At 44.7% G+C, this 141,531-nt stretch overlaps 6 protein-coding genes and 2 pseudogenes across 10 annotated transcripts in view; 5 read left to right on the plus strand and 3 right to left on the minus strand.

Moving 5' to 3' along the window:
- Window positions 1-12,424, plus strand: part of USP29 (ubiquitin specific peptidase 29) — a 15,279-nt gene extending 2,855 nt beyond the window's left edge. For both annotated transcript variants that reach the window (XM_058425686.1, XM_032171697.2), the window contains exons 2-4: window positions 305-454; window positions 1,991-2,092; window positions 9,202-12,424. In XM_058425686.1, coding sequence (XP_058281669.1) covers window positions 9,218-11,962 — 2,745 coding nt within the window. In that variant the 5' untranslated portion in view covers window positions 305-454; window positions 1,991-2,092; window positions 9,202-9,217 and the 3' untranslated portion in view covers window positions 11,963-12,424. The remainder of the gene's footprint in view (window positions 1-304; window positions 455-1,990; window positions 2,093-9,201) is intronic.
- Window positions 12,425-14,597: 2,173 nt separating this feature from the next.
- On the minus strand, window positions 14,598-14,791 carry LOC116479839 (small nucleolar RNA U3; annotated as a pseudogene).
- A 979-nt stretch (window positions 14,792-15,770) lies between these two features.
- On the minus strand, window positions 15,771-20,513 carry ZIM3 (zinc finger imprinted 3). The gene is made up of 4 exons (XM_032171698.2): window positions 20,499-20,513; window positions 19,089-19,215; window positions 17,727-17,825; window positions 15,771-16,948 (listed from the first exon to the last, which is right to left on the minus strand). Exons 1-4 carry the CDS (start codon window positions 20,511-20,513, stop codon window positions 15,771-15,773), a joined length of 1,419 nt encoding a protein of 472 aa, XP_032027589.1.
- An 8,518-nt stretch (window positions 20,514-29,031) lies between these two features.
- Window positions 29,032-41,547, minus strand: DUXA (double homeobox A). Its single transcript, XM_032171700.2, has 6 exons — window positions 41,481-41,547; window positions 35,025-35,179; window positions 33,234-33,345; window positions 32,343-32,488; window positions 30,295-30,400; window positions 29,032-29,494 (listed from the first exon to the last, which is right to left on the minus strand). Exons 1-6 carry the CDS (start codon window positions 41,503-41,505, stop codon window positions 29,424-29,426), a joined length of 615 nt encoding a protein of 204 aa, XP_032027591.1. The 5' UTR covers window positions 41,506-41,547; the 3' UTR covers window positions 29,032-29,423.
- A 6,767-nt stretch (window positions 41,548-48,314) lies between these two features.
- On the plus strand, window positions 48,315-51,018 carry LOC116479716 (small ribosomal subunit protein mS39-like; annotated as a pseudogene).
- Window positions 51,019-64,795: 13,777 nt separating this feature from the next.
- ZNF264 (zinc finger protein 264) lies at window positions 64,796-96,148 on the plus strand. 3 transcript variants are annotated; one of them, XM_032171302.2, is made up of 5 exons: window positions 65,181-65,245; window positions 65,347-66,847; window positions 67,179-67,305; window positions 78,708-78,803; window positions 84,687-86,848. In XM_032171302.2, exons 2-5 carry the CDS (start codon window positions 66,812-66,814, stop codon window positions 86,312-86,314), a joined length of 1,887 nt encoding a protein of 628 aa, XP_032027193.1. In that variant the 5' UTR covers window positions 65,181-65,245; window positions 65,347-66,811; the 3' UTR covers window positions 86,315-86,848. The 3 variants fall into 3 exon arrangements, with proteins under 3 accessions (XP_032027194.1, XP_032027193.1, XP_058281086.1); XM_032171303.2 differs by lacking the exon at window positions 65,347-66,847 and having other exon boundaries at window positions 64,796-65,245; window positions 84,687-96,148; XM_058425103.1 differs by lacking the exons at window positions 65,181-65,245; window positions 65,347-66,847; window positions 67,179-67,305 and adding an exon at window positions 79,420-79,499 and having other exon boundaries at window positions 78,726-78,803.
- Window positions 96,149-104,924: 8,776 nt separating this feature from the next.
- On the plus strand, window positions 104,925-109,599 carry AURKC (aurora kinase C). 2 transcript variants are annotated; one of them, XM_058425104.1, is made up of 7 exons: window positions 104,925-105,347; window positions 105,804-105,840; window positions 106,097-106,288; window positions 106,608-106,746; window positions 107,527-107,675; window positions 108,928-109,102; window positions 109,297-109,599. In XM_058425104.1, the coding sequence occupies exons 1-7, from the start codon at window positions 105,290-105,292 to the stop codon at window positions 109,465-109,467; spliced, it is 921 nt and encodes a 306-aa protein (XP_058281087.1). In that variant the 5' UTR covers window positions 104,925-105,289; the 3' UTR covers window positions 109,468-109,599. The 2 variants fall into 2 exon arrangements, with proteins under 2 accessions (XP_058281087.1, XP_032027197.1); XM_032171306.2 differs by having other exon boundaries at window positions 104,926-105,347; window positions 105,795-105,840.
- Window positions 109,600-114,584: 4,985 nt separating this feature from the next.
- Window positions 114,585-136,797, plus strand: LOC116479266 (zinc finger protein 805). Its single transcript, XM_032171307.2, has 4 exons — window positions 114,585-114,874; window positions 117,802-117,928; window positions 122,473-122,568; window positions 127,481-136,797. Exons 1-4 carry the CDS (start codon window positions 114,845-114,847, stop codon window positions 129,109-129,111), a joined length of 1,884 nt encoding a protein of 627 aa, XP_032027198.1. The 5' UTR covers window positions 114,585-114,844; the 3' UTR covers window positions 129,112-136,797.
- Window positions 136,798-141,531: the final 4,734 nt, after the last annotated feature.

The following is a 141,531-nucleotide window of genomic DNA, read 5'->3' on the forward strand; positions in this document are numbered from 1 at the left end:
TGTGGCAAAATATACACAATTGGTAAATTTGGGTGAAGGGAATATAAGTTATTTCTACTAATCTTGCAATTCTTATGTATATTTGCAATAATTTCTAAATAAAAGTTTTAAATTACAAATTGAAATAAAGTAAAATAGGTCACTAGCTAGCCTTTTCTAGACAAATAGTTTAAACTCTTACGCAGAGATAAGTTAATCAAGAAACGGATGTCCTGGAAAAACCCGTGATATGGGTGGAGCCACCTGGGAATAAAAGGTCGGAACATCATAATCAGTGTCAGACTCAACTTTCATCATTCTCCAGGCGCTATGGAGTGTAATCCAGGCACTTTGGAAGGCTGAGGCTGGAGGATCGATTGAGGCCAGGAGTTTGGGACCACTGTGGGCAACATAGCAAGATCTCATTTCTGAAAAAAGAATTATCATCCACTCACCTGGAACAGCTCTTCAAACTGTAAGTTGCATTCAAAGTTTGCTTGTTTGGGTGATGGGGTGTGTGTGTGTGTGTGTGTGTGTGTTTGTGTACAAGTGTTGGAAGGAGTCTGTCTAAACTTAATGCCCTAAAGATATTGTCAGATATTGTGATGAGGGGAATTTCATCTACCCTTTATGAGGTTGAATTGTAAATTCGAAAATCCTGATTCTGGGTTTTTATTTTGAGGGATAGTTTTCTGTTTTCTGTGGCATTGGATATTGGCATTTTCAGAAAAGAGCATGCATTCAAAATGAAAATGATGAAGCTTATCTGTCTTTTGAACTCAGCTCAGGGAAAAGCTGATGATCTCTAATTTTTGTGATTCCTCCTTTCACTAAATTTAAGGCCCAGTGAGGGTGAAGTTTCCTTAAAGAGGCACTAATTTCTCAGCAGCAGCAGGATGAAATGGAGGGGCTTTTCTTGACACTCTAGATATGATGTTAGGATCTCTCAGGAAACTGAGGACACATTAATAATAATCATGGAAGATTTTCTGCTTCCCACATGGTTTGCTGGGTTTGGCATAGTATAGCTCATGCCCTACATTGAAGAAATGTGGGCACCCATCAACAGCAGCCATTTCTGATTACACATCCCTGTTTCTTTAGTTGAGTGACTCCTAAAAGTCCCTTAATGTATTAATAATGTATTTGGACCTCAGTTTTCTTGCTCCGTTAAATGTAATAAAATTGAATATCATATGGTCACTTGCAGAATTAAATTGTATTAAGGCATGTAAATCATATAGAGTGATGTAGTACAACAAACAATAAACCTATAATAAATGTCACTAAACTCCGTTTCCTCCCATGACGGAGCTTAATTTTCTCCATATGAGGCATCCCTGTAGTTTAATATATTCTTAGAATTAGCAATAGGAATATGATGTCGACAATTAATTTTGAGCCGTTTTAGCCCAGTGACTTATCCTAAGAAGTCGCTATTATTGTTGCCGTCCCGTTTTCACTTATGTGAAAGTAAGACTCAGAAGGGTTGAGTTTCAACCTTAGTGTTATAAAGCAGTAAGTGGTAAAGCCGGGCTTGGAATCCTGGAAGTTGGAATGTACAATGTGTGATCTCGATGCATCCTCTCTGTAGTGCCTCTTTGTAACAAGAAAAAAATAAAGATGCTTAAAGTTCTAGGTGAGCAAAGTCAGAACTAGTCTTTAAATTAGAGACCCATAAAGTATAGGGTTTCTCAAGCAACAAATGTCGTTAGAAGGTCTGGTTGTGGCAGAGTTTCAAGAAAACCAATGAATGTGAGGTCAGTTGATATATTAATCTAATCTGTGTAATTGGGGAGGGGCGATTTTAGGAATGCATTTAGAGATAATCCCATTAACATACGAGGTTTTCTCCCTGATTGAATTAACGTCAAAGACTTTGGAGGAAGGTTGGTTTTCCCAGTTTCTAAGACATAATGCAATAAATTAACACGAAAGATGGTTGGGATTATGTGCAGACTTTTTAAATAAAGCTCAGTTTCAGGACTCTGACCTTTTTGTTTCTTTCTAGTAAAAGCCGTGGCAGCCAGGACTCTGCCTGCAGTTGTGACCATGGACAGCTCTCCAAAGCTTAAACTTCCGTAAATTGACTCAAGTTTCTTCGGAAAGAACTGTGAGTAGGCAAAGGGCAATTTTTTCTGTTGGTTTCATTGGGATTTCACTGCTTTTCCTGAAACTGGAATGTTGGAAGGAAGTAGGCATTCCTCACTGCCTGGAGAGAAATGGGCAAATGAGTAAGGGGAGGGAGCAAATTAAGAGAGATATTTTTGCCGGGCGCGGTGGCTCACGCTTGTAATCCCAGCACTTTGGGAGGCCGAGGCGGGCGGATCACGAGGTCAGGAGATCGAGACCACAGTGAAACCCCGTCTCTACTAAAAATACAAAAAATTAGCCGGGCGTGGTGGCGGGCACCTGTAGTCCCAGCTACTCGGAGAGGCTGAGGCAGGAGAATGGCGTGAACCCAGGAGGCGGAGCTTGCAGTGAGCCAAGATCGCGCCACTGCACTCCAGCCTGGGTGACAGAGCGAGACTCCGTCTCAAAAAATAAAAAAAAAATAAAAAAAAAAAAGAGAGATATTTTTTATTTTTTCTGAAACCTGTTTGTGTTTTGAGATGTCTTTCCCTTCATGGTTTTTTTTTGCACTCTTCATATTTCCCTTTATCTGTCTCTCTCCCCACCTCGGTTTTGCTAATTAGCTAGCACAACAACTCGCCATCTTACTCCTTTTCCTTACTCCCTGTTTTTTGGGGGGTTTTTTTGTTTTGTTTTTTGTTTTTTTGTTTTGTTTTGTTTTGTTTTGTTTTAGACGGAGCCTTGCTCTGTCTCCCCGGCTGGAGTGCAGTGGCGAGATCTCGGTTCACTGCAACCTCCGCCTCCAGGGTTCAAGCGATTCTCCTGCCTCAGCCTCCCGAGTATCTGGCACTATAGGCGCCTGCCACCATGCCCGGCTAATTTTTATATTTTTAGTAGACACCGGGTTTCACCATGTTGGCCAGGCTGGTCTCAAACTCCTGACCTCAGGTGATCTGCCTGCCTCGACCTCCCAAAGTGCTGGGATTACAGGCATGAGCCACCACACCCAGGCCATACTCCCTGTATTGATACTACTGGTTGCATAGCCACCATTTACTCTCCGCCCCACCAATTCTTCCTAATAGTATTCCAGTTTTCCTTCATGTTTTCCAACTTCTGCAATCCACTCCAGTCCAAATATGACAGCAAATGATAACTCATCAGGTATGATTTTAATTTTTGTTTTCCTTTTTTGAGACAGAGTTTCACTCTTGTTGCCCAGGCTGGAGTGCAATGGTGTGATCTCAGCTCACTGCAACCTCCGCCTCGAGGGTTCAAGCAATTCTCCTGCCTCAGCCTCAAGTAGCTGATATTACAGGTGCCTGCCACCACACCTGGCTTTTTGTATTTTTTAGAAGAGACGGGATTTCACCATGTTGGCCAGGCTGGTCTCAAACTCCTGACCTCAGGTGATAAGCCTACCTCAGCCTCCTAAAGTGCTGGGATTACAGGCGTGAGCCACCACACCTACCCTTGTGTGGGTTTTCAAAGGGAATGCTTCCAGTTTTTGCCCATTCAATATGATATTGGCTATGGGTTTGTCATAAATAGCTCTTATTATTTTGGGATATGTTCCATCAATTCCTAGTTTATTGAGAGTTTTTAGCATGAAGGGATGTTGAATTTTATTGAAGGCCTTTTCTGCATCTGTTGAGATAATCATATGGTTTTTTTGTCATTTGTTCTGTTTATGTGATGGATTACATTTATTGATTTGCATATGTTGAACCAGACTTGCATCCTAGGGATGAAGCGACTTGATCATGGTGGAAGCTTTTTGATGTGCTGCTGGATTCTGTTTGCCAGTAGTTTATTGAGGATTTTCACATTGATGTTTATCAGGGATATTGGCCTGAAATTTTCTTCTTTTGTTGTGTCTCTACCAGGTTTTGGTATAAGGATAATGCTGGCCTCATAAAGGGAGGAGTCCCTCTTTTTCTAGTGTTTGGAATAGTTTCAGGAGGAATAGCACCAGCTCCTCTTTGTACCTCTGGTAGAATTCAGCAGTGAATCCATCTGGTCCTGGGGTTTTTTTGGTTGTTAGGCTATTAATTACTGCCTCAATTCCAGAACTTGTTATTGGTCTGTTCAGGGATTCGGCTTCTTCCTGATTTAGTCTTGGAAGGGTATATGTGTCCAGGAATTTATCCGTTTCTTCTAGATTTTCTAGTTTATTTGCGCAGAGGTGTTTGTAGTATTCTCTGATGGTAGTTTGTATTTCTGTGGCATCAGTGGTGATATCCCCTTTATCATTTTTATTGTCTATTTGATTCTCCTCTCTTTTCTTCTTTATTAGGCTGGCTAACGGTCTATATATTTTGTTAATCTTTTCAAAAATCCAGCTCCTGGATTCATTGATTTTTGAAGGGTTTTCATGTCTCCATCTCCTTCAGTTCTGCTCTGATCTTAGTTATTTCTTGTCTTCTCCTAGCTTTTGAATTCGTTTGCTCTTGCTTCCCTAGTTCTTTTAATTGTGATGTTAGGGTGTTGATTTCAGATCTTTCCAGCTTTCTGATATGGGCATTTAGTGCTATAAATGTCCCTCTTAACACTGCTTTGGCTGTGTCCCAGAGATTCTGGTACGTTGTCCCTTTGTTCTCATTGGTTTCAAATAATTTCTTTATTTCTTTATTTTTATTTTTATTTTTCCATCTTTTTTTTTGAGATAGAGTTTCACTCTGTCACTCAGGCAGGAGTGCAGTGGCACAATCGTGGCTCACTGCAAGCTCTGCCCCCCAGGTTCAAGCGATTCTCCTGCCTCAGCCTCCAGAGTAGCTGGGATTACAGGCATGCACCACCACACCCAGCTAATTTTTGTGTTTTTAGTGGAGACAGGGTTTCACCATGTTGGTGAGGCTAGTCTTGAACTCCTGACCTCAAGTGATCCACCTGCCTCAGCCTCCCAAAGTGCTGGGATTACAGGTGTGAGCCACCGCACCCGGACAGAACTTCTTTATTTTTGCCTTAATTTCGTTATTTACCCAGTAGTCATTCAGGAGCATCATATAGAGTGATGTAGTACAACAAACAATCAACCTGTAATAAAAGTCACTAAACTCCCTTTCCTCCCATGATGGAGCCTTAATTTTCTCCATATGAGATATCCCTGTAGTTTAATATATTCCTAGAATTAGCAATAGGAATATGATGTTGACAGTTAATTTTGAGCCGTTTTAACCCAATGACTTATCCTAAGAAGTCGCTATTATTGTTGCCGTCCCATTTTCACTTATGTGAAAGTAAGACTCAGGAGGGTTGAGTTTCAGCCTTAGTGTTACAAAAGCAGTAAGTGGTGAAGCCGGGCTTTCCATGCAATGGTGTAGTTTTTAGTGAGTTTCTTAATCCTGAGTTCTAATTTCATTGCACTGTGGTCCGAGAGCTTGTTTGTTATGATTTCCATTCTTTTGCATTTGCTGAGGAGTATTTTACTTCCAATTATGTGGTCGATTTTAGAATAAGTGCTATGTGGTGATGAGAAGAATGTATATTCTATTGATTTGGGGTGGAGAGTAGATGTCTATTAGGTCTGCTTGGTCCAGAGCTGAGTTCAAGTCCTGAATATCCTTGCTAATTTTCTGTCTTGTTGATCTTTCTAATATTGACAGCGGGTTGTTAAAGTCTCCCACTATTATTGTGTGGGAGTCTAAGTCTCTTTGTAGGTCTCTAAGAACTTGCTTTATGAATCTGGATGCTCCTGTATTGGGTGCATATATATTTAGGATAGTTAGCTATTCTTGTTGCATTGATCCCTTTACCATTATGTAATGCCCCTCTTTCTCTTTTTTGATCTTTGTTGGTTTAACATCTGTTTTATCAGAGACTAGGATTGCAACCCATCCTTTTTTTTGCTTTCCATTTGCTTGGCAACTATTCCTTCATCCCTTTATTTTGAGCCTATGTGTGTCTTTGCACATGAGATAGGTCTCCTGAATATAGCACACCAATGGGTCTTGACTCTTTATCCAATTTGCCAGTCTGTATCTTTTAATTGGGGGCATTTAGCCCATTTACATTTAAGGTTAATGTTGTTACGTGTGAATTTGATCCTGTCATCATGATGCTAGCTGGTTATTTTGCACATTAGCTGATGCAGTTTCTTCTGTGTCATTGGTCTTTATATTTTGGTGTGTTTTTGCAGTGGCTGGTACCGGCTTTTCCTTTCCGTATTTAGTGCTTCCTCCAGGAGCTCTTGTAAGGTAGGCCTGGTGGTGACAAAATCCCTCAGCATTTGCTTGTCTGTAAAGGATTTTATTTCTTCTTTGCTTATGAAGCTTAGTTTGGCTGGATATGAAATTCAAGGTCGAAAATTCCTTAAGAATGTTGAATATTGGCCCCCACTCTCTTCTGGTCTGTAGGGTTTCTGGAGCAATCCACTATTAATATGATGGGCTTCCCTTTGTAGGTAACCTGACCTTTCTCTCTGGCTGCCCTTAACATTTTTTTCCTTTGTTTCAACCTTGGAGAATCTGACAATTATGTGTCTTGAGGTTGCTCTTCTCGAGGAATATCTTTGTGGTATTCTCTCCATTTCCTGAATTTGAATGTTGGCCTGTCTTGCTAGGTTGGGGAAGTTCTCCTGGATAATATCCTGAAGTATGTTTTCCAACTTGGTTCCATTCTCCCTGTCACTTTCAGGTACACCAATCAATCGTAGGTTTGGTCTTTTCACATAGTCCCATACTTCTTGGAGCCTTTGTCATTCTTTTTCATTCCTTTTTCTCTAATCTTGTCTTCATGCCTTATTTCAGTAAGTTGATCCTCAATCTCTGATATTTATTCTGCTTGATTGATTTGGCTATGGATACTTGTGTATACTTCAGGAAGTTCTCATGCTGTGTTTTTCAGCTCCATCAGGTCATTTATGTTCCTCTCTAAGCTGGTTATTCTAGTTAGCAGTTCCTGTAGCCTTTTATCAAGGTTATTAGCTTCCTTGCATTGGGTTAGAACATGCTTCTTTAGCTCAGAGGAGTTTGTTATTACCCACCTTCTGAAGCCTACTTCTATCAATTCGTCAGTCTCATTCTCTGTCCAGTTTTGTGCCCTCGCTGGAGAGGAGTTGCGATCATTTTGAGAAGAGACATTCTGTGTTGTTGTTTTTTTTTTTTTGAGATGGAGTCTCTCTCTGTCGCCCAGGCTGGAGTGCAGTGGCACAATCGGCTCACTGCAAGCTCCGCCTTCCGGGTTCACGCCATTCTCCTGCCTCAGCCTCTCCGAGTAGCTGGGACTACAGGCGCCCGCCACCACGCCCGGCTAATTTTTTGTATTTTTAGTAGAGACGGGGTTTCACCGTGGTCTCGATCTCCTGACCTCGTGATCCGCCCGCCTCGGCCTCCCAAAGTGCTGGGATTACAAGCGTGAGCCACCGCGCCCGGCCGACATTCTGTTTTTTGTATTTTTCAGCGTTTTTGTGCTGGTTTTTCCTTATCTTTGTGGATTTATCTACCTTTGATCTTTGAGGCTGATGGTATTTGGATGGGGTTATTGTGTGGGGGTCTTTTTTGTTGATGTTGATGTTGTTGCTTTCTGTTTGTTAGTTTTTCTTCTAGCAGTCAGGCCCCTCTTCTGCAGGTCTGCTGCAGTTTGCTGGAGGTCCACTCTAGACCCTTTTCACGTGGGTATCACCAGCAGAGGCTGCAGAACAGTAAAGATTGCTGCCTGTTCCTTCCTCTGGAAGCTTTCTCCCAGAGGGGCACCAGCCTGATGCCAGCCAGAGCTCTCCTGCATGAGGTGTCTGTCAACCCCTGTTGGGAGTTCTTTCCCAGTTAGGAGGCACGGGGTCAGGGACCCACTTGAGGAGGCAGCCTGTCCCTTAGCAGAGCTGTTGTGCTGTGCTGGGAAAATCCCTCTTATCAGGATCAGCTGCTCTCTTCAGAGCCAGCAGGCAGGAAAGATTAAATCTGCTGAAGCTGTGTGCCCACAGCCACCCCTTCCCCCAAGTGCTCTGTCCCAGGGAGATGGGAATTTTATCCGTAAGCCCCTGACAGGGACTGTTACCCTTCCTTCAGAGATGCCCTGCCCAGTGAGGAGGAATCTAGAGAAGCAGTCTGGCCACAGCTGCTTTGCCACGCTGTGGTGAATTTTGCCCAGTCCAAACCTCCCACCCTCCTTAGCACCATCCAGGGAAAACTGTCTACTAAAGCCTCAGTAATCACGGATGTGCCTCCCCCAACCAAGTTTCATCATTCCAGGTCAACTTCAGACTGCTGCAGTGGCAGTGAGAATTTTAAGCCAGTGGTTCTTAGCTTGCTGGGCTCCATGGGAATGGGGAGGCTTCAGCCTTCTTTCCAGGGGAGTGAATGGTTCCGTCTCACTGGGGTTTCAGGCACCACCGGGGTGCTAGCTCGGTGTCTGCGCAAACAGCTGGCCAGTTTTGTGCTTGAAACCCAGGGCCCTGGTGGTGTAGGCACACAAGGGAATCTCATGATCTGCAGATTGCAAAAACTGTGGGAAAACTGTAGTATCCCGGCCAAGTAGCACAGTTCTTCATGGCTTCCCTTGGCTGGGGGAGGGAGGTGCCAGCTCCTTGCACTTCCCAGGTGAGGCAATGCCCCACCCTGCTTCTGCTCGCCCTCCATGGGTTGCACCCACTGCCTAACTAGTCCGAATGTGATGAACTGGGTATCTCAGTTGGAAATGCAGAAATCACCCACCTTCTGCATTGGTCTCGCTGGGAGCTGCAGAGCAGAGCTGTTCCTATTTGGTCACTTGACCCCTCCCCTTTTTTAATTTTAAAAAATTTTATGTAGCGATGAGGTCTCCCTGTGATGCCATGCTGGTTTTGAACTCCTGGGCTCAAGTGATCCTTCCACTTGGCCTCCCAGAGTGCTAAGATTACAGGCGTGAGCCACCATGCCTAACCAAATTTGTATTTTCTCGATGAGCAGTGACGCTGAGCAACTGTTCATATCTCTGTTGGCCATTTGTATGTTCTTTCTCGCCTAACAGCTCCCTTGAAAATGTGTGTGCCTCAGTCTATGTCTTCTAGAGAACTGGCATAGCTTCAGATATAAGTAGTACTCCAAAAGAGTATTTTACTTAGCGCATAAGAAGACTAAAAATAAATCATTATTATATGTGGATGAGGTTTTTCATAAAATATAACTGTTAATATATTCTTGGTTAAAATGCATGTGTGCTTTTCTTCTTTAGGTTACATAAAGAAAGGATGATATCTCTAAAGGTACATGGATTCATCCAAATTTGGAGCCAGAGGACTGGGATGACTAAGTTGAAAGAAGCTCTCATTGAAACAGTGCAAAGAAAAAAGGAAACTAAACTGGTGGTCACTTTCAAATCTGGACGATTTATAAGAGTTTTTCAGCTGAGTAATAACATTAGAAGTGTGGTCCTTAGACATTGTAAAAATAGACAAAGTCACCTGCATTTAACTTTGAAAAACAATGTGTTCTTGTTTATTGACAAATTATCCTACAGAGATGCTAAACAGTTGAATATGTTCCTGGACATAATCCAGCAAAACAAATGTCAGCAACCCATGAAATCTGATGCTGATTGGAGTGTGTTTGAAAGCAGGAATATGCTGAAGGAAATTGACAAAACTTCATTTTACAGCATTTGTAACCAACCAAGTTATCAGAAGATGCCTTTGTTTATGTCAAAATCACCAATACATGTGAAAAAGGGGTTATTAGAAAACCAAGGTGGGAAGGGGAAAAACACACTATCATCTGATCTACAGACAAATGAGGACATTCTGAAGGAATATAACCCTGTACCAAACAAGAAATATAAGACAGATTCCTTGAAATATATACAAAGCAATGGGAAGAACCCATCAAGTTTAGAGGATTTAGAAAAAGATAGAGGTTTGAAACTCGGGCCTTCATTCAAGACCAACTGTAATGGAAATCCTAACCTAGATGAGACTGTTCTTGCACCTCAGACTCTCGATGCCAAAAATGGTTTGGCATCTCCATTGGAACCAGAGCACAGCCAGGATGACCCAAGATGCAACAAAGCCCAGGTGCCTCTTGACTCTCATTCAGAGCAACTGCAGCAAGGGTTCCCCAATTTGGGAAACACCTGTTACATGAATGCAATTTTACAATCGCTATTTGCAATTCCATCTTTTGCTGATGACTTACTCACTCAAGATGTCCCATGGGAATATATTCCCTTTGAGGCTCTTATTATGACCTTGACCCAGCTGCTTGCTTTGAAAGATTTCTGTAGTACAGCGATCAAGAGAGAATTACTTGGGAATGTTAAAAAAGTCATTTCAGCAGTTGCAGAAATATTTTCTGGCAACATGCAGAATGATGCTCATGAGTTTTTAGGTCAGTGTTTAGACCAGCTGAAAGAAGACATGGGAAACTTAAATGCCATTTTGAATACTGGGAAAGAATGTGGAGATGAAAATTCATCCCCACAAATGCATGTTGGTAGTGCTGCCACCAAAGTGGTTGTTTGCCCTGTTGTTGCTAATTTTGAGTTTGAATTGCAGCTCTCCATTATTTGTAAAGCTTGTGGTCATGCTGCTCTCAAGGTAGAACCTAATAATTATCTCTCCATCAACCTGCACCAAGAAGCAAAACCACTTCCTTTGTCCATTCAGAATTCTTTAGATCTTTTCTTTAGAGAAGAAGAGCTTGAATATAACTGTGAGATGTGTAAGCAGAAGGGTTGTGTTGCAAGGCATACATTTAGTAGGCTCTCCAGGGTCCTTATCATTCATCTGAAACGCTATAGCTTCAACAATGCTGGGTTGCTGGTGAAGAATAACAAGCAAATTTATATTCCCAGATATTTAAGTTTATCTTCTTATTGCAATGAAAGCACCAAACCACCTCTTCCCTTGAGCAGTAGTGCACCTGTTGGGAAATGTGAAGTCCTGGAAGTCTCTCAGGAGATGGTTTCTGAGATCACCAGCCCATTGACACCATCAATGAAGCTGACCTCAGAATCCAGTGATTCCCGGGTTCTACCCATTGAACCAGACAAGAATGCCGACCTACAAAGATTCCAGAGAGATTGTGGAGAAGCAAGCCAAGAGCAGCATCAGAGAGACCTGGCAAATGGCTCTGCACTAGAGTCAGAAGTGGTCCACTTTAGAGACAGGGCAATCGGTGAAAAGGAGCCTCCAGTGGCTGACTCACTGATGGACCAGGGACACATTTCTCTTCCTGTGATCTATGAAAATGGAGGGAAGCCGATCAGCAGCCCAGACACAAGGCTTGCAGAGGTTCATCTTCAAGAGGTGCCTCAACATCCAGAACTTCAGAAGTATGAGAAAACCAATACATTCGTAGAGTTCAATTTTGACAGTGTCACTGAGTCTACCAATGGCTTTTATGAGTGTAAAGAAAACAGGATTCCAGAAGGATCCCAAGGAATGGCTGACCAGCTCCAGCAGTGTATTGAGGAGAGCATCATAGAGGAATGTCTTCAGCAGGCACCACCTCCAGGTGTTAGGAAGCTGGATGCCCAGGAACATACAGAGGAGACCCTCAATCAGTCTACAGAATTAAGACTTCAAAAGGCTGACCTGAATCACCGTGGGGCACTGGGTTCTGATAACCCAGGAAACAAAAACATTTTAGATACAGAGAACACAAGAGGTGAAGCCAAGGAACTCACAAGAAACGTGAAGATGGGGGATCCTCTCCAGGCCTACAGACTCATCAGTGTTGTCAGCCATATTGGGAGCTCCCCAAATTCAGGCCATTACATCAGCGATGTGTATGACTTTCAGAAGCAGGCCTGGTTCACATACAATGATCTACGTGTATCAGAAATCTCAGAGACCAAAATGCAGGAGGCGAGGCTTCACTCTGGGTATATCTTCTTTTACATGCACAATGGGATTTTTGAGGAGCTGGTAAGAAAAGCAGAGAACTCTCGGCTACTTAGCACACAGGCAGGGGTGATCCCTCGGGGAATAAGAAGATGACTCTTTGTAAAGACCTGCTTGACAGCCTCACTCAGCCTCACTTCATCCTTGCAAAGAGAATCCTGTACTTCACTCGGAATGAAGGAACAAGTAGCTCAGGATGAAAGCTCAATGAAAAACACTTATTTTGGGGGAATATCTATTTTAACTGCTTCAGACACCTAGATCCCAGAACTCAGGCGCATATGCATATTTTCCCTGCAAAATTAGAATGGTGCTCTTCACGTTTTGACAAACGTTTTCAAAATGTTGTTCTTCAACCAGCAACAGCAGCAGCTAGGGACTGATTAGAAATGCAAATTCTTGGGTCACCCTCCAGACCAACTGACGCAGAAACAGGAGGTGTGAGCCAGCAATCAGATGGAGATTCTAGTGCTCATGAAAGTTTGAAGAACACTGGCAATGTGTGGAGTATCTTGGTGTATTTTGCTACTGTTGATATGGATTGCTTATGTTATATAAATGATTTTCATTAAATTTTTTGCACTCCTTTATTTTGTCTCACTGAACCTAAGACTAGATAAAGTCACCCCAAAAGTGGCAGCAGGGAAATTCCAACAAGAGAGTGCCCAAAACCACTCTGAGATTGGGCCGGTTGGGATTCCAAAGAAAGAAGCACTAAACACCAGAGGGATCAGTCCAGAGCATTTATTGGGGGGAACTTAGAGAGTGCTGCAGCATACCCGCAGGCGGACAGTGAGAGAAAAAAGCATGGTCAACCGGCTGGGCACCATGGCTCATGCCTGTCATCCCAGCACTTTGGGAGGCCGAGGTGGGAGGACTGCTTGAGCAGACCAGTTCAAAACCAGCTTGGGCAATATAGCAAGACCCTGTCTCTACAAAAAACAATTCAGCAGCCAGGCATGGTGGCTCACACCTGTAATCCCAGCACTTGGGAGGCCAAGGCGGGCAGATCACCTGAGGTCAGGAGTTTGAGACCAGCCTGATCAACATGGTGAAACCCCGTCTCTACTAAAAATAGAAAATTAGCTGGGCGTGGTGGCAGGCACCTGTAGTCCCAGCTACTCAGGAGGCTGAGGCAGGAGAATCACTTGAACCCAGGAGATGGAGGTTGCAGTGAGCCGAGATCACACCACTGCACTCCAGCCTGGGCAACAAGAGCAAAACTCCATTTCTAAATAAATAAATAAATAAATAAATAAATAAATAAATAAATAAATAAATAACTTTGCCAGGCATGTCTCAGCTACCCAGGAAGCCGATGTGGGAGGATCACTTGAGTCTAGGAGTTCAAGGCTGCAGTGAGCTATGATCGCACTACTGCACTCCAGCCTGGGTGAAAGACCGTGTCTCAAAAAAAAAAGGGGGGGTGATGGTCTACTTTGGTGTGTCTGCTGCAGTGCGAGGGTCAGGGTATGGGGTTTATATAAGTTTATAAGGAATTTGGTCCAGGGCAGGGACTAGTTTCTTTTAGTGTTGTGGGCAACAACCTAAACCTAAATACCTCTATCAGTGCCTGGGAATGTTTCAGGCTCTGCTTTGGATTCAAGCCTTCTGGGAAAAGCCTGCAGCTTGGCCGGTCAGCGTGGTCAAAGCACTCCATGATTTTCAGTCACGACACAGAAAGAAAGCAGGGGGTGAGTACTTTTCCTTTGTAAAGTTATTAAAATAATAACCCAACCCATACACATACCATTGGCTGGCTTCCACATGTGTTTATGACTGGTTACTAGTAAAATTTGCTATGCAGCAATCAACTGTTATTTACCATTTTCCAAGAATCTCAGGGCAGAACATCAGGGTTATATGCAAAATGCAGTATATTAAATATCCGTGTGATTTTGTGAATTCAAAAGCACTGTAAGATGTTGCTCATGTTATTAATATGAATAAGACGATAAACCCATCTTCATAAATGTACAACATTTCCTGGTGGCCAAGCCTTAAACAGCTTATAATGTACCCAGTATCAGTGGGTGATGTGTTAGACTGTGAATTCAGCAAGAAGTAAAGAAAGATTTTTTTTAATGGCCATGTGAGTAGACAAATGGAAGTTGAGAGGATTTTTTGGGTACAAAGAGATAAGGAGAGCCTGGTATTATATGAGTAACAGGGCAAAATTAGGCAGAGTAGGTGTGGGAAAGAAGAGAAGAGCAACCAGAAACATACATACGAGGTTTTTAAAAATACATTATTTTTAGCATTTAAGAGGAAAAGAAGGAAAGTACTATGAAAAGAAATGCAGGCCGGGCGCGGTGGCTCACACCTGTAATCCCAACCCTTTAGGAGGCCAACGTGGGCAGATCACACGGTCAGGAAATCGAGAACATCTTGGCCAACATGGTGAAACCCCGTCTCTACTAAAAATACAAAAATGAGCCAGGCGTGGTGGTGCATGCCTGTAGTCCTAGCTACTACTTTGGAGGCTGAGGCAGGAGAATCACCTGAACCAGGGAGGTAGAGGTTGCAGTGAGCTGAGATCACACCGCCGTACTCCAGCCTGGGTGACAAGAGTGAAACTCCGTCTCAAAAAAAAAAAAAAAAGAAAAGAAAAAGAAAAAGAAAAATGTAAGCTGAGGCTGAGAACCATGGGAGCCTGAGGTGGAAAGATTGCCTGAGCCCAAGAGTTTGAGGCTGCAGTGAGCTATGACTACACCGCTGCCCTCCAACCTGGGCGACAGAGTGACACCCTATCTCCAAAGGAAAAAGAACAAAAGGCAAATGGCAATTGCAGTGAAGCAATGCCAAGATAGCTTCACGCTCAGGAGAGAAAGCTGTACTTCCTGGTTGTGGTTTCCAGTCCCCTACACCTCTAGAGAAACCTCTCCACTCATGAATTATAGAAATCATGCCTAAAAGCATAAAGCACTGTCTTTATTTGTTTATTTTATCTTATTTTTGAGATGAAGTTTTGCTCTTGTTGCCCAGGCTGGAGTGCAATGGCGCGATCTCGGCTCACTGCAACCTCCACCTCCCAGGTTCAAGCAATTCTCCTGCCTCAGCCTCCCGAGTAGCTGGGATTACAGGTGCCCACAACTATGCCTGGCTAATGTTTGTATTTTTAGTAGAGACAAGGTTTCACCATGTTGGTCATGGTGGTCTCGAACTCCTGACCTCAGGTGATGGGCCCACCTCAGCCTCCCAAAGTACTGGGATTACAGGCGTTTGAGCCACCGCGCCCGGCCAAAAGTATAGTCTTTTAAACGTTTTTAAATTTATGGATACCACTGGTCATTATTCACTGGAATAAAACTCCATAAGGGTTTTTAGCACATTTGGTTTATTGCTGCATCTTCAGTGTTTAAGAGTTCCTGGTACACAAAAGGCATCTAATAAATATTTATACTTAATAAACATTTGCTGAGTGAGTATGCCAAATCGGTTTTCTTTTTTTTTTTTTTCAGACTTTTTTTTTTGAGGCAGAGTCTTGCTGTGTCGCCCAGGCTGGAGTGCAGTGGCACGAACTTGGCTCACTGCAAGCTCTGCCTCCCGGGTTCACGGCATTCTCCTGCCTCAGCCTCCCAGGTAGCTGGGACTACAGGTGCCCGCCACCACGCCCCGCTAATTTTTTGTGTTTTTAGTAGAGACGGGGTTTCACCATGTTAGCCAGGATGGTCTCGATCTCCTGACCTGGTGATCCACCCACCTCGGCCTCCCAAAGTGCTGGGATTACAGGCGTGAGCCACCACGCCCGGCGCCAAATCGGTTTTCAAAGGATACTGTGCATAATAAGTCCTTGCTACCGTCAAAAATAGCCTCCAAATTAGAGGCCATTTCAACATGGAATTCTGGGGTGACAATTCCAGGCAAACATATTTTCCTATGTTTTTTTAAGTGCATGGGGCTCCTATGTGGAGTGAATTCTTTTCTGGTGCCTAACAAGGTAAGACTTGTCAGCGAAGGCTTTACCACATTCAGAACATTCATAAGGTTTTTGTCCAGTATGGGTTTTTTTGTGCAAACTAAGGTTTAATTTCCGGATGAAGGTTTTTCCACATTCACTACATCTGTAGGTCCTCTCTCCGCTGTGAGTTTTCTGATGGGTACGAAGGTTTGACTTCTGAAAGAAGGCTCTTCCACATCTATTACATTCATAGGGCTTTTCTCCAGTATGGATTTTTTTATGTTGAATGAGGTTTTTCTTCTGGATGAAGGTATTTCCACACAGATCACACTCGTAAGCTCTCTTCCCAGTGTGAATTTTCTCATGATCGATGACATTGGATTTCTGGGAAAAGGCCTTCTCACATATGCTACATTTATAGGGTTTCTCTCCCGTGTGTATTCTCTGGTGTTTCACAAGATCTGACTTGTAAATGAAAGCCTTTCCACAGTCTGTACATTGAAAGGGTTTTTGTCCAGTGTGAACTTTTTTATGTTGAATGAGGGTTGAGTTCTGCCTGAAGGATTTCTCACATTCATTACACTGATAGGATTTCTTGGCACTATGAATTTTCTCATGATTAATGCAGGATGATTTCCAGGAAAAGGCTTTTCCACATGTCTTACAGTGATAGGGTTTCTCTTTAGTATGCATTTGCTGGTGTTGAAAGAGATTTGACTTCTGCTTGTAGGCATTCCCACATTTCTCACATTTATAGGGCCTTTCCTCTGCATGAGTTTTCTGATGTTTATCAAGCTTCCACTTCTCCCCGAATGCTCTTCCACAGCTATGACATTCAAAGGATTTCTGGCAGGCATGCCTGCTCAGGTGACTCTGAAGGCGTGACTTTGAAGTGAATAACTTTCTACAGGCATTACATTTCAGTTGTTTTCCTACAGATTTGGATGGATTATGGCCAACTAGTTTTCTGTATCCATTATCGTTGTGAGAATTATTTTGTACACAGTGTTTCAAGGAAGATACATCATCTATGCCCAGTGGAAGTATTTTCTTAGATCCGTCATGTTCTACACCTTTCTGCGTAGTCAGCGTTTCCTTATTGATTGATGAGACTTCTCTTGCAAGACTCTCTTTCACATCCTTTCGCTTCCAAATCTGCCCTCCAATGTCCCCGTTTTTTTCTAAAATGGAATACAAAAAAATGTCCTGTGTAAAACGTTCCACTCACATGCTTGAAATAAAATGCCGTAAACAATCTATTGTGGTGATCGTTCTGGCTTCAAACCTAATGTCTATGAGAAACCAAAGTTAATATAAGCTCTGTTAGAGTTCTAGGTGAACTAATGTTACATGATGCTATCACACGTCTATCTGTAAAGGACGGAGCAACGTAGACCTAGTGCATGGGGAGCAGGTGAGAGCCCAGGGATACCAGGGAGAAGGAAATTAAGAAAGAGAGTTTGCCAGGCCAGGCGCGGTGGCTCACACCTGTAATCCCAGCACTTTGGGAGGCTGAGGCGGGTGGATTGCCTGAGGTCGGGGGTTCGAGACCAGCCTGACCAACATGGCGAAACCCTGTCTCTACTAAAAATACAAAAAATTAGCCGGGCATGGTGGCACATGCCTGTAATCCCAGCTACTCGGGAGCTGAGGCAGGAGAATCGTTTGAACCCGGGAGGCGGAGGTTGCAGTGAGCCCAGATCGCGCCACTGCACTCCAGCCTGGGCGACAGAGACTCCGTCTCAAGAAAAAAAAAAAAAAAAAAGGAGTTTGCCTGCAAAGGAAAACCCAGAGAAGAATGTAAAGAAATTTCTGAGCGGAGGAAAATACCTGGAGATTTCTTCCAGCGCTTTCAGGAAGTCACAGCTGGCTCTACTTGCTGCAAATGACTTCCTCATTTAGAAAAGCTGAACTGGCTTCCACGCAACGTTGACGCACAGTGCTCTCCTGGTCACCTACCTGGACGGCCACTTCCCAGCACTTCCTCTTCCACAGACCATGGCTCCTTTCCTTGTTCCAACCTCAAGATCACATCAGGTTTGGTGGTTTCCTCTCGTCCTGTGGTGGAAGATACCGCAGGGCTTGGTGTTTGTGGATGTGTGAGTTGTTTGTGCAAGTGTGTGAGTGTATATAAGTGCTTGCGTGAATATTTGTGTGTGAGTGTGGGCATTTGTATGTCAGTGTGTGGGTATGTGCCATTGGTTGGGGGGAGTTGTGTGGAGGGACAGTTTGAAGGAATGCACATGAGCAGTCGAACTAAACTCAACAAAGAATGCTTTTTCTGGGCTGGGCGTGGTGGCTCATGCCTGTAATCCCAGCACTTTGGGAGGCCGAGACAGGAGAATTGCTTGAGCACAGGAATTTGAGACCAACATGTTACATGTAACATGAAGATAGCAAGACCCAGTCTCTACAAAACCAAAGCCACGTGTGGTGGTGCACGTCTGTGGTGTCAGCTATTCGAGGCTGAGGTGGGGGGATGGCTTGAGCCCAGGTCAATGTTGCAGTGACGCCAGGCGCGGTGGCTCATGCCTGTAATACCAGAACTTTGGGAGGCTGAGGTGGGTAGGTCATCTGAGGTCAGGAGTTTGAGACTAACCTCACCAATATGGAGAAACCCCATCTCTGCAAAAAATACAAAAATTAGCCAGGCATGGTGGTGCACGCCTGTAATCCCAGCTACTCGGGAGGGTAAGGCAGGAAAATCACTTGAACCTGGGAGGCGGAGGTTGCAGTGAGCTGAGATCACACCACTGCACTCCAGCCTGGGAGACAGAGCAAGACTCTGTCTCCAAAAAAAAAAATACTACCATGAGCTATGATTGCACCACTGCACTCCAGCCTCGGTGACACAGCCAGACCCTATTAGGAGAAAGGAGAGAAAGAAAGAGAGAGGAAGGGAGAGAGGGAGGGAGGGAGGGAGGGAGGAAAGAAGGAAGGAAAGAAGGAAGGTAGGAAGAGAGGGAGGGAAGGAGGGAGTGAGGGAAGGAAGGAAGGGAAGGAAGGAAATGCTGTTTCTTCTTGGAGAATAATGCTTTTCCAAAAATCAAGACCAGGAGTAGGGTGAAGGGCAGGGCACCCAGCTCACAAAACTTACAGAGGCCCTCACTCATTCTCCGGGCACTTGCAGGACCCTGAGGATGGGGGCTCCTTAAATGCAGCACTTGGTACACTTCACTTGCCCCACCCTAGTCCCGGCTCTACAAAAACATATGCAAAGTGAGGAGCACCTCTGTGCCAACCCTATTCGGCCAACCATGGGGTGTCTGTGTGTTTCACACCTTAGGTTTTGAGTCCCCCTGCCTGGGAAGCTGTCCTTACCCACGGAGACAAGGTTGCTGTAATTCTCCAGCATCACATCCCTGTACAAGTTTCTCTGTTTGGGATTCAGCCGCTGCCACTCCCCGTGGGTGAAGTTCACAGTGACATCCTTGAAAGTCACTCTTCCCTGTAACAACAGATTCCCAATCAGTATAAAAATGCCATTGAATCCTGCGGCTGGGGATACAGAAACTCGTTCCTGCTGAACCAAGCTTTAATCATGTCCATAATTCACTCTACTCTGGACGAAAATAAATTGTGCCCAGAGGATCTTGCCAATGAGCCATAAACGTTAGACCTACCCATGACACTGCCATCTTTCTCCACCCTCTAGTCCCACCAATTTTACTTCCTGAATCTCAAACCCGGCCATTAGTTTCCATCTTCTCCACTATTAATTAATCCACGTTGTCATCTTTTACTTAGAGTTAAGGCAGAGGCCGAGTATGGTGGCTCGCACCTGTCATCCCAACATTTTGGGAGGCCGAGGCAGGAGGATTGCTTGAGGCCAGGAGTTTGAGACTAGCTGGGGAACACAGCGAAACCCCTATCTCAAAGAAAATTTTATTATTTTGGCCGGGCACAGTGGCTCACACCTGTCATCCCTGCATTTTGGGAGGCCAAGGCGGGTGGATCACCTGAGGTCAGGAGTTTGAAACCAGCCTGGCCAACATGAAGAAACCCCATCTCTACTAAAAATACAAAAAATTAGCCAGGCATGGTGGCAGGAGCCTGTAATCCCAGCTACTCAGGAGGCTGAGGCAGGAGAATCGCTTGAACCCAGGAGGTGGAGGCTGCAGTGAGCCGAGATCGCGCCACTGCACTCGTTGCCCAGGGCAACGAGCAAAACTCTGTCTCAAGAAAGAAAAGAAAAGAAAAGAAAATGTTATTATATTTTTTTCTATTTTTTATTTTTCTTTTAGACATCCTGCCTCTATTAGAAATTCTTTTTTAAATAGAGGCCAGGCATGGTGGCTCACACCTATAATCCCAGCACTTCGGGAGGCTGAGGCAGTGGATCACCCGAGGTCAGGAGTTCGAGACAAGCCTCGTCAACATGGTGAAACCCCATCTCTACTAAAAATACAAAAACTAGCCAGACATGGTGGTGCCTGCCTGTAATCCCAGCTACTCGGGAGGCTGAGGCAGGAGAATCGCTTGAACCCTGGGAGGTGGAGGTTGCAGTGAGCTGAGATCACACCACTGCACTCCATGCCCAGTCTTGAGCTTTACTTGAAATGTTTTAGCTTTAATAGGAAAGCAGAAAGTAGAGTGTGTGTTACCTTTTAATAAAAGTATGCAAGGAAGAAGGAAAATACGCCAAAAAGTTAGCGGAGTTAATTCTGAGCAAGAGGAACGTGGGTTGTACGTTTATTCATTATGACATTTAGATTTTTTTGAAAAGCTTACCTGGGAATTGTTCATTTCCTGTTCTTTACCAGCCAGTAAAGTCTTGGGAAGGCAGATCTGAGGGAAAATGGAGAAGAATCAGGAAATAGCAGAATTTGCTTTGCAACTTGGGGATCATCCAGCATAGAATGCTCCACACCCCGGATAAAAGCTCTCCTTAAACCACTCAGAAAAGCCCTGACTCGTACCTCAGTTAGCCCCCTCTGAAGGTCTTTTTTTGTTTTGGTTTTTTTGTGTTTGTTTATTTATTGAGACTGGGTCTCAAAGAAGAAAGTGCAGGCTGGGCACGGTGGCTCACGCCTGTAATCCCAGCACTTTGGGAGGCTGAGGCAGGCAGATCACCAGAGGTCAGGAGTTCGAGACCAGCCTGGCCAACATGGTGAAACCCCGTCTCTACCAAAAATACAAAATTGGCTGGGCGCAGTGACTCATGCCTGTAATCCCAGCACTTTGGGAGGCCAAGGCAGGCGGATCACGAGGTCAGGAGATCAAGACCATCCTGGCTAACGCGGTGAAACCCCGTCTCTACTAAAACTACAAAAACAAAATTAGCCCGGCGGGGTGGCGGGCGCCTGTAGTCCCAGCTACTCGGGAGGCTGAGGCAGGAGAATGGCGTGAACCTGGGAGGCGGAGCTTGCAGTGAGCCAAGTTCATGCCACCACACTCCAGCCTGAGCGACAGAGCGAGACTCCGTCTCAAAAAAAAAAAACAAAAAAAGAGAGAGAAAGCTAAACAGCAGTTCAACAGCACCTTTAAAACAAGCCTGTGCAAAAACAATGAGGCAAGCATCAGATCAGCCAGAGCACAGTGAGGAAGGCCGAGAGCAGAAACCATGAATCCTGAAGCAGCTGTGGTCGTGATGAATAACGCCGCAGTGAACACGGGATGCAGATAGCCCTTCAGCTTTGCCATAAGTGGGACAGCTGGATCATTGGTAATTCTTTGCCAAAAGCGTAGATTTTGGCCACGCGTGGCAGCTCACACCTATGATCCCAGCACTTTGGAAAGCCAAGGTGGGAGGATCACTTGAGCCCAGGAGTTACTTTTTTTTTTTTTTTTTTTTTAAGACCAAGTCTTGCTCTGTCACCCAGGCTGGAGAGCAGTGGCACAGTCTCGGCTCACTGCAACCTCTGCCTCCCGGGTTCAAGGGATTCCCCTGCCTCAGCCTCCCGTGTAGCTGGGATTATAGGCACGCACCACCATGCCCAGCTAATTTTTGCATTTTTAGTAGAGACAGGGTTTCACCATGTTGGTCAGGCTGGTCTCGAACTCCTGATCTCAAGTGATCCACCCGCCTCAGCCTCCCAAAGTGCTGGGATTATAGTCGTGACCCACCACACCCAGCCAAGCTCAGGAGTTTGAGACCAGCCTGTGCAACATAGTGAAACCCCTGCCTCTGTTTAAATAATAAAGTTTTTATTTTTTATTTTATTTTATTGAGGCAGGGTCTCATTCTGTCACCCAGGCTGGAGTGCAGTGGTGTGATCCCAGCTCGCAGCAGTTTAAAAATCCCCGACTCAAGCAATCCTCCTACTTCGGCCTCCTGAATAGCTAAGACTATGGGTGCATGCTACCACATCAGCTAACTTTTTATTTTTGTAAAGAAGGGATCTTGCTATGTCACCCAAGCTGGTCTAAAACTCCTGGGCTCAAGCAATCCTCCTCCCTCAGCCTCCCCAAATCCTGGGGTTACATGCATGAGCCACCACACCCAGCCAGGAATAAAGTTTTAAATAAGCAAATATGTTTTAAAAAACAGTAAACTTGCCGGGCACAACTTTAATGTTTATTAAAGTTCGAGGAGTCCAATTCTACAACAAAAAATATATATACTTTTAAAAAAGAGTAAATTGTAAATGCTTTCACCACAAAAATAGATTAATTAGCTTGATTTAATCATCCCCCAATGTAAACATGTATCAAAACATCACATCGTACCCCATAAATAAACACAATTATTATTTGTCAATAAAAAAGTTTTTAGAAGTAGCTGTGGGCCAGCAGTAATGCTAAGGACTGGAGGGTCACGAAAATAATTTTGAGTCTCCTGGGAGCATCACTTTTCAATACGACAATTTAAAAAAATATCTAAACTACCAGTGTAAAACATTTGGCTTATTCCAGCAAATAGGAGAGGTAGAAAAATGAAACTAAGTAAAAATGCAAAAAAAAAAAAAGAAAAGAAAAGAAAAGAAAGAAACAAACAAACAAAACCCCAGACATTTGGCTTTCAGGGAGAAAAAAAAATCAGCTTACCTCCAGTGGAATCTGGCATAAATTATCAAGTTGATTGATTTCTGATGCCTGTGGTCTTTTCTTCTGAAAGGGACTGAAAATGAAAAGGCATATATACTGAAAAGCTAAACTAATGACTAAAACTTAATCGGCCCCCTACCCACTGTATTCCGCATCATAATCCAGTCAAGAAACAACCCAAAACACTCACTTCCTACGAAAGCCCCACCTGATCCTATCAGGCCACCTCAAAGTTTCAATTCCCAATTCTTTCCTTGACTTCTCCAAAACTGAATGAGCTCTCATAAAAGTTGTGATTGTGAAAGCTTAATTTTCAAATCTGCCCAATCAGTTTCCAATGGAAATTTTTTTTAAGTTCATGCAAGTAAAAATTTTTTACCTTGACTTTGAAATAGAAAGCATGGAAAACATTATCCAAATGTCAGAGGATGAAAATAAATTAAAACGGCAAAAAATTTGCTGGGCACAGTGGCTCACGCCTGTAATCCCAGCACTTTGGGAGGACAGGAGTTCAAGACCAGCCTGGCCAACATGGGGAAACCCTGTCTCTACTAAAAATACAAAAATGAGCTGGTCATGGTGGCACGTGCCTGTAATCCCAGCTACGTGGGAGGCTGAGGCAGGAGAATCACTTGAACCCAGGAGACGGAGGCTGCAGTGAGCCGAGATCGTGCCACTGCACTCCAGCCCAGGCGATGAGCGAGACTCCGTCTCACGTCTCAAAAAAAAAAAAAAAAAAAGGAAAAGAAAAAAGAAATAGGGCCAATGAGGGTGGAACAATGCCTTAAAGTGCTCTCTGCCCGACAGAAAGTATTCAGGCTCCAACCTCCAACCGGCAAAATCTCTTCAGTGGTACTAATACTCTCAAAATGAGATCAACATGCCAATCCAGCCCCACCCTAGTCTGGGTGTTGAATTTAAGCACAGGCTACATGCCCTTGCCTGCAGACATGGAGAGGTTCCAAAACTGAGCATCCAACTGAATTCCAAGAGATTAAACCAGACTTCATGGGATAGGATGCACCAGACTAGACCTCCTCCCAGGAGAAGAGGTATCCAAAGATCGTTATTAGCAAATGACCTTTGGCGGCGTGCAGTGGCTCAAGCCTGTAATCCCATCACTTTGGGAGGCTGAGGCAGATAGATCACCTGAGGTAAGGAGTTCGAGACCAGCCTGGCCAACATGGTGAAATCCTGTCTCTACTAAAAATACAAAAATTAGCTGGGCATGGTATTGCACACCTGTAGTCCCAGCTACTCAAGAGGCTGAGGCAGAATTGCTTGAACCCAAAAGGTGGAGGTTGCAGTGAGCCAAGATCATGCCACTGCACTCCAGCCTGGGCGACAAAGGGAGACTCCGTCTCAAAAAAAAAAAAAAAAAAAAGCAAAAAAACAAAAAAAGCAAATGACCCAGCCAGCCCGGTGGTTCACAACTGAATCCCAGCCGCCTTGGAGGACTACTGTAGTCCCAGATACTTGGGAGGCTGGGTGGCAAGATCAACTGAACCCAAGAGGTCAAGGCTGCAGTGAGCAACGATCTTGCCACTGCATTCCAGCCTGAGGGAGAGAACAAGCCTGAGGGTGAACTGAAAGGGGTGGAGTGATTTCTATCTTTTTTTTTTTTCTGAGCTGCTGCACCTGGCCTTTTTTATTTTTATGTTTTTAGAGACAGGGTCTCACTATGTTGCCCAGGCTGGTCTCAAACTCCTGGCCCCAGGTGATCCTCCCATCCCAGCCTCCCAAAATTGCTGGCATTACAGGCGTGAGCCACTGCAGTTGGCGCAACAGCACATTTTCAATGTAGAAGAAAAAGCCATCTATTATTGGAAGGAGATTCCATGTAGGATTTTTATAGCTAGAGAGAAGTCAATGCCTGGCCTCAAAGCTTCCAAGGACACGATGATTCTCTTACATGAAACTAATGCATCTGGTGACTGAGTTTAATCCAATGCTCACTTGCCATTTTTAAAATTTTAAAGCCTCTAAGAATTATGCTGGCCGAATGCGGTGGCTCACGCCTCTAATCCCAGCAGTTTGGGAAGCCAAGGCGGGCAGATCACTTGAGGTCAGGAGTTCCAGGCCAGCCTGGCCAACATGGTGAAACCCTACCTCTACTAAAAATACAAAAAAATTAGCCAAGCATGGTGGCCCTTGCCTGTAGTCCCAGATACTCAGGAGGCTGAGGCAAGAGAATCACTTGAACCTGGGAGGTGGAGGCTGCAGTGAGCCAAGATCACACCACTGCACTCCAGCCTGGGTGACAGAGTAAGACTGTGTCTCAAAAAACAAACAAAGAAAATAATTATGTTAAATCTACCCTATCTGTGCTCTATAAATTAAACAACAAAGCCTGGGTGATAGCACATTTGTCTACAGTATGGTTTTGATTATTTTAAGTCCACTGTTGAGAACTACTTCTCAGACAAAAAAAAAAAAAGGATTATCTTCAAAGCATCACTGCTCTTCAGATCCCAGGTGTTCAGCCAGCAAACACAATAAATAAATAAATAAATATAAAAATATATTACTGCTCATCAAACCTAAACACAAAAATAGAAAAATAAGAAAAAAGCAAAAGACCACACAAAAACAAAGTATCACTGCTCATTAAAAATGTATCGGGTCACTTGAGAGCTGATAGATGAATCTAAATCTCAGTTGAAGAAAAAAACTCTGATGGGGATGTACCAGGAGATGAATGCTGTTTGCATGCCTGCTAACACAACATCCATTCTGCAGACTGTGGGTCAAGAAGTAATTTCGACTTTCAAGTCTTGTTATCTAAGAAACACATTTCATAAAGCCTTATCTCCCACAGACAGTGAATCCTCTGATGGATCTGGGCAGAGTCCATTGAAAACCTCCATGAAACAGTTCACTATTCTAAATGCCATTAAGAACATTTGTGATTCATGGGAAAAGGTCAAAATATCAGCATGAACAGGATTTGGAAGAAGGGGATTCCAACCCTCATGGATGACTTTGAGGGGTTCAAAAATTCAGTAGAGGCCAGGCACAGTGACTTATGCCTGTAATCACAGCATTTTAGGACCTAAAGTGGGAGGATCGCTTGAGGCCAGGAGTTTGAGACCAGCCTGGACAACATAGCCAGACTCCCATCTTTATTTTTAAAATATATATTAAGAATTCAATGGAAGTAGTGACTGCAGATGTGGCAGAAATAGCAAGATAACTAGAATTGAAAGTGGAGCCTGAAGATGTGACTGAATTTTTGCAACCTGCTGATAAAACTTGAACAGATGAAATTTTTTTTTAATTAAAAAAATGTTTTAAATGAAAGACCTCATGAGGCGGGCAGATCACAAGGTCAGGAGATCAAGACCATCCTGGCTAACACGGTGAAACCCCGTCTCTACTAAAAATATAAAAAATTAGCCGGGTGTGGTGGCGGGCACCTGTAGTCCCAGCTACTAGGGAGGCTGAGGCAGGAGAATGGTGTGAACCTGGGAGGTGGAGCTTGCACTGAGCGGAGATCGCTCTACTGCACTCCAGCCTGGCTCAAAAAAAAAAAAAAAAAAAAAAAAAAAACTTGAACAGATGAGGAATTGTTTCTTATGGATAAGCAAATAAAGTTTTGTTTGTTTGTTTGTTTGTTTGTTTTTTAAACTGACTTCCTTTTTTCCCCGGGTGGATCAAGGCTGACTCACTCACTGAAACTGCCCCCATGTTCAACAATCTCTGCCTCAACTCGATGGATTACAGGCATCACCACCATCCCGGCAATTTTTTTTTTTTTTGTATTTTATAGACGGGGTTTCTCATGTTGATGCTGCTCTAAACCGACCTCAGGGGTTCCACCCACCTCACCCAAATCTGGATTACAGGTGGACCACCTGTCCACCTTAAATGTTTTTTTAAAACGCTCACTGCAATCTCCATCTCCCAGGTTCAAGCGATTCTCCTGCCTCAGCCTCCCGAGTATCTGGGATTAACAAGGTGCACCAACACGCTCAGCTAATCTTTTGTATGTTTAGTAGAGACGGGGTTTCACCATGCTGGCCAGGCTGGTCTCAAACTCCTGACCTCAGATGATCCACGCACCTCGGCCTCCCAAAGTGCTGAGATTACAGGTGTGAGCCACAGCACCAGCGTCCAATGTTTTCTTTACATTCTTTCCCCGTAAGTCACTTTCCTTCAATTTTTTTTTTTTTTTTTTTTTTTTGAGACAAGTTCTCTCTTTGTCACCCAGGCTGGAGTGCAGTGGTGCAATCACAGCTCACTGCAGCCTCGACCTCCTGGATTCAAGCCATCCACCCACCTCAGCTTCCGAAGTAGCTGGGACCACAGGCATGTGCCACTTCACCTGGCAAATTTTTTTGAAAAATTTTTTTGTAGAGATGGAGTCTCGCCATGTTGCCCAGGCTGGTCTTGAACTCTTAGCCTCAAGCAATACTCCTGCCACAGCCTCCCAAAACGCTGGGATTACATGCAATAGCCACCATGCCTGGCCTACTTCAAATTCAAAAATTTAAACCAAACTTCATCCCCGTGTCTTCACAAATGCTCAGCAAAGAAAACTCCTAAGACAATTCAGGGGCCTCTCATAACCTTACTGAGAGATGTTAATAAAGAATCTTAGTAACTTGACTCTCAACCCCACTACCAACCCTTCCCCTCTAGCAGAAGGTTCACCCCAACAACAGGATAGAAAGAAACAATCTTCCAGGACATCAGAGGTGGCTCGCCTTACAGGAGGAAATTAGTAAGAACGTCGCTCTCTGTGGGGAAAGAAAGGATGGTAAAAATTGAGATACCTGTTAATAGATTTTCTCAGCTTGAAAGAGAACTGACACTGGCCTTAAGGGAGTTCAGAATGAATCAAGAAGTGAACCATTCAAATGTGGCTGCAGTTTCTGTGTGTATCACAGATGGGATCCTTTTGAGAATGCTAGAAAAGGGAATTATGACACAGAGCCAATTCAGCCATAAACATTATTTTTGTACTTTTTCTTTCTTGCTGGTAGTTTTTTCCTATTCTTTTGAGATGGAGTCTCACTCTGTTGCCCAGGCTGGAGTGCAGTGGCATGATCTTGGCTCACTGTAGCTTCCAGCTCCTTGGTTCAGGCAATTCTCCTGCCTCAGCCTCCCAAGTACCTGGGATTAGAGGCGCCCACCACTACGCCTGGCTAATTTTTGTATTTTGAGTAGAGATGCAGTTTCACCATATTGGCCAGGCTGGTCTTGAACTCCTGACTTCCAGTGATCCACCCGCCTCAGCCTCCCAAAGTGCTGGGATTACAGGTGTGAGCCACCATGCCTGGCCTTCTTGCTGGTAATTTTTTATATAGCGGGTTGAGAAAGCTACTATATGCTAAGATAGACTATCACACTATTTTTGATATCTTTTTCTGCGATATCTTTTTCTCATACATTTTCCTTCCTACAATGATACCAGTAACTTATAAGGAATCTGTGTAGTTTGAATGTATTTGAATAATTTCAATATACCTTAGTGCTACTCTTTGATTTAATCCCCAGAGCACCAATAGGTCCTAAATATTCTCGTGTTTCAGAAGCCTGAAGTCAGTGAGAAAAACCCACAGAGAGCAATATTCTTACTAATTTCCTCCTGTAAGGCGAGCCACTTCTGATGTCCTGGAAGATTGTTTCTTTCTATCCTGTTGTTGGGGTGAACCTTCTGCTAGAGGGGGAAGTGTTGGTAGTGGGGTTGAGAGTCAAGTTACTAAGGTTCTTTTTTTTTTGAGACGGAGTCTGGCTCTGTTGCCCAGGCTGGAGTGCAGTGGCGCAATCTCGGCTCACTGCAACCTCCGCCTCCCGAGTTCATGCCATTCTCCTGCCTCAGCCTCCCGAGTAGCTGGGACTACAGGCGCCCGCCACCACGCCCGGCTAATTTTTTATATTTTTAGTAGAGACGGGGTTTCACCGTGGTCTCGATCTCCTGACCTCGTGATCCGCCCGCCTCGGCCTCCCAAAGTGCTGGGATTACAAGCGTGAGCCACCGCGCCCGGCCTTGGTGCAGTGACTTTCAGCCACTTGGTTAAGGTAGAGCTGGCCATATTTCTCCACTGCAAAATTACTGATTTTCCTTTTGTAATTAATAAGTGTGTGTGAGTAGATTCTTTAGATGAGGTATATATCTCGTTCTTCCTCAAACTTAAAGGTTTTTTTTTAAGTGAAAGCAAATTTGTTAAGAAAGTAAAGGAATAAAAGAATGGCCACTCCATAGGCAGAGCAGTGTCACTTTAAGGTTACGACGTCAAGTGATTTTTGTCCAAATCAATAATTACTGTGATGATTGAAAAAAGATTATTATCAAGTTTATTTTCATTGTCTCAAGGTCTGCTGACCTCTGGATCTAGGCTGTGTCAACAGGGTAGTGTGGTATGCCCTGTACCCGTCTCTGCCTCCTACAGTCCTTTTCATTTATTTTGTTTTTTTATAATAGAGACAGAGTCTTGCTATATGCTGTCCAGGCTAGTTTCAAACTCCTGAGCTCAAGCAATCTTCCTGCCTTGACCTCCCAAAGTAGTGGGATGACAAAGTGTGAGCCACCACATCTGGTCAAGTCCTTTACCATCTTCAGAAGGCTTAGCTTGCGGTTTCAGCAGAAGGATAGACTCCCAGGAAGACTGTGAGAGAGATTTGGGGCCCAGTTGATAATATCAAGTACATTGAATTTGACTATGTTCACCATGTTCTGGCTCCAGAGAAATGAGAGTCACTGGTGAAGTTGGTGCCATTTTGTGTATCTTCTGTACCTAAGGAGGAAAAAAGATAGGGGAAAGAATGTAAGAGGTCAGCTTATATTCACAAACATGGAAGTCAACCTTTTCCCACCTTTTCTTTTTCTTTTTTTTTTTTTTTTTTTGAGACAGAGTCTTGCTGTGTTGCCCAGGCTGGAGTGCAGTGGCGCGATCTCAGCTCACTGCAAGCTCCGCCTCCCAGGTTCATGCCATTCTCCTGCCTCAGCCTCCCTAGTAGCTGGGACTACAGGCGCCCGCCACCATGCCCGGCTAATTTTCTCTATTTTTAGTAGAGACGGGGTTACACTGTGTTAGCCAGGATGGTCTCGATCTCCTGACCTCGTGATCTGCCCACCTCGGCCTCCCAAAGTGCTAGGATTACAGGCGTGAGCCACCGTGCCCAGCCCCCACCTTTTCAATCCAATATGGAACCTACTACTTCCTGGGAAAGCCATGCCCCCGCTGCCCCTGGCAGACCACACCTGAGGATTCATTCCTCTGTTCACTCAATCACACCTTCAACAGAAGTGTATTGAGCGTTTCCTTTGTACCAGGCACTGGGGATACATCAGTGAACAGAATTTGTATCCATGGGGGTTGCTGGACTCCAGTTGGAAAGTGGGCAGTGGATTCTTCAGAAGGTCCACGGCCTGGGAAGAGTCTTTGGGGACTGTGAGCAACCCCATGGTACCATGGAGCACTTGGGTGGGAATATCCTCCACCTTCCAAGGGGAGCTGTCGGCTCCACCATGACGAAGCACTGGACATCCAAGGGCTCCGCTTGTGAACCACATTGGAAACAACAGGCTAGTTACCTTGCAGTCCCTCAGGACTCTTGCCCTGCTCTTCTCGTTCTAAGGACGCCACAGATTCCCTTTTTCTCTGGAGAAGTAATCTAGATCTTCGATTTTGGAACCAAATCTAAGGGGGTAAGACAAAGAAACTTAATTTAAACAAAGAATGTTGTGTAAAACTCATGATTGCTTTCTTCTCCTTTTTCTTTTCTTTTTTTTTTTTTTTTTTTGAGACAGTGGTCTCTCTCAGAGTAGCTAGTGCTACAGGCATGCATCATCACATTAGGCTAACTTTTAAACTTTTTGTAGAGACGAGGCTTCACCATGTGGCCCAGGCTGATCTTGAACTTCTGGGCGCAAGCAATCCTCCCAAGTAGCTGGGACTAGAGGCACACTTGACTGTCCCCAACCCACACTTTTTTTTTTTTTAATATGGAGTCTCACTCGGTCACCCAGGCTGGAGTGCAGTGGCACAATCTCGGCTCACTGCAACCTCCATCTCCCAGGTTCAAGCAATTCTCCTGCCTCAGCCTCTGGAGTAGCTGGGATTACAAGCATGCACCACCATGTCCAGGTAAATTTTTGTATTTTTAGTAGAGACGGGGTTTCTCCATGTTTTCAGGCTGGTCTCGAACTCACGATCTCAGGTGATCCACCCGCCTCGGCCTCCCAAAGTACTGGGATTACAGGTGTGAGCCACTGCGCCCAGCCACAACTCTTAATATGGCAGTTCAGTTTCAACATTGGTTTTGGAGGAGACAAACATTCAAACCGTAGCAATCACTACCTAGTACAGTACCTAGCACATAGTAGATGCTCCGAATAATGCAAGATGAAAGGAGAGAATGAAAAATGAAAATGAGATGAGGAAAGTAAAAGGAAAGAACCATCAGAACCACTAATGTGCATTCATGTCCTGCTTACAGGAGGGAGCACTGGTTTAAACGCACACACACCCTACACAGCAGTCTGACAATTTTATTCCATTTTAAGATGTGTCAGGAATGAATCCTTGGACAGACTGGTACATTTCTCTGAGCTAAATGTTAAATGTCTAATGTGGACCTCATAATTTGTTTTTTCAAGACAGAGTCTTGCTCTGTTGCCCAGGCTGGAGTGCAGTGGCGCAATCTCTACTCACTGCAACCTCCACCTCCCGGGTTCAAGCGATTCTCCTCCCTCAGCCTGCAAAGTAGCTGGGACTACAGGCATGCACCACCATGCCCGGCTAATTTTTGTATTTTTGTAGAGATGGGGTTTCACCATGTTGGCCAGGCTGGTCTTGAACTCCTGACCTCAGGTGATCTGCCCACCTCAGCCTCCCAAAGTGCTGGCATTACAGACTTGAGTCACCACACCCAGCCTGGACCTCATACCTCATAACTCTAACCTCAGGGCATAATTAGAAGATCTGAAGGATACAGTAGACATAAAGACTTCAGTCAAATAGGCCGGGCATGGTGGCTCAACCCTGTAATCCCAGCACTTTGGGAAGCCAAGGAGGGTGGATCATCTGAGGCCAGGAGTTCAAGACCAGCCTGGGCAACATGGCGAAACCCCATCCCTACTAAAAATACAAATAATATTAGCCAGGCATGGTGGCACACAGCTGTAATCCTAGCTACTCAGGCAGCCAACGCACAAAAACCGCTTGAACCCAGGAGGTCAAGATGGCAGTGAGGCAAGATTTCGCCGCTGCACTCCAGCCTAGGTAATAGAGTGAGACCCCATCTTGGAAAAGAAAAAAAAAAAGGCTTTAGCCAAATGCCTGGCTTATATGCAATGTTAACTAATATTCACTCAACAAATTCTCATTGGGTGTCACGTGACACGCACTGTTCAGGGCTCAAGGAATACAACGTTGCTCAAGACAGACAGAAAATACCAGAAGGGGATGTGAGATTGAGTCCTGTGGGCACCTGGGGGTAGAAGTCAGCAGAGTAGGAACAGCTGTGAAAGACCCTGAACTGTGTCCAGCAGGATAAGGAACTGACTGAGGCCCATGTGGCTTCCTTTCCTGTATACCTAGATCCCTAGGAGATGGGACAACCATACTTCTTTTCACTCACTTGGACTCTTGACTCTGGAACACCGATTTCTTTAGCAAGTTCTTCTCTGGAATCAATCCCAGGGTATGGGTTTTTCATAAACGCCTCGATGAGAGTGTGTAACTGAGTGGCGCTGTAGGTGGTACGACACCGTCTGGCTTCTCTACCTGGAGAACGCATGGAAAGATGGAGGGGGGCGGTCAAGGAGTATTGCAAGGGTCCGTTCACATATTCAAACACAGAACCCAAACTTGTCACTCTCCCTCCAATTTTGATCCCACTGACTCCTCCTGAGAGGATCTTGTCCCAGGTTCCTTCCAGGTGGAAGGTTCTAGAGGAGACACAGGATGATATGTCTGGGCTTCTGGACTCCAGTAGAAAGAAAGCAGGCAAGAGGCCGGGCGCGGTGGCTCACGCCTGTAATGCCAGCACTTTGAGAGGCTGAGAGGGGGCAGATCATGAGGTCAGGAGTTCAAGACCAGCCTGACCAATATGGTGAAACCTCGTCTCTACTAAAAGTACAAAAATTAGCTGGGCGTAGTGGCGCGCACCGGTAAATCCCAGCTACTTGGGAGGCTGAGGCGGAAGAATTACTTGAACCTGGGAGGCAGAGGTTGTAGTGAGCCAAGATCAAGCCACTGCACTCCAGCCTGGGTGACAGAGTGAGACTCCATCTCAATAAATAAATAAATAAATAAATAAATAAATAAATAAATAAATAAGTAAATAAATAAATAAATAAGAAAGCCTGGGAAGAGGGCAGGGGAGAACTTCTAGGGTACAATGAACCCTTTGCCACCATAAGACCCTGAACAGGAGGTCATCAGGGAGGAGACATTCTTTTCTCAAAGTAGCAGTTGGCTCCACCGTAGAGAAGCTCTGCTGGGGAACAGAACTAAGAGGGTTATTTACTTTGAAACTCCACACCAGGTTGATCTTGCCCCTGGCTCTGGCTTGATTCTAAAGTCTCAGCTTCTGGTCTTTTCTGGAATCCGTGCCTAGCTCTTCGATTCTGAAACCAAATCTGAGTGAGGAAAAGAAAAGGAGACAATTACATGTTAATGTCATTTAAGCTACATCACTGCCTGTTTCCAAAGTGAGCAATTCTTATTGGGCCTAAGCCCAGGATTATTATTAACTTCTGTCACTTTCTACCAAGTCTTCTTTTTTTTTCTCTTTTTTTTTTTTTTTTTGAGATGCAGTCTCACTTTGTGGCCCAGGCTGGAGTGCAGTGGCGTGATCTTGGCTCACTGCAACCTCCACCTCCCGAGTTCAAGTATTCTCCTGCCTCAGCCTCCCAAGGAGCTAGGATTATAGGTGTGTGCCATCGTGACTGGCTAATTTTTGTATTTTTAGTAGAGATGGGGTTTCTCCATGTTGGTCAGGCTGGTCTCGAACTCCCGACCTCAGGTGATCCACCCACCTCGGCTTCCCAAAGTGCTGGGATTATAAGCATGACCTACCACGCCCGGCCCATCTACCAAGTCTTAGGTCAAGACTTGGCATTCACACCCAGGGCAACATAGTGTGACAACATCATCTCTACTAAAAACAAAAAAATTTTTAAAAAAATTAGCCGGGCACAGTGGTTCATGCCTGTAATCCCAGCACTTTGGGAGGCCGAGGCAGGCAGATCACGAGGTCAGGAGTTCAAGACCAGCCTGGCCAACATAGTGAAACTCCGTCTCTACTAAAAATACAAAAAAAAAATTAGCTGGTCATGGTGGCAGGCGCCTGTAGTCCCAGCTACTTGGGAGGCTGAGGCAGGAGAATCGCTTGAACTTGGGAGGCGAGGGTTTCAGTGAGCCGAGATCGCGCCACTGCACTCCAGCCTGGATGACACAGCAAGACTCTGTCTCAAAAAAAAAAAAATTAGCCGTGGTGGCACGTGCCTATAGTCCCAGCTATCTGGGAGGCTGAGGGAGGGTTGCTTGAGCCTAGGATTAAGGCTTCAGTGAGCCGTGATTGTGCCCCTGCACTCCAGCCTGGGTGAGACAGTGAGACTCTGTCTCAAAAAGATAAAAAGATGAAAATAAAAATAAAAATAAAAGATTGGGCATTCAGAATCTTCACCATCTGCTGCCAACATGATTTGCTTTAATTATTAATATTTAATTGGTAAATAGCTGCTGCAATTATTACAGGTTTAAAAACCAGCTCAAGGCCGGGCGCGGTGGCTCACGCTTGTAATCCCAGCACTTTGGGAGGCTGAGGCGGGCGGATCACAAGGTCAGGAGATCGAGACCACGGTGAAACCCCGTCTCTACTAAAACTACAAAAAATTAGCCGGGCGTGGTGGCGGGCGCCTGTAGTCCCAGCTACTCGGAGAGGCTGAGGCAGGAGAATGGCGCGAACCCGGGAAGCGGAGCTTGCAGTGAGCCGAGATCGCGCCACTGCACTCCAGCCTGGGCGACAGAGCGAGACTCTGTCTCAAAAAAAAAAAAAAAAAAAAAACCAGCTCAAGTATCTCCTCCTCTGAAGGTACGCCTACACGCGTTCTCTCACCTCCTGTGAGCTCGCTCATCCTCGGCATCCACATCTATGAAGTAAGGCTAAGACCAACACCTTCGTGGGTTTATTGAGGGTCAGTTGAGATACTCCCCACCAAGCCCTCAGCACACGGGTACATAGTATGGGCTCCGTTAATGGTTCTCCCTCCTGCCTTTCTACTTCCAGTCCTGGAGATACTGAACCTTAACTTACCTGGATTCTGGACTCTTCTGTATTGATTTCTAAAGCAAGTTTTTGTTTGGTAGCATAACCTGGGTAAGGCTTTTGATTGAAGGTATTGATGAGGATTTTCAATTGATCTTCTGTGAATTTGGTGCGACAGCGCCTACGATTTGCTGTTACCATCTCTGTAGGAAGATTACAAAAGAAGAAGCATGTAATAGGTTAATTTATATATTCAAACTTCAGGTTCAAGCTAGTCTCTCACTTCCTCTTTCCGAATCCACTGGAACCCACTCCAGGAGAACTACCCTCATACAATTATGGAGCTCTTGAACACACAATGGCGATTTTTCAACTTCTTTAGCTCATCTGAATGCCATACTAAGAAGTCAGGGATCCTCTGTTTTGAAAAACCATTAGAAACCATTGTGAGCCAGACGTGGTGGTTCATGCCTGTAATCCCAGCACTTTAGGAGGTCAAGGTGGGCAGATCATGAGGTCAGGAGTTCGAGACCAGCCTGGCCAACACAATGAAACTCCATCTGTACTAAAAATACAAAAAATTAGCCAGTCTTAGTGGCATGTGCCTATAATCCCAGCTACTCAGGAGGCGGAGGCAGCAGAATTGCTTGAACCTGGGAGGCGGAGGTTGCAGTGAGCCGAGATCGTGCCATTGCACTCCAGCCTGGGTAACAGAGTGAGACTCCATCTCAAAAAAAAAAAAAAAAAGTCTGGGCGTGGTGGCTCACACTTGTAATCCCAGCACTTTGGGAGGCCGAGGCGGGCGGATCACGAGATCAGGAGATCAAGACCATCCTGGCTAACATGATGAAACCCCGTCTCTACTAAAAATACAAAAAATTAGCAGGCATAGTGGCAGGCGCCTGTAGCCCCAGCTACTCGGGAGGCTGAGGCAGGAGAATGGCGTGAACTCGGGAGGCAGAGCTTGCAGTGAGCTGAGATGGTGCCACTGCACTCCAGCCTGGGTGACAGAGCGAGACTCTGTCTCAAAAAAATAAAATAAAATAAAATAAAAAATAAATAAAAATAAAAACGTGTATGTCATGAAAATGCCAATAATTTTTTTTAAAAAACAATGTGTTCTGTTCATATGGATTAGAAACAATCTAAGTCAATAATGCATGCGATATGTCATTATAGTGATGAAACCATAGAAATGAAGAGTTTGTGATACAAGGACCATTTCAACCCCTTTCAGTTTTTCAGGTCAAAATTCCTTGGTGCATATATTTTATTTTTATTGTTTTTATTTTTTCAGGCAGGATCTCACTCTGTTGCCCAGGCTGGAGTGCAGTGGCGCAATCATGGCACACTGCAGATTTCACCTCCACAGGCTCAGGCGATCCTCCTACCTCAGCCTCCTGAGTGGCTGGGACTACAGGTGCACACCCCCACACCCGGCTAATTTTTCTACTTTTTGATAGAGTTTCGCCGCTTTGTCCAGGCTGGTCTCAAATTCCTGGGCTCAAGCGATTCCCCAGCCTTGGCCTCCCAAAGTGCTGAGATTACAGATATGAGCCACCACCCCTGACCAGAGCATATTTTTTCACTTCGACCTCCATTGCTCAATAGCAATAGCAGGCAAACAGTATCAGTTTCCAAGGTATTTTTAAAAACACCACAGGGAGGACAAAATTAACTGGAAAAAGAATTTCATACTTTCAGTAGAATTTTCCAATAGGAAAAAAAATACCACATCACATAATTTTCTGGATAGGACATCTCCTTGAAATAACCAAATCTGGAAAGCATTTTGGAACATACCATTTTGTAACAGAATTAGACTTAGTGAATTGAGATGAGAAGAAAGTTTACTAGAGATGCTAGAGGTTCAGTTAAAAGCCCAACAGCTTTTTTGTTTGATCTTTGACTGCTTGCCCTTGTCTTCAGTTTCACACACCTGGTCCATTGTTTTGTTTTTTGTTTTTTGTTTTTTGTTTTTTGAGATGGAGTTTCACTCTTGTTGCCCAGGCTGGAGTGCAATGGTGTGGTCTTGGCTCACTGCAACCTCCACCTCCTGGATTCAGGTGATTCTCCTGCCTCAGCCTCCCAAGTAGCGAGGGTTACAGGCACATGCCGCCACACCTGGCTAATTTTTTATATTTTTAGTAGAGACAGGGTTTCACCATGTTGGCTGGTCTCAAACTCCTGATCTCGTGATCCACCCACTTTGGCCTACCACAGTGCTGGGATTACAGGTGTGAGCCACTGCACCTGGCCCGTGGTCCATTGCATTTCATTGAAGGGGGAATGTTCAACTTTTACAAGCTCAATGAATTGGCTCATACAATCCGCCTTTGACATTACCCATCATTCCTCTTGAACCTGTCCATCTCCTTGACCTCATCTTACGTGACATTCCACTTGGCTTTATACGTTGCAGTGTGTACTCCTGCCATGACATCTAACTTCCATCTGACCCCCAACCCGGCCAACTTCTTCCTTCTGCAGAGTTTTCTCTTGCTCCTCCCTCTACCCACAAGGCTCTTCACATGATGATGGATGAGGTCACCTTGTTCAGGTCTCAGCTTGCACGCCATCTTCTCAGAGTCCCTCCCTGACCCTCCGGTCTACGGTGGTCCACACCCCATGCTATGACCTCTCACTTTACCACCACGCTTAGCTAAGTTTTTAGCAAAACTGTAGAGATGGCCTTTCCCTAGGTTGCCCAGGCTGTCTGAGACTCCTGGCCTCCCCATACAATCCTCCCACCTCAGCCACCCCAAGTGCTGGAATTACAGGAATGAGTCACATCCACTCTTTTTTTTTTTTTTTTTTTTTTTTTTCCTTTGAGACAGAGTCTCACTCTGTTCCCCAGGCTAGAGTTCAGTGGCACAATATCGGCTCACTGCAGCCTCAGCCTCCTGGGTTCAAGCGATTCCCCTGCCTCAGACTCCTGAGTAGCTGGGATTTCAGGCGCCTGCCAACATGCCTGGCTAATTTTTGTATTTTTAGTAGAGACGGGGTTTTGCCACATAGGCCAGGCTGGTCTGGATGATCCACCCACCTCAGCCTCCCGAAGTACTGGGGTTACAGGTGTGAGCCACAACACCTGGCCAATTTCTTAAACTTTTTTCAAGGGTAGTTGTCACATGGAGTCTGAAAACGTATCAGTGAACTTTCCTTACTGCGTTATATTAAAATACATTTTTGTCTTACATTTTTTTCAAGTTTCCAACACATTATCTTACATTTTGAATGGCTCTTTTACCTATCAATGATTTTGTAGCCTCTTGCATTTATCATTTAAAACAACAGTTTAGGCTGGGCGTAGGTGGCTCACACCTGTAATCCCATCACCTTGAGAGGCCAAGACAGGTGGATTCCTTGAGTCCAGGAGTTCAAGACTATCCTGGGCAACATAGTGTGACACCATCTAACTCATTCTACAAGGCCGGTATTACTCTGATACTCAAAGCAGGCAAATAGACACATCAAAAAAGGACAATATCCCTAATGAACATTGATGCAAAAATCCTCAACAAAATACTAGCAAACTGAATCCAACAGTACGTTAAAAAAATAATTCCTCATGACCACATGGGATTTATCCCACGGATGTAAGGATGTCTCTGTACCCCATAAATATATACACTTACTATGCACCCACAAAAATTCAAAATCATTGGCCGGGCACAGTGGCTCACGCCTATAATCCCAGCACTTTGGGAGGCTGAAGCGGGCAGATCACCTGAGGTCAGGAGTTCGAGACCAGCCTGACCAACATGGAGAAACCCCATCTCTACTAAAAATACAAAATTCGCCAGGCATGGTGGTGCATACCTGTAACCCCAGCAACTCGGGAGGCTGAGGTGGGAGAATCGCTTGAACCTGGGAGGCAGAGGTTGCAGTGAGCCGAGATTGCACCATTGCACTCCAGCCTGGGCAACAGGAGTGAAATTCCGTCTCAAAAAAAAAAAAAAATTAAAAATAATTCTTTAAAAAAAGGCTAGATTACTGCAGGATTTTGGTGGAAACAAAAATTTTTTTAAAGATAAAAAATATTTTAAAATAATAAAAATGTGAAAGGCTAGTTATGCTGGCAATTCAAATAATTACATACATCCTTCTTTTCCAGACATGCATCCTATTCCAGTATGAAGCACAGGGTTTGATGCATGTGTCCCTTTTTGTTACACAGGATATTAAAAAGGTGTAATCAAGGGTTAAAGTTTAATAAAATCAATAATTGTTACTGCTTAAGGACATTCCTAAGTGAAAACGCTTTTTGTTCCTGCACTGAAAGTATGAGGGTAACTGCAGTAACTACCAGTACAATTTGGTTATACTGGTTTGATGTTCTCTGAGGTACCAGCAGATTTACCCATCATTGTTTTTGTATCATCAGTGCAAGTGTAAACACACCGAAAAGGAAAATGTCTTAGTATAATTAGGAAAATTAGGAACCTTATAGTTCCTGGAAAGGGCTCTGGAGCTCCACAGACCATACTTTGAAAACAAGTGCCCTAAAATAAATCTTCTATTCTTCCACATATTTGTAAGTAACACCACCCCTTTCAAAAGACCACTTCATAAGATTTGCATAGACCTGCCCTGATGCCTTGAGAAATTGATCTTCTCTGCTTTTGTAATTAATCTCGGAAAGCCACTCCTAAATCCATTTTGCTTTTCCTCAACTTCTACATTTCCGGAGTAGGAAAAAAAAAAAAATATATATATATATATAGTCATTCTTTGAATTCTAATTTCTAACCCTTTACCCTTCTACACACAACAAACATTCACTTCCAGAAATGGCTCGGTAAGTCCTAGTAGAATTAACCAGAATATTTTCATCTAATTTTTCAATTGTTAAAAAATTATTGAATGCCTATTAAAAGCCAGACCCTATTCTAGGCACCATAAACAAAAGAGTTAAGATATCCTTGATCTTTAAGGAGCTGAAAGATATCAAGCAAACAAGCAAAAGATGTAGTGTATCAGATGATGAGTATTTCCACGGCAAAGAAGAATCAAGTGTCAAGAGTAGAGAGTGCAGGGGTGAGGTCACAGTTTTAAGTGCAATAGTTAGGGATGGGCTCACTGAGAAAGTATAACATGAACAAAGGTACATTAAAGAGTGAGCACTGCTGACATTTGAGAGACACATTGCAGGAGGTGGGGAGAGGCCCTGGGCTGGGACACTGCCTGTCCTATTTGACTTAAGGCAAGGAGGACAGAACATCTGGAGAAAAAGGAATAAAAGGGAAGCAGACGAGGTCACAGACCATACTGGGTGCCACGTTATCTAGGGCACGATAGGGCCAGGTGCCTTTTTGTTGAGAGTTTTGAGCAGATAAGTGACATAATTTATTGTATGTATGTATGTATGTATGTATGTATGTATGTATGTATGTATGTATTTTTAAGATGGAGTCTCGCTCTCTGGCCCAGGCTGAGGTGCATGGCATGATCGCGGCTCACTGCAACCTTCACCTCCTGGATTCAAGGAATTCTCCTGCCTCAGCCTTCCGAGTAGCTGGGACTACAGGCACCCACCACCATGCCTGGTTAATTTTTGTATTTTTAGTAGAGACGGGGTTTCACCATGTTAGCCAGGCTGGTCTTGAACTCCTGACCTCGTGATCTGTCCACCTTGGCCTCCCAAAGTGCTGGGATTACAGGTGTGAGCCACTGCGCCCAGCTGCCATAATTTAATTACCAGTTTAACAACATCACATGAGGTACAGCGTTGAGAATAGGTTGGTGGAAGCAGAGAGATCAGTTAGGAGAAGACTGCAATAATCTAATGCAATGGACCAATAATCTAATGAGATGGACCAAGAAATGGTCAGATTCCTTAAATATTTGAATGTTAAAGCCACCAGAATGTCCAGCCTGACTGCGTTATGTTATGCGGGAGAAAATGGAGTCAGGGGTGTTTTCTAGACATGAGGCATGACCTGGCACCTCCTGAGCAGGAGAAAACAGTGGGAGGAATAGTTTAGATATGAACATAGGGAATTCAGTTTTTGGAACACATTGAGTGTGAGATGCCTGTTAGAGACAAGTAGGCAATTAGATAAAGTCCAAAGTTCAGGAGAAAAGTTCAAACATTCTGTAGAGAGAAATCAGGAAAGTGCTTTCCAGATGTGGAATCCTTGATTCCAAGGATGTTCTGAGCTCTAAACTTTGTGATGTGTCCCATAGTCGCTCTCTTTTAGCATCTGTCTTCCTCTCCTTTTTTTCTTTTCCGCTCCTTCCTCCCCTCTTCTTCCTGAAGCTCAAATATGTCTTATTTATTCTTGAATATCTGTACCTTTCTGAAATTCCCAATGCTCAAATGCACTGAAAACAGCCTATTTTCATAATATCACATCAGAGAAACTGGTTTTCCCTTATCCAGATACAGTTATTTTAAAGTTTAAAAACGGAACTCTCACAGCTTCTGACAAGACCAATAGGTTTTTAGCCCTGCTTTTTCCCCAAACCAACAAAAGCTCAGTCAAGCACAAGGGAACTTACTGTGTGAATAGGTGTCTTCGGCCATGCTGGAAGAGAGTCCTGAAGCCTGAGCCACTGTCTGGGAGACAAGTGACTCTGCACAGAGACTGGGTTTTATATGCGTAGCCAGGTGGTCCCGCCCACTTTTTTAAACCATTCACATAAATCTCTAGTTCCACCCTTAGTAATTGTATCACTCACTCCTTAGAAACCTGTATCCTCCATCTAAAACGGACTAGATAGGACCCCTTTCCATCAATTGATATTTAATAATTTACACCAGTGTATAAATTATTACCAACCCCTACACCTAAGCCATCACAAGAAGAACATCTCGGCCCATGCCAGCTCACATACACAGAGTCATGCTCCTTGGCTCCCCCAATCCCCTTGTGGGAAAAAAATTCCTCCCAAATCACTGGAACCTGAACAGGGAGACAAGCTTGCAACAGTTCCCAATTTTTAAAAAAAGAATATTTCTGAGTACTATTCTGCTTACACATCGTTTTCAATGCTTATTACATACATATAGTCTTTTGTAAATGGGGTTTTTATGCTCTCCACCTATCTTTTGACATAGTGACCTCTCCTTATTAAATTAAAAGTGTTATTTCTAATTATTATCACGTAAGAGTGAGGCTAGTGAGACAGGAACAAAATTTAAGGGGGTGCTAAAAATTCTATGATCAAGATAAATAGTACTTGAATGCAACATATATTTTAAGTGATGTAAAAAGTCCATCTTAACAAAACAGAAAAAATGTAAATAAAAAGAAGATCCTACCCTGCACGTGCACGACCCTGCAAGTTATGCAAGTGAGGGTACCTGTGCATTGAAAAAGATGTCTCGCCATTGACCAGTCATCGATCAGTCATTGATCAGTCTTGAGGGAAGCTGGCTGGTGGCTGTCACTTTTTATATCTGTCATCTACAATAGTGCAGGATAAAAGGGAAAATTTTATTACATGTATATATTTGTGTAATTTTTTAAATGTTATTAAGAGCACATAAAGAAGTGATATGAATTTCATTTATTGATATATTTGACTATCCACAAATAAAATTTGGCCAGATATCAAGCCATTTTTGAGAAACAATTTCAAACCAGGAAAATAACATGAAATAACATTTAACAGGAAAATTTTACACTTTATTTAATTAAAACAATGATAAACTGTTTTTCTTTTCTGTATATGACATTTCATCACAATATTTTTTCACCAAATTTGTCTAGAAATCTAGAGCAGAATTTTCTGCTGTTTGTTTATATTGATGTTTATATTTTGATATAAATTATATGTACATCTACTTGAACATTAGATATTACAATTATAAATGTGCTTTAAATTGACACAATATTGAATATTCATTATAATTATATTATCATTTATAATATTAATAAACAATATAATATTGATATACTGTATAACATATATGTTACATTATATTATATTTACTCCAGGTAAATATTGTATTTACTTTTTAGCTTTATTGAGGTACAGTTGACAAAAATGATATATATTTAAATATACAATTTGAATTCTGATATACACATATAATTGAATCCCAGATTCAATTACCATAACCAAATCAAGCTGACTGATGTATTTACCACCTCAAACCACACCCTTTGTGTGTGTGTACATATATATTACATTATATTATATTTACTCCAATTAAATATTGTATTTACTTTTTAGCTTTATTCAGGTACAGTTGACAAAAATGCTATAAATGATATATATTTTAAATATTCAATTTGAATTTTGAAATACACATATGATATTATTACCATAATCAAATCAAGCTGATTGATGTATTTACCACCTCAAATCACACCCTTTGTGTGTGTGCATATATGTTACATTATATTATATTTACTCCAATTAAATATTGTATTTACTTTTTTTTTTTTGAGACAGTGTTTCCCTCTCATTGCCCAGGCTGGAGTGCAGTGGGGTGATCTCGGCTCACTGTAACCTCCACCTCCCAGATTCAAGTGATTCTCCTGCCTCAGGCTCCCAAGTAGCTGGGATTACAGGCACCTGCCACCACGTCTGGCTAATTTTTTGTATTTTTAGTAGAGATGGGGTTTCACCATATTGGCCAGGCTGGTCTCGAACTACTGACCTCAGGTAATCCACCTGCCTCGGCCTCCCAAAGTGCTAGGATTACAGGTGTGAGCCACCGCCCTGGACCTTGTATTTACTTTTTAGCTTTATTGAGGTACAGTTGACAAAAAAGATATATGTTTTAAATATACGTTTGAATTTTGATATACACATATAATATGATATGGTTACCATAATCAAATCAAGCTGATTGATGTATTAACCACCTCAAATTATACCCTTTGTGTGTGTGTGTGTGTGTGTGTGTGTGTGTGTGTGGTCAGAACACTTTTTTAAAAAATATCCTTTTCTCCCCCATGCAGAAGAACACTTAAGATCTATCCTTGTAGCAAAAAATAAAAATCTATCCCCTTAGCAAATGTCAAGTAGCATTGTTTTTTCATTTCTGAACATCCCATTTAAAATTTTTTTTCTAATTTGTTAACTATGTCACATAACGTCACAATGTACATATGTCAAATAACGTCACTATGTACCTTAAATCCCCAAAACTTATTTATCTTGCAAAACTGAAAATTCGTACTTCTTGACCAACATTTCCCCATTTCCCCTTCACCCAAGCCCCTGGCAACCACCATTTTACTCTCTGCTTCTATTTTTGCTCCAGCCTCACCGTTTGTGTCCACACTCCTTAATTTTCTTGGTCATGAGACCACGCGCTTAGATAACACCTTAGACAATGAGACCAGTGACTCTGACCTGTTTCAGTTTAGTTATTTAAAAATATTTTTCTTTCTTTTTAAAATTGTATTTATTTGTTTATTTATTTGTTTTGAGAGGGTCTTGCTCTGTCGCCCAGGCTGGAATGCAGTGGTGCAACCATGGCTCACTGCAGCCTCCAACTCCTGGGCTCAAGCGATCCTACCCCCTAGGGCTCCAAAAGTGCTCTGAGAGTAAATGCATGAGCCACCATGCCCAGCCATCAAATTTTCAATCATTATAAATCTTAGAGCTGGAAATAATATCTCCTTGTTTTATTTTTAATTTGAGTACTAGCGTGCTTGAACACCTTTAAATCAAATGTATTTGCCATATTTTATTTTTCTTTTCTTAGCTTTCAGGTTCTTTGCTTCTTTCTTAGATAGAACATTTCTTTGAGACTTAAATATTATGCTGCATTTGTCCTATGTCCTGCAAGTGTTTTCTTAATTCAGTATTTTAAAATAATATTTTGTTTTTATGTTTTTTGTATCTTTATAGCATTCTTCTAAATTGGATCTATGTTTATTTTAATTGTCTAGTCAAAGTACTGACAGGGAGGAGTGAACTTCCTGAAAACGGAGAACAAGATGTGATGCCTTTTAGTAAATGTTTACCAAAAGACACAGGATTCCATTTCCAATTCCATATCGAGAACCTTTAAAATTGTACATAAAAATGCAGGTAAGCCGTGGAGAAGGGAGGCCAACAGTGCACAGGTGGTGCCTCTGGGGAAGAATCGGAAGTCATCCTGCATCCTAAATTCCTGACCCGACCTTTCTGCAGGGCGAGTATCTGACCCGTGCTACACCATCAGCAACACAAAGGAAAACTTGATGAGCTTTTATTTCCTTTTATTTGTGTGTTTCACTCCAGTTTTCAATTCCGTGCCCTCAAACGCCCGGATATCATCACCGGTACCTCTTTTTGGCCTCACCTCTCTGTGCGGCTCCGCAAGTATGTTGTTCTCCCTGGGAGAGTGGGGCCTGCAACCTACTGGGCGCAGGTGCCTTGAGCTGCCAAGTCTGCCCTTTTACCGGCTTGGGTGCAGGCAAGGGAAATGACAGGGGGCGGGGGCCGAGGGGGGGGGGGGCCGAAGGGGGGGGCCGGGCCGGGGGCCCCGGGGGGGGGGGGCGGGGAGGGCAGGGGCGAGGGGGGGCCGAGGGGGAGGGGGGGGGGGGGGAGGGGCAGGCCCGGGGCGGGCCCGAGGGGGGCGCGCGAGGGGGCGGGGCGCGCCGGGCTCGTACTCTCCGCTTCGCTCAGCGGCGGCACGGAGGGCTGGTGAGATGCCAGAGCAAGGTAGGGTCCTGTATTTGGGGACCGCTGACGTTTGGGTCCCCCTCCCGCGGCTGTTAGCGCTGCGTGGCCCGAGACCTGCGGTCGGGCGGGGGTTAAGGCTGCTTCCCGGAGGGCCCCGGCCGCGTGGTCGCCCTGCCAGAGCGGTGGATGTCTAGCAGTGCTGGGAGGCGTTGCTGTCCGGGTTCGCTTGTCTCCTGTTGTCCTAACTCTGCATCTCTCCCGGGTGAATCACAAAGCTGTAAACTAAAAATCAAATTCTAAGCTCCCAGCCAACTGAATGGACCCCTCCTCTCAGCTAAGAGCATGGCAAACTTAACCTGAAACACTAGTTCGGCCGTGATAGGAAGGAGATGGGACATGCCTCATTTTACCCTCCTCTCCTTGAAATTCAGGCACAGGTCGGGCGCAGTGGCTCATGCCTGTAATCCCAGCACTTAAGGAGGCCGAGGTGGGTGGATCACCTGAGATCAGGAGTTCGAGACCAGCCTGGCCAACATGGTGAAACCCCGTCTCTACTAAAAATACAAAAATTATCCGGGCGTGGTGGCGGGTGCCTATAGTCCCAGCTACTCGGGAGGCTGAGGCAGGAGAACCGCTTGAACCCAGGAGGTGGAGATGGCAATGAGCTGAGATCGCGCCACTGCCACTCCAGCCTCGGCGACAGAGCAAGACTACGTCTCAAAAAAAAAAAAAAAGGAATTCAGGCACAGCTGACCAGTATTAACATTAAAATAATTTTTTTTAGTATCTTCATGCTAAAGGGGTAAGTAGAAATTGCATGTAGCCTCCCATCAGTTTATTCCAAATAGCAAACATTTACCGAGCCCTGAGTTATTAACTATGTATTTTCTTTTTGTAAACCTTACAGTTGAGCAGGCAAGTAATAATATTGTCTCCATATTTTTAATGTGAGGAAACTGAGGCCCAGGAAGACATGTAATTTGCCCAATATCAGGTATTCAGTATATTGGAGATTTGAAGGACAAGTTATTTATTTTGAAAAATGTATACCTTTTCCAAAGTTCCAACAATAATTCAAGGAACACATTTATTTTGCCCCAGAATTGCCAATGATGTTATGTCCTATAAGGAGGTACCTAAGTATACAGTTTGTCCATTTGGGAGATTTGAATTTTGACTACTTGGTTAAGATGGTATCTACTGGATCTCTCCACTCTTTCTTCTTTGTAATTAATAAGTAATCTGTGGGTCAATTCTTTGCAATGTCTGAATAATATTAAGTCCCCCCACTTCACCCTCTAGTTTTAGCCTCTGTTGATGATTCTTCCCCGAATCTGTGATCACTGCTTGTGGGGATTCTATTTCTATTACTTCTTTACATTTTATACTTATAAGTTGACACTCTTGTAAAGAACTTTACCCATCCCATTCTTTTTTCTTTTTTCTTTTCTTTTTTTGTTTTTGTTTTTGTTTTTGAGAAAGAGTCTCACTCCTGTCGTCCAGGCTGGAGTGCAGTGGTGTGATCTCGGCTCACTGCAGCCTCCGCCTCGTGAGTTCAAGTGATTCTCCTGTCTCAGCCTCCCAAGTAGCTGAGACTACAGGCGTGTGCTACCACCCCCAGCTAATTTTGTTTTTTGGGAGTTTTTTGTTTTTGTTTTTATTTTTTTTTTTAGTAGAGATGGGGTTTCACCATGTTGGCCAGGCCGGTCTCAAACTCCTGACCTCAGGCGATCCACCCCACTCGGCCTCCCAAAGTGTTGAGGTTACAGGCGTGAGCCACCGCGCCTGGCCCATCCCATCCTTTTTAAGTTAGTTAATTATTTTAGAAGCCACATGGAGTAGATTATATTTATCTGCTGCATTATAATCCATTTATCTCATTGTATTGGTGCTCCCACTACCCAGCATTAGCCTCTCCAAACTCAAGTAGGCTTGACTTTCTGATTTCTATCACAGAGCTCCTAAAACCCTTGGAATTTCCTGTGTGTTGAAATGTCTTTTGTTATTTTTAATGACTTTTTGATCACATCTCAGTTTATACCAATGAGATGGCTTAGGGTGGAGACCCTAGACAGCCTCAAGATGAAGCTGGTCACCAGAAAGACTAGAGAGTTGGAACTTTCAGTCCCACCCACCAACCTCTGTGAAGGGGAAGGGGTGGGTTGGCTTGACATGAAGCTCTATAAAAACTCTTGGACAACAAGATTTTAGCTTTCCAGATTGCTGAACACATTAAGTGTTCCTGGAGAGGGCATGGAAGCTCCACACCTCTTCTCACATACCTTGCCCTGTGTATCTTTTCTATCTGACTGTTTGTTTGTATCCTTTGTGATATCTTTTACTATAAAACAGTAAACATAAGCAAAGTGTTTCCCCGAGTTCTATGAGCCATTCTAGAAATGAGTTCTAGGGGGTTGTGGGAACCCCAATTCTAATGTGGTTGGTCAAAAGCACAGGCCACAACCAGGTGATTGTGATTGGCATCTGAAGTGCAGGGCAATTTTATGGGACTTAGTCCTCAACCTATGGGATGTGACACTTCCTTCAAGTAGATAGTGTCAGATTTGAATTATAGGACACCTACTGGTGTCTCCTGGAGAACTGGGATGGATGAAAAAACCTCCACTCATTTGGTCACACAAATGTTCTGTTTTGAGTGAGTTGAAAGAAAAGAACAGTTAGTTTTTTTGCTTTAGATGTGGTGTCAGAAATGGGATATTGAGTGATTGTGTAAGAGTGGGAGCACTTGGCAGAGAAGTCAAAGATGGCGGCTGTAGCTGCTGTTCACTGGCTGGGGCTCTGCAGCAGGCTTGACCAGCCACTGACGGGTCAGCCGGCAGGTCTGTGTGAACAGGCACACAGCTGCAGATTTTATTCTGGAAGTGCAACCCTCTCAAATATTGAAGGAACTGATATAACAGGGATTGAAGAAGTAGTAATTCCAAAAAAGAAAACTTGGGATAAAGTAGCCATTCTTCAGGCTCTTGCATCCACAGTAAACAGGGTTCCCACGGCTGTACCTTGTGCGTTTCAAGATAATCCTTACCTGATACCAACATCCTCTTCAGAATCTCGTTCATTTTTACTGGTAAAGAAATGTGGGGAGAATACGGCCAAGTTCATTATTAATTCATACTCCAAATATTTTCAGAAGAACATAGCTGAACCTCATATACTGTGTTTAATGCCTGAGTACTTTGAACCTCAGATCAAAGACATAAGTGAAGCCACCCTCAAGGAACGAATCAAGCTCAGAAAAGTCAAAGCCTCTGTGGACATGTTTGATCAGCTTTTGCAAGCAGGAACCACGGTGTCTCCTGGAACAACACATAGTCTCTTGGATTTATTATGTTACTGTGGTGACCAGGAGCCCTCAGCTGATTATCATTTTCAACAAACTGAACAGTCAGAAGAATTGGAAGAGGAAAATTATGAGAGGTCTAGGAGGAAAGCTGGTCATCAGTTTGGAGTTACCTGGTGAGCAAAAAACAGCGCTGAGAGAATGTTTTCTGTAATGCCAGAGAAAAATGCACATTCCTGTTGCACAATGATCTGAGGAATGTTGAAGCACCAAGCTTATAAGCAAGCATTAAACCTGTACACTGAGTTACTAAACAACAGACTCTGTGCTGATGTATACACATTCAATGCAGTGATTGAAGCAACAGTATGGGTGATCAATGAGAAATTTGAGGAAAAATGGAACAATATACTGGAGCTGCTAAGACAAATGGTTGCACAGAAGATGAAACCAAATCTACAGACTTTTAATGCCATTCTGAAATGTCTCCGAAGATTTTATGTACTTGCAAGATTGCCAGCCTTACAGATTCTACGTGAAATGAAAGCCATCAGAATAGAACCCTCACTTGCAACATATCACCGTATTATTCAGCTGTTTTATCAGCCTGGAAGCCCTTCAAAGGGATCATCTTTCATCATCTATGATATAATGAATGAATTAATGGGAAAGAGATTTTCCTCCAAAGGACCTGGATGATGATAAGTTTTTTCAGTCAGCCATGAGGTATCCTCATCTCTCAGAAATCTAGAACTTGCCTACCAAATACATGGGTTGTTTTTGTTTTTGTTTTTGTTTTTGTTTTTTTTTGAGATGGACTCCCGCTCTGTCACCCAGGCTGGAGTGCAGTGGTGTGATCTCATCTCACTGCAAACTCTGCCTCCCAGGTTCACGCCATTCTCCTGCCTCAGCCTCCCGAGTAGCTGGGACTACAGGCGCCCACGACCATGCCTGGCTAATTTTTTTGTATTTTTAGTAGAGATGGGGTTTCACAGTGTTAGCCAGGATGGTCTTGATCTCCTGACCTCATGATCCGCCCGTCTCGGCCTCCCAAAGTACTGGGATTACAGGCGTGAGCCACCGCACCCGGCTACATGGCCTTTTAAATACCAGAGACAACCGAAAATTCGTTGGACCCGATAAACTGCACAATTCCTATTATTCCATGTTATTCAATTTGATTTGTCTAATGGAACGAATTGAAGTCACCTTGAAGTGGTATGAGGACCTGATACCTTCAGCCTTCTTTCCCTACTCCCAAACGTTGATAGATCTCTGAGCACTGGATGTGGCCAACTGGCTGGAAGTGATTACTCAAATTTGGAAAGATAGTAGAGAATATGGTCACACTTTCTGCAACAACCTGAGAGAAGAGATCCTGACACTCATGGCAATGGGTAAGCACCCACCAGAGCTTCAGGTGGCATTTGCTGGCTGTGCTGCTGATATCAAATCTATGTAGGAAAGCCAGCCTGTCAGACACACTGCTCTGAATTGGCCAGCTATCTGTCTCAACTGTGTAGCTGTCTTTTTTTTGGGGGGGGGACAGAGGTTCGCTCTTGTCGCCCAGGCTGGCATGCAATGGCGTGGTCTCGGCTCACTGCAACCTCTGCCTCCCAGGTTTAAGCGATTCTCCTACCTCAGCTTCCTGAGTAGCTGGGATTACAGGCGTCCACCACTATGCTGGCTAATTTTTGTCTTTTTAGTAGAGACAGGGTTTCGCCATGTTGGCCAGGCTGTCTCGAGCTCCTGACCCCAGGTGATCCACCCGCCTCGGCCTCCCAAAGTGCTGGGATTACCTACATGAGCCACTGCGCCCGGCCAGCTGTCCTCTTTTTAAGGGCTGGGAGAATCCAGGAAGCCTGGAAAATGTTGGGGCTTTTTAGGAAGCATAATAAGATCACTAGAAATGAGTTGCTGAATTAGTTTATGGACAGTGCCAGAGTGTCTAACAGCTCTTCCTAGGCCATTGAGGTAGTAGAGCTGGCAAGTGCCTTCAGCTTACCTATGTGTGAGGGCCTCACCCAGAGAGTAATGACTGACTTTGCAATCAACCAGGAACAAAAGGAAGCCCTAGGCAACTTCATTGCATTGACCAGTGACAGTGATACTGACAGCAGCAGTGACAGCGACAGTGACACCAGTGAAGACAAATGAAAGTAGAGATTCAGGAGCAGCAATGGCCTCAGCACAGCTGCTGGAATCACACCTGAGAGCAAGATATGCTAATATTTAACATTGTTACAAAGAAGACAAGATACAGATTGGGTGCATTTGTTACTGTGAGATACAGTCAGTACACAGCTGACTTATGTAGATTTAAGCTCCTAATTTGCTACTTAATAACTGTCTATTAATACACCATTAAAGGTTTAGCATTTAAGTAGCAACATGGCCATTTTCAGGCCAGGTGCAGTGGCTCAGGCCTGTAATCCCAGCATTTTGGGAGGCTGAGGCAGGCGGACCACGAGGTCAGGAGATCAAGACCGTCCTGGCTAACATGGTGAAACCCCGTCTCCACTAAAAAAATACAAAAAAAAATTAGCCGGGCGTGGTGGCGGGTGCCTGTAGTCTCAGCTACTCTGGAGGCTGAGGCAGGAGAATGGTGTGAACCTGGGAGGCGGAGCTTGCAGTGAGCCAAGTTTGTGCCACGGCACTCCAGCCTGGGCGACAGCGAGACTCCATCTCAAAACAAACAAACAAACAAAAAACAAACAAAAAAAAACATTGCTGTTTACAGACACACGGTGAGATCCATGGCTCTTGTCATCAGGCTAAGCCTGCACACCTACAGTGTTGGTGAGCTGACCTCGTGCTGCCATCCTCGTGTGACTGCCCTCTCCCTGCTGCCATCCTCGTGTGGTTGCCCTCTCCCTGCTGCCATCCTCGTGTGGTTGCCCTCTCCCTGCTGCTGGGCTTCTGCCTTTGTTGGCCTGATGTGCTGCTGTGATGCTGGTCCTTCATCTTAGAAAGGTGTTCATGCAGTTTTATCACAGGTGGTGTTGGGTCAACAGTTTCCTAATTTCAGGATATTTCCATGTCAGAAATAGTGCATCTTAGGAATGACTAAACAGGATATTGGCAGTTTAGGCTGCACAACTGGTAAAATGACTGTAAATAAATGTTGTAATAAATGTAAAAAAAAAGAGCAGTAACACTTATAAACATTTGGAAATTAAAATAGTGCCTTTTTATTTGCACTTTTAGATTTTAAAAATAATTATAGAGTTGCAGAAATTATAAAAAATAGTGCAGAGTTCTGTGTATTCTTCATCCAGCATATTCTAATGATGACATCTTTATATAGTACAATGTTAAAACCAGGAAATTGACATTGCTACAATCCGTAGGCCTTATTTAGATTTAACAAGTTCTCTACATCTCTCGTTTGTGTGTACTTCTATGCAATTTTAATTTTTTTAAATGAAGCTGTAAAGGGAGACTTATACAATAGCATAATGTCCATTATTAGTAGCAAGGCAACAGTGTAAGGAACAGTGCATCAGACTTAGTCAAAGGGCAAACAAAAGCCAAGTTTGATGATCAGGGAAAACTCTGCATCCCCAAATGCTTATTGAGTAAAATGAAGGTCTACCAGTCAAAACACCACAATAAACCAGATGCTGGGAAAAGGATGGTGATATGGTTTGGCTCTGTGTCCCCACCGAAATCTCACCTTGAATTGTGATAATCCCGATGTGACAAGGGCAGGGCCAGGAGGAGATAATTGAATCATGGGGATGGTTTCCTGTGTACTGTCCTGACGATAGTGAATTCTCATGAGATCTGATGATTTCATAAGGGGCTTCCCCCTTCACTTGGCTCTCACTTCTCTTACCTGCTACCATGTAAGATGTGCCTGTTTTACCTTCCACCATGATTGTAAGTTTCCCCCGGCTTCCCTCGCCATGCAGAACTGTGAGTCAAACCTCTTTTCTTTATAAATTACCCAGTCTCAAGCAGGTCTTCATGGCAGCGTGAAAACAGACTAATATAGATGCCATGCTCCTCTAATACCAGTGTTGCTCTGTGCATGTGTCTTTGTCTATGTAAGAAAGAACTAGGCTGGGCGCGGTGGCTCATGCCTGTAATCCCAGCACTTTGGGAGGCTGAGGCGGGCGGATCACAAGGTCAGGAGATCGAGACCATCTTGGCTAACATGGTGAAACCCCATCTCTACTAAAAATACAAAAAATTAGCCGGGCGTGGTTGCAGGTACCTGTAGTCCCAGCTACTCGGGAGGCTGAGGCAGGAGAATGGTGTGAACCCAGGAGGCAGAGCTTGCAGTGAGCCGAGATCGCACCACTGCACTCCAGCCTGGGCAACAGAGCAAGACTCCATCTCAAAAAAAAAAAAAAAGAAAGAACTGAAACTAGAAAAGTAGAACCATTACATTTAGATATGTCCCGGCTGTAGTTTCGATGGGTTTGGAGGACTGACATGATAAAAGCAATCTGACAGATGAGAGTAATGGGTTTAGAAAAATAAATGTGTTGGCCGGGCGCGGTGGCTTATGCCTGTAATCCCAGCACTCTGGGAGGCCGAGGCGGGTGGATCATGAGGTCAGAAGACCAAGACCATCCTGGTTAACACGGTGAAACCCGGTCTCTACTAAAAATATCTATAAAAAAAAAATTAGCTGGGCGTGGTGGTGGGCGCCTGTAGTCCCAGCTACTCAGGAGGCTGAGGCAGGAGAATGGCGTGAACCCAGGAGGCAGAGCTTGCAGTGAGCCAAGATGGCGCCACTGCACTCCAGCCTGGGCGACAGAGTGAGACTCCATCTCCAAAAAAAAAAAAGAAAAATAAATTTGTTTCTAATGTGCAGGTTTAATTAGAGGGGAAGATGTCAATAAATAAGGTTTTAGCCAGGCACGGTGGCTCACGCCTATAATCCCAGAAATCTAGGAGACCAAGACGGGTGGATTGCCAGAGTTTAGGAGTTTGAAACCAGCCTAGGCAACATGGCAGAACCCTGTCTCTACAAAAAATACCCTCCTACGAAAAAATTGGCCAGGTGTGGTGGTAGGTGCCTGTAGTTCCAGCTACTCTGCAGGCTGAGGTGGGAGAATTGCTTGAGCCTGGGAGGCACAGGCTGCAGTGAGCCATGATTGTGCCACTGCACTCTAGTTTGGGTGACTAAATAAATAAATAAATAAATAATAAATAAATAAATAAATAAAATAAAAAGAAAGAAAAGAAGAAGAAAGAAGGTTTTAAAGATACCATTGAGTAGCCTAGAGCCCTAAACCCTGATCTGCTTCTCCTTACCTAACCCTTTTGGTTTTTTTTGTTGTTTTTTTGTTTTTGTTTTTGTTTTTGTTTTTGAGATGGAGTCTTGCTCTGTCACCAGGCTGGAGTGCAGTGGCATGATCTGGGCTCACTGCAACCTCTGCCTCCCGGGTTCAAGCAATTCTTCTGCCTCAGCCTCCCGAGTAGCTAGGACTACAGGCACGTGCCACCACACCTGGCTCATTTTTTGTATTTTTAGTAGAGACGGGGTTTCACCATGTTAGCCAGGCTGGTCTCGAACTCCCGACCTCAGGTGGTCCGCCCACCTCGGCCTCCCAAAGTGCTGGGATTACAGGCGTGAGCCACCGTGCCCGGCCAATCCTTTCTTGTTACTTTCCTTTAATGCAGAGTTTCTCAATCTTGGCACTATTGATATCGTGAGATGGATAATTTTTGGTTGTGGTGGGACATCCTGTGAAATTTAAGAACTTTAACAGAATCACTGGCCTCTTTTTAGTACATCCCAGTGAGGCAGGATAGGTGGTCAAGGAGTGACCATGTCCTCGGGACACAGCAACCAGGGTGTCCATACAATCAACACAGTAAGCCTCAGCATTCGAAAGGTAGTTCAGCTCATTCAAGCAAAGCTTTCTTCAGCAGGGAATTTCCCCTGTAGGAACATGTGCACTTTGATTTTACCTTTCCTCAGACACCCTTTGCTTATTAATAGTAAAAAACAGGCCGGGCGCGGTGGCTCACGTCTGTAATCCCAGCACTTTGGGAGGCTGAGGTGGGCGGATCACCTGAGGTCGGGAGTTTGAGATCAGCCTGACCAACATGGAGAAACCCCGTCTCTACTAAAAATACAAAATTAGCCGGCGTGGTGGCATATGCCTGTAGTCCCAGCTATTCAGGAGGCTGAGGCAGGAGAACTGCTTGAACCCGGGAGGCGGAGGTTGCAGTGAGCCGAGATCACGCCACTGCACTCCAGCCTGGGCAACAAGAGGAAAACTTTGTCTCAAAAAGAAAAAAAAAAGTAAAAAACACACCCATGGGTGGAGATTTAAGATGTTAATGAGACATGCGACGTATGAACAAGTGTGTACAGCTACTGCACATGTGCACCCAGAGGAGCACCCAGAACATGCTTACTGGTAACACCTCCTTTCCACCTCCTGATGAATAATCATGGAAGTCTCCTGTGAAGGGAATCCCCTAGCACCAGTCTCTGCTGTCTAATCCTTAGGAGCACCCCAGCCTGAATTCTGTCTCTCAGGGTTTATTGTCTATTTTTCACCTAATTTTCAAGATATTCTTTTTGCTTTACAATAAATTACTCTGTGCTCCATCTCTTGCTGTGTGATTCTTATTTAAGTTCTTTTAAACTAAGGAGACGAGAACTGAGGTATCACAACACCATCAACACCAGTAGCACCTCCCATCCCGAATATGTGTTAGTGAAAAATGTCTCTAGATTTTGCTAAATGATCCCTGGACCATGACACTGACCCATTGCTTGCCTGGCTCCATCATGCTCCAGGAGGAGTGCAATTGAGTCTTTGAGGTTGTTAGGGCTTGTAAAGTTTGGAGGCTTTAAGTTGTACCTGCCCCAGTTTTGGAGGTGGACACGCACATTTGGGGATGCTACGACTCTGTTCCTCCCCCCAACCCCCAGACTTTAAGGCACCAAGGAATATAAATATCATTTATTATTTTCCAGGCAGGTGCCAAGCCCTTTTTAATATTCCATATAAAATTTGAAAAATTAAAAACAAAAACCTAAAGTGGAGATTTCTACCTCTACTTTTTCAGATGAGAAAATTGAGAAATCAAAAGTTCTGAGACTCATTTTTTAAATTGAGCTCATATGTTTTGAGTATTTCTTTTGTTGCCAGATGTCAGTGGAGTTTCTGGGGTCTGAGGGGATGTGGGAAAAACATCATTTCTTTTCTTTTTTTTTTGAGACGGAGTCTCGCTCTGTCACCCAGACTGGAGTGCAGTGGCACGATCTCGGCTCACTGCAAGCTCCGCCTCCCAGATTCACACCATTCTCCTGCCTCAGCCTCCCAAGTAGCTGGGACTGCAGGCGCCCGCCACCACACCTGGCTACTTTTTAGTATTTTTAGTAGAGATGGGGTTTCACCGTGTTAACCAGGATGGTCTTGATCTCCTGACCTCATGATCCACCTGCCTCGGCCTCCCAAAGTGCTGGGATTACAGGCGTGAGCCACCATGCCCAGCCGAAAAACATCATTTCTTAGTTGAGTTATAATTAATATTGAGAGCATTAAATTTATGTAGAAAAATCATTTTTCCTTAAATCCTCAAAAATAACAAACAAGCATAAAAATCATTTATAGATTTAGTATTTTTCTATTAAAATCATTTACTCTTCTTTGTTTTTGGGTCAGTGTTCAATCAGTTTATACATTTGATAGTTGAAATTTACTTACTGAATACTGATATCATTTGTGGGTCCTGGTAAATATTTCAAAGTTGTCGTACAAACAGAACAATAGGTTCTCTCAACTCTTCAAACGTCTAACATGACGGACTTATAAGTCTTTTTTCTTCTTTTTTTTTTTTTTTTGTAGAGATGGGATCTGGCTATGTTGCCAAGGATGATCTTGAGCTGCTGGGCTCAAGGGATCCTCTCACCTTGACCTTGGCCTCCCAAAGTGCTGGGATTATAGGCGTGAGCCACCACGCCTAGCCTCTTGCAAAGTCTTATAATGTCATTTTTTTCTTTTTTTTTTTTTGAGACAGAGTCTCGCTCTGTCACCCAGGTTGGAGTGCAGTGGCGTGATCTCAGCTCACTGCAAGCTCCGCCTCCCGGGTTCACGCCATTCTCCTGCCTCAGCTTCCGGAGTAGCTGGGACTACAGGCGCCCACCACCACGCCCGGCTAATTTTTTGTATTTTTAGTAGAGACGGGGTTTCACCGTGGTCTCGATCTCCTGACCTCGTGATCCGCCCGCCTCGGCCTCCCAAAGTGCTGGGATTACAAGCGTGAGCCACCGCACCCGGCCTTATAATGTCATTTTTAAACTCTTAAGCTGCCAAGTGTGGGTGGCTCATGCCTGTAATCCCAATACTTTGGGAGGCTGAGGTGGGAGGATCACCTGAGCCCAGGAGTTCAAGACCAGACTGGGCAACATGGCAAGAACCTGTCTTTACAAAAAATTAAAAAATAAATTAGCTGGGCATGGTGGTACACACCCGCAGTCCCATCTACTTGGGAGGGTGAGGTAGGAGGATTGCTTCGGCCTAAAACGTTGGCTGGGCATGGTGGCTCACGCCTGTAATCCCAGCACTCTGGGAGGCCGAGGTGGGTGAGTCACGAGATCAGGAGTTCGAGACCAGCCTGGCCAACATGGTGAAACCCCGTCTCTACTAAAAATACAAAAAAATTAGCCGAGCATGGTGGCAGGTGCTTGTAATCCTAGCTACTCAGGAGGCTGAGGCAGGAGAATCGCTTGAACCGGGAGGCAGAGGTTGCAGTGAGCCAAGATCACGCCACTGCACTCCAGCCTGGGCGACAGAGAGAGACTCCATCTCAAAAAAAAAAAAACAAAAAAAGTCAAGGCTGCAGAAAACTATGGTCACTCCACTGCAACTACTTCCTGGGCAGCAGAATGACCTTTAATAAAATAAAAACACCCTTGAGCTACTCTTGTAAACCTAGTAAGACTTACACATTTAATAAATCAGATTATCTTAAGCCTTTTGACATCCTAAATATAAGCTTATGCAAAGCAGCAACACACATGTAAAATACAAAAGTAACAAAGATAACTTCAATACCATTTTTTTATTTTAAAAATTTTTTAAGAGTTGGGGGCTTGCTCTGTTGCCTGGGCTGGAGTGCGGTGGCAGGATCATTGCTCACTGCAGCCCAAAATTCCTGGGCTCAAGTGGTCCTCCCACCTCAGCTCCCCAAGTTTTGGGGATTACGGGTGTGAGCCACCATGCTCAGCTCTTAACAAGTTTTTTTTTGTTTGTTTTTGTTTTTTTGAGACAGCATCTCCTTCTGTCACCCAGGCTGGAATACAGTGGCACCATCACAGCTCACAGCAGCCTCAACCTCCTAAGCTCAAGCGATCCTCCAGCCTCAGCCTCCTGAGTTACTGGGATGACAGTTGTGCACCACCATACCCAGCTACTTTTTAATTTTTTTGTAGAGATGGTGTCTCACTATGTGGGCTGATCTCAAACTCCTGGCCTCAAGCAATCTTTCTGCCTTGGCTTCTCAGAGAGAGTTTTTCAGTCCATCATTTTTCAAGACTGTGAGCCAGGGTTCCATTAGATCTTACTGAGATATCTCTAGTGTGTCTGCTGTGTGCCAGACATGGTTTAAAAGCCAGGGATGGTGGATCACACGTGCAATCCCAGCACCTAGAGAGGCCGAGATGGGCAGATTGCTTGAGCCCAGGAGTTTGAGACCAGCCTGGGCAACATGGCAAAAGCCCGTCTACAAAAATAAAAATAAAAATTAGCCGAGCATGGTGGCACAGCTGCAAGTAGTTCCAGCTACTTGGGAGGCTAAGGTGGTAGGATCGATTGAGCCTGGGAGATCAAGGCTGCAGTGAACTGAGGTCGTGCCACTGCACTCCAGCCTGGGTGACGGAGCAAGACCCTGTCTCAATAAAAAAAAAAAAAAACTTAGGATCCAGCAAAATCATCACTGACCCTTACCCTCATGGAGCTAACATTCTAGAGGAAAAGTCAGAAAATAAACAATAATTATAATAAACAAATAGACATGAGAAGTTAATCAGTGCTATGACAAACAAAAGAAGGAAAAGGAGAGTAAGGTGGATCAGGGTGTCAGAGTTTGGGGAGTTGTTTGCAATTTTCATTAGAATGATCAGGAAACAGCTTATTTAGAATATGACATAGACCAAAGTCTATAGGGAGATGAGGGGCTGAGCCATGTGGAGATTGGGGTAGGAAGTGGATTTCCTGGCACAGACTTTATCGCAAGCATATAATATCCAGGGCTGGGTGCTGTGGCTCACGCCTGTAATCCCAGCACTTTGAGAAGCCAACGTGAGAAGATTGCTCAAGGCCAGGAATTCAAGACCAGCTTGGGCAACATATTAAGACCCCCATCTCTATTTTTTAAACTTTTTTTTTCTTTTGAAACGGAGTCTCGTTCTGTCTCCAGGCTGGAGTGCAGTGGCCCTATCCCAGCTTACTGCAACCTCTGCCTCCTGGGTTCAAGCGATTCTCCTGCCTCAGCCTCCTGACTAGCTGGGATTGCAGGTGCCACCACACCCGGCTAATTTTGTATTTTTAGTAGAGACTTCCCCATGTTTGCCAGGATGGTCTCGAACTTCTCACTCGAGTGATCCACCCACCTTAGCCTCCCAAAGTACTGGGATTACAGGTGTGAGCCACCGCACCCGGCGAAAATAAGCCTTTTTTACTGTATTTATTTGAAGATTAAAGATGGTTTAAGGTGACAAGGGGTAGAATATCATTGCCAACTATATGTGTAAACTTGTTTAGGCTGTGCTACCCAGAAATTGTATTAAACACTGACCAGGGTATTGTTATGAAGGTATTTCATAGAAATGGTTAACATCTACAATCAGTTATTTTGATAATGTAGGTGGTTTTTATCTAACCAGTTGAAAGGCCTTAAGAGAAAAACAGGGTTCCCTGGGGAAGAAATTCTGCCTCAAGACTGCACCTTCAGCTCCTGTCCACGTTTCAATTCTGTTGGCCTGACCTCTAGCCTACAGATTTGGGACTGGCCTGTCCCTGCAATCACATAAGCCCATTTCTTTTTCTATCTTTTTTTTTTTAATTTTTATTGTAGGCCAGGTGGGTGGCTCACACCTGTAATCCCAGCACTTTGGGAGGCCAAGGTGGGCGGATCATGAGGTCAGGAGTTCAAGACCAGCCTGGCCAACACAGTGAAACCCCATCTCTACTAAAAGATATAAAAAATTAGACAGGCACAGTGGCAGGCACCTGTAATCCTAGCTACTCGGGAGGCTGAGGCAGGAGAATTGCTTGAACCCAGGAGGTGGAGGTTGCAGTGAGCCAAGATTGCAACACTGCACACCAGCTTGGGTGACAGTGCGAGACTCCATCTCAAAAAAAAAAATTATTGTAGAGGAATGGTCTCACTATGCTGCACAGGCTAGTCTCTTAACTCCTGGTCTCAAGAGCCGGGTCCGTCCTGTAGACCCTGGCCAAGCGATGGATGAAAGGAGTACTCAGACACAGGTATGTAGTGTAAGAGCAGCTAGGGGACTGCTGAAGAGTGAGCAGTCTCGATAAGCTAGGACTGCTTGCTTTTATTCAGTACAGACATAATGCCAAAAGCCTGGAGCCAACATAATCTGTGGGTAATTAACATTATTCTTCCCCCTTTTGAGGGCAGCCTCACTCGTGGATGATCAAACGTTGGTTCCTAGTTAACATAAGTAAACAAGCCTGTTTATGTTAAATTCCCCTGCACTTCCTTGTACCTACTCCTTGCCCTCTGCCTCAGGGTAAGAGAACAGCTGCTTTCAGCTTATTCTCCCCTGAAGCTATGCAGAGACTTCTGACCTTTCAGAAGGTTTGCGTCCTTTTCTTACTGCTTCTCCCACCACTCTGACTGATCTCCTACACTCAAGCAGTCCTCCTTCCTCAGCCTCCCAAAGTGCTGGGATTACAGGCATGAGCCACCACATACCACCCCCATTTCTTGCAATAAAATGTGTGTGTGTGTCTGTGTGCATGCGTGCGCATGTGTATTCCATTTCTCCCTAATACCATTTCTCAACTGCATGAATCCTTAACTCATGAAAGACAATTTTTATCCTCTTGACTCCACAGTTAATGGAAAATAAAAATCATCAATAGTGACTTCTAAGATTGCTTAATATACCTTTCTGGGAGGACAGTTAGAACTCCTAATGTGAGCTTGTCAGTTTCTTGTTAAAACCAGCCCAATTGTCCTATAGAACTGATGTTTATGGTTTCTTTTGACTGAACCTAGAAATTGACCCTCCCACTCTTAAAACTTGAGAAAAGTACGTGTGTCATAGTTGTTTGTCACAGAAATAACCAAATTTCCTTGTCCATTGTTTTTTTTAACTATGGTTGTCCTAAGACTTTTGTCATCCACAATTATTGTTTGGCTGTGAGTCTTCTCCAAAGGTGGCTTATAGTCAGCTATAGTTCCAGGCTTCTTTGGGAGAGTTCATAAAAAGAACTCTTGAATTCAAGTTTCTGGTAACTTTGGAGATTGTCCTATTGGCCTAGAGAGAAAACTTCCAGGACTCTAATTAGAAGGCTGATATATTCATAAAATATATAATTTTGTATACATATGTTTATGCAATATGAAGCAGAGCAGGAGTTTCATGGACTGTACTAATTTATTTCATTATAAATAAAAATATTTTATTATATAGTATATTAAGCCATCTTAGAAGTCACTGTTGATGATTTTTTTTTCTCCATTAACTGTGGAGCCAAGAGGGTAAAAAGTATCTTTCACGAGTTAAGGATTCATGCAGTTGAGAAATGGAATTAGGGAGAAATGGAACACACACACACACACAGCTTTATTTCAAGTACTGAATTTATTTTATTATTTTTTGTGTGTGTTTGAAACATTGCTGATTCTTTTTGTTTTGTTTTTGAGTCAGGAGAACTTTTTTTGTAAATCTACTTTCTGTCTCTATAAAACTTTTTTTTCTTTCCAGCTATTTATAACCTTCAACAATTGAATATACATTTGTAAACAAAATTTGAGGGTTCTTTCTCTCTGCCTGATTTCTCCAGAATTCAGAAACTATTTGTGAATATTCTTAATTCATGGCAATGTGGTTGTTTGCATATGTTCAATAAAGAATCTGTTTTCTAGCTACTTGGGAGGCTGAGGCAGGAGGATCGCTTGAGCCCAGGAGTTTGAGGCTGTAGTGAGCTATGATCGTGCCACTACACTCCAGTCTGAGTAAACGAGCAAGACCTTATCTCTATTTTTTAAGATCCGTATTATTTTATAACACACTTGTAGGCACTGGGTACTTTCCCAAGGCTTTGACAGGAATGGCATATTTTTAACTATGCGAGACTGCTTTGAGGAATTAAGACTGACTTTATAGGCCAGGCATGGTGGATCATGCCTCTAATCCCAGCACTTTGGGAGGCCGAGGCGGGTGGATCACCAGGTCAGGAGATCGAGACCATCCTGGCTAACATGGTGAAACCCCATCTCTATTAAAAATATAAAAAATTAGCCAGGCATGGTGGCAGGCACCTGTAGTCCCAACTACTCAGGAGGCTGAGGCAGGAGAATGGCGTGAACCCAGAAGGCAGAACTTGCAGTGAGCTGACATCACGCCACTGCACTCCAGCCTGGGCAACAGAGCCAGACTGTGTCTCAAAAAAAAAAAAAAAGACTGACTTTATGGAGCTGATGGGAGCCCTTGGAAGGACTGGCCTCATATCTTGTGTACACAGTTCCTTTGTGGGGTTCCTGGCCTGTAGTAAATACAGTGTCATTTTCTGATAGGCCCAGGAACCTCAAGATGTTTTGGGGCCTCAAGAAAAACGGGTTTCACCCAGTTCATGCAGGTATTTGCAGGTGCAGACAGATCTTTGGCTGGGCTTAAGAGGTCTTTGAGTGTTGAGTCTGAGAGATTCCTTATGAGGGGTTCTGGCAAAGCCAATTTAGAAGGAATTGTATAAACAGTGATCCTTGCTGTACTTTGGATAAGTATGGTGGGACTGAAGCTTGTTTTGCAGGTAAGTTGTTCCTGCTGTGATTTGCCTTTGATGGAAGTCAGGGACTAGAGAGAGAAAAACTGTGTTTCCAAAAAAAACTATACTGCTGCCAGGTGCAGTGGCTCACGCCTGTAATCCCAGCACTTTGGGAGGCTGAGGTGGGCAGATCATGAGGTCAGGAGTTCGAGACCACCCTGGCCAACATGGTGAAACCCCGTCTCTACTAAAAATACAAAAATTAGCCAGGCGTGGTGGTGGGCACCTGTAATCCCAGCTACTCGGGAAGCTGAGGCAGGAGGATCGCTTGAACCTAGGAGGCAGAGGTTGCAGTGAGCGGAGATCACGCCACTGCACTCCAGCCTAGGTGAAAGAACAAAACTCCATCTCAAAAAAAAAAAAAAAAAGAAAGAAAAGAAAACTATAGTGTTAGATTAACCTTTGAGTTAATCCGAGTTGCCATGTGGTCATCTATGGTATGCAGCCACCCACAATACCCCTCCTCAGCATAAAGCAGCCAGAAAGATCACGTCCAGATTCCCCATGATTGAGGAATTGATAAATAGAAACAGGGAACTGAAACCAGCTCTAGTGCCCCATAGAACTGATATTTATGGTTTCTTTTGAATCAACACATTATATTGAGCTTCCCCTTCCTAAAACTTGAGACACTTTCATTTGTCTTATCTGATTTCCTTTCTCAGGAAACCAAGCATCAGGCCTCCCAGATAGTATAAAGAAACTGAAATTTACTGGATTACCACATCTGGAAAAACGAGATGCTATACCCCTTACCCATCATGATTGCCTAACTGACCGTCTGCTGCCTGTTGACCCATTCCTCCTCCTTACCCCTTCCTAATTCCTGTTTTCTCAAACATAGTAACACTTCTTCCCTGATGTATAAACCCCTAGTTTTAGTCAGTTGAGGAAAGGGACTTGAGATTGATCTCCCATTTTCCTCAGCTGCAGCACCGAATAAAGCCTTCATCCCTGACAATACTCATTGTCTTGCTGATTGGCCTTCTGTGCAGCAAGCAGCAGGATCTAGATGCAAGGACCTGGGCTTTCTGGTAATATTGTCATCAACCATTTAATGATGTAGACTTGGTCACCAGCTCATGCTCTGTGTATTTTCTTCTCCATCTACATGCATTGCCTTGATGGTCTCACTCAGTATCACGACTTGAAATAACAGTGTAGGGTAACTCCTAAATTCATATATTCATGCTCAAACCTTCTTCCAACATTCAGTCGTAAGTTGAATTGCCTGTGACAGAGATACTTTGTGGTTCTGTAGACATTTCAAACTAACCATCCTGAGCCTCCAAGCCTCCTCCACTTGCAGCCTCCCCACCTCAGAAGTGGGCAAATCCATTTTTTGTGTGGTCTGGGCCAAATACATGACTCCCTGCATCACATGGAGGCTGTGCTGGTCCAAAGAAGGCCCAAAAGAGGGCAGTTTGCGCACACAACGTGTCGGGGCAGGGCTTCCAGATGATCATTCGGCTTTTTTGTGTCTTCCAAGATGATGATCCGGGAAGGAGGGATCTGAAAGGTCAGTCGCCAGGCGAGCTGAGGACCCAGTTCTGCGCCTTTGCCTGTGCCCTGACCTGAAGGAAAGTCCCTGTCTCCCGAGCTCCGATTTTCCCGAGAGAAGAATGCAGTGTAACCCTTGCCCCTCGGTTCCCTCCCTCCATCCTTCCCCTCGAGTTGTGCCCACCGTAAAGAGGTGGGTCTGGAGCGTCTCCTCGGGTCCTGGAGTGCCTTTCCCTGGGAGGAAAACTTGCGCCGTGAAGCGTTCCTCCCATTGTTGAGCACGAGGAAAACTACACTACTTAGAAGACTGTGCTAATGCATACGTATGGATTAGGCTGTGCTAATGCGTACGGCGGGAACTGGGCCAATGACGGCCTAGGACGGGGACGTTTCCGACGGCTCACGCCGGTGGGGGCGGGACTTCCGGGTTGCTCGCTGCGGACGCCATTTTCCTGTGCACTTCTGTCCTCAGCAGTAGACACTGAGGGCCTCGGTTGGGGCCGCTTTGCAGGTCCCTAGTCAGGACCGAGCACGGGAGTAGGACAGGAATCCCCGCCGCACCGTTGTACGAGCCTGACCGAGCCTGACCCCTTCCGCGGGCTTGTTCCTGGGTCGCCGTCAAGCCGCGGTCTCTCCTCCCCCGCCCTTCAGCCCCGCGGTCGCCAGGGGCGGCACCCTGGGTCTGGAACGCGGTTGCCACCGAGGCGGCGGCGGCCCTGGGTCTGGAACGCCGTTGCTACCGAGGAGGCGGCGGCCCCGAGCGCGCCTGGAAGCCCCGGGCAACCGGCCAGGGCCGGGCACAGGTGGGGTCCGTCAGGCCGCCCGGGGCTCCTCTGTCCGAGTTCTGCGGCCCAGGGAGTGACGTGATGGCAGCGGTGCTGACGGACCGGGCCCAGGTGAGTGGACGGTGGCTTCGCCGTTGCCGCTTCCTTGCCAGCGCCGAGGCGGTTCCCGAAGTGGGTGGGAGCCCCGGTATCCCCTGGATTTGTCTTCGCAGTCGTCGTTCGCTTTGGTGTGTGGAGCTGGTTTGCCACCTAATTTATACCTGGCCCTAAGGAGTGTTGGGTCTACTGGAAGGAGCTCCGTAGGTTGTTGAGTGAATGATGCTTCCTCTGGGGACTCCCATCATCTTTGGCCTGCAAGCATCCTCTCGTGGACCAGGTCTCATTCCAGCATGAATTGGGGGCCTGAGAGGGGAAGGGGAGGGCAGGGCAGTAGCAGGCCGACAAATGCGCGAGCAGAGACAAGGTATATTGTATGTTTAAGGAGGCTCAGGAGGGTGTGTAAGGTTGCCATGGTTTTCCTGCGGCCGCTGAGACGTGGGGGGCAAGAGTGTGTGGTCTTTTCCTGGATGTTCTACCCGTCCACAACTACTACGGACGTTGTGGCCAGTCAGATGCCCTTACTCTCATCGCTACAGCCTGCATTATCCTTGGCCGCTCGTGTTCCGTGGCCCCAAAGTATCCTGGCATCAGAGACAAGTTCTGTCGGAACCCAGCAAGGAAAGAGGCCGATGGTTGGTTCATTGCGGAATTTCCTTGGGGGATCTGGGAGACCCAGGGAGATCCCAGAGGGCATGGGAAGCTGGTCTGGAGCCTGTCGTTCCCCAGTTAGATGCAGCCCCTCCAGTGCTGCTCTGTGGGGTCAGTGAGGAATGCTGAGCTTTTTGTGCCCGTGTTCACAGACTTTTTTGTTTTTGTTTTGAGACAGGGTCTCGCTCTTCACCCAGGCTGGAGTACAGTGGTGCAATCTCAGCTCACTGCAGTCTCTGCCTCCCGGGTTCAAGCAGTTCTCCTGCCCCAGCCTCCCGAGTAGTTGGGATTACAGGCATGCACCACCACACCTGGCTGATTTTTGTATTTTTAGTAGAGACTGGGTTTCAGCATGTTTGTCAGGCTGGTCTTCAACTCCTGGCCTCAAGCGATCCGCCCACCTCGACCTCCCAAAGTGCTGGGATTACACACATGAGCCACCATGCCCGGCCCACAGATACATTTTTCAGGGCTAATAGAAATGGACTTAATGTCAGAAATGAGTGGAAATGCTTATAACTTCATCGCATTAGATTTGCTTTGATGTTGGGGGAGTGTTGGAGTTACTGTTAGACCGTGAATCATAGTAACCCCATGTTTAGATCCTGTCTATGGTGGTGAGATGTGTGACTGGGTGAATTGATAGCGCTTCCTTAGCATCAAGTCGCTGACTGTGAAGGTGATGATGGTGTTGATTGCAGGGGCTGTGGAAGGATTAATAAAAATCCCAGAGCACACTGAGCATTGAATACTTTCTCTTTAAATTTAACAACTGTTACTGGTGGGAAGTGTTATTGTGTTGATCCAGAAATCAAGGCTCAGAGAAATGAAATGCTGTCTTTGAGGTAAGAGCTGTCAAGTGTCCATTTCAAGTGTGTGGAGCTAGGAACTTCTAGTCACTGTGTTAACACAGGATGTGAAGCCTTCAACATGGGGCAAGCACCTAGCTGGACCAGCGAGACTCAGGTACTGCTGTTGTAACCATTATTGCTATTATTACCATTTCCCCATTTCTCTGTCGTTTTAGAGCCCTTGGTTTCTGTATTTCATAGTCCACAAGTTTCCATTGTCCTGTGTCATTCTCTAACGGCTGTTAAATAGGAGGCTTCTCTCCTTTACTCTGGTATTATATTCAAAGCATCTACCTTCCCTCTTGAGCCCAGCACAGAGCTAGGCCCTCAGGAGGTGCTCTGTGATTCAGGCCTCCATCACTGTACACCTTTTCCAGTGGAGCACAATCTGTGATCTCATTCAGCAGCTGAAAGGCCAATACTACTAATTCTGTTTGACTTTCCAGGTGTCTGTGACCTTTGATGATGTGGCTGTGACTTTCACCAAGGAGGAGTGGGGGCAGCTGGACCTAGCTCAGCGGACCCTGTACCAGGAGGTGATGCTGGAAAACTGTGGGCTCCTGGTATCCCTGGGTAAGGCCTTCCTTCCCCCTGCACCATGCAGGTGACCTGCCACTTCCTTCATTCCACCTTCTGACTCCAGGCCTGGCTGCACAAGAAGGCCTCTGGAACCTACCTTGCCTCTTTCCCACAGCTTTAGTCATTTTCTACACTAACCTTTTCCTATCTGGTCTCCCTATATCTCTGGGCTAAAGACAGAGTATTCTTTGGCTCCTAGCCAGAGGAGAAGGTAGTAAAAAGAAATGGGGTGTTTTGCAAACTCAAAGGTAATTTTCAGCTGTGCCTCATGAGGGGCTGGTGTAGGAACTGAGAACCACCACGATGGTGTCTTGGCTTCTCTGTCTGGGTCTGCTCATGTCACGTCTATTCTCTATGGCTTTTTCTGCCTTAGTGAGTTCAAGACAAGAGTGGCCACCTGTATTAGGGTTCTCTAGAGGGACAGAACTAATAGAATAGGTACATATAAAAAGGACAGTTTATTAAGTAGTATTAACTCACGATTACAAGATCGCATAGTAGGCCGTCTGCAAGCTGAGGAGCAAGGAAGCCAGTCCAAGTCCCAAAGCTGAAGAACTTGGTGTCCAATGTTCGAGGGCAGGAAGCATCCGGCATGGGAGAAAGATGTAGCCTGGTAGGCTAGGCCAGTCTAGTCTTTTCATGTATTTCTGCCTACTTTATATGCTGGCTTCGCTGGCAGCTGATTAGATGGTGCCCACCCAGATTAAGGGTGGGTCTGCCTTTCCCAGCCCACTGACTCAAATGTTAATCTCTTTTGGCAGCACCCTCACAGACACACCCAGGATCAATACGTTGCATCCTTCAATCCAATCAAGTTGACACATTAATAAAAATCCCAGAGCACACTGAGCATTGAATACTTTCTCTTTAAATTTAACAACTGTTACTGGTGGGAAGTACTATTGTATTGATCCAGAAATCAAGGTTCAGATAAATGAAATGATGTTTTTGAAGTAACAGCTGTCAAGTGTCTGTTTCAAGTGTTTGGAGCTAGGGACTTCTAGTCACTGTGTTAACACAGGATGTGAAGCCTTCAACATGGGGCAGGCACCTAGCTGGACCTAGCTGTTAACCATCACAACTCCATCCCTTGTCAACTTGAACCCATACACATCTCCTGAGATCGTACATAATCTTCAAATAAAGACAATAATAAGGTCATAATTATGCTTAACATAATACAACTATCCTTCATACAACCGAAACACACTAATCCTCAACCCAAGTGCTATTACATAAAGGTAGCAATACTTAAATGCTGATATGAAGTCAGTAAATCTTATGTCACATGATAAAAGAAATAAAATGCAGATGTTTTCTTAGTACGAGTGTATACGTCACAAACATGTTTTTAATAAAAGAAGGAGGAAATATAACAATTACAGTCCTCATTTCCGCAACTGGTCGCTTGGTCATAGTTGGTATTAATGACTACCTTCTTCTCCTGCACGTTCTGTATTCACTTTGCGTTCAGCAAGCACCTCAGCAGGTCATGGTTTTTTTCCTGGTGGAGTGACCCAAACCTTCATTCCTGAAGGGTTTGGGCCATTTGTAGTCCTGCCTGGATTGGGCTGTTGTAGCTTCCCATTGACCTTAATCACAGGGCATGGTAATACTAAGAGATGCGCTAATGGATCTTCTGTATTCCATGCATACTCTTCCTTATTTCCATTGTGGAGTAGTAGACTGATTTCATCTTGATAGTCTGGGTCAGTCATCCCAGCCAACACCGTAACTCCCTTCTTAGCCTATTGACTTAAAGGTAGGAGGAGCCCAAAGTGTCCAGGTGGCAATCTTAACTTCCAGTTTAATGGAATCATTGTGTCTCCTGGTGGCAGCATTCCTCCCTCTGAAACTAAGACTTCTAGGCCAACGGAATGTAATGTCGTGAGAATAGGAAGCAAAATTTTGCTAATTGATCACTAGGGGTAATGTTGAGTGGTGCCATTTGCACTTCCACCCCTGATTCCTGGACCCATGAATCCTGGCTATGGGAGAAACAGTACCATATATTGGATGCTAATTCAGAGCATACATCGCCTACTGGAGAACTTTGCCCCAGCCCTGCAAAGTATTGTCACTAGTTGGAGTAATTGTGACTTCAAAAGGTCATTCCACTGTTCTGTCAATCCAGTTGCTTCAGGACTATGGGGAACGTGGTAAGACCAGTGAATTCTGTGAGCATGAGCCCACTGCTACACTTCTTTAGCCATAAAGTGAGTGCCTTGGTCAGAGGCAATGCTGTGTGGAATACCATTATGGTGGATAAGGCATTCCATGAGTCCATGAATGGTAGTCTTGGCAGAAGCATTGCGTGCAGGATAGGCAACCCCATATCCAGAGTGAGGACAGACCTCTGCCCTTTCCATGATGGAAGAGGTCCAATATAATCAACCCGCCACCAGGTAGCTGGCTGATCACCCCGAGGGATGGTGCCATATTGAGGGCTCAGTGTTGGTCTCTGCTGCTGGCAGATTGGACGCTCAGCAGTGGCTGTAGCCAGGTCAGCCTTGGTAAGTGGAAGTCCACGTTGCTGAGCCCATGCGTAACCTCCATCCCTGCCACTGTGACCATTTTGTTCACGGGCCCATTGCACGATGACAGGTGGCTGGGGAAAGAGGCTGAGTGGTGTCCACAGAACGGGTCATCCTATACACTTGATTATTAAAACCTTTCTCTGCTGAGATCATCCATTAGTGAGCACTCACATGGGATACAAATATCTTCACAGTTTTTGACCACTCAGGTCCATCCACATCCCTCTTCCCCAGATTTCCTTGTCACCAACTTTCCAGTCATGCTTCTTCGAAGTCCCTGACCATACAGCCAAACTATTGGCTACAGCCCATGAATCAGTATATAATCACACATCTTCTCATTTCTCCTTCCATGGAAAGTGCACAGCCAGGTGCACTGCTCCAAGTTCTGCCCACCGGGAAATTTCCCTTCCTCACTCTCCTTCAGGGATGTCCTAGAAAGGGGCTGTAGTGCTGCAGCTGTCCACTTTCAGGTGGTGCCTGCATATCATGCAGAACCATCTGTGAACCAGGCCTTAGTCTTCTCTTCCTCTGTCAGCTGATCATAGGCAACGTCCCATGAGGCCGTCGGTGCAGGCTGGGGGAGAGAAGGTGGGGTGGCAGGAGTGGAGTCCGTGGGCATTTGAGCCACTTCCTCATGTAACTTACTTGTGCCTTCAGGATCCGCTTGAGCCCAATCACATATATACCACTTTCATCTGATGATGGAATGCTGCTGTGCGTGACCCACTTTATGGCTAGCTGGGTCAGAAAGCACCCAGTTCATGGTAGGCAGTTCAGGTTGCATGGTGATTTGATGACCCATAGTGTAACAGGCCAAGAGCTGTCTCTCAAGAGGAGAGTAGTTATCTGCAGAAGATGGCAGGGCCTTGCTCCAAAATCCTAGAGGCCTTCGCTGGGATTCACCTATGAGGGCCTGCCAAAGGCTCCAAACAGCATCCCTATCTGCCACCGACACTTCAAGCACCATTGGATCTGCTGGGTCGTATGGGCCAAGTGGCAGAGCAGCTTGCACAGCAGCCTAGACCTGCCTATTGCAGAGCCTTCTCCTGTTCTGGATCCCACTCAGAACTGGCAGCCTTTCGGGTCACTCGATAAATGGGCTGGAGTGGCATACCCAAATGAGGAATGTGTTGCCTCCAAAAACCAAATAGGCCCACTAGGCATTGTGCCTCTTTCTTGATTGTAGGAGGCACCAAATGCAGCAACTTACTCTTCACCTTATAAGGCATATCTTGACAGGCCACACACCACTGGACCCCTAGAAATTTTACTGAGGTAGAAGGTCCCTGAATTTTAGTCAGATTTATTTCCCATCCTCTGGCACACGGATGTCTTACCAGTAAGTCCAGTGTGTTTGCTACTTCTTGCTCATTGGATCCAATTGGCATAATGTCATAAATGTAATGGACCAATGTGATATCTTGTGGAACCAAAAAGCGATCAAGGTCTCTCTGAATAAGATTATGACACAAAGCTGGAGAGTTGATAGGCCCCTAGGGTAGGACCATGAAGGTGTATTGCTGGCCTTGCCAGCTGAAGGCAAATTGCTTCTGGTGGGCCTTATGGACAGGAATGGAGAAAAAGGCATTTGCCAAGTCAGCGGCTGCATACCAGGTACCAGGAGATGTGTTAATTTGCTCAAGCAATGAAACCACATCTGGTATAGCAGCTGCCATTGGAGCCACCACCTGTTTAACCTTTCTATAATTCACGGTCATTCTCTAAGATCCATCTGTCTTCTGCTCAGGCCAAATGGAAGAATTGAATGGGGATGTGGTGGGAATCACCACCCATGTGTCTTGTAAGTCCTTGATGGTGGCACTAATCTCCACAGTCCCTCCAGGGAATTGATACTGTTTTTGATTTAGTATTTTTCTAGGTAGAGGTGGCTCTAATGGCTTCCATTTGGCCTTTCCCACCATAATAGCCTTCACCCTAACAGGGAGCCAGTGTGGGGGTTCTGCCAGCTGCTAAGTATGTCTGTGCCTGTTACGCATTCTGGCACTGGGAAAATGACCACAGGTTGAGTCTGGGGACCCACTGGACCCACTGTAAGTCAGGCCTGAGCTAAAACTCCTGACCTCCATAAGCCCCTACTTTAACTGGAGGACCACAATGATGTTTTGGGTCCCCTGGAATCAACGTCAGCTCAGAGCCGGTGTCCTGTAGTCCCCGAAATGTCTGATCATTTCCCTTTTCCCAGTGCACAGTTACCCTGGTAAAAAGCCAGAGGTCTCCTTAGGGAAGGATGGGAGAAAGAATAACAGCATAATTGTCAGTAGTGTAGTGGGGTCCTTCCTCAAGGGACCTGGCCTCCCCTTCATTCAAGGGGTTCTGGGTCTGTAAACTGGCCCAAGTCTGGAAATTGATTGAGGGGCTGTGATTCTCTGCTTTTGTAATTCAAATTAGTCTTTTGTCCATTCGACCTGGAAGTTTTCTGCTTATATAAATTAAGTAGGATTGCAGTAGGCTTCCTATCAGTTTCATTTCTAGGAACACTGTGATTAATTAGCCAATGCCAGAGATCTACATGAGTCAGACTATTCTGATTGCCGCTTTGTCTCTGCTGTCCATTATGATAGCTATGCCTACCTTGCCTTTGATGGTTGAGTGCCACCACTTGGCCCCTGCCACCTCGGGATCCAATTATTCCCAATGTATTTAAATTTTTGTAGGTGAGTGACTGAAATTCCAACTGCTGGATCTGGCAATTACAGGGCTCTTCAAAGAGCCCTCATAAATCTATTTTGCGAGCCATTGGTCAAGGTTATGTCTTCTGGACCCTCCCAGCTGGGATGAGTAGGTCTAAAGTGACTAATCCACTCCATCATCCCAATCTCCCTAAGCCTTTGGATCCCTTCCTCTACATTAGACCAAGGGAGATCAAGCATTCCCAGCTCACCCATGATGGGCCATCTTTTAATCCATATTTCAACTATCCAAGCAAATAAGCTATTGGAACCTTTTTTAACTCCTCAAGCTGCAACGTTAAATGCAGGATCCCTACTTAGTGAGCCCAAATCAATAAATTCAGCCTGATGCATCTGTATGTTCCTTCCAGCGTTATCCCACACCCTTAATATCCATTCCCGTGCCTGTTCTCCCGATTTCTGCTTATATAAATTAGAAAACTCATTTCCTTTCAAGTGTAGCTCACCTCCCCATGGGTCACACTCTGAACCTCACCTCTGTGGGCCCATTGGGACTTTAGTTATAGGTCTAGAAGCAAACAAAGGTGTTGAGGGTGCCAGAGAAGAATCGATATTATCTTGCCTGGCAACTGCCTCAGGGGAGGCCATCACTGTTGCCTGAGGCAGCACAGGGTTTATTTCCTCAGACAAAGGTGGAAAGGCTGATGGCAGCATGGGTCAGGGAGGGGATGTTGCCACTACTGGGGATGCCATTTTCCTTTCTCTTTCTTCTGCCTATTAAACCTCCACTCCTAGAAAAAAAAAAGAAAATGATGAATTCAGGGATTCTAACTCCCAGCTTCAGAAGCAGATACTAAGCCTAAAATGTGCTAAGATTGCCCTGAGTGAGTCTTATCTCCTGTAGAGAAAGAGCTGAAATTGTGGAAAAACAGACATAAGCTCGTCATATGAGTGGCTGACCTGCAACAAAAGGTGCGTGCACAGCCTCACCAGGTGTCTACTGTTAAAGTGAGGGCACTGATTGGAAAAGAATGGGACCCTGAAACTTGGAATGGGGATGTGTGGGAGGACCCTGATGAAGCTGGGGACACTGAGCTTGTAAACTCTGATGAACCTTTTTTGCCATCCCAGCACTTTGGGAGGCCAAGTTGGGAGGATCACTTGAGCCTAGAAGTTTGAGACAAAGCCTGGGCAACATAGTGAGACCCTGTCTCTAAAATAAATTGAAAAAAAAAAAAAAAAGCCAGTCAGTACCCTGTTTTACTCCCCCACCCCCGACCCCGACCTTTGGGTCTTGTCATTTTCTTTGTCTTTGTCTCTTGTCTCTTGTGTCTTATCTCTTGTGTCTTGTCTTGTCTTGTCTTTTCTCTTTTCTTTTCTTTTCCTTTGTTTTCTTTTCTTTTTCTGTCTCGCTCTCTTGCACAGGTTGGAATACAGTGGCACAATCTCGGCTCACTGCCTTTGCCTTCTAGGTTCAAGCAATTCTCATGCCTCAGCCACCTAAGTAGCTGGGACTACAGGTGTACGCCACCACACCCAGTTCATTTTTGTATTTTTAGTAAAGACGGGATTTTGCCATGTTGGCCAGGCTCTCCTCGAACTCCTGAGCTGAAGTGATCCATCCGCCTCAGCCTCCCAAAGTGCTGGGATTACAGGCATGAGCCACCACACCCACCCTTTACTTTTTATAATAAAATTTTTTTATACATTTGTTATATATGTGCTATATATAATTACCATATATGATTTGTTATAAACATTAGTATATAAATGCTAGATTTCTAATTGGATCAAATTATGGACATTGTTTTAATTTACTTATTGTGTGTGTATATATATACAACTTATTTATGTGAAGATATTTATATTTATATATATGGTTTTTAAGACTAAATAAGGGTGGTATTATGTTTGCTAGGCCTGGCATTTGTATGGTACATAAGGTTTAAAAGTTCACTTTCTTTTTTCTGCCCCTTAGGTTCGTAGCTGCCTTTTTCTTTTTTTTTGTTATTTCTCTCTTTGTGTTTTAGGCTTTTGGCATCCAGAAGTAGTGGATCTTAGTTTCTGTCCCTGGGTAGTAAAAAGAAGCTGGGGAGAGGAAGAGGTTTGATGCCTGTAGGCAGCAGCCTCTCCCTGGTACAGCCTCTGTCCCAAGTGTAATCAGTCCCCCGCTAAATGACTAGTCTCTTACAGGATGGGAAGAGAGAATAAATAACTCTTAGTTAAGCAGCCCACCAGCAACTTTGGTGTTGGCTTGGTTGATTGGACTTGTATCCCAACACAGTCCATCAGAGGAAGTTTCTCCTCACTACCTTTTGTGAGGAGCCTCAGCCTTGTACATTACCCCTTAAACCAACCCAGAAACTAGGTGTATTTATGTTGGAAAAGTAGACTAAGGAGATCAGTCTGTCCCAGAACGGTGCCAGGTGGGGAGTTACTGCCCTTGCAGATCTAGACTGTGGCATCTTTAAACTCTGGAAGGATCTGAGGAGCACTCCTTTAGGGTTCCTACAGCACTTTAGGCCAGAAACCCATGGCAGCAAATGCCAGATGCAGCTGAAGTGCAAGACTGCCAGCATCTCGCAGCCTTCCCCGGGCAGAACTTTCTGTGTGGTACAATCCCTCAGTGAGCTGATCTTCAACCTTCTCATGAGCGCGGAGTCAGCCTGCTGGGTGCACCAGTTGTATTAATTTGTACCTGTGGGCCAAGTGTGGTAGCTCATGCCTGTAATCCCAGCAGTATGGGAGGCAAGAGGGTTGCTTGAGCCCAGGAGTTGGAGACCAGCCTTGGCAATAAAGTGAGACCCAGCCTCTACAAAAAAAAATCAAAAAAATTATCTGGGCGTGGTGGCACATGACTGTAGTCCCAGCTACTCCAGAGGCTGAGACAGAGAAGATTGCCTGAGCCTGGGAGGTAGAGGCTGCAGTGAGCCATGATCACACCACTGCACTCCAGCCTGGGCGACAGAGTGAGACCCTGTCTCAAAAAAAAGCAAATTTGTACCCATAGGATTTTAATTTATAGCAGTGACTTAGTGATGACACAGAGAGGTTAATAACATTGAAAGAAGAATGTATTATTTACAGTTCATGAAAGAAGAGGGCATATGCTGGGCCTCATGGGGATACAGCTGGAAGCACAAGGGAGGAGAAAGCCTTTAACTGGGTGTGGTATTCTGATACATACTGGTTTTTGTCCACCGTTCCTGGTTCATAACCCCCATAGCCCTTTTGTTAAAATGTTGGGTATGTTAGGCCTCAGGGACAGGCCTCTGACCTCTTGCCCTCCTTTCGCTCTAATGTTCCTCCACCTTTCTGACTGTGGGTCTTATGAGTGGGTCCAACCCTATACCCTGGGAAAGGAATGTTGATGTTTTGAAGCTTCCATAAAGACTCCAAGAGGTCACAGTTGAGTGAGCTTCCAGGTGGTCCCCCCAGGAAGGGCATGGAAGCTCTGTGCCCCTTCCCCCACACCTTGCCCTAGGAGTCTCTTCATCTGTATCCTTTGCAATATCCTTTATAATACACTGGTAAACATGAGTGTTTCCTTGAGTTCCGTGAGCTGCTCCAGCAAATTAGTTGAACCCAAAGAGGGGGTCGCAGGAACCCCAACTCAAAGCCCATTAGTCAAACATTTTGGAGGCCTGGAGTATAGGGTGGGGCAGCCTTGTGGACTCAGCCCTCAACCTGTGGGATCTGCAGCTATCCCTGCGTGGATAGTATGGGAACAGAATTAGAGGACACCCCCCGCTGGTGTCTGCTGCTTGGAGTTTGGAGAAAATCCCCCACACATTTGGTCACAGAAGTCTTGTTCTGTATTGTCATGGTGTGAGAGTAGAGAAAAAACATGATTAGAGAGAGTTTTCCCTACATATTGGGTTTCTTCTGGAAAAGCAAGACAGGGCATGGTAAACAGTTTAGAGCTGGCTGGTTTGAGTAATTTCAGTGAGGTTTGGGGCATAGGGACTATCTCTAGGTGTCTGGCACCTGGCCCTGGGTTGATTTAGGGCAGGGGAAATACTGGCTTGGTATGTGAGAGTTTGTTAAAGAAGTGGTTGGGGGTATGGTTTGGGGTTAGGTGGATTGCACATGAAAGGCGTGTGTTTGTTCCCAGGGGAGTTTATTATCCTAGAAATTACCTGTCCCTGAGAGGGGCAGTCTCTCCCAAAGTCTGAAAAGCCTTCAAGATATTCTGAGCAAAGTCAAGAAAATACGACTACTGTATTTTCACCTGACATGAACCTAAACTTACTCGGTTTAGAAGATAAACCTTCATCTATGAAGCTGTCCTTTGAGGGTTTTTTGTTTTTTTTTTAAAAGTAGAAGTCCTCTTTTTATGAAATGTTGGTGAGAGTAGATACTATTTGATGTTTCTGTAAATGTCCTTATTTAACTCTATCACAGTAGAACGTTCAGTTTTTTAAATTTTTAGTGGTTCATGAAATGCAGAGGTCTGGAATCACTGAACCTGCCCCTCCCCCTGGCTGCTGGTCCCTGAGGATGACTCCTCCAGCTCACATCTCTGCATCATCATCACCACCCACCACCCACTCTGTGGTGCTATAGTTTCCTCCTTAGTGTAGTGTTTGGAAGGGGAGCCAGAACCCTGGTGTCCAGCCCCGCTCTGCTCTTTAAAAACTGTGTGGCCGTGGCCAGGTGTGGTGGCTCACGCCTGTAATCCCAGCACTTTGGGAGGCCGAGGCGGGCGGATCACGAGGTCAGGAGATGGAGACCATCCTGGCTAACACAGTGAAACCCCGTCTCTACTAAAAATACAAAAAAATTAGCCGGGTGTGGTGGTGGGCGCCTGTAGTCCCAGCTCCTCGGGAGGCTGAGGCAGGAGAATGGCATGAACCCGGGAGGCGGAGCTTGCAGTGAGCCGAGATCGCGCCACTGCACTCCAGCCTGGGCGACAGAGCAAGACTCCGTCTCAAAAAAAAAAAACAAAAACAAAACTGTGTGGCCTTGGTCAAATGACTGACCTAGTCTGTGCCTCAAGTGGTCTCATTGGTGAGATGAGGATTTACCACATCTGCATCCCAGGGTTGTTACCGGGGTAAAGGGTTATTGATACGGTTTGGCTCTGTGTCCCCACCCATGTCTCACCTTGAATTGTAATAATCCCCATGTGTCGTGGGAGGTAATTGAATCATGGGGACGGTTTTTCCCATGCTGTTGTCGTGATAGCACATAAGTCTCATGAGATCTGATGGTTTTGTAAAGGGGGGTTCCCCTACGCATGCCCTCTTGCCTGCTGCCATGTAAGATGTGCCTTTCTCCGCCTTGTGTCATGATTGTGAGGCCTCCCTAGCCATGTGAAACTAAGTCCCTTAAACCTCTTTTTCTTTATAAATTACCCAGTCTCGGATATGTCTTTATTAGCAGCGTGAGAACAGACTAATAAAGTTATTATGTGAAAAGGGCTCAAAACAGCACCTGGGAGACCAGGCTGTGTGCAGGGAGCCATTGCAGTCCTGTTGCCATCAGTACTGTTATTGTCATCCTCATCACGATCACTGCTGTTGGCATACCTGGACCCGGGACTTTCTGGGTAGCGTTGTGGAGCTTTGTGGTTAAACAGCACCGACAGCAGAGATGGCAGGACCTGGTCCTTACTGACTCAGCCATTCACCAGTTCTGTGCTCTTCAGCAAATCACTTTACTTCCTGAGCCTGGGTTTCTTTGTCAATGGAATGGTGTTGATCACGATGTGGACTTTCTGGAGATGCTGTGAGAAAATCCTCAGCTAGAATCCTCATTTTGTCTTTGGTCTAGAGGAAGAGCATTATAAAACATTGCTTAGGATGTAAAAAAAAATAAGACTTAGATCAATGAAATCACGTACCTTGTTTGGAATGAAAAGAGTCAATATTTAATATTTAAATACATCAGTTTTTCTCTAAGATATTCCATCAGTATTCACTTTTAGAGTTACATAATGCATTTAAATTGTGCGGCACCGTCCCCTGGATGTGTTTATATCCTATACATACTAGTTTTCGACTTACTATTGGGAGTAGAGATTCTGTGGCAGCATGACATGGCCTGCTCTTGGTTTCCAGGTCACATGCCAGCTTTTCGTTCCCATGCGCAGGAGCAGCTTCATTCCAAGGTCTGGTCCCCATCCTGAAGTCCCAGTCTAGATTGAAGGTCTTTATTTCTTTTCACCCACATCCATGTGTCCACTTTCTTTCTCCATAAACAGGGTGTCCTGTTCCCAGACCTGAGCTGATCTACCACCTAGAGCATGGGCAGGAGCCATGGACCAGGAAGGAAGACCTCTCCCAAGGCACCTGTCCAGGTAGGAGCCAAGATCTGGGGAGGTCGGAGTCCCTGCTGGCTTGAGACTGGATGGAGACCACTGACCCTGGAATCTCTTGGGAAGCTTCTCATTGTGGCCTCTCTCTATATAACTCTTATATAACTCAATCACACTAGAATGTTCCATTTGAGAGCCATGGAGCCCTTTGACCTGTGTTTTCTCTGTCCTTCTAGCCCCATCACAGTGTCACCATTCCTGAGAAGGAGTGAGATTTAAGAACTAAGATGTGTTCGGGGTTCCAACTGTGTGGGCCTGAAATGTGGCTTGCCAGTCACCTGCTGTGTGGCCCTGATGAAGTTGCAGGATCTCCTGTCTTTGTATATAACTTCAGCTAAGTTAACAGTAGCTGCTGTGTCAGACAGATTCTAAAATCTCAGTGGTTCACATATGAAAACTCTTTCTCACTCATACCAGGGACTGTGTGGGTCAGTGGGGAGCTCTGTACCACACAGTTATTCAGGACCCGGGTTCCTTCTGTCGTCAGCCTGTTGCACTAAGATTATCGTAACGTCCTCGAGCTGGCAGAGAATTGAGGGAATGAGGGAAGTTATACCCACTTCCAGAAATACCAATTCCCCTCACATTCCACCCACAGGAACTAGGCATTTGGCTTGGGTCCATGGGACTGGGAAATGTGGCTGAGCTGCTTGTCCAAGGAGAAGAGCAGAAGGTTTGGTGAGCACCTACTCTCAGTCCACTACATTGAGTCTGTTCCTGAAAAGCGTTACTAGAAATCATTTTGATGTCATTGGGCAGTTGGAAGATGTTATGTGATACATTAATGCATAGAACTGGGTAGTTTCTTACCATAGTCAGTGACTCATCAAAATGTCATTATTAACCTTAAAGAGTGATGCTATGTTACATTTCCTTCTGAACTCTGGGGAATACGGCCTTTCTTACTCTCCCAGTTTCTCTTTCCAGTTATATTCTGCCTATCAGCCTCTCCCACCTTCTCCTTCCACCCATTCCCTGAGTGTCAATCAGACAGTAAGAAGCAGTACTTTGCCCATGTCTTCCTATATCTCCTGTTTTCCAAAAACCTCAGGGTGACATTTGACCTTCTCTGTCCCATGCTCAGGCTGCTGAGGGCACTGAGGCCATCTGTCAGGTGTGTGGATTGGTGCCACTGCAGAGCCTTGGCCTCTGCCCGCATGGGTTCCTTGAGCTGCTCATCCAACCCTGAGTGTCTGTGCAGTCCCTATTCAGCCCTTCAGAGTCTGTTCCAGATCGTCCCCTCTTCAGTGCCACATCTCCACTTGAAAATCCCAAAAGCACAAAACTCAACGTGCCTAACAAGGAACTCATGATTTTGCTCGCTCCTGCCACCTCCCAAGTTTCTGTGAATGGCTCTGCCATCCAGGCAGATTAGGGGACTGGATCCAACCTCAGACAAGTCAACCCCTCCACCTCCATGAGTCCCTGCATCCAGCCAACCAGACAGTTTTCATCTCCAGGCACAGATGTCTCAGCATGTGAGTGCTGATGTGTTAGCAGGCTTTCAGGTTGAAAAGAAAGTCTACTGTCTTGTATTGCTTGATCAGCAGCCCTTACGTGTTCATCTCAACTTCTCTTTTCCTTACTGGAAGAGGTCTTGCCCCAGTCATGGCCAATTCCTATACCAGGGTCTAGAACATGCTTCCTTTCATGGACATCCTTTCTTCATTTATATTCTGCTTGTTTTGTGATTCTCTACTCAACATAAAAATATGCTTGTTTCTCCTTTTTTCTTTTTTTTTTTTTAGATAGAGTCTCACTGTGTAGCCCAGGCTGGAGTGCAGTGGTGCTGTTTTGGCTCACTGCAGTCTCTGCCTCAGCCTCCTAAGTAGCTGGGATTACAGGTGCGTTGCCATTACACCCGGCTAATTTTTGTGGGGTTTTTTGTTTGCTCGCTTGTTTTGTTTTGTTTTGTTTTGTTTTGTTTTGTTTTTTGAGATGGAGTTTTGCTGTTGTTGCCCAGGCGGGAGTACAGTGGCGCGATCTTGGCTTACTGCAACCTCTGCCTCCCAGGTTCAAGCGATTCTCCTGCCTCAGCCTCCCGAATAGCTGGGATTATAGGTGCATGCCACCACGCCCGGCTCTTTTTGTATTTTTAATAGAAATGGGGTTTCACCATGTTGGCCAGGCTGGTCTCGAACTCCTGACCTCAGGTGATCCACCCGCCTCGGCCTCCCAAAGTGCTGGGATTACAGGCGTGAGCCACTGTGCCTGGCCATATTTTTAGTAGAGACAGAGTTTCACTGTGTTGCCCAGGCTGGTCTCAAACCCCTGGCGTCAAGCAGTCCATCTGCCTCGGCCTCCCAAAGTGCAGGGATTACAGGCGTGAGCCACTATGCCCGGCCTCAAGTTTCTTACAATTGAAGAAAATAAAACAAGTGCTTGTGGCTCATGATATATTTATATATTCATTGATACATTCATTTACTATGTGGGCATTTAATTGTCTAGATGTGGCTGGCACGGTGGCTCACGCCTATAATCCCAGCACTTTGGGAGGCTGAAGTGGGAGGATTACTTGAGCTCAGGAGTTTGAGATCAGCCTGGGAAACATGGCGAGACCCCGTCTCTGCAAAATTAAAAAAATTAGCTGGGCATGGTGGCTCATGCCTGTGGTCCCAGCTATTCAGGAGGCTGAGGTGGGGAGGATCTCTTGAGCCCAGGAAGTCGAGGCTGAAATGATCTTATTCACACCACTGCACTCCAGCCTGGGTGACAGTGAGCTCCTGTGTCAAAAAAATAAATAAATAAAAATAATTCATGAGAGACCATGAACCAGAGGCAAAAAAAAAAATTATAATAATTTATGTTTCATTCACAAAAACAGTGATACTGTGGACATTCTTGTATGTATTTCATTTTCCACTTGTGGAGGTGCATTTTTTGATAATTCTTGGAGTGAAATTATTGGTTTGTAGGCTATGCAAATGCTCAAGTTTCCAAGATCATTCCCTTTGTTTTCTAAAGAGCTTATGCCAATTTGCACTTAACCAGAAAAGTAAGAGGTTCCGTTGACCCATATCCTTTCCATTATAAGGCTTCTCAATGTTTGCTCATCAAATGGACACAGAATAGTCTCATGTGCTCTTGATTTCCCTTTCTTTCACTGCTGTAATGTTTTAGCAACTTACCATGATTTTTGGTTGATTTATATTTTCTTCTGTGAAAATAGAAATCATTTTTTATTTTATGATAAATGCCTATTTCCATTAACCTGTTTTCCTTTCTCTGCTTGGTAGGGGTTCTTTGTACATTCTTATCCTTACCTTTTATCACTTATATATGCTGAAAAATACTTTCTTTTTTTTTTTTTTTTTTTGAGACAGAGTCTTGCTTTGTTGCCCAGGCTGGAGTGCAGTGGCGTGATCTCGGCTCACTGCAAGCTCCACCTCCCAGGTTCACGCCATTCTCCTGCCTCAGCCTCCCGAGTAGCTGGGACTACAGGCGCCCGCCACCACGCCTGGCTAATTTTTTGTATTTTTAGTAGAGACGGGGTTTCACCGTGTTAGCCAGGATGTTCTTGATCTTCTGACCTCGTGATCTGCCCGCCTCGGCCTCCCGAAGTGCTGGGATTACAGGTGTGAGCCACTGCGCCTGGCCTGAAAAATACTTTCTAGTTTTTAATTTTGTTCTCTTACTCTCTGTAAAGTATCTTTCACCAAAAGGTCTTAATTTACTGTAGTCTAGCTTATGACTTTTCTTATATAATTAATGATTTTTTGTCTTGTATAAAAAATGTTGGTTTACCTCAATATGAAAAATATATTTTATTCTAAAAGTTTTAAAACTTGGCATTTGACATTTTTTCAGTGAGGTTGATTCGGAATATATAGTGTGATAGCAATGCAGTTATTTTCGTTCTCCATGTGGCTACCCAATTTTTCTAGCTTCGTTTACTTAATTTAACAGACCGTCAAGTTCCATAGTTAAGTATAGTTGGTATTTTACAGGGAATTATATTGAATTTATATAATTTGGGTCGAATTGTCAGTTCATATTATTAAATTCTTCATTGGTATAGATTGTCTTTATTGTCTTCAAATAAGATTTTATAATTTTATTCATCTTGATCATGTGTATTTGGGGTTTTTTGTTTGTTTTTAAGAGACCAGGTCTTGCTCTGTTGCCCAAGCTGGAGTGCAGTGGCACAGTCATAGTTTGCTGCAGTCTTGAATTTTGGGGCTGAAGCAATCCTCCCACCTCAGCCTCCCGAGTAGTTGGGACTACACAGGCTTGCACCACCATGCCTGGCTAATGTGTTTTTAGTTTTGTTTTTAAAAAATTTTTTGTAGAGATGGGAGCTTGCCGTGTTTCTCAGAGTGGTCTTGAACTTCTGGGCTCAAGTAATCTGCTCACCTCGGCCTCCCAAAGCACTGGGATTACAGGCTTTGGGGGGCTGAGGTGAAAAGACGAGCAGCATACTCAGCAGCCTGGCCATTGGTCATGTGTATGGTGCTAATCTTTTCACCAGGCTGTTCCTCGGGCATACAAGACTCATTGTGTCAAGCCAGGTCCTCTTACCTCTTTCCTTATGAGCCTTCAATTGATAGTAACATCAGTCATATGACCTTCACTGTCACCCAGCTCGGAATCATGGGAATCAGCCTCCCCTCTGTCCCTGGATTGTCATCAACACCATCCTGCAGTTTCTTTGTACTTTCTGTCTCTTAAGACTACAGTGTCCAGTGTCCTTCCCGCTTTCTCTTTATGGCAACTCTTCTTCACAAGTATAGGACTCACTTCATTGAGCACCTCTTACTGGAAAACTGATTTCTTCCTACGCAGGATTAGCCAAGCTCAAGGTTAAGGACACAGTCCTCTAAGACTACCAGGTCTGTCCAACTCTTCTGACGCGGACTACAAGTTTGGGTCCCAAAGCCATTGTCAGGTTCACTAATTAGCTTTAGACTCACAGAATTCTCTAAAACCTATTTTAGTTACAGTCATGTTTATTACAGACAAAGGGAACAAATTAGAAGTGACACAGAATGTTGGGTTGGAAAGGTTCCCAACACAAAGCCTCAGTGTTTTCAGGAACTCACTGTGCCCCAGTCTGGCATATGGCAATATGAGCTTAGAATGTTGCCAACCCAGGAAACTCACCAGCTCTTCATTGTCCAGAATTATATTGAAGCTTCATTACATAACCACAGTTGATTGTCTCATCACCTGTGTGGCTTGGTCTCCAGCGTGCCATCCTTTCCAGAGATTCAGTGTTTAAATTATGACTTAAGCCCTAACCTTCTAATCACGTGATTTAGCTTTCTGGTGTGGCCAGACCTTAACCTGAGTCATCTCTTCAGGATAAACTGTGGAGGGCTCCATAATGAGTTCCCTGTTTGCATAAACTGTCAGATAGGGCCATTGGGTCCCACCATGAGTAAAAACATTTTGGAAATACTGTGTTTACAGGTTACTTTCCATGACTTCACACGAAAAGCGTACTTCTCTTTGGGGATTAATTTTTGTTACTCACTTCCTGTCTTCCATGTGGGCTCGTTAGGTGCTCCTTCCTCGTGTTCTTGTAGCAACACAGCATGTCCTTGCTTTGTTGCGTAGAGGAAGCTTACCACGCACGGTGTCATCGTTACGCTGTCGACCCAGGTCCAATCTGTAATTGTGAAGGTGGCTCCACGAACAGACGCATTGTCTCCTGACCCAGCCTCTGCCCCTAGGTCTCCCTTTCAGAATATCCCGAGTCCAAGGACCAGGTTAGAAAGAAATTGCAAACCCAAGAATTTGAGATACAGAAAATAGCAAACACAGGCAATATTTTTATCTATGGTTTTTCACAGAAATGGTAATATTCTTTTTTCCATGTTGTCCTTTACTAACAGGCCCTTTTGTGTGCCGGATTTCTTTCAGGCGACAAAGGAAAACCTAAGACCACAGAACCTACCACTTGTGAGTCAGCCTTGTCAGAGGGAATCTCACTTCAGGGACAAGTGACACAAGGAAACCCAGTGGACTCACAGTTGGGGCAAGCCGAGGATCAGGATGCGCTATCAGAAATGCAGGAAGGACACTTCAGACCAGGAATGGATTCCCAGGAGAAGCCTCCTGGGAAAACGAGCCCTGAATGTGGTGGTTTAGGGACAGCTGATGGTGTGTGTTCAAGGATTGGACAGGAGCAAGTCTCCCCAGGAGATACAGTCCATAGCCATAACTCATGTGAGTCAGGTAAAGATCTCATGATTCAGGAAGAGGAAAATATCTTTAAATGCAATGAATGTGGAAAAGTATTTAACAAGAAACACCTCCTTGCTGGACATGAGAAAATTCACTCTGGAGTTAAGCCCTATGAATGCACAGAATGTGGGAAAACCTTTATTAAGAGCACACATCTCCTGCAACATCACATGATCCACACTGGGGAGAGGCCCTATGAGTGCATGGAGTGTGGAAAGGCCTTCAACCGCAAGTCATACCTTACCCAGCACCAGCGGATTCACAGTGGAGAGAAGCCTTACAAGTGCAATGAATGTGGAAAGGCCTTCACCCACCGCTCCAATTTTGTCTTGCATAACAGGAGACACACTGGAGAAAAATCCTTTGTGTGCACAGAATGTGGGCAAGTCTTTCGACATAGGCCAGGTTTTCTCCGGCACTATGTTGTCCACAGCGGTGAGAATCCCTATGAGTGCTTGGAGTGTGGCAAGGTCTTCAAACACAGGTCATACCTCATGTGGCACCAGCAAACTCATACCGGGGAGAAGCCCTATGAGTGCAGTGAATGTGGGAAGGTCTTCTTGGAGAGTGCAGCCCTGATTCACCACTATGTCATCCACACTGGGGAGAAGCCCTTTGAGTGCCTCGAGTGTGGGAAGGCTTTCAACCACCGATCCTACCTCAAGAGGCACCAGCGGATTCACACTGGGGAGAAGCCCTTCGTGTGCAGTGAATGTGGAAAGGCCTTCACCCACTGCTCTACTTTCATCTTGCATAAAAGGGCCCACACTGGAGAAAAGCCTTTCGAGTGCAAAGAGTGTGGGAAAGCCTTTAGCAATCGGAAGGACCTCATTCGCCACTTCAGCATCCACACTGGAGAGAAGCCCTATGAGTGTGTGGAGTGTGGAAAGGCCTTCACCCGCATGTCAGGCCTCACGAGGCACAAGCGGATTCATAGTGGAGAGAAGCCCTATGAATGTGTTGAGTGTGGGAAATCGTTTTGCTGGAGCACAAACCTCATTCGACATGCCATTATCCACACTGGAGAGAAGCCCTATAAATGTAGTGAATGTGGAAAGGCCTTCAGTCGCAGCTCATCCCTCACTCAGCATCAAAGGATGCATACTGGGAAAAATCCCATCAGTGTAACAGATGTGGGAAGACCTTTTACAAGTGGACAAACCTCAGTTACCCTTCGAGAACTTCTTTTAGGGAAGGACATTTTGAATGTAACCACTGAGGCAAGTATTTTGCCAGAGGAAACATCTTCCTCTGCATCTGATCAACCATACCAAAGAGAAACCCCACAAGTGTCTTCACTGTGAGAAAACCTTCTGTTGCTGAATATTACTTGTCATCTGAACAGTCATATTAGAAATTCATTCAGTCTAGAGCCTTATTCTCCATCTGATAATTTATCCTGGAGAGAGACCCAGTGGTTATTGTGCACATAGGAGAACCTTCAGCTGCATCTGTCTCCTTAGTTTACAGTGCAATGTTATCTCAGGAATTATTTTTAAAAGGAGGAGGAGACATAGAAAAAATGAAATGCAAGCACAGATCTTTTCAGGCTTCTCTGCCAAGCCTATGGCGCTTTGTCATGGATTTCTTAGTGTATTTGGGGGAAGGGAAATGTTTCAAGGTAAAGGACCTTGACCCTTTTTGTGCTTGTATGTTCATTTATTGCTATCCAGTGTCAGAACAGTTAGTTTAGGAAAAGTATGCAAACTTTAATCGCACATCTTCTGTGTTCCACAATAGTACTTAATCTTGAGAAGCATAACTTTATGACAACTTAAGGGGCTTGAGCCATGAAACACTCACGTTTAAGTCAGTAAGGATACACGTGTTAACATTCAGGCTTTTGTCTTGATGCCCATCTTTTGGTTTACTTCATCACTGTAGCCATATGGTAAATTTTTATTTGTTAAATTACTTAGCTCAAAATGTCAGTGGTAAATTTTTAAACTGAGTAAAGTTATTTGCTCTTGTTTAAAATCAACAGCATTTCTAGTTCCTTTGACATTCCATATAATTTTTAGGATTAGTTTGTACTTATTTACAAAACAGTCTTGTTCAGATTTTTACAGAAATTGAGTTAAGTCTATGGATTAATGTGTTAAGAATTGGTATCTTTACTATGTTGGGTCTTGTAGTTCATGAGTGCAGGAGTAGGTCTCTTAATTTATAATAGTCAAGCATTCCTTAAAGTATTTCATTAATGTTAAAAATTTTCAGCATATAGATCCCTATGCATTTTTGTTAGAATTTGCATCCTAGGGTGCTTTTTTGTTTGTGTGTGTGTGTAATTTGAGTGATTGTAAATGGCATTGATGTTTGAACTTTGAATTGCACACAATTTTTGGTAGTATACAGAAATATAATTTTTTTGGACATTGTTTTGCTACACTGCAACCTTATTGAGTTAACTTATTATTTTTAACTATTTCTTCTGACAGAATCCTTGGAATTTTCTATATAGAAATGTCATCTGCAAATACAGACCATTTTTTGTCTTTCATCTTATCTGTAATACACCTTTTATTTCCCCTTTTTGTTTGTCTTACTGCATTGCACAAGCTGGGACTTTCATTATAGCATTGAATAGGAATAGTGAGAAAGGCCATCCTTACCTGGTTCCTGATAGTAGGGGGAAAATGTTCAGTTTTTTGTTTTTTTGTTTTTTGTTTGAGACAGGGTCTGGCTCTGTCACCCAGGCTGGAGTGCAGTGGCGTGATCTTGTCTCACCATAGCCTTAAGTTCCTGGGCTCAAGTGATCCCCCCACCTCAGCCCTCACCACCCCCAAGTAGCTGGTACTGCAAGCATGCACCACCAGTCCCAGCTAATTTTTGTATTTTTTGGTAGAGACAGGGTTTCACCATGGTGCCCAGGCTGGTTTTGAACTCCTGGGCTCAAGCAGTCTGCTTGCCTGGGTCTCCCAAAGTGCTGGGATTACAGGCGTGAGCCACAGTGCACAGCATGTTCAGTTTTTCATCATGAAGTATAACGTAAGTTTTATAAAACATATGTTCTCCATAAGCGTAAAAAATTTCCTCTGTTCCCAGTTTTCTGAGATTCTGTGTTGCTATGAATGAGTGGAATTTTGTCCAGTGCTTTTTCTCCACCAGTTGATGTCATCATGCTATTTTCCTTCTACATCCTATTGATAGAATGTATTGCTTTGATCGAGTTTTGAATATTGAGCCAGCCTTGCATCCTTAGAATAAACCACACTTGTTTGTAAAGTATAATTGTTTTTATATATCATTTGACATCATTCCCTTTGTTTGTATTTTGTTGAAGAAATATTCCTCTAATTTATTGGCTAATAATGTGTAGTTCTTTTTTCTTTTGTTTCTTATGTTCTAAATGTCTTACGTGTGGTTTTGATGTCTAGGTGATCTTGACCTTTCAACATGAATTGGAAGGAGTTCTCTTCTAATTTTTGGAAGACTGTGTAGAATTGGTGTTATTTGTTCTTGTCATGTTTGATGACCTCTAGTCAACCATCGGGCCAGAGATTTTTCTTCTGGAGGCTTTTAAATTACATATTTATTTTATTGGATAGGTAGAACTATTCAAAGTATCTATTTCTTGTGTAATAAATTTTGGTAGTCTGTCCTGTTGAAGGAATATTTCATCTGTATTTGTAGCACTCCCTTATTCTTTTGATAGCAGGATCTGCACTTACATCATTTTATTTTTAATATTTAAAATGTGCATACTCGTTTTATGACTGAGTCTTCTTAGACATTTATCAGTTTTATTGCACATCATGCTAAAAGATGTAATTTTTGCTTCATCTCTCACTTCAGAGAACTAGCACTTTATATTAATGATTTGTCTCTATTCTCGATTTCTTTGATTTCTGCTCTGATCTCTATTCTTCCACTTGCTTTGGTTGTGTTTGGCTCTTTGTAACTTTTCAAGGTGGGTTTTTAGATTATTGATTTGAGATTTTTTTGCTTTTTTAATGTAAGCATTACATTGTATAAATTTACCTCATATCACTATTAGTTTGATCCCACAAGTTTTAATGTTTTCATTACATTTTAATTCTAATAGTTGTTTTTATTTTTTGAGACATTCTCTCTTAGCCATGAATGTTTAATTTTCTGGTGTTTGGCATATTTGTTACTGATTTCTAATTTGTTCCATGTTTGATCTGACTGTTTAAATGTGTTAACATTTTTTTATGACCCAGGATAGGGTCTATCTTGTTCCGTATAGCTGCTTGAAAAGAATGAGTGTTCTGCTGTTACTGGGTGGAGTTTCTATAAATGTCTCTCTGATCCTGCTCATTGTTATTCAAGTCAGCTATGTCCTTGCTGATTTTCTGTCCAGCATTTCTGTCAGTTGCTGAGAGGGGTGTTGAAGTCCTGAACATAGGCCGGGTGCAGTGGCTCACGCCTGTAATCCTAGCACTTTGAGACCACCAAGGCAGGCGGATCACCTGAGACCAGGAGTTCGAGACCAGCCTGGCCAACATGGCGAAACCCCGTCTACAAATACAAAAATTAGCCAGGCATGGTGGCGTGTGCCTGTAACCCCAGCTGCTGGGGGGCTGAGGCAGGAGGATCTCTTGAACCTGGGAGGCAGAGGTTGCAGTGAGCTGAGATGTCGCCACTGCACTCCAGCCTGGGCAACAGAGCGAGACTCTATGTCTCAACAACAACAACAAAAAGTCCTGAACATAATTGTGGACTTATGTTGCTCTTTCAAGTTCTATCACTTTTTGTTTCACAAAGTTAAAAGCTGTATTGTTTGGTACATATACATGTAGGTTTGCCAAGTCTTTGTGGTGAATTGACTCTTCTATCATTATATGATGTCATTTTTTTGCCTTTTAATAGTCTTGTCAATACTCTACCTGATATTCTCATAGTGACTCCTGCGTATTTCGATAAATGTTTGCATGGTTAATATTTCTTCATTTTATTTTAAAGCTTACCTGTATCATTACTTATGAAGTCAGTTTCTTTGAACAGCATATACTCAGGCCATGCTTTTTTATTCATTCTGCATATTTCTCTTAATTGGTATATTGAAATCATTTACATTAAAATAATTATTGATATTTTAGGGCTTAAGTGTGCCCTTAAATGATTTTTGTGTTCATTTTTTATTGTCCCTCTCTTTGTTATTTGGGGTTGTTTACTAGTCTTCCTATAGGTTACTTCAGCTTTTTTTTTTTTAAATAATTTTATTTGATACATATGTAGCATTTTTTAGTATAGATGCTCCTTGACTTATGGTGGGGTTATGTCACAATAAACCCATTGCAAGTTGAAAATATTACGTCAAATATGCATTTAATACATCTACCCTACTGAACATCATAGCTGATCTTGCCTTCAAAATGCTTAGGAAATTTACATTAGCCTGCAGTTGGGCAAAATCATCTGACACAAGGCCTACTTTATAATAAAGTTACTGCAAAGAATTTTAAATAAAAATTCAAGTGTGGTTTCTACTGAATGCATGTCGCATTCGCACCATTGTAAAGTCAAGTAGTAAGTCGAACCATCCTAAGTCAGGGACCGTCTGTATATATCTGCATTTTTTAGTGATTGTTCTACTATTACAGTGTAAATATATAACTTATGACAGTTTAATAAGTTATCAGCAATTTAGCACTTTACTTCCATTAGGTTCCTTTAGCTTACCTACTAATGTAACTATCTTAAGTAATAGTAATTCCTTTTCAAAAATTGAGCACTATGTTGCAAGATGTAATTTTTCTTTTCCTTTTTTTTTTTTTTTTTGAGACCAAGTCTCGCTCTGTCACCCAGGCTGGAGTGCTGTGATGCGATCTCGACTCTCTGCAACCTCTGCCTCCCGGGTTCAAGCAATTCTCTGCCTCAGCTTCCCTAGTAACTGGGATTACAGGCGCCTGCCACCACGCCCGGCTAATTTTTGTATTTTTAGTAGAGACGGCATCTTGGCCAGGTTGGTCTTGAACTCTTGACCTCATAATCCACCCGCCTCAGCCCCGCAAAGTGCTGGGATTACAGGTGTGAGCCACTGTGCCCAGCCACAAGATGTAATTTTTACTTTATCTCTCACACATATTTTACAAAACGTCACGAGAAACACTGTCTCTTGACCTTTTTTTTTTTTTTTTAAGAGACAAGAGTCTCACTCTGTCACCTAGGCTGGAGTGCAGTGGCACGATCTTGGCTCACTGCAACCTCCGCCTCCTGAGTTCAAGCGATTCTCCTGCCTCAGCCTCCTGAGTAGCTGGGATTACAGGTGTGCACCGACACGCCCAGCTAATTTTGTATTTTTAGTAGAGACGGGGTTTCACCATGTTGCTCAGGCTGGTCTCGAACTCCTGACCTTGTGATCCACCCACCTTGGCCTGTCTCTTGACCTCTTTACCCATTCCATTGTTCATTCTTCCTTCTTGAAATTCCAAACCTTCTTCTATTAACATGTCTTTTCAGTTATACACTGAACTTACTGTAGCCTTTCTTCTAGGGTAACAAATGTTCTTTGTTTTCCTTCCTCTAAAGATGTCTTTATGTTTCCTTCGTTCCCAAAGAATATTTTTGTGGAATATAAGATTCAGAGTTGGCAGTTGTTTTATTTTAGACTTGAGAAATGTGTCTCTCTGTTCTGTACATTATGGTTTAATATAAGAAACCTACTACCATTCAAATAATCATTCGCTATTTTACAGTGCATCAGTTCTGTCAAGCTTCATTCAAAGTGTTTTTTGTTGTCTCTAGTGTTCAGAAGTTTGACTATGATGTGCGTGGCATGGAAGTTTTTGAGTGTATCCTATTTGGTGCTCCCTGGTGCTTGCCCAGCTTTTTGATCTGTAGGATTATGCCTTTTGCAAAATTTGGGGAACTTTCAACTATTATTTCCTCAAATATTTTTTCACCCCCAGTCTTGTCTTTTTTAGGGACTTCAATAACCTGAGTGGCAGATCTTTTTTTACACTCCCATGGGTCCTTCAGGATCTCATCTTTTTTTCCAGTCTGTTTTCTGTCTTGTTAATACTGATTAATTTCTGTTGACCTTCCATGGTCCTCATTGATTGTTTTCTTTGTCCTACCTAATCTGTTGAGTTTGTGCAGTGAGTTTTCATTTTGGTTTTGTATTTTCCAGTTGTTTAATTTCCATTGGGTTCTTTTGTACACCTGTTTCTTTGCTTATTTTTTAACGCCAAAGAAAGACTCTCAGAGAATAGACAACTATATTCCAAAGTCATGGTTCTCTGGTGGTTTGGCTTGACATTCGAATAGAAATGTTAAACTATCTGGGGGAATAGAAAGCCCGCAGTCTTCTGAGTTGTGCTACACCAATATTTCTATGAACAGATCTTACAACTGAGAGTGATCTGCAGATTTTTCAGTCATGTTCTCCATGGAACGTTTGTAAAATTCCCTAGCGCTCTACAGTGAGCCGAGATCGTGCCACTGCACTCCAGCCTGGGCGACAGAGCGAGACTCCATCTCAAAAAAAATTCCCTAGCTCTCTATGCCTTGTTGTATCCTCAGGAAGGAGTCACCTCTCTTCCAGGATCACTCTTGCCTTTTGTTATTGGACACATTTTCCTACCTCCTGCCCAATCTTTTTTAGGCTCTCTATTATACTTCCTCGCCTGGTCTTTAACTTGTCTCTGATAACCAGATTTTTCCCCCATAATCTGTATCTATATTCAAGTCTCTATCCTCATCCCCAAATGGGTTCCACCCCGCTTGCCCATCAGTCTCTGCCCATTTCTTCTGTCTTCCGCAGACATGGTCTGTGTAGTTGTTCTGCACACTACCTGTCCTCACCCCTTCTCATTTCCCTCACTCCACGGACAGCTACAGGAGGGCTTCCATCATTTGTCCTCTTACTTCCTTGTTAGAACTTTGTACTGCTGACCACCGCTCTGACCCAAAACAACTTTCCTGGCTCTTGAAAGTTGCTGTCTTTCTCCTCCAAAGGGTCTCTGTCTTCCTTCCAACTCTTAAACATGTTTGTTTCCCAGAATCCATCATTGGTCGTTGCTTTTTCACTTGTCATGAGCTCTGTGAATGAGATGGTTCCCGCTGAAGACATTTACTTTCAATGATCTACAGAATTTCCCAAATCTGTCTCCAGACTGGATGTTTCTCACGTCTGTGGCCCACTGGGCATCTTCTGCACTTTCTCTGCATTTGTAAACACTGAGCCTGTATGCGTGTCTATGTGGCAATGGCCCTGGCCGTGGGGATGCACCCATAATTATAATGAGAGCAGGCGAGCGTCGTATGGCTAGGTATGAGACATTGTTGTGAATGTTTTACGTGCATCAGCTCTTTCAACATTTACAGCATCTCTGTGTGGTAGGTCATGTTGTTTCCTCCATTTTGCAGAGCAGAATATAGATAGGCTCAGGTTAAGAATTTGCCCAAGGTTACACAGTTACGATGTTTGGATTTAGGAATGGGAGGCCACATAGACTGGCTTCAGAATTCATGTCTTTAACCACTTTATTGCTTCTCATGTGGGGGAGTTTGTTTTCTGGTCACCATTTTTACTAAAGTTGATTCAACAGTGCTGTAATCTGTTACTCTTATTTGACAATACATCTTGGCTGTTTCTTCAACTTGAGGAAGGTAAACCAAAGCCACTCTTTAATGGGTGCAGTATCTGTTGTAACTATGTGGAAGATACAGTGTCTGGGTTTGAGGAAAGGGGAGCGGGAAAGAGGAGTAGGGACGTGGTAAGACATGCATCTGGCTTTAGGAGTGTTTGAAGTGCCTAAAGATCAGGGTGAATTTCCCAAACTTGAATCTTGTTGCCCAAGCCACATTGCAACCACCTCTTTTTCTCTTACCTTGTCCCCACATCCAGCCACTGCCCCATTCTGTTCATTCCACCTTTTTTTTTAGTAGACCCTCCATATATGTATGTGTTTTGGCGAATGGCCACACACAGCAAAGTTATTTTTATTGGAATTTTGTTGTTGTTGTTTGAGACACAGAGTCTCACACTCTGCCACCCAGACCGAAGTGCAGTGGTGTGATCTCAGTTCACTGCAACCTCCATCCCCCCAGGTTCAAGCAATTCTCCTGCCTCAGCCTCCCAAGTAGCTGGGATTACAGGCATGGGCCACCATGCCTGGCTAATTTTTGTATTTTTTTGTAGACACGGGGTTTCACCATGTTGGCCAGGCTGGTCTGGCACTCCTGACCTCAGGCGATCCACCCGCCTCGGCCTCCCGAAGTGCTGGCATTACAGGCATAAGCCACCACACCCAGCCTTTATTGCAATTTTTGCTTCCCTCACAGAATGTGTGCCATGAAGCTGTGCATATAGGTGGTACCATATATGACATACCTTGACCTCAAAGATAATCTACCTGGGCTTTTTTGTTTGTTTGTTTTTGTTTTGAGATGGAGTCTCACTCTGTCACCCAGGCTGGTGTGCAGTGGCATGATCTCGGCTCACAGCAGCCTCTGCCTCCCGGGTTCAAGCCATTCTTCTGCCTCAGCCTCCTGAGTAGCTGGGACTACAGGTGCCTGTGACCACACCCAGCTAATTTTTGTATTTTTAGTAGTGATGGGGTTTCACCATGTTGGCCAGGATGATCTCCATCTCCTGACTTCATGATCCACCCGCCTCGGCCTCCCAAAGTGCTGGGATTACAGGCGTGAGCCACTGCACCTGGCCTACCTGGGCTTTTTTGGACAAATGTACATGATTTTAGAAATTTTTATGAATGACTGCCTTGGGATCCTCAAGAACACCCCCAGGTTTGATGATTTGCTGAGCAGACCCAGGTCTCAGCATTCTGTCATACTCAACAGCTATGATTTACTACAGCAAAAGAATACAAAGCAAATAGTAAAGGGAAAAAGCCAAAATTCAGAAAAAACCAGGCACAATCTTTTGAGTCTTGTTTCAGTGAAGTCACAGGATGTGCCTTATTTAAGTTCCATCTGGCACTTAAGACAACACATGCTGTATGTCCACTGGGAAGCTTACTAGGACTCAGTGCCAGGGTTTTTATTGGGCTTGTTTTCTAGCACATCCCACAATTCTGGACTTCCAGAAGGTTAGCAGGGGTTCAGCTTTTCAGCTGAAAAGGTTATCCCCCTTTCAGCTGGGGGGAAAAAAGGGCACCAAAAAACAGGGCACTGAGCTACTCCTGTTTTGCGTGGGTGGAGCAGTAGTAAACCTCCCAAAATCTAAGGTCCCACACTCCGGCAAGGGTGAACCTTGCAAACTCAAAAGGATAGCAGTCTCCAACCTGCTGTTTTATACAGCGACTTAAGTGGTATTAAAATGCTATGTAAGTCAAATTTACGTAACATTAAGCAAATAATTTTTTTTCAGCAAAAAAATAATGGTCATGACTTTGTGGTGAAGGCTTACGTAATGATTGTAATAAATTCAGGTGGCTCACGCCTGTGATCCCAGCACTTTTGGGAGGCCGAGGCGGGTGGATCACTTGAGGTCAGGAGTTTGAGACCAGCCTAGCCAACATGGCGAAATCCCATCTCTACAAAAATGAAAAATTAGCCGAATGTAGTGGTGCATGCCTGTAGTCCCAGCTACTTGGGAGGCTGAGGCAGGAAAATCACTTGAACCTGGGAGGCAGAGGTTGCAGTGAGCCGAGATCATGCCACTGCACTCCAGCCTGGGTGACAGAGTGAGACTCTGTCTCAAAAAAAAAAAAAAAAAAAAAAAATTCCTTTTCTCAATTTTGTTAAGAGGAAAAAGAAAATCCTAAGTTACAGTGGAACCTATGAACAACCTAGCCTAGAGATTTAATTTAGTGATGAAAAGGTACAGAGTGTCAAGAAAGGACCTAGTCTGCTTGTGCTCTCTCTCTCTCTCTCTATATATATATGTGTATATGTGTGTGTATATATGGACCACTTCAAGCTATATATATATACACACACACACACATATACACGTGTATGAATATATATATATGGCTACAAGTGGTGCGACTTGCAGGTACTCCCTTTGTTCACCTTTGTAAAGATGTTATTGCCAGATCAATGTGTATTTCTATAGTATATATGTAAACAATTTGTCATCCTTTTGTTGCTGCTTTTGAAACTAGTTCATGGCTTCAGTGGGGGAGAGATTTAAGTAATATGGGTTTATAATTTCTGCATTATTAAATGCAGATAACTTGCGATTAAAGAGTATGTTATTGGAATCATGGGTGTCTGAGTTTTACTTTGGAGGAGTTGAACAGCTGACTCCAGCCCAGAGGTCCCCTACAGAGACGGGATGCTGGAGACCCATGGGAATCTGGCTTGTGGGAATTGCACAGCACCCTTTTTATCATGCTGCAGCATGGCCTTTTCTGTCTCGATTGTGGGAAGCTGGAGTGCCTCTGGAATGCTCAGTTGTATGCTTGGGTTTTGAGGGTTAAAGATTTTTAATCTTTGCCACAGGCATGTTACACATCTTAAAATTGTGTGGTCTCAACTGAACTGCTCCAAGGAGAAGAAACACTGCCTTGGGCGCCCAGTGTTGGATTACAGGTGTGAGCCACCACACCCAGGCTGTATTGCCACTTTGGAGCGAAGAAATGGGCGAGGCAGAATAAACAAGTTATGAATTGGCTAGTTTGAATAATTTCAGGGAGCTCCAGAGTATATAGACTGCTTTTAGCTAGTAACTAGCACTGGGGTACTAGTTCCCAGCTAAAAATAACTGAGTAAGAAGGGGGATAGTAGCTCCACATGTGAGAACTTGCCAAAGACAGTTGAGGGGTAGGGCTGTGGAATGGCTGGTTTGCATGTGACAGGCAAGCTAGCGGAGGAGAAACACCCTCTTCGGGAAGTGTTACGAGCCATGGGCCTTGTGTAGACTGGCCAGGTGACTTTAATGAAATTCTGTCACCCAGGCTGGAGTGCAGTGGCACATTCATAGCTCACTGCAGCCTCAATCTCTCGGGCTCAGGTGATCCTCCCGCCTCAACCTCCTGAGTAGCTGGGGTTACAGGTGCTTGCCACCATGCCCAGCTGATTTTTTTTTTTTTAATCTAGGATGAGGTCTCTATGTTCGAAACCCAGTCTGGTTTTGAACTCCTGAGCTCAAGTGGTCCTCCTGCCTCAGCCTCCCAAAGTGCTGGGCATGAGCTACCTTGCCTGGCTCAGCATGTGTTTTTATTCTGATGTTTTTTGTTTGTTTGTTTGTTTGTTTGTTTGTTTTTTGAGACGGAGTCTCGCTCTGTCGCCCAGGCTGGAGTGCAGTGGCGCAATCTCGGCTCACTGCAAGCTCCGCCTCCCGGGTTCACGCCATTCTCCTGCCTCAGCCTCTCCGAGTAGCTGGGACTACAGGCACCCGCCACCACGCCCGGCTAATTTTTTTGTATTTTTAGTAGAGACGGGGTTTCACCGTGATCTCGATCTCCTGACCTCGTGATCCGCCCGCCTCGGCCTCCCAAAGTGCTGGGATTACAAGCGTGAGCCACCGCGCCCGGCCTTTATTCTGATGTTTTGACAAATGAGACCTTGCTGATCCTGGAGACACTGCTCCTCTTAGAGGTAGCAAAACTCTCCTCCGCCAGCTTGCCTGTCACATGCAAACCAGCCATTCCACAGCCCTACCCCTCAACTGTCTTTGGCGAGTTCTCACATGTGGAGCTACTATCCCCTTTCTTACTCAGTTACTTTTAGCTGGGAACTAGTACCCCAGTGCTAGTTACTAGCTAAAAGCAGTCTGTATACTCTGGAGCTCCCTGAAATTCAAACTAGCAAATTCATAACTTGTTTATTCTGCCTTGCCCATTTCTTCACTCGAAAATGGCAATACAGCCCGGGTGTGGTAGCTCACACCTGTCAGAATCCAACACTGGGCGCCCAAGGCAGGAGGCTCACTTGAGGCCAGGAGTTTGAGACCAGCTTGAGCAACATAGCCAGACCCCATCTCTCCAAAAAGAAAATTCACGGGGCACAATAGTGCACACCTCTAGTTGCAGCTACTTGGGAGGCTGAGATAGGAGTATTACTTGAGCCTGGGACTTTGAGGCTGCAGTAAGCTGTAACTGAGCCACTGCACCTCAGCCTGGACAACAGAGCAAGACCCTGGCTCTTTAAAAGTAAAATGAAGAAATGATAAAACAGGCTTTACCCACACTTTCCCCTTCCTCCCGTCTCCTAACCAACCGTGAGTCGTCCCTGTTTAGTTAGCCCTGTGTGGCTTAATGTGCCCCCTCTTCGTGGGAACTGTGAGTTACACACTCATCAGTGGCAGTCTCCTGATCTGTTGGCATCATCAACGCTAAATAATAAAATCTACATTTTAAAAAACCTACCTGAAAGCACTCATGAATTTCAAGAATTTAGCAAAGCACATCAGCCATTTCCATGTCATTTCCAAAGAACTGTGTCAGTGCACCAAGCCAAATGTGATACTTAGGTTGGAACTCAGTGGACAGCCATGGATGGAGGAGGGGGTCAATGCCAAAGAGGGGCTCTCCGAATGCATTGGTAGGACCCAGGCGTTTGAGGGACCATTGTGTTAGCAACATCTCAACGATCTGAGGGGTTGGGGTTTTTAGGAAGGTAGCTCCTGATGCCCTTCTCATAGCCCGACACTCAAGAAAGCTCAAGCACAACTAATTGAGGGCCCCAAATACACAACGCCTTCAGATATCATTCTCCCCGGGCCACTTGTCAATGTTTCCACGTTTGAAGGAAGAATGCCATCTCCCGGCCTGATCACATGGTGTTCTCTTGATTATCCTCCCTTTCACGGGCATCCTCCCTCCTTTCTTAAGCCTTTAGCCATTTGTAGCTGTGTGGGCTTTGAACATCTCTGTACTCTTGTTCTTCCTAGTTCCATTCCATGTCCTGGATCTCAGGGATAAGAACTCACGTACGTTCAAAGTGTGTCTCTTGATCTTTGAAATTAGGCTTCAGCAGTGATAGTAATCTTTTTTCATCTCAGTTTCTTGACTTCTGGCATACATGTCATTTCAGCCACCTACAAGCCTATTTTCCATCTGCATGTTCTTTTGCTGTGTGTGTGTGTGTGTGTGTGTGTGTGTGTGTCTGTGTGTGTGTCTATGTGTGTATGTGTTTGACATAGGGTCTTAGGGCGGGTGCAGTGGCTCACACCTGTAATCCCAGCACTTTGGGAGGTCGAGGCGGGTGGATCACTTGAGATTGGGAGTTCGAGACCAGCCTGGCCAACATGGAGAAACCCCGTCTCTATTAAAAATACAAAAAATTAGCCGAGTGTGGTGGTGCATGCCCGTAGTCCCAGCTACTCGGGAGGCTGAGGCAGGAGAAATGCTTGAACCCGGGAGGTAGAGGCTGTGGTGAACCAAGATTGCGCCATTGCACTCCAGCCTGGGCAACAAGAGCGAAACTCCATCTCAAAAAAAAAAAAGCAAAAAAAACATAGGGTCTTCTGATCATGGCTCACTGCAGGCTCAGCCTCCCAAGTATCTGAGACTACAGGTGCACATCACTATGCCCAGCTAATTTTTAAATGTTTTGTAGAGGTGGGGGTCTCCCTGTGTTGCCCAGGCTGGTTTCAAACTCCTGGGCTCCCAAAGTGCTGGGGTTACAGGCATGAGCCACCGTGCCTGGTCTTCATCTGCATGTTCTTTTGTCATTTTCAAACCCTTTCTGAATTATCCTCACACTTCTTGAGTATCAGACATCACCAGTCTGATCTTCCATATGTCCCTATGTCTGTATGGGCTTCTCCAGCTTTGAGTTCTTTGTCTTTTCCTCACTCTCTTCCTCTCATGGAGGAGCCTCTTGGGGCTCGTGTCATGCTCCCATTACCTCTTCCTTGTGTTATTTCTCTCCACGTCCCGCACCTCCCCTCTTCTCGTAAACTCCCCGGCTACAGCACCACGCTTTTTACCACTCTGGTGAAGGTCAGCAGTGGCTCCCTGTTTACGAATCCTAAGTCCTTGGCTTTTCTGGGCTACGGACAGGACTTGAAACTGTTGTTGTCCACTCCTTTCTCCAGATATACTCTTGGATTCTGTAAGGTGATGCTTCTGGTTTTCTCCCCTGCACCCCCTCACTCCTTTTCCCCTTTCATGTTGGTGCATCCACGTGTGTCCAGCCATTCGGTGTTGAAATTTCTTTCCTTTTTTTTTTTTTTTCTTTTTGAGACAGAGTCTTGCTCTGTCTCCGGGCTGAAGTGCAATGGCATGATCTCGGCTCACTGCATCCTCCGCCTCCCAGGTTCAAGTGATTCTCCCGCTTCTGCCCCCGAGTAGCTGGCATACAAGCACCTGCTATTATGCCCGACTAATTTTTGTGTTTTTGTAGAGACAGGGTTTCACCATGTGGGCCAGGCTGGTCTTTAACTCCTGACCTCAGATGATCCGCCTGCCTTGGCCTCCCAAAGGGCTGGGCTTACAGGCATGAGCCACCGCGCCTGACCAGTGTTGACATTTCTAAGGCTTTGTCCCAGGCCTCTTTTTTCTCTTACTGGTCTCTCCCCAGGCCTCATCTGCACGCTTGGGTTCAGCTACCTACTTTACTGAACACACACTAAAACTTACTTCCCCAGCCCTCATCTCATACAGGCTTACTGCTCTCGTTTCACTCCATGCTTCCCTTTCCTTTTCCCACTTGAGATGGAGCTTCCACCACCTGCTTTGCCCAGTTAGCAAATGTGTATCCTTCATTTCGTCTCAGAGAGCACACCTTCACAGAAGCCCACTAGAGCACCCAGCTAGCTCATACCCATTCTTTCATGATTATCTATTTGTTTGGTTATTGAATAATGACTGTCTCCTGAACTCAATTTCCAGCTTCAAAAAAGCACAGACCTTGATCTAGATTTTCTCCTAATGTTCCATATGCATAGTTTCTAGTCAATAGTGTGTATTCAGATATTTGTTAGGTGAATGAGCCTTAATCATTTTTGACATTGTACGTGATGTGACATTCTCTCCCCAGTACCTCCTCAGGCTCGATGATTTGCCTGAAAGTCAAACAAAATTCAGAAAAGAAAGTCACACAAAACCCAGAAAAGCTGTTGTACTCATGGTTACAGTTTATTACTGCAAAAGGATAGAGACCAAGATCACCAAAGGTAAAAGGCACATAGGAGGAAATCTGTGAGAAACCAGGCACAATTTTTTTTCTTTTTTCTTTTTCTTTTTTTTTTTTTTTTTTTTTTTTTTTTGAGATGGAGTCTTGCTGTGTCTCCCAGGCTGGAGTGCAATGGCACAATCTTGGCTCACTGCAACCTCTGTCTCCCGGGTTCGGGTGATCCTCTGCCTCAGCCTCCTGAGTAGCTGGGATTACAGGCACGTGCCACCACACTGGCTGATTTTTGTGTTTTTAGTAGAGATGGGGTTTCACCATGTTGGCCAGGCCGGTCTGGAACTCCTGACTTCAAGTGATCCACCCGCCTTGGCCTCCCAAAGTGCTGGGATTACAGGTGCAAGCCACCGCGTCCAGCCCGGGCACAAACTTAACAGGTGTTCCCTCCCAGTGCAGTTGCACAAGGACACACTGAATTCTCCCAGCAAAGTTGTGTGCAACACATTCACAGTACTGCCAGCCAGGGAAGCTCACCCAAGCCTTGATGTCTAGAGTTTTCATTAAGGGTCATTCAGGTAGGAATGCAGAACCCACATGAATAACCACAAATATCCAGTCTACAACCCTTGCAGAAAACAAACATATAGCATGGCCCAGGGCCTCAGCATGCAAAAGCCAGCATCCACCATGAATCATATTGTTAGCATAAATTATCTGGTCAAACGTGCAGCAGGACCTACCTATGGTTTTCGACATAAAAATCTTACCAGGCAAGATACCCCAAGAGGTTGTCTTCCTGAAGTTGGCCCTAATTCACTCTAGGGTCAGATATCAGATAGCTGTGGACAGTGCCTGTGTCCTAAAACCTGCCAACATTATTCACAGTAGCAAATCCTATTCTGTTTATGCTGCCCCTGCCCTGCCTTGCCTTTCCGGTGGAAAACACAACGCAGGCTCTGGGCCTTGCTTTCTCCTCTGCTGCTGCTTTCTAACCTGCTCTGGTGCTTCCACCCACGTGGTGTGCTCTGCCTCCTGTTTCTAGGGATCTCTTACTATAAACTTCCTCCATAACAGTCACTTCTGTATGTGAGTGTCACACCCTGCCTGATTAAATACAATCCCAGGTATATTCTGGAATACACAGGGAGCCTATTACAACATCCTTGGGCCGGGCGCAGTGGCTCGCGCCTGTAATCCCAGCACTTTGGGAGGCTGAGGCAGGACTGCTTGAGCCCAGGAGTTCAAGACCAGCCTGGGCAATATAGTGAGACCCCATCTTTACAAAGAATACATTTTTAAAAATTGGCTGGATGTGGTGGCATGCACCTGTGGTCCCAGCTACTTGGTGGGCTTAGGTGGAAGAATTGCTTAAGCCTGGGAGTTCAAGGCTGTAGTGGGCCATGATTGTGCCACTGCACTCCAGCCTGGGTGACAGAGTGAGACTCTGTCTCAAAAATAAAAATAAAAGGCCGGGCGCGGTGGCTCAAGCCTGTAATCCCAGCACTTTGGGAGGCTGAGGCGGGCGGATCACGAGGTCAGGAGATCGAGACCATCCTGGCTAACACGGTGAAACCCCATCTCTACTAAAAATACAAAAAATTAGCTGGGCATGTTGGCGGGCACCTGTAGTCCCAGCTACTAGGGAGGCTGAGGCAGGAGAATGGCGTGAACCTGGGAGGCGGAGCTTGCAGTGAGCTGAGATCGCGCCACTGCACTCCAGCCTGGGGGACAGAGAAAGACTCCGTCTCAAAAAAAAAAAAAATAATAATAATAATAATAATAAAAATATGACCTCCTTTACTGTGGCCTCCAGGACACTATACAATTCACGTCCATCTCTCTCTCTGATTCAGTTCATCTTCAGCTGCAGCCATACTAACCTTGTTGCACTTCCCCAGACACGACAGGACCCTCCCGCTTTCATTCCCTTGTCTTAGGTGCTCTCTCTGTGAGACCGTGTTACCTCAGATGCTCCATTCCTCCAAGTCCATGCTCAGATATAACTGTCTTTTAGACGTTTCCCAACCACTCTACCTCCCTCTAACCTTCTATATTGTTTACTTTTGTGGTTGTGGTTGTTCTTTTTGAGTTACTGATGGTTGGAATTAAAAGGTCCCCAAGGGCCAGGGACAGTGGCTCACGCCTGTAATCCTAGCAATTTGGGAGACTGAAGTGCGTAGATTATCTGTGGTCAGGAGTTCGAGACCAGCCTGGCCTCGAAAATGGTGAAACCCTGTCTCTACTAAAAATACCAAAATTAGCCAGGCGTGGTGGTGTGCACCTGTAGTCCCAGCTACTTGGGAGTCTGAGGCAGGAGAATTGGTTGAACCTGGGAGGCAGAGGTTGCAGTGAGCGGAGATCGCACCACTGCACTCCAGCCTGGGCGACAGAGTGAAAGTACATCTCAAAAAAATAAATAAAATCCTCAAGTACAGGAATGCATATTAACAATATACACATATATAAAACAGCACTTTCACATGGTATGAGTTACCTAAAGAAAAACAGAACGGGATGATGTTGTAGTGGGGGCTGTTTTAAATTGACAGGTTTGGGGCTGGGTGCAGTGGCTCACACCTGTAATCCCAGTATTTTGGGAAGCCAAGGCAGGTGGATCACCTGAGGTCAGGAGTTCAAGACCAGCCTGGCCAACATGGTGAAACCCTGTCTCTACTAAAAATACAAAAATTAGCCAGGCGTGGTGGCAAGTGCCTGTAATCCCAGCTACTCAGGAGGCTGAGGCAGGAGAAATGTTTGAACCTAGGAGGCGGAGGTTGCATGAGCTGAGTTCGAGCCACTGCACTCCAGCCTGGGTGACAGAGCAAGACTCCGTCTCAATAAACAAACAAACAAACAAAGATAGGTTTAGGAAAGCCTCTGAGAAGGGAATGGTTGGCCTGAGCTAAGCGCGATTACCCTGGTCCACCTATTGTAACCACCTAATGGGTTCATTATTTTCCCTGCTCCCCAGATAGAGTCGACTTATCAAGACAGGATAATTGCAATAAAGGGTTTAATTCACATCAATCCAGCTAAATGAGAGACTGGAGTTTTATTACTCAAATAGGTCTCCCCAAACATTTTGAGACTGGAGCTTTTTTGTTTTGGGGTTTTTTGTTTTGGTTTTTTTTTTTTTTTGAGACAAGAGTCTCGGTCTCCTTGTGTCACCCAGGCTGGAGTGTGCAGTAGCATGATCTTGGCTCACTGCAATCTCTGCCTCCCGGGTTCAAGCGATTCTCTTGCCTCAGCCTCTCTAGTAGGTGGGATTACAGGCATGCGCCACCACACCCAGCTAATTTTTGTAATAGAGACGGGGTTTTGCCCTGTTGGCCAGGGTGGTCTCGAACTGCTGACCTCAAGTTATCCGCCCGCCTAGGCCTCCCAAAGTGCTGGAATTACAGGCGTGAGCCACCACGCCAGGCCTTCAATTATATTTCTGCAAGATATGTTCCCTGTCTAAAAGAATTCAATTTTAAATGTTTTTGAAACTTACGTGTTTGCTAAACAAATAAATACATTGGGGCTGATTTTATGATGTGAGGCCAAAACCACAAACTGATTACAGAGTCCAACAAATATTTGGCGAGTGGGAGGAGAGGGGCAAGCGAGCTGGGCTTGTGGCGTCCTGGCTGTGAGCAGGCACAGCCACAGGCTTCAGGGAGCCCCATCGCGGTGACCCTGGAGAGTGGCTTGAATTGGACGTGACCTTGAAGCAAGGTGGTTTTGGGGTCGCGGGCTGCATGAGGTGGGAAGTGGTTTAGGGTCACGGGCTGCACGAGGCTCCAGCACGTCAGGAGTGGGCGTCTGTTCATTCCCACGTGCATCGCGGCTCTTTCCTAGTTGATGCATGCGCACCGTGGGTGTATGCGTTGTTCATTCCCTCTGGCCTGCTCCCATCACCGCCTCTCCACACCCTCTGTCTCCTTCCTTCTCGGGCCTCACTCCTGGCGCTGGCTTTCAGCCCGGACTGCAGCACTCCAGTTCCGCCCCGACACGGGATCCCTGGGCGGAGGCTCCCATTTCTGTCTTTTCTATTGGGAGCACTTCCGATGGCGTCAGGAATTTCAGCCAATGGGAGTCAGCCAGGAAGTACCTCGCTGAGCGGGCGGTGCCGGGTATAAAAGAAGGCCGCGCAGCCACGACTGCCGACGACGCCGCGGATCCTGGAGCCTGTGTACCTGTGAGACCTCAGTGAGGCCGCAGGACGAGCAGGATTGGAAGCATCTCGGCCAGAAAGTGACCCCCAACCCCTTTCAGGACCCTGTGAACTGGAACAGCCATCCAGAGGGCTCAGGAAGGCGTCTGCGCCCTCACCTCTTCTCCCCATGAGCTCCCCCAGAGCTGTGGTGCAGCTGGGCAAAGCTCAGCCTGCAGGCGAAGCGTGTGAGAGCCAGCGCCAGAGAAAGGACGCGGGGAAGGCTGGGGACTGGGCCAGGGGTCGGGTGCGCAGAAGACACATCTGTTGACATCTCCCCTCCCCCTCCTCCTCCCCAACCCTCTCTTTTCCTCCCCACTCCCTCCCTTCTCTCTCCCCCACTCCCTTCTCTCCCATTCTTTCTCTCACCTCTCCCTCCCCTCCCCTTCCTTTCTCTCTGCCTCTTCTTCACCTCCCCCTCTCCTCCCTCCCTTACCTTACTCTTCTTCCCCTTACTCTCTCCCTCTCTCCCTGCCTTCCCTCCCCTTGCCTTCCCCTTCCCTCTTTCTCTCCTCCCCTTCTTCCCCTCACCTCTCGCTCCCTCTTCCCTTCTCTACTGTTCTCCCCTCTCTTTCTCTCCCTTTCTCCTTCCTTCCCCTCTCCCTTCCTGTCTCCCTCCTCCTCCTCTCTTTCAGCGGCTACAGCAAGCCAAACAGCCCAGCAGCCCAGCAGCCCAGCCATGTGAGTCCCTTGGGTTTGGTATCTGGAAAAGGAAGGGAGGTGGGACGTGGGGATGAAGGACAGGCTGGGTGTGTGGGGTGCTGGCTCCTGGGACCGAGAACTACTGTCATGAGGAACATAGGGCTGGGCCGGTGTGAGAAGGGAAAGCGGCAGAGGAAGGATCCAGTGAAAGAGGAAGGGGAGCATTGGCATCCCTGACTTTCCCTCCACCTACCCTACCTCCCAAGCTGAGGGTCTTTTCTTCCTCTCCTGTCAGGCGGCGCCTCACAATCGATGACTTTGAAATCGGGCGTCCCCTGGGCAAGGGGAAATTTGGGAATGTGTACCTGGCTCGGCTTAAGGAAAGCCATTTCATTGTGGCCCTGAAGGTTCTCTTTAAGTCGCAGATAGAGAAGGAAGGACTGGAGCACCAGCTGCGCCGGGAAATTGAGATCCAGGCGCATCTACAGTAAGGACAATCTCTGCTTCCTCTTTCATCTTTGACGTCTGAGCCCAGCATTTTCCCCAAATACTAACCCCAAGTAAACCCTTCACTTCTACCTTGAAGACTTTTCTCTGCAGTTCATTCCATTTACACTACCTCCTACCCTGGGTCAGACACTCGAATCCTGGTTCCTGTTCTCTGTTCTCCCCTCACTTGCTCCCAGATAGGGCTGTTGTTATTCTGGTCCCAGCATAATTTGCCACTTGTGTGAACAGGCAGTGACAGTGGCATCGTATGATAGGCCTCAGGGAGAAATCTGACTCTTCCAACATTGATCCTTCAGACACCCCAATATCCTGCGCCTGTATAACTATTTCCATGATGCACGCCGGGTATACCTGATTCTGGAATATGCTCCAAGGGGTGAGCTCTACAAGGAGCTGCAAAAAAGCGAGAAATTAGATGAACAGCGCACAGCCACGGTGAGGTGGGGGACTGGAAGCTCTGGGGTCTCTGAGTTTATTGTGGGCTGGTGGGAGCTCTGTTTGTGGCTGTCAGGAGGGTCCGGATTGCCTTTTGAAAAGTTTACTTCTGAATTTTTTTGTGTAAATTTAATATAATGGCACATATGTTCTACAGCTTCATCCTTGGATACCCTAATTAACCTCATTGTATCTCCAGAGTATTAATAAGTACTGTGTATAGGTTTGGATTCTTTGGTTGTAAGCAACAGAATCTAACTCCACTGCCTTATGTAAAGAAACATATTGAAAGGCTGTGAAGGAGTTCACTGAAAAAATATCTAGAACTGGCTTAGAGATAGGTACAAAGAGATTTCTAGAGGGTTCTGGAAAGGGAACCACGGCAATGATTTTCCCAGCAGCAATGGTCCAATCAGCTTGCTCTGTCAGGATGAGTGGTCTTCCATCTTTCCTCCTGTTTCTGTTTCACTTCCTCGGGCCTCAAGTCCTGTGAGAGATCACCTGAGTGGCTCAGTGTAGGTTCTGTGTCTGGCTACTTGCTGTGCTAGGACAACAGGGAGGATCTGTGTCCATGTTACCATCCGTCCTATAAGACGACATAAAAAGGAGAGGAAATCCACACCCCACACACCAGTAACTGGTGCAATTTGAAAAGGAGGAAATGGAGTTGCTGGACCAAAAAGATTCCACTGTAATCATACAATTCATGATAAGTGTTCCACCTCAGATGCAAATTGTGGCAGGCTTCACTTCCAGGGTGACTTTTCTTTGCACCCACAGATAATAGAGGAGTTGGCAGATGCCCTGACCTACTGCCATGACAAGAAAGTGATTCACAGAGATATTAAGCCAGAGAACCTGCTGCTGGGGTTCAGGGGTGAGGTGAAGATTGCAGATTTTGGCTGGTCTGTGCACACCCCCTCCCTGAGGTAGGTCAGGTGGTGGTGGTAGGGTGAGTTCTGAGTACCAGTTAGGAATGACCCAATTTAATGTATTTCATGTGTCCATGTGTAAAACCTAGATACGAACTTCGGGTTTGTATTGGAATACTGCCTTTTTCTTTTCTTCTTTTTTTTTTTTTTTTTTGAGACGGAGTCTCACTCTTTCACCCAGGCTGGAGTGCAGGGGCACAATCTCGGTCTCCCAGGTTAAAGTGGTTCTCCTGCCTCAGTCTCCCAAGTAGCTGGGATAACAGGCATGTGCCACCACACCCAGCTAATTTTTGTATTTTTAGTAGAGACGGGGTTTTGCTATGTTGGCCAGGCTAGTCTCGAACTCCTGACCCCAGGTGATCTGCCCACCTTGGCCTCCCAAAGTGCTGGGATTACAGGCATCAGCCACCACACCTGGCTGAACTACTGCCTTTTTCTTTTCTTCTTTGAGACGGAGTTTTGCTCTTGTTGCCCAGGCTAGATTGCAATGGTGTGGTCTCAGCTCACTGCAACCTCCACCTCCCAGGTTCAAGCGATTCTCCTGCCTCAGCCTCCCAAGTAGCTGGGATTACAGGCATGGGCCACCACATCCGGCTGATTTTGTATTTTTAGTAAAGACGGGTTTCACCATGTTGGTCAGGCTGGTCTCCAACTCCTGACCTCAGGTAATCTGCCTGCCTTGGCCTCCCAAATTGCTGGGATTATAGGCATGAGCCACCACGCCTGGCCAATGCTGCCGTTTTCAAACACATATTCTTGATATGTATTTGTAGATTTAAATAATGTGGTCCAATCAAACCTTTTATTTTCTGATCTTTGTTAATATATAACTATACCAGTAAGTTTGCATGTAAATAAAGTCATTGCTCCACAATTCCAAAGGAGTGCATTTTTCTGTGTGAATAATTTTCATACAGAAATTTTCTTACCATAATTTATTTATTTGGTTCTCATTGATACACCATCAGTTTGTTCTAGATCTTTCTTGATGCTGAGAATATTCTTGTGAAAACATTCTGGAGCATGAGCTAAATCACTGTATGAATAATTCCAAAATATGGATTTATTAATAGTAGGTCCCAGTACTTCTCCGAACCTTGGTCCATATTAAAAATTTGTCTCTCCAAACTCCTGTGCTTGGGAGGGACTTTCCAGGTGTCCTAGGGTCTCCACATCTCAATGAAAGCTGGGGAAGGAGAATTTCCCTCATCCTGGGCCTCTACTTACTCCCTTTTCTGCCTTCCTCTAGGAGGAAGACAATGTGTGGGACACTGGACTACTTGCCCCCAGAAATGATTGAGGGGAGAACATATGATGAAAAGGTGGATTTGTGGTGCATTGGAGTGCTCTGCTATGAGCTGCTGGTGGGATATCCACCCTTTGAGAGCACTTCCCACAGTGAGACTTACAGACGCATCCTCAAGGTGGGACAGTCACCTTTGGGCATTCATGGGGGAGCTGGTCAGTGATGGCTGCTGGGCCGTGGGAACTGGGGCACACACACACAGGGTTGTCTGCTGTGGTCCAGAACAGCACCTTAACAAGGTTCAAAGAAGAGAGAGGACATTGACCAAAGAAATTAACCAGACTTCCCTTTCTTCCTTCCTGGCCTCATCAGGTAGATGTGAGGTTTCCGCTATCAATGCCTCTGGGGGCCCGGGACTTGATTTCCAAGCTTCTCAGATACCAGCCCTTGGAGCGACTGCCCCTGGCCCAGATCCTGAAGCACCCCTGGGTTCAGGCCCACTCCCGAAGGGTGCTGCCTCCCTGTGCTCAGATGGCTTCCTGAGCCCTGTCTGCCTCTGTTACTTTGTGTGTGTTCAGGGAGCTCTCCTGGCTCTGCCACCTCATTTGTCTTTATTTTTTTCTCTTTTAAGATGTAAGATGCTAATTAATAAAAGCTGAATCATTTCGTACCAGCTCTTCATAGTTGTGTGAATTATTACGTGACTGGGTAGAATCTTTATTTCTTGTGGGAACTCTTTCCCATGAGAGCCGCCCAAGGTTATTCTCCCTGCTACCCCCACCTTCCACCTCTGGAGATGGTGAGTTCATTCTTCTTGAAAACTCTTGCCTACTTTCAGGTCAGGCACGGTGGCTCACACCTGTAATTCCAGCACTTTGGAAGGCCAAGGCAGGCGGAACACTTGAGTTCAGGAATTCGAGGCCAGCCTGGCCAACATGGTAAAACCTTGTCTCTTCTAAAAATACAAAAATTAGCTGGGCGTTGTGGCAGGCACCTGTAATCCCAGCTATTCGTGAGGCTGAGACATGAGAATTGCTTGAACCCGGGAGGCAGAGGCTACAGTGAGCTGAGATCTTGCCATCAGAGTCCAGCATGGGAGACAGAGTGAGACACCATCTCAAAAGAAATGAAAGAAAACTCTTGTCTACTTTCTGCAGATAAATGCCCTGAGGGTACATAACCTGCCACCTATCACAGTGGCTCCTTGATCCAACTTACTATTCTCCATGTTTTCAGGAGTATGCCATTTGTAAAACAGGACTGTCATCAACCCAAAGTTCCACTCTCTTTTTATGGACATCAATATGCTGCTGTCTCAAATAAAATGTTTCACTGCACATCAGTGTAACCCAATTGTCAAATGAATACACTAGCACCTCTGTGTTGTGTCATACTCTCGATTACATTAGAATAAGTCATTCCTCATAATAAATATAACATCACCTCTTTTGAAATTACTGCATGCTGCAATTTGGGGAGTGGCCTTCCAGGCTTCTGTAACCTTCTGTGACAGTTTCATGTGGCAGCTGCTCCCTGCACCCATTATAAACTGACTACCACAGTAAGCATCTAGACTCCTCAGCTGTAAGCTCAAATGTTTTTTGATCAATGCAGTCAGTTACACCAGTATTTCTGCTAACTTTAGTTGTTAAGCACTTTATATGGAGTTTGCCTTGTTAATGTTACTCCTATCATTATATTCTACAAAGTCTCCTCACTCATTGTGAAATATCCAGCAGTTGCAGGCATGATTTCTGTTATGACCAGACCCACTACGTAAGCATAAATAATTCAGCCACTTCACTCAGATGAACAGCTCTCACTATTGCAGATCTGGAAGTTAAATACTCCAAGACATGGGTTCATGGTTTTTAACCTGCACTTTCAGTATTTACCTCTGTTTTTTGTTTTTTCTTTCTTTTACCTGCATGAGGAGACACAGTGCTTACCTCTATATGCTTTGCTTCATCCTATCAGTTTTCCTGAATTAACATTTCAAACACTTGGCAATTCCTAATAAATTAACTGGTTCATACATATAAACTCCTACACATTTTAGGTGCTGGATAAACCCATCACTGGGCACATTTTTGGCAGGTAAGGATAGAAAAATCACTAGGGCCTCAGCACTGATCACCAGATGATATATGTTTAAATAATGAAAACTGACATGCTTTACATGAGGGATTTAAAAGTGTCCCCAGGCCGGGCGTAGTGGCTCACACCTGCAATGTCAGCAATTTGGGAGGCTGAGGCAGGCAGATAAACATTTGAGGTCAAGAGTTCGAGACCAGCCTGACCAACATGGTAAAAACCCATCTTGACTGAAAAATACAAAAGTTAGCTGGCCATGGTGGCTCGTGCCTGTAATTCCAGCTACTCGCGAGGCTGAGGCACGAGAATCACTTGAACCTGGGAGGTGGAGGTTGCGGTGAGCCGACATTGCACCATTGTACTCCAGCCTGGGCAACAGAGTGAGACTGTCTCAAAAAAAAAAAAAAAAAAAAATTGTCACCAATATCTACATAGCTTTCCTCAGCTGCACTGATTCCAGACATTCCATGATGGAATATAAATATACTAACTTTAATATCTGTTCTGCATCGAAAGCGAAAACTAATTTAACCCTAAGGGTCATACACATGTGAAAAGGAGAATTATTACTCTTTTAAATTGGGCAAAATAGTATTGTCAATGATGAATAACAGTGTTAACAGCTTGCATGCTAATTAAGCAACATTTCTCAATAATCTCATTTTACAAATAATACCTTCTAGGAAATTGATTCCATCTACATTTCCACCCAGTTAACATCCTGTCATGATACTTTCTCCACTTTTAAATCTCTGGAGGGCATTTTCTGCACACGCTGTTTCCATTTTCATAACCATATGTATTGTCAAATCATTGAAAGCTGGATTTTATTCTCTAACCTTCATAGTCATGAGAAGAAAAAAAACAGTCACCAACGGAGACTACTAAGGTTTTGTATAATATAATTTTTTTTTTTTTTTGAAATGGAATCTTGCTCTCTGGCCTGATCTCGGCCCACTACCGTCTCTGCCTCCCAGATTCAAGCAATTCTCCTGCCTCAGCCTCCCAAGTAGCTAGGATTACAGGCACCTGCCACCACGCCCAGCTAATTTTTGTATTTTTAGTGGAGACGGGGTTTCACCATGTTGGCCAGGCTGGTCTCAAACACCTGACGTCAGGTGATCCACCTGCCTCAACCTCCCAGAGTGTTGGGATTACAGCCGTGAGCCACCGCGCTCGGCCTGTATAGTATAATTCTTAAAAGATTGTTATGACCCTAACATGACTTTGTTGCTTTCTTGTTTGCAACCAGTTAGTTCAGGGTTGTCAAAAGGCCAAACTTACAACAAATTTAGTTTTAGATCTAATTGACTTTTGTTTGTGATTCATGAATTGGGGCAATCTCTGTTCTACACAATAGAAATTAGAGTTCCCACTGGGCAATGGCAGAACAGTGGGTTTTGTAAGGTGGGAACAATAAAGTAGAACAATAGAAAAAAAAGCCGATTGGTTAACAGATTACTTTTTTTCTAAGGGTTAAAGCAGAGGGGACTTCCTAATTTCACTAATTCAGGTAGACTGAAATCTGCTTTTAGGAAAAACTGGGATCTGTCTTCTTCCTTAAAACTTCAGTTTGATTAGATGACATTGAGTATGAGAGACGCCATTTTGGTTTGATCAGCGAGGCCTACTGTAGGAGCTCCAAAAAAATGGCCTCCTGTAATTTTTGTTTAACAGTGTTCACCTCTTTCCATTCCTTTCTCCATCTATCCTCATTTTTTTTCATGGTCTTGTCCAGTATCATAACTTGAAATAACAGTGTTTGCCAAAAACTTCCAAATTTTTATGTCCAGGCACAACTTCTCTCCCAATATTCAGTCAGAGGTTGAACTGCTGTGACACAGACACTTTGTGGTCATACAGACATTTCAAACTGATCATGCTTAAAGTTGGAGTCACGAGCTCCCCCAGTCCAAGACTCCCCACGTCAAGGAATGTCAAATCCACTCTACCAGGGCTCTCAGCCAATACCTAAAGCAAAAGTTGCTGGACCATGTGAAGATGGAGCTTGGCCAAAGAAGGCCCAAGAGAGACAGTGCATTTGCAACGTGTCCCAGCCGGACAGGGTCTTGCTCTATTGCCCAGACTGGACTGCAGTGGTGCGATTACAGGTCATTGCAGCCTCGACCTCCTGGGCTCAAGATCCTCCCACTTCAGCCTCCTGAGTAACTGGAATTACAGGGGTGCGCCACGATGCTCAGCTAATTAAAAATTTTTTTGAGCAGGCTGGATGCGGTGGTTCATGCCTGTAATCCCAGCACTTTGGGAGGCCAAGGTGAGTGGATCACTTGAGCCCAGGAGTTCAAGACCAGCCTGGGCAGCATGGTGAAACTCTGACTACAAAAACTACAAAACAAAACAAAAAACCTCAAATTTGCTGGACGTGGTGGTGCGTGCCTGCAGTCCCAGCTACTTGGGTGGCTGAGGTTGGAGGATCACTTGAACCCTGGAGTTTGAGGCTGCAGTGAGCTGTGATGGTGCCACTGCACTATGGCCTGAGCAACAGAGTGAGACCCTGTCTCAAAAATATATATATATATTGAGACGGAGTCTCACTCTGTCGCCCAGGCTGGAGTGCAGTGGCGCAATCGGCTCACTGCAAGCTCCGCCTCCCGGGTTCACGCCATTCTCCTGCCTCAGCCTCTCCGAGTAGCTGGGACTACAGGCGCCCGCCACCACGCCCGGCTAATTTTTTGCATTTTTAGTAGAGACAGGGTTTCACCGTGTTAGCCAGGATGGTCTCGATCTCCTGACCTCGTGATCCACCCGCCTCGGCCTCCCAAAGTGCTGGGATTACAGGCGTGAGCCACCGCGCCCTATTTTTTTTTTTTTTTTTTGGTACCAATGAGGTCTCGCTCTGTCGCCCAGACTGGTCTCAAACTCCTGTCGTCTGTTCTCAAACTCCTCCTGTCCTGTCCAAGCGATCCACCTGCCTCAGCCTTCTGGGACCACAGGTGTGCGCCAGCACACTCAGCTTATTTAAAAAAAAATTTTTTTTTTTTGGTAGTCTCCCTATGTTGCTCAAGCTGGTCTTGAGCTCCTGGGCTCAAGCGATCCGCCCCCCTTGGCCTCCCAAGGCGCTGGGATTCCAGGCCTGAGGCAACGCGCCGCTCGACGTCCCCCTTTGGTTACTCTGACTGCCCACTGAACTGTATAAGAGGATCCGGAGGGGAAATAATGCAAGGTGGAAGTCCGAGTCCGGAGCCTGGTCCAGGGTCTCTGTACAGGCCCTGACCCTGGCAAATGTCCCTGCTTCCTGGGGCTCGATTTCCTCCGGCGAAGAATGGACGGTCTCACGCTTGGCCTCCGAGTTGTGCCGCCAGGACAGAGGCAGGCCTGAGCCGGGCTGCAGGCCCGCTGCGACTTTTACACCGAGGCCTGCCGGCTCAGGATCGGTCCCCTTTGCAGGTGGTTTGTAGAGAAAAACTACATTAACTACAAGGCATTGCCAGGTGCGACGGCGGGCCCTGGGGCCAATGATGGTCCAGGATAGGGGCGTTTCCTGTGGGTTGCAAAGCTTGGGGCGGGACTTCCGGCATTTGGATGGGACGTAATTTGGGCGCGACGGTTCCGTCCACGCCGGCTCTAGGGAGGGGGCGGTGTTCCGTGGCCGCCTCCCTGGCGGCTCTGGGGAAATGAGCAGGTAGGAGGCTGACAGCGACCTCCGCGTCTCGGAGCGAACCGTGAGCCTCCCCGTAACGGGAGAGTTCGACTGTCAGCCAAGGTCACCGGGCCCGGCGCAGGGAAGGGGTGGGGCTCGTCTGAGCCCGCGAGACCCGCCCTGCTCGCGGCAGCCCCCGCCCCGCTAGGGCCTCAGGGTCCCGGTATGGCGATGGCTTTGACGGACCCGGTGCAGGTGAGTGGACGAGATTTCGGCCTTGCTGCTTTTCTGCTAGTTCGGGGAAGCCTCCTGGGCAGGCCGGAAGCCAAGACAGCCACAGGATTCCTCTTTGTAGTTTTGTTTATGAAACGTGGAGCAGGCTTGTCACTTGGTTTATCTCCTGTCGTGGTAGTACCTGAGAGACTGAATATTGAAGCGGACAGTAGCCAGACTATACATAGATTATAGGGCTGTAACGTACAATTTTTTTGTAGCAACCTGCCCAGGAAACCAGCCTCCTGTTCTACAATAAACTACTCTGGAAGCCAGACTGCCTTAAGTTAGTCTTGCAAGGAGCTAGATTACTCTCTGGTGACATTTCAGGAAGCTAAACGGTAACTCCTGGAACAGTAGGCCCCAAATAGGACTTGATTTGTAACTGACTGTTCTTCTAATTTTTGCCTCCGCCTCCAAAAGAGGACCAAGTAGAGAAAGCCATACGTGTTCAGCCTAACCAATCACATACGATGCCCCACTTCTAGTTAGCCCTTCTGCAGCTTTCCACCGCCAAAAGTGTCAGGCCTCTGATAGCTGCTCAATAATTGCTTGAAGGATAGATGAAGTTCCACTCCAGGGACCCCCGTCACACACATAATCCGAACTCGGCCATGGCCTGCAAGGCCCTACCCGGTCCACTATGGCTGACCACCTCTGTCCTTCTTTCCTTCCTTTCCTCCCTGGCTCAGCTCTTCAGACACACCAATCTGATCACGCAGAGTTCTTTCCCACCCCTCAGCCTTCACCTTTACAGTTCATTCAGCCTCACACTATCCTCAGATCTCTGCAAGACCCTTTCACATCTTGTTGGCTCTGCTCAAATGTCAGTTCTTTAAAACGGCCTTTCATGGCAGTTCAGACTAAAGTAGTCCCCTTCTCACCTGCCTTTGGTCTAGCGTTTTTGTATAGAGAATCTGGCAAAATTTTAGACAGCTACTGAGTTGGGGTCTTAAGGATTTTGTGGGGACAAAGAGCATAAATAATAACACAAGAACTATAACGGTTGGCCTTCATTGAGTCCTTGATGTGAACTGAGAAATGGGCATTGTTTATCATCTCATTTAATCCTGATCTCCTTAAAGTGACATTCGATTATAAACACTGCCGTACACAAGAGGAGGTCAAGACTCCAGCCTGTTTAGTTACCTGCTGAAAGTCACACAGCACTTAAGTAACAGAAACTCATATTTAGCGTGTGGACCACCAGAGCCTTTGTTTTTGCAGACAGTTGGCTGAGAAGCCCTGGAGGTGAACTTTGCAGTCTTTTTCCAGCAAGTCACAGTGGCCATTGGAAGCGACAGGCAGATATTCCGTTAGAGAGGACTGTGTGGACAAAGGCAAAGTGTGTTGGTTGTTTAAGGAGGTCCAAGAGGACTTGTGAGGTTACCATGGTTCCCCCCATCCCCACCTGCTGAGACATGGCCTGGAAGGGCAAGATCCTGTGGTCTTTTGTTGGATGTTCGTCCTGCCTTCAGCCCATTGGGCATTTTGGCCAGTCATAAGCCTGGGTTCTCATGACCACAGCCTGCGTTATCCTCAGCCACTTGAGTTTCCTGGTCCTGAAGCACACTGGCCTTAGGGATACCTGCTGGCAGGACTCAGGGAAGGAAAAGGCTGATGGTTCGTTATGCAATCTCCCTGAGGTCCAGGGGAGAGGATGAGCTGGTCCAGGCACTGCCCCTTCTCAGGCATTTGGCACTCGTGAATTTGGTGATGAGGGTGTTGCCCACATCTTGGGGATATTTTCAGGAGCTGCTAAAATAGATTAAATAGCAAAAATATGTAGAAATGCTTCACAACTGTATTATTGTAGATTCATGTGGGTGGTGGAGGATTGTTGGGGTCACAGTATTAAACCCTGAAGCAGAGGGACCTGGGTTAAAATCCTGTCTCTTATATATAAATCATGCTTATAACATGTAAAACTCTGGCTGGGCTTGGTGCTCACACCTGTAGCCCCAGTGCTGTGGGAGGCTGAGGTGAGAGGATCACTTGAGGCTAGGAGTTTGAGACCAGCCTGGGCAACATAGCAAGATCCCAGCTCTACCAAAAAGAAATAGTTGGGCACAGTGGTGCGTGCCTGTAGTCCCAGCTACTTGGGCGGCTGAGGCTGAAGGATTGCTTGAGCCCAGGAGTTCGAGGTTACAGTGAGCTCTGAGCATGCCATTGCACTCCAGTCTGGGTAATAGAGTGAGACCCTGTCTCTGAAACAAACAAACAAATAAAAAAACAGAAAACACAAAAGACTAGGAGAATCTGTGGAGCTCCCTTAGCCTCAGGTCAGTGACTGTGACATCGAGGTGATTGGCGGTGGTGTTTAGTAATACTTCAGGGGCTGTGGGAGGATTAATAAAATCCAGAATAATTCATGTCTGTTGTTGGGAAAATGGGAATTCTGTATTCATCTGAAAATTGAGGCAGAGATAAATGAAGTCCTAAGGTCACAAAACTGGCAAGTGTCAGTTTCAGGAGTTTGGATTCAAACTTGAGAAGTCTGACTTCAGAGTTTGGGACTTGTAGTTGCTTTAAAACAGAACATGAAGCCTTCAGCATGAGCTGGACCAGAGAGGCTCAGGCACTGTGGTTGTCAACATTATTGCTATTATTATTGTCATTACTTCCTCATTTCTTTGAGGTCCTCGAACTCTAATTGTCTGCATCTCGCCATCCACGAGTTATTGCCGTTGTCTTCTGTTATTCTTTGATGCCTCCTATATAGGAGGCTTTTCTCTTTTACATTACGTAATCTGTCCAAAGCAATGTCTGCCTTCCTCCTTCAGCCTGGTACAAAGTTAGGCCCTCAGGAGGCCCTCAGTGACTTGGGCCTTGATCTTGCTGCACCTTTTCCAACAAAGCACATGCAATAGTCCCACAGCAAACTCTACTACCTCTATTTGACATTTCAGGTGTCTGTGACCTTTGATGATGTGGCTGTGACTTTCACCCAGGAGGAGTGGGGGCAGCTGGACCTAGCTCAGCGGACCCTGTACCAGGAGGTGATGCTGGAAAACTGTGGGCTCCTGGTATCTCTGGGTAAGGCCTTCCCCCTCCAGCATGCAGGGGACCTGCCACCTCCTTCGTTCCATCCTCTGACTCCAGGCCTGATGGGTCAAGAAGGCCTCTCTTACTGGCCTTGCCTCCTTCCCACAAATTCAGTCATTTTCTGCACTCACCTCTTCCTTTTTTTTTTTTTTTGAAAGGGAGTCTCACTCTGTCACCTAGACTGGATATAGTAGCACGATCTCAGGTCACTGCAACCTCCGCTTCCCAGGTTCAAGCGATTCTCCTGCCTCAGCCTCCCAAGTAGCTGGGAAGCTGGGATTACAGGTGCCCACCACCATGCCTGGCTAATTTTTGTATTTTTAGTACAGATGGGGTTTCACCATGATGGCCGGGCTGGTCTCAAACTCCTGACCTCAGGTGATCCGCCCACCTTGGCCTCCCAAAGTGCTGGGATTACAGGTGTGAGCCACCGCGCCCGGCCTACACTCACCTCTTCCTATACAGTCTCCCTGTATCGCTTTGGACAAGAAATAAGAGTACTCTTTGGCTCCTAGCCAAAGGAGAAGAAGGTGGTGGAAGGAAATGGGGTGTTTTGCAGACCCCAAAGGTAGGATTTCCAGCTGTATGTTATGAGGGGTTGAAGTAGGAACTGAGAACCACCACGATGGTGTCCTGGTTTCTCTGTCTGGGTCTGCTCATGTCACTGTCTACTCTGTATGGTTTTTTCTGCCTCAGCAAGTTCAAGGGAAGAGTAACCACCCCAGGTTTTACTCTTTGTGACCCCTCCTTCCTCTCCAGATTTCTTGTCTGTTTCTCTGGCTTCTTTGGGGCGTGTTTGAGGCAGCAAATGCTGCTCCACCTCCAGCTCATACTTGCCTCCATCTCTCACCCACTGCCCAGCATAGACCGGCCTCTGTCTGCAGTTCTTTTTTTGAGTTTCAGAGCGGGATCTGCCTGGGTGGGCCTGGTTGCTCACGTATCTGCTCCACAGCCCAGTCTGTGGTGTAAGGGGTGGTGGGATGTTCACCAAGAAGGGTTGAGTCAGGCAGGCCCCCAGGAGACATTGACCTTCCGCACAACCAGGTGTTATCCTAAGCAACCTTCACATCCTTCAATCACCTTCACGTCCTCTGATTCTAAAGTCACTCTGCTGCAGCCTTGCTGGGCTTCTTGCTATTTCCCCAAGTGCCCACCCACCTCAGGCCATTGCATTTGCTGTTCTGTTTGATGAGTATTCTCAGGGTAATTCAGCATTTCACATGGCCGCCCCTTCTCAGCACCACCATTGCCTCCTCACCCAGCCCTTCCCTGACCACCGAATCTTGGGGAGGCCCCTTTCTCACCATAGCCTCCTCCCTTTACCTTGTTCATGTCTTTCTAAGCTAGTGGTTCTCAAGCAGGGACGATGTTGAGCTTCAGTGGACACTGGGCAATGTGTGGAGACATTTTGGTTGTTAAAACTGAGATGATGGGCCAGGTGCGATGGCTCACGCCTGTAATCTCAGCACTTTGGGAGGCCGAGGCGGGCGGATCACGAGATCAGGAGATCGAGACCATCCTGGCTAACACGGTGAACCCCTGTCTCTACTAAAAATACAAAAAATTAGCCGGGCGTGGTGGCGGGTGCCTGTAGTCCCAGCTACTCGGGAGGCTGAGGCAGGAGAATGGTGTGAACCCAGGAGGCGGAGCTTACAGTGAGCTGAGATTGCACCACTGCACTCCAGCCTGGGCAACAGAGCGAGACTCCATCTCAAAACAAACAAACAAAAAAAAACCCTAAGATGATAACATTGACAGCTAGTGAGTGGAGACCTGGAATGCCGCTAAACATCCTTGTAATGCACAGGACAGATCCTTTCTCCTCCTCTTCCCCCGATCTCACAAACAAAGAATTACCTGGACCTAAATGTCAATTGTGCTAAGGTTGAGAAGCTCTTTTTCAGAGAGTGCTTGGACAGACACTACATCAGCTGGTGCTGAGAGACACCCGAGGAAGTTGTTCTTTTATTTCTTCTCATCTTGCCTCCTTAGCATTTGAGGAAAACTGTGGTTTAGTGCTGAGACTTAACATCCTGCAAACTGTTGGTAATTTCTCCTTTTCTACAGAGAGAGCAGCCTTAGGCTCACAGCCCTGAACAAGCAGCATGAGCTCACAGGGACCAAACAGCACTGTTTGTTTGTCTTGAGACAGAGTCTCGCTGTTGCCTAGGCTGGAGTGCAGTGGTTTGATCATGGCTCACTGCAACCTCTGCCTCCTGGATTCAAGCATTTCTCATTCCTCAGCCTCCTGAGTAGCTAGAATTACAGGCAGGTGCCACCATGCCCAGCTAATTTTTGTATACGTTGTTTTGATTTATTGCTACATTTTCATGGTTACTTGCCATCAAGACAAGTGACTCTGGATTTTCCATTTACCAGAGTGATAAGGATTCCGTTTTTGAAGAAATGTAAGAAAAATAAAAAGTGGATCACTTTTAAGAAAAGCAGGCCGGGCATGGTGGCTCATGCCTGCAATCTCAGCACTTTGGGAGGGCAAGGCAGGCAGATCGCGAGGTCAGTTGATAGCGACCATCCTGGCCAACATGGTGAAACCCCGTCTGTAATAAATATACAAAAATTAGCTGGGTGTGGTGGCGCCTGCCTGTAATCCCAGCTACTCAGGAGGTGGAGGCAGGAGAATCGCTTGAACCAGGGAGGTGGAGGTTGCAGTGAGCCGAGATCGCGCCGCTGCTCTCCAGCCTGATGGTAGAGCAAGACTTCGTGTCAAAAAAAAAAAAAAAAAAAAAGCAATTAACAGTCCAGATCCCCAGAGCACTGATTGGGTGTCTCAGGCCTGTTCCAGGCAGTGTTCACGCTCCATTTATTCTCGCAGGATCCCTGTCCTCAGCAAAGTAAGGAAAATTTAGCCACTCCTGTGAGTCCCTCATCCAGTTTAACTTACTCAGCACAGATGAAACACCTTCATTTTATGAAGCTATCACTGAATTTTTTTGTGTAGAAAAAATTCTTCTTTTGTGAGCTTTTTTTTTTTTTTTGATGGAGTTTCACTCTTGTCGCCCAGTCTGGAGTACAATGGTGCAAGATCATAGCTCACTGCGATCCTCACACCTCACCCTCTCCAGTAGCTGGGACTACAGATGTGAGCCACTGTGCTGCTAGATGAAGTTTCTGTAAATATCCTTATGTAACCATATCACAGTAGGATGTTCAGTTTTTAAATATTTTAATGGTTCATGAAATGCTGGGGTCTGGAGTCACTGACCTGCCCCTCATCCTGGCCGCTGGTCCCTGAGAATGAATCCTCCAGCTCACATCTCTGCCTCGTCACCACCCTCTGCCACCCACTCTGGTGCTCGTGGTTTCCCCTTACTGTATTGCTTGGGAGAGCAGAGTTTGAAGCTAGAACCCTGGTGTCCAGCCCCAGCTGTGCTCTTTAAAAACTCCATGGCCTTGGGCAAGTTACTGAACTTGCCTGTGCCTCAGTGTTCTCATTGTTCAAATGAGGACTTACCATATTTGCATCCCAGGGCTGTTGCCAGGGTTGAGGGTTATTTTATGAAAAAGCTCAGAACAGCACCTGGGAGACCAGGCTGCGTGCAGGGAGCCATTACAATCTCTGTTGCCACCAGTACTGTTACCGTCATCCTCATCATGATTATTGTCGTTGGCATACTTTGACCTGGCGCTTTCTGGGTAGCGTTGTGGAGCTTTGTGGTTAAACAGCACAGACAGAGATGGCAGGACCTGAGTTTCCTTATTGACTCAGCCATTCACCAGTTCTGTGCTCTTCAGCAAATCACTTTACCTCCCCGAGCCTGGGTTTCTTTGTCAATAAAATGGTGTTGATTATGATATGGACTTCCTGGGTATACCGTGAGGAAATCCTCAACTGGAATCCTCATTTAATGGCTGGGCAGGTGGGTCATGCCTGTAATGCCAGCACTCTGGGAGGCCGAGGCGGGTGGATCACCTGAGGTCAGGAATTCAGGACTAGCCTGGCCATCATAGTGAAACCTCGTTTTTACTAAAAATAACAAAAAAATTATCCAGGCATGATGGCACGCGCCTTTAGTCCTAGCTACTCAGGAGGCCGAGTGAGCGGAGATGGCGCCACTGCACTCTAGCCTGGGCAACAGACGCATTTAGTCTTTGGTTTAGAGGAAGAGCATTATAAAACATAGCTTAGGATGTTTAAAAAAAAAAAAAGACCTAGATCAATGAAGACACATACCTTGTTTTAAATGAAAATAATCAATATTTAAAGTATATCACTTTTTCTCTAAGACATTCCATAAATATTGTTCACTTTTTAATGCATTTAAATGCTTGGCATAGTCCCCTGGACATGGTTATAGCCTATAAATACTAGTTTTTGACTTACTATTAGGAGTAGAGATTCTGTGGCAGCATGACGTGGCCTGCCCTTGGTTTCTAGATTACATGCAAACTTTTTGTTCCCATGGATGGGTGTAGCTTCATTCCAAGGTCTGGTCCCCATCCTGAAGTCCCAGACTAGATTGAAGGTATTTCTTTTCACCCACATCCATGTGTCCACTTTCTTTCTCCATAAACAGGGTGTCCTGTTCCCAGACCTGAGCTGATCTACCACCTAGAGCATGGGCAGGAGCCATGGACCAGGAAGGAAGACCTCTCCCAAGGCACCTGTCCAGGTAGGAGCCAAGATCTGGGGAGGTCGGGGTCCCTGCTGGCTTGAGACTTCGAGGAGACCGCTGGCCCTGGGATCTCTTGGGAAGCTTCTCACTGTGGCTTCTCTAAGGGTTTGGGAGCCTTGGAGACCTTTAACCTGTGGTTTCTCCGTCCTCCCAGCCCCATCGCACTTGTCACCACTCCTGGGGAGGAGTGAGGTGTATGCACTGAGATTGGTCCTGGGGCTCCAACCTTGTGTGCCTGAAACCTGGTTTGCCAGTCTTCTACTCTGTGACCCTAGTGAAGTTTGTATATGAGTTTGGCTAAGTTAATACCAACTGCTATATCCAACAAACTCCAAAATTTAAATGATTCACATATGAAAACTCTTTTTCACTCATACCAAGGTCTGTGTGGGTCAGCAGGGAACTCTGTACCACACAGTTATTCAGGACCTAGAGTCCTTCTGTCATCAACCTGTTGCTTTAAGGTTGTCCTGACATCTTCTTGCTCGTAGAGAATTAAGGGAATAAGGGAAGTCATACCCACTTCCAGACCTCCCCTCACATCTCACCCATGGGAACTGGGCATTTGGCTGTACTTGGGTCCGTGAGTCTAGGGATTGTGGCTGAGCTGCCTGTCCAAGGAGAAGAGCAGATGGTCTGGTGAGAACCTACTCAGTCCACTACACTCAGTCTGTTCCTGAAAAATGCTATTAGAAATTATTTTTGTAAAAGACAAAAAAGAAAAACATTATTTTTATGCCATTGGGCAGTTTGAAGATGTAATCATGTGATACATTAATGCATAAAACTGCATAGTTTCTAGCCATAGTAAGTGACTCATCAAAATAAGCTATGAGTGTTACTCATGTCATATAAACATTGATGAGTGATGATACGTTACATTTCCTTCTGAACTCTGGGGAATAGGGCCTTTCTTACTCTCCCAATTTCTCTTTCCAGTTATATTCTGCCTATCAGCCTCTCCCACCTTCTCCTTCCACCCATTCCGAGTGTCAATCAGACAGTAAGAAGCAGTACTTTGCCCATGTCTTCCTATATCTCCTGTTTTCCAAAAACCTCAGGGTGACATTTGGCCTTCTCTGTCCCATGCTCAGGCTGCTGAGGGCACTGAGGCCATCTGTCAGGTGTGTGGATTGGTGCCACTGCAGAGCCTTGGCCTCTGCCCGCATGGGTTCCTTGAGCTGCTCATCCAACCCTGAGTGTCTGTGCAGTCCCTGTTCAGCCCTTCAGAGTCTGTTCCAGATCATCCCCTCTTCAGTGCCACATCTCCACTTGAAAATCCCAAAAGCACAAAACTTAACATGCCTAACAAGGAACCCATGATCTTGCTCGCTCCTGCCACCTCCCAAGTTTCTGTGAATGGTTCTGCCATCCAGGCAGATTACGGGACTGGATCCAACCTCAGACAAGTCAACCCCTCCACCTCCATGAGTCCCTGCATCCAGCCTATGTCCAGAGCCTTTCGATTTCACATCATGCATGCCTCCTGAATTCATCCCTCTATCACCTCCATGAAACCTATCCTTCTGCTTTTTTTTTTTCTTTTTTGAGATGGAGTTTTGCTCTTGTTGCCCAGGCTGGAGTGCAATGGCGCGATCTCGGCTCACCATAACCTCCGCCTCCCAGGTTCAAGCGTTTCTCCTGCCTCAGCCCTCCGAATAGCTGGGATTATAGGCATGCACCACCACATCCGGCTAATTTTGTATTTTTAGTAGAGATGGAGTTTCTCCATGTTGGTCAGGCTGGTCTCGAACTCCCGACCTCAGGTGATCCGCCCGCCTTGGCCTCCCGAAGTGCTGGGATTACAGGCGTGAGACACCGGGCCCGGCCCCCTTATGCTCTTACTCTAAACTCTTATCATCTTTTTTCTAGGGGATGTTAATAGACTCCCAAAACTTAATCTCTGTTATCTGCTTTGTGCCTCTGGTCAGCTCTTTGTCCTGCGTGGGGTACTCCAGCATTCAGACCTTGTTCCAGACAGTTAATATTTCCCCAGCCACTCAGCATATGACTGCTGATGTATTAGCAGGTTTTCATGTTGACAGTGTCATCTACTTATATTGTTTAATCAGCAATCCTTAGAGATTCCTCTCAACCTCTCATATCGGTAGCTTCTCTTTTCCCCTGGTGCAAGAGGTCTTGTCCTTGGCCACGGCCAGTTTTTTCAAGAGTTTGTATCATACCTTTTCATGGACATTTTTTCTTCACTTATATTCTACTTGTTTTGTAACTTCATCCTTTCTTTACTCAACATAAAAATATACTCAACTTCCTTACCCTTGAAGAAAATTCAACAATTCAGTGTTCATGGTTCACAGTGTATTCATATATTCATTCACTATCTGAGTACTTGTTTACATGTTTTTATATCAGTGATGCTGTGGACATTTATATATGTTGTTCATCTTTCACATGTGTAGGGACACATTTTTGATGTTTCTGGAGTGAAATAATTGGATTATAGACTATGCAAATGTTCTAGTTTGCAAGATCATTCTCATTGTTTTCTTTTTTTTTTTTTTTTTTTTTTTTGAGACGGAGTCTCGCTCTGTCGCCCAGGCTGGAGTGCAGTGGCGCAATCTCGGCTCACTGCAAGCTCCGCCTCCTGGGTTCACGCCATTCTCCTGCCTCAGCCTCTCCGAGTAGCTGGGACTACAGGCGCCCGCCACCACGCCTGGCTAATTTTTTTTGTATTTTTAGTAGAGACGGGGTTTCACCGTGGTCTGGATCTCCTGACCTCGAGATCCGCCCGCCTCCGCCTCCCAAAGTGCTGGGATTACAAGCGTAAGCCACCGCGCCCAGCCCATTCTCATTGTTTTCTAAAGGGCCTATATCAAAAAATTCCTCTCAGGAATTTTTGGAAGGGTCCGTTGATCCGTATCCTATCTAATACTTGAAACTATAAGGCCCCTCAATTTTTGCCGATCAAATGGACACAAAATATTATCTCTTGTGCTCTTGATTTGCATTTTCCTCATTGGTAGGGTGGTTTAGTGTCTTTTATGATTCTGAGCCAATCTGTATTTTCCTCCGTGAGATGTTATTTGGTGATAAATGCCTATTTTTCAGTTAACTTCTTTGGCTTTCTCTTTTTGATTTGATTTTTGTACATTCTAGATACCTATCTTTTATCAGTTACATTTGCTGCCGGTATGTCTTCTAGTTTTTAATTTTGTCCTTCCACTGTCTTTAAAATATCTTTTGTTCAATGAGTTCCTTACATAGTGTAGTCTGATTTATGTTTTTTTTACGTGATTAATGGTTTTGTGCCTTGTGGAAAAAATGTTGCTTTACCCTAATATCGAAAAGGTATTCTTGTTTATTTTATTGTAAGTTGTAAAACTTGCCATTTGGTATTTAAGTCTTTATCAATCTGAAGTTGGTTTTGAGTATAGAATGTGATAGAATACAATATTTCCATTCCCCATGTGGGTAGCCAATTTTTCTAGCTCTAATTCCTTAGTAGTCTCTCATCACTGAGGTGCTGTGCCTCTTTGCCATCTATGTGCAAGGGGATTTCTGAGCTCTCTGTTCTTCTTTATTCCCAGTTTGCATTATGTCTGTGCCAGAGTGGTACCTCTGCCTTATGAGCCCTGTCCTGAGAGTGGCACTGCTCTTCACAGCTGTCACCTAGGTCAGAATCTTGGGAATCAGCTCCCCTGTGCCTCATCTTTCCCTAGATTCTCATCACCACCACCCTCTCATGCGCTATAGCTCCTTTGCATATTCTTTCTCCTAAGGCTATAGTGTCTTTCCCACTTTCTCTCGTGACCAGTAGGACTTACTTCACTGGGTACCTTCTATTGGAAAACTGCCTTGATCTTTTTCTACCCAGGATTAGCCAAACTCAAGATTAAGGACACAGTCCTCCAGGACTTCGTCAAGTCTACCTGAATGCTCTAATTCCAACTGCAAATTCAGGGATTTCCTGAAACCACCCTCAGGTTTCATAACTTGCTAAAAAGACTCACAACACTTTCTAAAACCTATTATACTCACAATTTTGTTTATTACAGACAAAGCATACAAATTAGAAGAGGACACGGGATGTGGGGCTGAAGGAGTTCCAAACACAAAGCTTCCTCAGTGACTTGTTACCCACCCAGCATTGAGTGTAAAATATGTGCACAGAGCATTGCAAACCCAGGAAACTCACTGGAGCTCTGGTTTGAGAGTTTATTGAGCTTTATTCCACAAGCACGATTAATCAAGACATTGCCCACATTGCCATGTGAAGTTTCCAGCCTTCATCCCTTTTCCAGAGTTCAGCTGATATCTTGTGGCTCAGAGACCTAACCTTCTACTCACTGCTTGGTCTTTCTGGTGCCACCAGACCTCAGCCAGAGTCATCTATTTAGGATAAACTATTTAGGGACCTATAAGTTAGCTCTATATAAATATTCAGTCTAGAATTGAAGCGATATCTCCACTCTAGGCCCTGTCCCCTCACCTGGTCTCCCTTTCAAGGAGTCAGGAATCCAAGGAAAATAAAAGAAACAAATTACAGATCTGGGGTACAAGATGGCAAAATATAACAGACATAAAGGCACCATTTATAACTTCATTTTTTTTTTTTTTTTTTTTTGAGACGGAGTCTCGCTCTGTCACCCAGGCTGGAGTGCAGTGGCGCAATCTCTGCTCACTGCAAGCTCTGCCTCCCGGGTTCACGCTATTCTCCTGCCTCAGCCTCTCCAAGTAGCTGGGACTACAGGCGCCCGCCACCACGCCCGGCTAGATTTTTTTGTATTTTTAGTAGAGACGAGGTTTCACCGTGGTCTCGATCTCCTGACCTCATGATCCGCCCGCCTCGGCCTCCCAAATAACTTCATTTTTTTTACTGAAGTGGTGATTTTGTTTCTTCTCTTTTTACATTACTAACAGGCCCTTCTGTGTGTTGGATTTCTTTCAGGTGACAAAGGAAAACCCAAGAGCACAGAACCTACCACCTGTGAGCTAGCCTTGTCTGAAGGAATCTCTTTTGGGGGACAACTAACACAAGGAGCTTCAGGGGACTCCCAGTTGGGGCAATCCAAGGATCAGGGTGGGTTTTCAGAAATGCAGGGAGAACGCTTGAGACCAGGGTTAGATTCCCAAAAGGAGAAGCTTCCTGGAAAAATGAGCCCCAGACATGATGGTTTAGGGACAGCTGATGGTGTGTGTTCAAGGATTATACAGGATCAAGTCTCCTTAGGAGATGATGTCCATGACTGTGACTCACATGGATCAGGTAAAAATCCAATTATTCAGGAAGAGGAAAATATCTTTAAATGCAATGAGTGTGAAAAAGTGTTTAACAAGAAACGCCTGCTTGCTCGGCATGAGAGGATTCACTCTGGAGTGAAGCCCTATGAATGCACAGAGTGTGGAAAAACCTTTAGCAAGAGTACATACCTCCTGCAGCACCACATGGTCCACACTGGGGAGAAGCCCTATAAGTGCATGGAGTGTGGGAAGGCTTTTAATCGCAAGTCACACCTTACACAGCACCAGCGGATTCACAGTGGAGAGAAACCTTACAAGTGCAGTGAATGCGGAAAGGCCTTCACCCACCGCTCCACTTTTGTCTTGCATAACAGGAGCCACACTGGAGAAAAACCCTTTGTGTGCAAAGAGTGTGGCAAAGCCTTTCGAGATAGGCCAGGTTTCATTCGACACTACATTATCCACAGTGGTGAGAATCCCTACGAGTGCTTCGAATGTGGCAAGGTCTTCAAACACAGGTCATACCTCATGTGGCACCAGCAAACTCATACAGGGGAGAAGCCCTATGAGTGCAGTGAATGTGGGAAGGCCTTCTGTGAGAGCGCAGCGCTGATTCACCACTATGTCATCCACACTGGGGAGAAGCCCTTTGAGTGCCTCGAGTGTGGGAAGGCTTTCAACCACCGATCCTACCTCAAGAGGCACCAGCGGATTCACACTGGGGAGAAGCCTTATGTGTGCAGTGAATGTGGAAAGGCCTTCACCCACTGCTCTACTTTCATCTTGCATAAAAGGGCCCACACTGGAGAAAAGCCTTTCGAGTGCAAAGAGTGTGGGAAAGCCTTTAGCAATAGGGCAGACCTCATTCGCCACTTCAGCATCCACACTGGAGAGAAGCCCTATGAGTGCATGGAGTGTGGAAAGGCCTTCAACCGCAGGTCAGGCCTCACGAGGCACCAGCGGATTCATAGTGGAGAGAAGCCCTATGAATGCATCGAGTGTGGGAAAACATTTTGCTGGAGCACAAACCTCATTCGACACTCTATCATCCACACTGGAGAGAAGCCGTATGAGTGCAGTGAATGTGGAAAGGCCTTCAGTCGCAGCTCTTCCCTCACTCAGCATCAAAGGATGCATACTGGGAGAAATCCCATCAGTGTAACAGATGTGGGAAGACCTTTTACAAGTGGGCAGACCTCAGTCCACATCCAGGAACTTTTATTGGGGAAAAACTTTTTGAATGTCACCACTGAGGAAAATCTTTTGCAAGAGGAAGCATCTTACATGGCATCTGATCGTACATACCAAAGAGAAACCCCACAAGTGTCTTCACTGTGAGAAAACCTTCTGTTGCTGAATGTCATTTGTCACCTAAGGAGTCATATTAGAAAATCACACAGCTTAGAGCCTTATTCTCCATCTGAATTCATCCTGGAAAAACACCCAGTGGTTACTGTGCACTTAGGAAAACCTTTAGCTCCATCTTTCTTATTAGTTTACAGTGCAGTGTTATCTCAGGAATTTTTATAAACAGAAAGAGGTGACATAGAAAAGAAAATGAAATGCAGACACTTCTTTTATACCGTTGTCTTGTATGTACATTTCTGTCCTGTGTCAGGAAAGTTAGTAAGGGAAGGTATGGAAACTTACTGAATGTCTTTGTTCTACAACATTGTCTCTTTTTAAGAAGCATTGTTTTTATGAGAAATATGAAGGCTTTGAGTTATGAAATACTTTTATATTTAAGGATTAAAGGAAACATGAATGCGCACATTTTATTGTACCACTTAATACTGTTTAGGTCTTTGATTTAAAAATCCTTTTTTAATGGGTTTTAAACACTAACACTGAGAATTTTTCTTGATTCCCATCTGTTGGTGTACTTGATTGCTATAGCTGTATGATAAATCTCAAAATTAGGTAATGTGATTTCTTTTTTCTTACTATTTTTATTTAAAATTCACTTAGCATTCCTAGTTTGACTTTCCATATACACTTTAGGATTGGTTTTTCTGTTTTTCAAATATTCTTGCTTGGATTTTGATAGAAATGGAGTTAAATCTGTAGATCAATATGTTGAAAATTGGCATCTTAGTCTTCCAATTCATGAACATAGCCTATCTTTTCATTTATTTAAATTTTCTTTGATATATTTCATTACTGTTTTATAGTTTACACAGTATAACTCCTGCACATTTAAAATAAGATTTATAGCTTCATAGTTTTTTGAGTGATTGTAAATGGCATTGATATTTAAAGTTTCAATTTTCACATGATGTTGGCTAGTATACAGAAACATTTTTTCAATCTTATTTTGCTGTCTTGCAACCTTCCTAAACTCATTATTTCTTGCCATTTCTTTTGGGAGAATCCTTAGGATTTTAAATATAGAAATGTCATTTGCAATTTGGGACAGTTTTATTTCTTGCTTCCCATCTGTATACCTTTTATTTGCTTTTCTCATGTTATTGTACTAGGTAGGATTTCCGGTGTGATATTGAATACGAATAGTGACAAGTTATCCATGCCTTGTTCCTGATGGTAGGCGAAAATGTTCAGTTTCTCATTATTATGATGTTGAAAGTTTCTTCCAAAGAGTTTCTCTATCGAGTTTAGAAAGTTTCCCTCTATTCCTAATTTGCTGGGATTTTTTTGGTTATTATTAATAAGTGTTGAATTTTGTCATATGCTTTTTCTCCACCAATTGATTTAATTATGTGATGTTACTTCTATAGTCAGTTAATATGATGTGTTACCTTGACTGAGTTTCAAGTATTGAACGAGCCTCACATCCTTGTGATAAGCCCTACTTGGTCATGGAGTATAATTTTGTTTGTATACTATGCTACAGTATTTCATTTGCTAGTATTTTGTTGAGGAAGCTTTCCTCTGATTTCATGAGTGATAATCTGTAGTTTTCTTTCTTCAACTGTTACTGTTTGGTTTTGATGTCTAGATGATAACTAGCCTCCTAACATGAATTGGAAGGAATTCTCTTCTGTTTTTTTGGAAGATCGTATGTAGAATTGGTGTTATTTGTTCCTTTAATGTTTGGTAGCTTTCTCCAGTGAAGAAGTGGGACCTGGAGATTTTCCTTTTGAATGCTTTTTAATTATATATTTATTTTATTTAATAGGTATAGAACTATTCAGAGTATTTCATATTGGATGAATTTTTATAGATTTTCTTAAGGAAGTGTTCATTTTATGTAAATATTCTAATTTGTAGCATTCTTTGAAATATTTCCTTTTATCCTCTTGATGGCAGCAGGATCTGTACTTATGTTCCTTGTTGTATTCTTGATATTGGAAATGTATCACTTATTGTTGTCAGTCTTTGTAGACATATGTCAATTTCATTGATCATTTCAAAGAAATAGCACTTTATATCACTGATTTTTCTCCAGTCTCTGTTCTTAATTTCACTGGTGTCTGCTCTGATCTGTATTGTATCCTTTCTCCTACTTGCTTTGGTTGTATTTGACTCAGTGGTTTCCTGAGGTGGATGTTTAGGTTATTGATTTGAGGCTTTTTTCTTTTTTAATATAAGCTTTAAGTTCTATACATTTTTCTTACACTGCTGTTAGTTTCATCCCACAAGTCTTAATATGCTTTTGATTATCTTACTCAGTTCTAAGATTTCCTGATTCCTTTTGAGACATCTTCTCTAACCCATGAATTATTTAGAAGTATATTGTTTAATAGTGTTTGGAGTATTCCCTGCTATTTGTTATTGATTTCTAATTTGTTTTGCATTTGATGTTACTGTTTACATTTGTTGACTTTTTTTCCTTATGACCCAGGACATAGGCTGTCTTGTTTCATATAGCTGCTTGAAAAGAAAGTGTGTTCTTGGTCATTTGGTGGAGTTTCTGTAAATGTTTGTATGATCCCGTTAGTTGGTGGTGTTACTTAGGTCTCCTGTATCCTTGCTGATTTTCTGTCTAGTATTTCTATCAATTGCCAAGAGAAGGATGTTGAAGTCCTGAACTATAATTATGGAATTATCTATTCCTCCTTTAAGTTCTATCAGTTTTTGCTCCACATAATTTAAAGCTCTGTTGTTTGGTATATACACATGTAGGTTTGCTTAGTATTCTTGGTGTATCGACCCTTTTATAATTAAGTAATGTCCTTTTTTGCTCCTGTTAATACTCTTACCAATTTTTATCTGATATTTGGTCACTCTTACGTTTTGGTTAATGCTTGCATGATTCATACTTCATCATTTTTTAAAACCTTATCTATATCACTATATTGGGAGTAAGTTTCTTGTGAACAGCATATATTTGGGCTGTGGTTTTATATCCAGTTTGCATTTTTTTTTTTTTTTTTTTTGAGACGGAGTTTTGTTCTTGTTGCCCAGGCTGTAGTGGAGTGGTGCGATCTCTGCTCACTGCAACCTCCGCCTCCCGGGTTCAGGTGATTCTCCTGCCTCAGGCTCTTGAGTAGCTGGGATTACAGGCGTCTGCCACCACGCCTGACTGATTTTTTGTATTTTTAGTAGAGATGTGGTTTCACCATGTTGGCCAGGCTGGTCTCGAACTCCTGACCTCAGGTGACCCACCCGCCTCAGCCTCCCAAAGTGCTAGGATTACTGATATGAGCCACCATGCCCAGCATTTTTTTTTTTTTTTTTTTGAGACGGAGTCTTGCTCTGTCGCCCTGGCTGGAGTGCAGTGGCGCAGTCTGCAAGCCATTCTCTTGCCTCAGCCTCCCAAGTAGCTGGGATTACAGGTGCCTGCCACCACACCTAGCTAATTTTTATATTTTTAGTAGAGACGGGGTTTCATCACGTTGGCCAGGCTGGTCTCAAACTCCTGACCTCAGGTGATCTGCCCACCTCAGCCTCCCAAAGTGGCTGGGATTACAGGTATGAGTCACTGTGTCTGGCCCCAGTTTGCATATTTCTGTCTTGTATTGGTGTATTTAAACCATTTAAAGTTTACAATAATTATGTTAGTGCTATGTCTGCTATTTTATGATTCGTTTTTTGTGTTTCCTTTTGCTTCTTTCTTGGGTTTTTTGGGGTTTTTTTTCTTTTTGTCTTTAACATTTTTTAGAATTCCATTTGATATATTTGTAGTGTTTTTAAAATATATTTCTTTGTATTAATTTTTTTAGTGGTTGCTTTAAGTAGTATAATGTACATATGTAACATAATTACAGTTAATGGTATGAAAAATTTAGCACTTTGATGTATAGAAACCTTACTTCCATTGGTCCCTTCACCTTGCCTGTTAATATAATTGTCTAAAGTAATTCCTCTTCAAAATTGAGCACCATGTTGGAAAATGTAATTTTTGCTTCCACTGTCAAATATATTTTACAAAAGTCACAGGAAGTATTGCTTGTTGATCTCTTTACCCATTCCACTATTCTTTCTTGAAATTCTAAGCCACCTTCTATTAACATTTTCTTTCTGTTTGGCGAACTTGTGTAGCCTTTTTTCTAGGGTCAGTCTGCTGGTGTCTCTAAAAGTGTCTTTATGTTCCCTTCATTCCTGAGGGATATTTTTGTGGGATAATAGGATTTAGGGTCTGCAGTTCCTTTAGTACTTGACAAACATGTTTGTTCCTTCTGTCCGCTATGGTTTCAGATGAGAAATCTGTTGCCAATTGAACCATTGTTCCCTAGTTTGTAATGTGTCATTTTTATCAACCTGCATTCAAAGTGTTTTGTTTTTTTTGTAGTGTTCAGAAGTTTGGTTATGAGGTGTGTGACATGGAATTTTTTTGAGTGTATCATGTTTGGTTTTTGTTTAGCTTTTTGATCTCTAGGTTTATGCCCTTTGCCAAATTTGGGAATTTTTAACCATTATTTCTTGAAATATTTTTTCATCCCTACTCTTTCTCCTCTCTGTGATACGAATGGTGGATCTTTTGTTACTGTCTCAGAGGTCTCTTGTGCTTTCATGTTTACCCCCCTTTTCTGGTCTATTTTTCCTTTTTTTTCATATTGGTTAATTTCTGTTGACTTTTTCTCAGCTCACTGATTCTTTTTTTCTGCCATATGCAGTCTACTGTTGAGCTTGTCCAATGAGTTTTTATTTTGGTTTTTGAATTTTTCAGTTGTTTAATTTCCATTTGGTTTTGGGTTTTTTTTGTTTGTTTTGTTTTGTTTTGTTTTGTTTTGTTTTTTGAGATGGAGTCTTCGCTCTGTTGCCCAGGCTGGAGTGCAGTGGCGTGATCTCTGCTCACTACAAGCTCTGCCTCCCGGGTTCATGCCATTCTCCTGCCTCAGCCTCCCGAGTAGCTGGGACTACAGGTGCCCGCCACCACGCCCCGCTAATTTTTTGTATTTTTAGTAGAGACGGGGTTTCACTGTGTTAGCCAGGACGGTCTCAATTTCCTGATCTTGTGATCTGCCTGCGTCAGCCTCCCAAAGTGCTGGGATTACAGGTGTGAGCCACTGCGCCTGGCCTCCATTTGGTTCTTTTGTATATCTTTGATTTCTTTGCTTCGTTTATAATACTAAAGGGCTCAGAAAACAGAAAAAACTAAATTCCAGAGTCATAAGTTTTCTGGTGGTTTGTCTCAATATTTGAATAGAAATCCTAAATTATCTGGAGTAGAAGTCCTGTAATCTTTTATATTGGGCTTCTTAAATATTTCTGTCAACAGATCTTATATCAGGGTGATCTGCATATCATTCAGAGTTACGTACTCCATGGGAAGGTTGTATGTAAAATCCTCCAGCTCTGTAAGCCTTGTTATATCCTCAATGGAGAAGGGGTCATTCCTTTTCTAAGACCACTCTTACATTTTTTTGTTAGACCCACACAACCTTCCCCAACCAAACTTGTCTAAGTCCTCTTTCATACTCTTGTTTAGTCTTTTAACTTCTCCTTATTAACCAGCTTCTTTCCCATAATCTATAGCTTTATTCAGATCTCAAGCCTCGTTTCCAACCTATTTCACCCTTCCTTGCCTATCAAGCTCTGGTTATTCTTTCTTCCACACACATGCCCTGAGTAACTATTCTGTGCACTGTCCCCACCCCTTTACATTTCCTTTTACTCCCCAGATACTACTAAATGGCTTCCACCACTGTTGCCCGACTTAAGCACGTCTCAGAAAGGTCCCTTTTGACCCCCTCACTCTTTTTGGACCTCCATACTGCTAAATCTCTGACTTGAAGGTCCGTTCGTGGCTTCTGTGAATTCCTGGCTTTTTTCCTTTTTAGGGTCTGTGTCTTTCTTCCATCTGTAAAACAGCTTTACTTCCCAGCATCCATCATGGTCATTGCTGTTTTCTAACTTGTCCTTCACCCCATGACTGAGTTAATTTGCGCTGAAGACACTTTACTGTCAGTGATCTACAGAGTTTTCCTAAATCCGTCTCTCCAGGTTGGATGTTTCTCATGTCGTTACCCACTGGTCATCCTTCCATGCCTTTTCTGTATTTGCACTCACTGAGCCTATATGCGTGTATCATGTAGCCATGACCTTGGCCGTGGGGATGTACCCATAATCATCATAACACAAACATAAATTATTACTGTGTATCAGACATTGTTTTGAATGTTTTACATGTGTCAGCTCTTTTAACCTTTATGACAACTCCATAATGTTACTTCCCCCCTTTAATAGATTAGAAAACTGAGGTACAGAAAGATTAAGGAATTTGTCAAAGATTTCACAATTATGAAATTTGGGTTTGGGGACTGGAAGCCACTGCACTGGCTTCAGAATCCATGTCCTTAACCACTTTATTGCTTCTCATAAGGTGGATCTTTGTTTCCTGGTCACCACTTGTTTTTACTAAAATGGGTCAAACTGTGCTCATTTATTTATAATCTACTATTCTTATTTGACAGTACATCTTGGCCATTCCTTCAAGCAAATGAGATAAACCAGACTCACTCTTTAATGCCTGCATAAGCTATTGTGACTGTAGAAAAGACGGAGAATGTCTGGGTTTGAGGGTATGTGGGAGGGGTGGGGAGAAGGAGTAGAGAAGGGCTAAGGCATGCATGTTGTTTTAGGTGTGTTTGAGATGCCTGAAGAACATCAGTGAATCCCCCTAATTTCTGTCTTGTTACTCAAACCAGACACATTGTGGCCATTTCTTTTTCCTTTATCATTCCCACGTCCAACCACTGCCCCGTTCCTTTTTGTTCCTTAGTAGACCCTCAGTATATATGTGTGTGTTGGTAAATGGCCATACACAGCAGGGTATTTTTTATTATAATTTTCAGTTCCCTCAGCGCGTTTACCACAAAGCTGTGCATATAGGTGGCACCATATATGGCGTACCTTGACCTCGAAGAGAATCTACATGGACTTTTATGGACCTATGTACACAATTTTAGAAATCATAATGAATGACTGCTGGAGTCCTCAAGACCCCTTCCAGATTTGATGATCTGCTAGGAAGACTCACAGGACTCAGCATTTTGTCATACTCAATGGCTATGATTTACCACACCAAAAGAATCCAGAGCAAACTCAGTAAAAGGAAAAGGCTCAGACCCAAGTCCAGAGGAAACCAGGCACAATCTTCAAGAATCTTAATGAAATCACACAGGATGTGCTTCATTGAAGCTCCCTCTGGGACTTAAAACAACACGTGTGAGATGTGTTCCAGGAAGTCGTCTTAAGCACCCATTGCTCAGAGTTTATATTGGACTCGCTTTCTAGCACATACCACAATTCTAGACCTCCAGAAGAACAGGAGGTGTTTAGCCTAAGACAATTTAGGCACATGGAGCTACTTCTCATTACCGGGAACAATGGGAAACCTCCCGAAACCTAAAGTCCAGACTCCAGCCAAGGTTGAACCTTGGAAGAGCAAAGAATAGCAGTCTCTGGCCTGCTGTGTTGTCTCTTTTTCACAGTAACTTAAATGGAAAAATGCTGAGTTAGCTTAAGTTTCTGTAACAAACATTAAGCAAATAAAATTTTCTATAACAGAAATAAGCCATAGCTTTGAGATGAAGGCGTATATACGTGTAAACCATTGTAACCGAGAAAAAAAAAAGAGTCACAGTGAAAATACTTAACAAACTAGCACAAGATTTAATTCAGTGATGACAGGGAACAGAGGAAGTCTTGTGAGAAAGGATCTTGCCTCTGCCTAGTATCTTTCACAGATAGGCTTCAAGTGGTTGGACTTGGAGATACACCCTTTCTTGGCCTTTATTTCGGCAAAGATGAGATGGGTAGGTAAATGCCGTGTTCTTTCCCTAGCACGTATGTCAGTTTCTCATCCATTCTTTGTCCTTGATATTGAAAGTTGTAGCTTCTGGCTACAACAGAGACAGTTGAAGAATATGGGGTTCGTCATAATTTCTCTATCCTTAAATGTGGATAATTTGAGATTAAAGAATATGTTGTTGCAGGCTTAGTCACTTTGATGGATCTGTCTGTGAGTTTCACTTGGAGGAAGTGGGAGCAGTTGGCTCCAGCTGAGAGGGCCTTACAGAGACATGATGCTAGAGACCTTGAGAAATCTGGTCTCTTGTATATGTAACTCCTCTTTGTACTCAGACTCCGGCCCACAGACAGCCTTTCCTTTCCATTGTGGAAAGCTGGGGAGGCTCCACAATGCTCAGTGATATATTTCAATTTTGAGGATTGAATATTTTTAGTGATTGCTAAGAGATGGATTATTTTTGCTTATAGCAAAATCTGTTTGTGTTTCATATCTCACAATTGGATGGTCTCAGCTAAATTGTAAATGGACAGTTTCTTTTGCCTCTTTTGGAGTAGTGTCAAGATTGTGGACCTGGGAGACAGGCTGCCTGCTTATACTTTCTGTCCTTGCTCTTACCTGCTGGAAAGAACATTCATAGCCACTCTGCCTCACTTTAATTGGAGATCCATGTATTCACATGTGTTTTTATTATGCTGGCTTTGAGAGGTAAGATCTCACTGTCGCCCAGGCTGGAGGGCAGTGGTGCGATCATAACTCACCACAGCCTCAAACTCCTGGGCTCAAGTAATCCTCTCACCTCAGACTCCCAAAGTGCTGGGATTACAGGCATGAGCCACTGTACTGGCTATTCTGCTGTTTGGCAAGTGGGGCCTTGCTGATCCTGAGAGACTGCCCATCCCAGGACTAGCTAATTTTAAGTGGTAGCAAAGGACTCCCCTGGGTATGTGCCTTTGATATGCAACCAAACAATTCAGTGCCCATTCCCTTCTACCACCCCCTTTATCAAGGCCTCACACATGGAGCCACTATCTTCCTGCTATAACCACTCCAGGGTCAGATATTAAGCAAATAGGGACAGTCCCTAATGAAATTCAGGCCTGTAATCTCAGCACTTTGGGAAGCTGAAGTGGGAGGATCAGTTGAGTCCAGGAGTTTGAGACCAGCCTGGGCAACATAGTGAGACCCCATCTCTACAAAAAAATATAATAATTAGCTAGGCATGGTGGTGTATGCCTGTACTCCCAGCTACTTGGGAGGCTGAGGTGGGAGTATTAAATGAGCCCAGGAGGTTGAGGCTGCAGTGAGCTATGATGGTACCACTGTACTCCAGCCTAGGTGACAGAGTGAGAGCCTGTCTCAGAATAAAATAAAATAAAAAAGCCAAGCCTAACCCTACTTAGCTTGCTTACCTTGTCTTGACCATTCTTACCTGCAAAAGCACAGTGAAGGTTCTTGCCCATGCTTTCCCCCAACTCCTGCTGTTTTTCCGATCCTGGTGCTTCCGCATGTGGTCCTACACTGCCTGGTGTGTGCCCCTTTCTTGGGAAGTGTGTGTAGCTAAGTATCTCTTCGATGGCAGTATCTCCTGATCTGTTGGCCTCACCATACCTGAATAATAAAATTGGCCTCTCAAAATGCCACCTCAAACCATTACATGGAAATTACATTTCCATGTAATTTCTAGAGTACGGGTACCTACCTCAGGCAACATGGTATAGAACCGTGGAGTGGAGGATGGATCAATGCCAAGGAGGGACTGTTTAGGTGAATTACTAGGAACCAGACATCCAAGGGACCACTGTGTTGGTGGGATCCCAGTGATCTCAGTAGTCAAGACTTTAGAAAAATAGTTCCAGATGGCTTTCTCGTTGGACACTTCTGAAAAAGGCCAAGCACAACTAATTGAGGGCCCCAGATATACAAACATTATTCTGTCATTTCTCCAAGCTGTTTGAAGTTTGAAGGAAGAAATGTCTTTCTGTATATTATTTCCCGGTCCTACCTACATCATTTGTTTTCTTTTTCTTTTCTTTTTTCTTTTTTTGAGATGGAGTTTTGCTCTTGTTGCCCAGGCTGGAGCGCAATGGCACGATCTTGGCTCACCGCAACCTCTGCTTCCCAGGTTCAAGCAATTCTCCTGCCTCAGCCTCCCGAGTAGCTGAGATTACAGGCATGCACCACCACGCCTGGCTAATTTTGTATTTTTAGGAGAGATGGGGTTTCTCCATATTGAAGCTGGTCTCAAACTCATGACCTCAAGTGATCTGCCCACCTCAGCCTCCCAAAGTGCTGGGATTACAGGCGTGAGCCACCGCACCCAGCCCATTTGTTTTCTTGATATTCTCAGGCATATGCATTAACTCTCTTTTCTTATGATCTACGGCATTGCAGTTATATAGCCTCTCAACATACCTGTCTGCCCTTCCCAGTGCCATTCCATGTCCCTGCTCTTGGGTAAAATGACATGTGTTTGAAGTGTTCCCTTATCACTCTGTCTCTTGTTGATCCCTGGAATCACACATAAGCAGTGGTCACTTCCTTTGCAATCTTGAGTTTCCTCCTGACATTTGTTTTCAATGTCGTCATGGCCATCTACAAGCCTGTTTTTCATCTGCACCTTCTTTTGTCACTTTCACACTTTCTAAGTTATCTTTGCATAACTGACTTCTGCTTGAGTGTCAGTCACCACCAGTCTGGTCTTTTCCTGTGTGTGTATGGGTTTCTCCAACTTGATTTGTCCTTTCCTCCCTCTCCTCCTTTAATAGAGGAGCCTCTTAGAGATGTTTTCCTTTTTTGTGTAATATTTTCACTGCTCCATTACCTCTTTCTTGCTTTATTTCTCTCCACTTCCCAAACCTCTACTCTTTGTGGAACTCCTTGCTACAATGCCACCTTCTCCGACATTGTGACTAAGGTCAGAACTGACTTCGTGCTTATAAATCACAAGTCCTTGTCTTTCTTGGGCCATCAGTAGAATTTTATTGTGTCTAATACTCAATTCTTGAAATATGTTCTCTTTCCTTGGCTCTGTAACATCTTTTTCCTCGTTCGTTCCCTCCCTCTCTCCCCTTTGTGCAGTCATCCATATCTAGCTGCCCACTCAGTGTTGAAATACCTAAAGGTTTTGTCCAAGGCTGTTTTGCCTCGTATGGCCTCTCCCCAGCCTCATCTGTGCCCTTGGTTTCAGTTACCTTCCTTACTTTGAAGGCATTGAAAATAGAATACCCCAGTCTTGGGCAATCCTTACAGCTCTAGACCTGAATTACCAGTTATCTTCTTGCTATCTTCACACAGATGTTTCAAAGATACCTCATTCTCTACCTGATGTAAATAAGATCAATAAAATGCTTCTCCCTGACTCTGATCTACTTCGGTCTTCCCTCTTTACTACATGGCACTGTTTAGTTACCTAGGCTAGAAATTTCCAACTCAGCACAGTTACCTCAATCTCTTCTTCCTTCATGTACAATCAGAAAGTTGTGTGTTTTTGTGTTTTTTAAGACAGAGTCTCGTTCTGTCACCAGGCTGGAGCAGTGGTGCAATCTCGGCTCACTGCAACCTCTGCCTCCCAGGTTCAAGCAATTCTCCTGCCTCAGCCTCCCGAGTAGCTGGGATTATAGGTGCACACCACCACGCCCAGCTAATTTTTGTATTTTTAGTAGAGACGGGGTTTCACCACCTTGGCCAGAATGGTCTTGATCTCCTGACCTCGTGATCCACCTGCCTTGGCCTCCCAAAGTGCTGAGATTACAGGTGTGAGCCACCGCCCCGGCCCCATCATTTTTAATTCTTAAATATCTCTCAAGTATGTCCACTTCTCTCTACCACCTCTTCCTAGTCCATCCAAGCATCATCTATCATATCTGTTTACTGAGGGTCCTTTTACCCACATTTTCTCTTCCATCATTCTCTAAGCTGAAACCAGAGAACCATCTCAGATTTAACAGTGCTCTGCTTCCCCCTCCCTCTGCCCCCACTACGTTTCCTGAAAACTTTTTATGGCTTCCTTTAACTCTTGGGATAAAAACCAAATATGGCCAGGTGTGGTAGTTCACAACTGTAATCTCCGCACTTTGGGAGGCGAAGGTAGGAGGATTGCTTGAGCCCAGGTATTTGAGAACAGCCTGGGCAACAAAGTGAGACCTCATATCTAAAAACAACTCCGAAATCATTACATGGTCAATCCTTTGGGCTTTATCTGAGCTTTATCTGGTCTGGGAGGTGCCTAATTTACTACCTTTCCTCTTGCATAACTTATGCCCTTTCTGTTTTCACTTTGTGTTTCCTTTTTCCCACCTGCCATGGGGCTTTTCCACCACACACTTTGTCCAGTAGTGAATATTTATCCTTCATCCCAGCTACGTCATAAGCATTCTTCCATAAATATGTGTGTGTGTGTGTGTGTGTGTGTCTGTGTGTGTGCATACACGTGCATATATATTTAGGTTTGATTACTGACTCCTGACTGTCTCACCAACTAGATTTCCAGCTTCAAAAGAGCACAGATGTTAATATGGATTTTATCCTAATTGTTCCATGCACATAGTTCCTAGTCAGTAGTAGATATTCAGATATTTGCTAAATGGATACGTGGATGAATG

The sequence above is a fragment of the Hylobates moloch genome, unplaced genomic scaffold, assembly GCF_009828535.3.
Source record: "Hylobates moloch isolate HMO894 unplaced genomic scaffold, HMol_V3 SCAFFOLD_12, whole genome shotgun sequence".
NCBI classification, from domain to species: domain Eukaryota; kingdom Metazoa; phylum Chordata; class Mammalia; order Primates; family Hylobatidae; genus Hylobates; species Hylobates moloch.

Bases quoted from the DNA above. Each gene is read 5' to 3' on its own strand.
- AURKC (XM_032171306.2), top strand. From the start codon at position 105,290: ATGAGCTCCCCCAGAGCTGTGGTGCAGCTGGGCAAAGCTCAGCCTGCA. The intron at 105,348-105,794 runs GTGAGAGCCAGC...CCTCTCTTTCAG, and splicing joins TCAGCCTGCAGGCGAAGCGT to CGGCTACAGCAAGCCAAACA. The intron at 106,289-106,607 runs GTAAGGACAATC...TTGATCCTTCAG, and splicing joins GAGATCCAGGCGCATCTACA to ACACCCCAATATCCTGCGCC.
- DUXA (XM_032171700.2), bottom strand. From the start codon at position 41,505: ATGGCCGAAGACACCTATTCACACA. The intron at 33,346-35,024 runs GTAAGTTAAGGT...TTCCTCACTCAG, and splicing joins CAGAAGAGTCCAGAATCCAG to ATTTGGTTTCAGAATCGAAG. The intron at 30,401-32,342 runs GTGAGTGAAAAG...TTACCCCCTTAG, and splicing joins TTCCAGAGTCAAGAGTCCAA to ATTTGGTTCCAAAATCGAAG.
- ZNF264 (XM_032171302.2), top strand. From the start codon at position 66,812: ATGGGGCAAGCACCTAGCTGGACCAGCGAGACTCAG. The intron at 67,306-78,707 runs GTAAGGCCTTCC...CTCCATAAACAG, and splicing joins TGGGCTCCTGGTATCCCTGG to GGTGTCCTGTTCCCAGACCT. The intron at 78,804-84,686 runs GTAGGAGCCAAG...GATTTCTTTCAG, and splicing joins CTCCCAAGGCACCTGTCCAG to GCGACAAAGGAAAACCTAAG.
- LOC116479266 (XM_032171307.2), top strand. From the start codon at position 114,845: ATGGCGATGGCTTTGACGGACCCGGTGCAG. The intron at 114,875-117,801 runs GTGAGTGGACGA...TTGACATTTCAG, and splicing joins CTTTGACGGACCCGGTGCAG to GTGTCTGTGACCTTTGATGA. The intron at 122,569-127,480 runs GTAGGAGCCAAG...GATTTCTTTCAG, and splicing joins CTCCCAAGGCACCTGTCCAG to GTGACAAAGGAAAACCCAAG.
- ZIM3 (XM_032171698.2), bottom strand. The intron at 17,826-19,088 runs GTAAGGACAGCT...CTTCCACCACAG, and splicing joins CAGCAACCTTGTCTCCGTGG to GACGAGAGGAAACCACCAAA. The intron at 16,949-17,726 runs GTAGGTGACCAG...ATTCCATTTTAG, and splicing joins GCTGGGAAGTGGCCGTCCAG to AAAAAAACGGGGACATTGGA.